General features: G+C 41.5%; 1 protein-coding gene and 1 long non-coding RNA gene across 2 annotated transcripts in view; both read left to right on the top strand.

Moving 5' to 3' along the window:
• The first annotated feature begins 39,630 nt into the window (after nt 1-39,630).
• On the top strand, nt 39,631-82,448 carry LOC139752223 (uncharacterized). The gene is made up of 3 exons (XM_071668242.1): nt 39,631-39,656; nt 41,749-42,046; nt 82,362-82,448. The coding sequence occupies exons 1-3, from the start codon at nt 39,631-39,633 to the stop codon at nt 82,446-82,448; spliced, it is 411 nt and encodes a 136-aa protein (XP_071524343.1).
• An 18,317-nt stretch (nt 82,449-100,765) lies between these two features.
• Nucleotides 100,766-144,179, top strand: part of LOC139752873 (uncharacterized) — a 411,605-nt gene continuing 368,191 nt past the window's right edge. The window contains exon 1 of the long non-coding RNA XR_011713604.1: nt 100,766-101,720. This is a non-coding gene — a long non-coding RNA (uncharacterized lncRNA). The remainder of the gene's footprint in view (nt 101,721-144,179) is intronic.

Here is a 144,179-nt window from a genome sequence, read left to right as displayed (position 1 = left end):
GTCTTGCAGCAAGGGACAAGTTTGCAGTACTTAGGGGTTGAGTAGCGTGGGCTGTTTGCAAATGACAATAATCTTGTGGCAATGGATATGTGAAGCGTCTGGGGTAAACCATAGAAAGTTTTGTAGGACCTGCATGTGGAAAGGGAGCTGTGGTTTCAGTGCATTATGCATGACAGCTAGAGACTGAGTGTGAACGAATGTGGCCTTTGTTGTCTTTTCCCAGCTTTACCTCGCGCGCGCGCGGGGGGATGGGGGTGTTTCTTTCATGTGTGGCGGGGTGGCGACAGAAATGGATGAAGGCAGCAAGTATGAATACTTACACGTGTGTATATATATATGTATATGTCTGTGCATGTATATATATGTATACGTTGAAATGTATAGGTATGTATATGTGAGTGTGTGGGCATTTATGTTTATGCATGTGTATGTGAATGGGTCGGGCCATTCTTTCATCTGTTTCCTTGCGCTACCTCGCTAACGCGGGAGACAGCGACTGAGTATGATGTGGTTTCAGAAGTGGTAGAGGATGTGTGGATCAGGTGTTTGCTTTGAAGAATGTATGTGAGAAATACTTAGAAAAGCAAATGGATTTGTATGTAGCATTTATGGATCTGGAGAAGGCATATGATAGAGTTGATAGAGATGCTCTGTGGAAGGTATTAAGAATATATGGTGTGGGAGGCAAGTTGTTAGAAGCAGTGAAAAGTTTTTATCGAGGATGTAAGGCATGTGTACGTGTAGGAAGAGAGGAAAGTGATTGGTTCTCAGTGAATGTAGGTTTGCGGCAGGGGTGTGTGATGTCTCCATGGTTGTTTAATTTGTTTATGGATGGGGTTGTTAGGGAGGTAAATGCAAGAGTTTTGGAAAGAGGGGCAAGTATGAAGTCTGTTGGGGATGAGAGAGCTTGGGAAGTGAGTCAGTTGTTGTTCGCTGATGATACAGCGCTGGTGGCGGATTCATGTGAGAAACTGCAGAAGCTGGTGACGGAGTTTGGTAAAGTGTGTGGAAGAAGAAAGTTAAGAGTAAATGTGAATAAGAGCAAGGTTATTAGGTACAGTAGGGTTGAGGGTCAAGTCAATTGGGAGGTGAGTTTGAATGGTGAAAAACTGGAGGAAGTGAAGTGTTTTAGATATCTGGGAGTGGATCTGTCAGCGGATGGAACCATGGAAGCGGAAGTGGATCATAGGGTGGGGGAGGGGGCGAAAATTTTGGGAGCCTTGAAAAATGTGTGGAAGTCGAGAACATTATCCCGGAAAGCAAAAATGGGTATGTTTGAAGGAATAGTAGTTCCAACAATGTTGTATGGTTGCGAGGCGTGGGCTATGGATAGAGTTGTGCGCAGGAGGATGGATGTGCTGGAAATGAGATGTTTGAGGACAATGTGTGGTGTGAGGTGGTTTGATCGAGTAAGTAACGTAAGGGTAAGAGAGATGTGTGGAAATAAAAAGAGCGTGGTTGAGAGAGCAGAAGAGGGTGTTTTGAAATGGTTTGGGCACATGGAGAGAATGAGTGAGGAAAGATTGACCAAGAGGATATATGTGTCGGAGGTGGAGGGAACGAGGAGAAGAGGGAGACCAAATTGGAGGTGGAAAGATGGAGTGAAAAGGATTTTGTGTGATCGGGGCCTGAACATGCAGGAGGGTGAAAGGAGGGCAAGGAATAGAGTGAAGTGGAGCGATGTGGTATACAGGGGTTGACGTGCTGTCAGTGGATTGAATCAAGGCATGTGAAACGTCCGGGGTAAACCATGGAAAGCTGTGTAGGTGTGTATATTTGCGTGTGTGGACGTGTGTATGTACATGTGTATGGGGGGGGGTTGGGCCATTTCTTTCGTCTGTTTCCTTGCGCTACCTCGCAAACGCGGGAGACAGCGACAAAGTATAAAAAAAAAAAAAAAAAAAAATAGATATAGATATATATGTATGTATATATTCCCCATTTTCCACGTTAGCAAGGTAGCGTTAAGAATAGAGGACCGAGCCTTAGAGGGAATATCCTTACTTGGCCCCCTTCTCTGTTCCTTTTTTTGGAAAAGTAAAAAACGGGGGGAGGAATTCTAGCCCCTCGCACCCTACCTTTTTAGTCGCCTTTTACGACACGCAGGGAATACGTGGGAAGTATTCTTTTTCCTTTGTCCCCAGGGATAATATATATATATATATATATATATATATATATATATATATATATATATATATATATATATATATATTATGTTATGCCTGTTGGCTGTGGGCAGAATAAGAAAATTCGTCCAATCCAACTTCTCTGTAAACAGAGAGAATTTAAGATCCACATCCAATTTAAGTTTTGCTTCCGAAACAGTTGGAGCAGAAAGCTTCGTGCCGACCTAAACAACAGAGTGGCATCGGTATGTTGGTTGACTGAGGTCTGGCCCAAGTCAACAAAATGCTTTTAACTGAAGCGAATGAAACGGAGACGAGAGGAGGAGCGTTTCAAGTCATAGCGAAGAACAAGATGGCTGTAGAAGCTCTGGGCGAAGTTGACCGGATATGTTGCTGCTGAGGTTCAGACGAGTGGCGAGCGAAGATCGGGCGCCAAGTCATCAAGAATTTTTCCACTTGCATTCCTGGTAATCGTGGAAGGCCAACAGGAGGGACTAGTCTACGTCAAAACTTGCCTAGATCAACAGAGACATAATACCACTTGAGGTCAAGACGGTCGGGGAGAACCTGGCCTTAATCTATAAGATGGACCATCTGCAGATGGGACGGCATTAACCTGTCCTGCTCCAGTCGAACCTGCTGTACAGGGGAACAAAAGTTACCAACAGATTCTATCAGAAAGGAGATAAGAGCAAGATGCTTTGAGAAACCGAAGAAGGTGGTTGTGAGGAGGAATGAGTGGATTGCGCCAATGTCTATAGCAAAGGGGCTTTTTCCCTGGTATCTGCTTGGTGAAGTGATGAAGACTTCCTTGTGGCTGTCAGAACATAATTCTTCTTTAACCAGCAGAAGCTCTCCCGCCTCAGCGTATATTTCGCAAGGGCTAGTCTGAGATTCCTATTTTGTTGTTATTGATATTGTTGTTGTTCTCTTTGCTTCATTCAGTAGCCAACTTACCATAGCTGTTATACAGGTAGATGAGGTAGGAGTTGCTTTGGAACAAATCATGAATGTGCTGTTATACAGGTGGATGAGGTAGCAGTTGCAGTGGAACAAATTGTAATGAGTCGTTATTGGAGAAAACCATGAGAACCATCAGTGGAACGTCTCGCAGCAAAACGCAGGAGGGAGAAAACCTCACCATTTAGTAACTTGAGTTACGTAAAGTATGTGTTGAACGTCGGCAAGGATGAGTTACTGTATTCATTGGCCGTCTTCATTATTTTCTCTTCCCTGTATGATTCGCGAAGTCTCATAGGCGGATTATATTCCAATTCATTTTATACTATCGGTGGAAACATTCTATAAACGCTTGAGGGAAAAGAAAAAAATGAAAGACTTTCTTCACTTTTTCTAACGTGAGCAATTCAAACCAAAAGGTCAAAAACCTATGCGTTACATTCCCAGGTGATTCGATATTAGAACGAGTGTTTTGAATGATGAAAGAAACATCATGAGAACGACATCCATTCACTCATGGAGAAAGACTCAGGATGAGTGAGTACTCAGGCCTGACTCACAGCGCAGCAGGCGAGGTGCCACTGCGAGTGCCTGCACATAAGAGTCGGGAGTAACCTCCTCATAAGTCAAACACGTTGACGCGAGTGAAGATGAAACGACCATTTTTATGGGTGAGAACCTCGTTTCACTTCCATGTCGGCGCAAAACTAAACCGGACGTAAGACGTTTATGGGAGTTGTATATTTCCTCGTCCTGGCGTCCCGTAAACGAGGCGCCGTCGCCTGCACTGTAAATCGAAAGGAGAATTAAAAGGCCACAGAGTAAGTTGCAGGGCCTTTGATAATGGCTGATGAAGAGGATTTTATTTGGAAAGTACAGTCACGGAACCTCTCGTGGGAGGGTTGTCTTGCGTTCACGAACTCGAATCAGATCAGAGAAAGATACACAGAAATGTTCTGGTTTCACCGTGTGAGGAGGATATTACATAAATGTTGAGGGTTTCCGATGGATTTGTTATAGCTACCCCTGTACCGTTTTCTATGAACGAGTCCCAGTGCTATCCAGGTCCGTTCTAAGGGTTTTCCACAGCCCGAGGCTGCGCCACTTTCAGTAGCAGAGAAACGTGGACTATTTCTGGAGTGAGAAGTTCTTTGAGCAGACAGTGATCCTGGTGATACAATCTCGCCAGAGGTGACTTTTATCTCGCGGTGTAACCTGTTGCAGCTGGAACCCAGTAACACCTATATAGATAGATAGATAAATAGGTAGATAGAGACTATACAATCCTTTCAATAGATTCATGATAAAGCTTCACTATTTGTAATACATATATTCGGGAAATGACTCACAACGATGTAAGAGGAGACAGCACAGAGCCATGACTCCTTCCATGCAGTCGTGTGTAGAGAGGGACTTTACACCACTCACTGTGGCTGAGCATCTCCGTAGGTGAGGTAGTGAGGATGCACGGGAGAGACTGCGAGTTCTATATCTGCCGGAGGAGGAGGGGGAGGAGGTGTTGTGCCGTGCATAAGGTATACATCTTTTTCTTATGGCGTTCGGGTCGCTCACCTCGTAGGTAAGGTTCGACTCGGGCTTCTGTTTGTGTGGGTGACTCTGTGTGTGTATTCCCCAGGATTCCCTGTGGTTGTGGTTCCCTGGTACATTTTGCCTTGGGATCTTGGTGAGGCAGAGAGCTCTCATGAGGCTTGAAATATCTCTTAGACCGACGTAGTGTTAAATCATTTTATTGGTGAGCACACAATGCATTTGTCTTATGGTTCGCTTCAGTTAATTGAAATGAAATATCTTTATAATGGCTCGTAAACTAGCGGCTGTGTTATGTCTTACAACATAACTTTCACCATAACTTCCACCTTGTCAGTTATGTTATCGGCTACAACACAGCTCTCGCCTGCACTCGCACCTTGCCCGCTCTGTTATGTAATAGAACACAGCTCTCACCATAACATGCGCCGTGCCAGCTGTGTTATCTACCACATCATAGCTCTCACCTTGACTTCCCCTTGCCAGCTGTGTTATCTTCCACACCACAAACGTCGCAATAACTACCCTCCTCCCAGCTGTGTTACCTGATTCCCCCACACCTCTAACGTTGGCCTTTATCCCCTGCGTTGCTTTAGGGATAGGAAATGCACATATCACATCCCATGGACAGACGGCCGACGTGCGCTGGGATTTATTGGCAAAACTGGGAATTTACGAGAACTGGGACGCGTCTACAAGCAACACCCTCTACATCCACCAGTGAGAGTCTTATATAAAGCTGGTATGAGTCTTGGCTTGGGATGAAGACTGAGGGAAGTGTGTGTGATGATCGTGTGCTGGAGTTTGTAAGTGTTTGTTGCTGTTAACAGGAGCAAGACCGGATAGGCTTACTAAACTGCCGTGTTATATGCTAGTACAAGTGCTATGCCTGTTGCATGCCTATTATATATATATATATATATATATATATATATATATATATATATATATATATATATATATATATATGTATATATTCCTATGAGTCCACGGGGAAAATGAAACACGAAAAGTTCCCAAGTGCACTTTCGTGTAATAATCACATCATCAGGGGAGACACAAGAGAGAAAAATAACAGTCAGTTGATATACATCGAAGAGACGAAGCTAGGACGCCATTTGGTAAACATGTGACATCTGTTCTCAATGATAAATTAGCCCCGTCGTCTCTTGTAATTAGATTGTATCATATATTTGTTGACTTTATCATTAGACTTCATTCCTCAAGTTACACTCATCTCTTCACTCATTATTTCACTTTTCACTTATATACTTATACCGTTTATATCACTTTCACTTGTATCTCACCTCTGGAACCGTTTGAAAGACTCCTGGTCTTCAGCAATTAAATTCATCAAACCTGTCCGTGTTTGCAGTCAGCATATATCTTGATCGTAGCTGCTGCCACGAACTTGCCATATGTCATGCAGTCTTCATGGATATCTCTTACCATTTCTCATGCAGTCTTTGTGACTAATACTTGCCATTTCTCATGCAGTCTTTGTGGATAATACTTGCCATTTCTCATGCAATCTTTGTGACTAATACTTGCCATTTGTCATGCAGTCTTTGTGGATAATACTTGCCATTTCTCATGCAGTCTTTGTGGATAATACTTGCCATTTGTCATGCAGTCTTTGTGGATAATACTTGCCATTTGTCATGCAGTCTTTGTGGATATCTCTTACCATTTCTCATGTAGTCTTTGTGGATACAACCTGCCGTTTCTCATGCAGTCTTTGTTGATATCTCTTACCATTTCTCTTGCAGTCTTTGTGGATATTACAAGCCATTTGTCATGCAGTCTTTGTGGATGTTACTTGCCATTTCTCATGCGGTCTTTGTGGATATCTCTTACCATTTCTCAGTGGATATAACCTGCCATTTCTCTTGCAGTCTTTGTGGATATCTCATACCATTTCTCATGCAGTCTTTGTGGATATAACCTGCCATTTCTCATGCAGTCTTTGCGGATATGAACCCCTGGGCCAAATATCATCCATATGACTTTCGTATGATAACATTATCATATTTATTTCCTCTTTAACGCCTTACTCTCTTACCCCACACTGATAATATGGCCACCAATTTCGGGAGAACATGTCATTATTAACAATGTTTTCCCCCTCAAGCACACCAGGCTGGTGTGGTGAGCCAGCCACCTTTGGGGGGTGGGTCGTGAGGGTTAATGAGTGTGAGCGGAGGACACATCCCTGGCAGCCTTAACACCCGGAAAATTTATATTAGGTCAACCTTCATCACTGTACGAGGGAGGGGGAGAGAAAGAGAGAGAGAGAGAGAGAGAGAGAGAGAAAGAGAGAGAGAGAGAGAGAGGGGGGGAGAAATTTTCGAAAAGAAAAAAGAAAAACATTTCCACAGCAGGATTAGGTATTTTTTTTCTTCTCTTTCCCCATCGTTTTCATAGGAAGTGATTTTATTTTTTCTTAATACTGCCTGACATCGTATTTTTTTTTTTTTTCTGGACGAATCACGGCTGAATGTTTCGGGTGTCGAGTTAGTGTTGTGGAAACCTACGTCTGTACATGAGCAGACCAAGTGTTGTTCATAACATGTGTGGCAGAATTTGCTCATTTAAACGTGTGTTAGAATAAACTCATATAAACGTATATGTAAGAATAAATTCATATTTATTATGTTTATGTTAGAATAAACTCGTATAAACGTATATATAAGAATAAACTCATATAAAAGTTTATGTTAGAATAAACTCGTATAAACATATATGTAAGAATAAACTCATATAAAAGTTTGTTAGAATAAACTCATATAAACGTATATGTAAGAATAAACTCATATTTATTATGTTTATGTTAGAATAAACTCATATAAACGTATATGTAAGAATAAACTCATATTTATTATGTTTATGTTAGAATAAACTCGTATAAACGTATATGTAAGAATAAACTCATATTTATTATGTTTATGTTAGAATAAACTCGTATAAACGTATATGTAAGGATAAACTCATATTTATTATGTTTATGTTAGAATAAACTCGTATAAACGTATATGTAAGGATAAACTCATATAAAAGTTTATGTTAGAATAAACTCGTATAAACACTTATGTAAGAATAAACTCATATAAAAGTTTGTTACGATAAACTCATATAAACGTATATGTTAGAATAAACTCATATAAACGTATATGTTAGAATAAACTCATTTAAACGTATATGTGTTAGAATAAACTCATATAAACGTATATGTTAGAATAAACTCATTTAAACGTATATGTGTTAGAATAAACTCATATAAACGTATATGTTAGAATAAACTCATATAAACGTATATGTTAGAATAAACTCATGTAAACGTATATGTTAGAATAAACTCATATAAACGTATATGTTAGAATAAACTCATATAAACGTATATGTTAGAATAAACTCATATAAACGTATATGTTAGAATAAACTCATAAAAACGTATATGTTAGAATAAACTCATTTAAACGTATATGTTAGAATAAACTCATATAAACGTATATGTTAGAATAAACTCATATAAACGTATATGTTAGAATAAACTCATATAAACGTATATTTTAGAATAAACTCATATAAACGTATATGTTAGAATAAACTCATATAAACGTATATGTTTTAGAATAAACTCATATAAACGTATATGTTTTAGAATAAACTCATATAAACGTATATGTTAGAATAAACTCATTTAAACGTATATGTTAGAATAAACTCATATAAACGTATATGTTAGAATAAACTCATATAAACGTATATGTTAGAATAAACTCATATAAACGTATATGTTAGAATAAACTCATTTAAACGTATATGTGTTAGAATAAACTCATATAAACGTATATGTTAGAAGAAATTCATATAAACATATGTATGTTAGACTAAACTCATCCCAACGACAAGAGTCGTTACGTCACATGATGACGTGGAAGAGGTGAGCTAAATGCTGACCATCACGATCAATGTAACGAGCCATAATGGAGACCATGGTAGAGAACATTGAAACCAGCCTTCGAGAACGCTGCTTTTCCTCATCTCCCCTTAAGGTAAACTCACTCGTGACACCAGTCAAGGTAAACCAGGCGTATATCCAAGGTCGCCGTTGCTCGTTTTACAGATGAGCGTTGTATACTTCGTAGAATATAGATCCACGGCAGTAGACATGAGTCAGGTCAGTGATGTATACTTCATGGCAGTATACATGAGTCAGGTCAGTGATGTATACTTCATGGCAGTATACATGAGTCAGGTCAGTGATGTATACTTCATGGCAGTATACATGAGTCAGGTCAGTGATGTATACTTCATATCAGTATACATGAGTCAGGTCAGTGATGTATACTTCATAGCAGTATACAAGAGTCAGGTCAGTGATGTATACTTCATATCAGTATACATGAGTCAGGTCAGTGATGTATACTTCATAGCAGTATACAAGAGTCAGGTCAGTGATGTATACTTCATAGCAGTATACATGAGTCAGGTCAGTGATGTATACTTCATGGCAGTATATATGAGTCAGGTCAGTGATGTATACTTCATGGCATTATACATGAGTCAGGTCAGTGATGTATACAAGCTGTTACACCAGCCCGAGGCAGGCAGCGCTCACTTCCACCACGACACACACACACACACACACACACACACACACACACACACACACACACAAGTTTTCGAAATAACTTGCAGAAGTGTGAGGAGCGAACAAGTTGATTACCTCCACTGGTCAAGACGACGAAGACGGATGGGGTGGAGGAGAGAGAGAGAGAGAGAGAGAGAGAGAGAGAGAGAGAGAGAGAGAGAGAGAGAGAGAGAGAGAGTGTCCCAGATAAGACGGAACTACCCACTCCACACACACACACACAAGGGGGGATATGTCGTGTATTAGAATATACCGCAGTGAAAATAGCGTGACGCGTCACGTCAGGTATATAGATTACTCGTTTACCAGACAGGTATATCGATTGCTCGTTTATTACACATGTATATAGATTAATCGTTTACTGGACAGGTATACAGATTACTCGTTTAATAGACAGGTATATAGATTACTCGTCTATTAGACATGGATATAGATTATTTGTTTGATAGACAGGTATATAGATTACTCGTCTATTAGACATGGATATAGATTATTTGTTTGATAGACAGGTATATAGATTACTCGTCTATTAGACATGGATACAGATTATTTGTTTGATAGACAGGTATATAGATTACTCGTCTATTAGACATGGATATAGATTATTTGTTTGATAGACAGGTATATAGATTACTCGTCTATTAGACATGGATATAGATTATTTGTTTATTAGACAGGTATATAGATTACTCGTCTATTAGACATGGATATAGATTATTTGTTTGATAGACAGGTATATAGATTACTCGTCTATTAGACATGGATATAGATTATTTGTTTGATAGACAGGTATATAGATTACTCGTTTATTAGACAAGTATACAGATAACTCGTTTAATAGACCGGTGTATGATATAGGAGCTGGGGTTATTGCTGCAGGTGGCGCAATTATCATTATTTCCTCTTCTGGTGTTTTATATCTGACGGGGTTAAATTTCTTCGTTGCTTTTACTGCTTCATATGTTTTGTTTGTCATTCATCGTCACTCGAGCGATCGTCCTTGATCAGTCACGAACGCGTTACCCAACGGTAAACAAAGGACATAACGCTCACCAGTGAGAAATGGACCTAATAGAATACGGACATAACACTCAGCAGTAAACCTACGGACATAACACTCAGCAGTAAACCTACGGACATAACACCCAGCAGTAAACTACGGACATAACACCCAGCAGTAAACTACGACATAACACCCAGCAGTAAGCCTAAGGACATAACACCCAGCAGTAAAATACGGACATAACACGCAGTAGTAAACCTACGGACATAACACCCAGCAGTAAACTACGGACATAACACCCAGCAGTAAACTACGGACATAACACCCAGTAGTAAACTACGGACATAACATCAAGCAGTAAAACTACGGACATAACACCCAGCAGTAAACCAACGGACATAACACCCAGCAGTAAACCTACGGACATAACACCGAGCAGTAAACCTACGGACATAACACCCAGCAGTAAACCAACGGACATAACAACCAGCAGTACACTACGGACATAACACCCAGCAGTAAACCTGCGGACATAACACCCAGCAGTAAACCTATGGACATAACACCCAGCAGTACACCTGTGGACATAACACCCAGCAGTAAACCTGCGGACATAACGCCCAGCAGTAAACCTGCGGACATAACACTCAGCAGTAAACCTACGGACATAACACCCAGCAGTAAACCTACGGACATAATACCCAGCAGTAAACCTACGGACATAATTCCCAGCAGTAAACCTACGGACATAACGTCCAGCAATAAACCTACGGACATAACACCCAGCAGTAAACCTACGGACATAACACACAGCAGTAAACTACGGATATAATACCCAGCAGTAAACCTACGGACATAACACCCAGCAATAAACCTGCGGACATAACACCCAGTAGTAAACCTACGGACATAACACCCAGCAGTAAACCTACGGACATAATACCCAGCAGTAAACCTACGGACATAATTCCCAGCAGTAAACCTACGGACATAACGTCCAGCAATAAACCTACGGACATAACACCCAGCAGTAAACCTACGGACATAACACCCAGCAGTAAACTACGGACATAACACCCAGCAGTAAACTACGACATAACACCCAGCAGTAAGCCTAAGGACATAACACCCAGCAGTAAACTACGGACATAACACGCAGTAGTAAACCTACGGATATAACACCCAGCAGTAAACTACGGACATAACACCCAGCAGTAAACTACGGACATAACACCCAGTAGTAAACTACGGACAAAACACCAAGCAGTAAAACTACGGACATAACACCCAGCAGTAAACCTACGGACATAACACCCAGCAGGAGACCTACGGACATAACACCCAGCAGTAAACCTACGGACACAACACCCAGCAGTAAACTACGGACATAACACCCAGCAGAAAACCTACGGACATAACACCCAGCAGTAAACATATGGACATAACACCCAGCAGTAAACCTACGGACATAACACCCAGCAGAAAACCTACGGACATAACACCCAGCAGAAAACCTACGGACATAACACCCAGCAGGAAACCTACGGACATAACACCCAGCAGTAAACCTACGGACATAACACCCAGCAGAAAACCTACGGACATAACACCCAGCAGTAAACATATGGACATAACACCCAGCAGTAAACCTACGGACATAACACCCAGCAGGAGACCTACGGACATAACACCCAGCAGTAAACCTACGGACATAACACCCAGCAGTAAACTACGGACATAACACCCAGCAGAAAACCTACGGACATAACACCCAGCAGTAAACATATGGACATAACACCCAGCAGTAAACCTACGGACATAACACCCAGCAGAAAACCTACGGACATAACACCCAGCAGAAAACCTACGGACATAACACCCAGCAGGAAACCTACGGACATAACACCCAGCAGTAAACCTACGGACATAACACCCAGCAGAAAACCTACGGACATAACACCCAGCAGTAAACATATGGACATAACACCCAGCAGTAAACCTACGGACATAACACCCAGCAGGAGACCTACGGACATAACACCCAGCAGTAAACCTACGGACATAACACCCAGCAGTAAACTACGGACATAACACCCAGCAGAAAACCTACGGACATAACACCCAGCAGTAAACATATGGACATAACACCCAGCAGTAAACCTACGGACATAACACCCAGCAGTAAACCTACGGACATAATACCCAGGAGTAAACCTACGGACATAACATCCAGTAGTAAACTACGGACATAACACCCAGCAGTAAACCTACGGACATAACACCCAGCAGTAAACCTACGGACATAACACCCAGTAGTAAACTACGGACATAACACCCAGGAGTAAACCTACGGACATAACACCCAGTAGTAAACTACGGACATAACACCCAGCAGTAAACCTACGGACATAACACCCAGCAGTAAACCTACGGACATAACACCCAGTAGTAAACTACGGACATAACACCCAGGAGTAAACCTACGGACATAACACCCAGTAGTAAACCTACGGACATAACACCCAGTAGTAAACTACGGACATAACACCCAGCAGTAAACCTACGGACATAACACCCAGCAGTAAACCTACGGACATAACACCCAGTAGTAAACTACGGACATAACACCCAGGAGTAAACCTACGGACATAACACCCAGTAGTAAACCTACGGACATAACACCCAGTAGTAAACTACGGACATAACACCCAGCAGTAAACCTACGGACATAACACCCAGCAGTAAACCTACGGACATAACACCCAGTAGTAAACTACGGACATAACACCCAGGAGTAAACCTACGGACATAACACCCAGTAGTAAACCTACGGACATAACACCCAGTAATAAACTACGGACATAACACCACTCAACAACAAAATACGGACTTGCTGCAAAGCAAAAGAGAACCATGACAATAACTCCCCCAGCATAAAGCTGGGACCCGTATAAACCCCAGCATAAAGCTGGGATTTATATAAACCCCAGCATAATGCTGGGACTCATATAAACCCCAGCATAAAGCTGGGACTTATATAAACCCCAGCATAAAGCTGGGACTTATATAAACCCCAGCATAAAGCTGGGGCTTATATAAACCCCAACATAAAGCTGGGACCCGTATAAACCCCAGCATGAAGCTGGGACTCATATAAACCCCAGCATAAAGCTGGGATTTATATAAACCCCAGCATAAAGCTGGGATTTATATAAACCCCAGCATAAAGCTGGGACTCATATAAACCCCAGCATAAAGCTGGGACTTATATAAACCCCAGCATAAAACTGGGACTTATATAAACCCCAGCATAAAGCTGGGACCCGTATAAACCCCATCATAAAGCTGGGACTCATATAAACCCCAGCATAAAGCTGGGGCTTATATAAACCCCAGCATAAAATTGGGACTTATATAAACCCCAGCATAAAACTGGGATTTATATAAACCCCAGCATAAAGCTGGGACTTACATACCCCCTCCCCCCCTCCCAGATATAAACTATTACTCCGCTGGGCGACTCTTTAAAGTTTACTAATGTTTACACTCTAATTATAGAGCGAGGTACCTGCTGGCCGAGTATAATGGCGTCATGTACTGCCACTGTTATTACAGGATTAATAAATTCCTAGGCTTTTGTAAGGCGGAATACTTCAGAATTCTGTATCCTGGATTAATGTAATTCTAACAAGGGTTTTGATTCATTTCCTGCGAGGTGGGGGGGGGGGGGGGGGGGGAAGGGCCGGTATTTCTCACAAATTCTCTCTCTCAGACTTGTAGGATTAATTCGGTCAGTCTTATTTCCGGGTTATACGTCAGAGTTCAGCATAACGCACGGTATATTAGGAATCAGGGGGTCGAGTCCCATTTCCATTGATAACAGTAACGTCACTATAGGCAAGTGGAATCCAGTAACGCTATCTATCTATCTATCTATCTATATATATATATATATATATATATATATATATATATATATATATATATATATATATATATATATGTGTGTGTGTGTGTGTGTGTGTTATTATTATCATTATTATTATTATCAGTTTTCATTATACTTAATCGCTGTTTCCCGCGTCAGCGAAGTAGCGCGAGGAAACAGACAAAGAATGGCCCAACCCATCGCATACACTTACCACAATTTCTGCACGGTGCCTTATAGAGTACCATGTAGAAATTGTGACAAGTTTTAAGTTGGGCAAACTGGTAGGGATCTTTCTGTTAGACTTAAGCATCATAATTATAGTACAAGAACACGACAAGAATCAAATGTCTTGATAAATCATGTTAAAAATTATGATCATTGTATTGATTGGAGTAATGTCATCTCAGTAATTTACTCTAACTCCATTACCACGAGGAATATCATTGAATCTTCCATTATTAAATGCACAAAGAATTGTAGTATTAATAGTAGAGAAGGTCTGTACAAATTGGATAGCTTTATTGTTAACAAAATTTGTAAGCAGTTCGTCTTCTTGTCCGCATAATAAGTTTATGATGCGCTTGTTGCCAGACTCGAAAGCACCCAACCTTCATTCGGGTTGTCAATTGTTGACCAAATGGCGTCCTAGCTACGTCTCGTCGTTGTATATCAACTGACTTATATTTCTCTCTTCTATCTCCCCTGATGATGTGATTATTACACGAAAGTGCACTTGGGAACTTACCGCGTTTCATTTCCCCCGTGGACTCAAAGGAATATACTTGATCACGCTCTAAGTTGTGATTTTTTCCAATATATATATATATATATATATATATATATATATATATATATATATATATATATATATATATGTATTTATTTATTATACTTAGTCGCTGTCTCCTGCGTTGGCGAGGTAGCGCAAGGAAACAGAAGGAAGAATGGCCCAACGCACCTACATACACATGTATATACATAAACGCCCATACACGCACATATACATACCTATACATTTCAACGCATTCATACTTACTGCCTTCATCCATTCCCGCCACCACCCTGCCATACATGAAATGCCCCCCTCCCTCCCTCCCCCATCCCCTCCTCCTCCTCCCCCCTCCCCCAGCGCGCGAGGTAGCGCTAGGAAAAGACAACAAAGGCCACATTCATTCACACTCAGTCTCTAGCTGTCATGTGTAATGCACCAAAACCACAGCTGTCTCTCCTCATAAAGGCCCCAGAAAACTTTCCATGGTTTACCCCATACGCTTCACATGCCCTGGTTCAATCCATTAACAGCACGTCGACCCCGGTATACCACATCGTTCCAATTCACTCCATTCCCCGCACTCTCCTCATCCTCCAGCATGTTCAGGCCCCGTTTGCTCAAAATCATCTTCACTCCATCCTTCCACCTCCAGTTTGGTCTCGCACTTCTCGTTCCCTCCACCTCTGACACATATATCTTCCTTGTCAATCTTTCCTCACTCATTCTTTCCATGTGCCCAAACCATTTCAAAACACCCTCTTCTGCTGTCTCAACCACACACTTTTTATTACCACACATCTCTCTTACCCTTTCATTACTTACTCGATCAAACCACCCCACACCACATATTGTCCTCAAACATTTCATTTCCAACACATCCATCCTCCTCCGCACAAACCTATCTATATTCCATGCCTCACAACCATATAACATTGTTGGAACCACTATTCATTCAAACATATCCATTTTGCTCTCAGAGATAACGTTCTCGCCTTCCACACATTCTTCAACGTCCCAGAACCTTCGCCCCCTCCCCCACCCTGTGACTCACTTCCGCTTCCATGGTTCCATCCGCTGTCAAATCCACTCCCAGATATCTAAAACACTTCACTTCCTCCAGTTTTTGTCCATTCAAACTTACCTCCCAAGTGAATTGTCCCTCAACCCTACTAAACCTAATAACCTTGCTCTTATTCACATTTACTCTCAGCTTTCTTCTTTCCCACACTTTACCAAATTTATTCACCAATTTCTGCAGTTTCTCACGCGAATCAGCCACCAGCGCTGCATCAACAGCGAACAACTGACTCCCTTCCCAAGCCCTCTCATCCACAACAGATCGCATACTTGCCCCTCTCCCCAAAACTCTTGCATTCACCTCCCTAACAACCCCGTCCACAAACGAATCAAACAACCATGGAGACATCACGCACCCCTTCCGAAAACCGACATTCCCTGAGAACCAATCACTTTCCTCTCTTCTTACATCCTTGATAAAAACTTTTCACTGCTTCTAGCAACTTACCTCCCACACTATATACTCTTAATACCTTCCACAGAGCATCTCTATCAACTCTATCATATGCCTTTTCCAGATCCATAAATGCTACATACAAATCCATCTGTTTTTCAAAGTATTTCTACATCCATTCCTCAAAGCAAACACCTGATCCACACATCCCCTACCACCTCTGAAACCACACTGCTCTTCCCCAGTCTGATGCTCTGTACATGTCTTTACCCTCTCAATCAATACCCTCGAATATAATTTCCCAGGAATACTCAACAAACTTATACCCCTGTAATTTGAACAACCACTTTTATCCCCTTTGCCTTTGTAGAATGGCACTATGCACGCATTCCGCCAATCCTCAGGCACCTCACCATGAGTCATACATACATTAAATAACCTTACCAACCAGTCAGCAACGCAGTCACCCCCTTTTTAGATAAATTCCACTGCAATACCATCCAAACCCGCCGTCTTGCCTGCTTTCATCTTCCGCAAAGCTTTCACTACCTCTTCTCTGTTTACTAAACCATTTTCCCTGACCCTCTCACTTCGCACACCACCTCGACCAAAACACCCTATATCTGCGACTCTGTCATCACACACATTTAACAAACCTTCAAAATACTCACTCTATCTCATTTCACCACTACTTGTTATTACCTCCCCATTAGCTCCCTTCACCGATGTTCCCATTTGTTCTCTTGTCTTATGCACTTTATTTACCTCCTTCCAAAACATCTTTTTTTTCTCCCTAAAATTTAATGATACTCTCTCACCCCAACTCTCATTTGCCCTCTTTTTCACCTCTTGCACCTTTCTCTTGACCACCTGCCTCTTTCTTTGATTCATCCCCCAGTCATTCGCACTACTTCCCTGCAAAAATCGTCCAAACGCCTCTCTCTTCTCTTTCACTAACAATCTTACTTCTTTATCCCCCCACTAACTACCCTTTCTAATCTGCCCACCTCCCACGCTTCTCATGACACAAGCATCTTTTGTCCAAGCCACCACTTCTTCCCTAAATACATCCCATTCCTCCCTCACTCCCCTTACATCATTTGCTCTTACCTTTTACTATTCTGCGCTCAGTCTCTCCTGGTACTTCCTCACACAAGTATCCTTTCCAAGCTCACTTACTCTTACCACTCTCTTCACCCCTAACACTCTCTCTTCTTTTCTGAAAACCTCTACAAATCTTCACCTTCGCCTACACAAGATAATGATCAGACATCCATTCAGTTGCCCATCTCAGCACATTAATATCCAAAAGCCCCTCTTCCACGCGCCTATCAATTGACACGTAATCCAATAACGCTCTCTGGCCATCTCTCCTCCTTACATACGTATACTTATGTATGTATATATATATATATATATATATATATATATATATATATATATATATATATAGATAGATAGATAGATAGATAGATAGATAGATAGATAGATAGATAGACAGATAGATAGATTCGTGTACTTATATATATATATATATATATATATATATATATATATATATATATATATATATATATATATATATATATATGCCTCTGTGTGTGTGTGTGTGTGTGTGTGTGTGTGTGTGTGTGTGTTTGAGTAAAAGTAAACATAACCAACAACACATAACTGTTGTAAAGTCCACACACACACACACACACACACACACACACACACACACACACACACACACACACACACGTTCGAGCAGCCTCCCACCAACAAACATAAATTCCTCTTAATCTTTATAAAGATACGTCCGTGAGTCATGGTATTACTCCCTCCCTCTTGCCTTTTTATTGGTTTTGTGTAATCTTCCTCGTGGGAGGAAATTAGCATTTCAAAGAACTTCAGATATGAACTGGTAAGTTCTCTCTCTCTCTCTCTCTCTCTCTCTCTCTCTCTCTCTCTCTCTCTCTCTCTCTCTCTCTCTTATGAACAACCCCGAGTTTCTTTGTCAACTCGCAATTACTGCGTCCCCCCCCCTACGCTGTTTCTTGCGAGCATAATTACAACACGTACATAAGGGTCACTCCCCACTGAGAGAATGGATGGACAAAGATAAAACCCCCGACAGATGAGTGACCTGAAAGATGTGTGGGTGATGGAGTGGAAGATAATGTAACGTGGGGGGAGTGACAGCGTGCCAGCAGTGAAATTATGATTATGAGGTTGTACGTGTGTTGCGTGCTTGTGTGTGTGTGTGTGTGTGTGTGTGATGGTTGGTTGGTTGTTTAAGGTTTAAGCCAGTGAACTGCTAGGGGCGTTAAGGCTGCCAACGTCAAACTTCTTTATCCACCAATCGAAAAATCGTTAACACCTTCTTCAGGCAGGTCGTCAGGTTTGTTATAAGACCACATACACCCTCACTATATGTATGGCCTTTGGTGTGTGGAAGTGAGTTTGCGTTTGTCCTCCAAGTGTATGTCTTCGCATGAATTAGTGTTTGACTACCTTTCTGTACTGTACTTAACCTTACTTAATCTCCCGCCTGGGGACCCACTTTTCGTGAGGCTCCCACAGAGCCCAGAAACCCAGCCACGTCCACTGGAAGGGGCCGTAGACCAAGCAGTGTGGTAGTGTTGCTGGTATATCTGTGTGGAGTGAGTGTAGAACAGGTGAGGGAGTATAGTGTTCAGAGTCTTCACCATGTAAGCTGACTCTACGGGTTAGGAATGTCATGTCATACGTTGTGGGTTGTGTGGTGACTTGGAACCAGACGTTGGATATGTAACTCGCCTGTGTCTGGGGGATGTAGTTTTGAAGTGGGTGTTGTATATGGCTTGGTGGAGTGGAGATTTAGAATGGGTCGGGAGAAGCGGTTCTTTAATGTTTGTCGAGTCATTACGGTGTGTTGATGTTTTGTTAATGTAGTGTTTGTGGAGTGAGAGAGAGAGGGGTGTGGGGGGAACTTGTATGTATAGGTTTTTGAAGAGTGACACAGGGGGTAAGCTTTTTGTGTCTCCCTGGGTGATGGTGGTTGGTTAATGAGTTGTTTGGATGTGAGGGAGTTAGCGCAGTCGCATTGGACTAAGTGCCACATATACTAGAGCGAGGTGGTCATGGAGGTGTGTTTATATGACATTCATGAAGATTTCGGTAATGCATCTGATCTCTTCCTTCAAGTATTTGCATACGAGTATTCTAATCCTCCTTCTCAAAAGGAAGCCGAAGATTGCTTAAGACTTTATTATATCGTTATTGGCCGGAAGGTGACGAATGAAACAATTCTCGATGGTGAGTTTACGGTACACTGATGGGTTTACAGCCTGGTCGAGCCTTCATGGGTTTACGGTACACTGAGAACATTATACCCAGGTCAGACTTCAATATCAACGTACCAAAATACCGTCGCCCACTTTTGATCACCAGACCATCTTAAAGTAACGAAATAGTGACGTTGAATATATTCTTTGAAATGAAATTTTCTGTTTCACCTTTAGCTCCTTTTGTACACACACACACACACACACACACACACACACACACACATACACACACACACACACACTCCTATACTAGATCCATTCCTGCGTGGAATATTGTGCTATGAAACCGATACGAAAAAGTCAGGGGAATGTGGAATGTATCGTAGGCAATGAAATATTCACAATGGAACGGATTCTCTTTTTGTTTTCTTCGAGATATCATTGCTCACGTTTTCTATATTTCCGATGCTTCCCTTCTCCGATGCGTGTCCACAACATGGTAATGATTTTTGCATAAGGTGGCAAATCTGAATTATGATAATGGGTAGGAGGTATTTATTAGTGTGGAAAGGTAGGGGATGGGGTGTGTGTGAAGAGTTCCATAGCTTCGCAGTGGTAGGAAAGAAACCAAATAACACAACAGTTGTGACCACAGGACGTGCTGACTTCTCACTCCCTTCTCACAACACCTTCCCTACGTCCTCAGCAGATCGCGCATCCCACGACACATCCCCAGAATTTCACCACAACCTACTGGATGATTCCCTCCTACCACCACATCAACGACCCCCTGAAACCTCCCCCTCCCCCCCCCCCCCCCACTTTACTCCTCAAGCCAGAACCCCTCAAACGACCCCATAACCTTCCACATCATCCCTACCACAACAACCACTCAAACTCCCCCTCAACCTAACACATCACCCCTCAAATTTCCTACCACTCAAACTCCCCCTCAACCTAACACATCACCCCTCAAATTTCCTACCACTCAAACTCCCCCTCAACCTAGCACATCACCCCTCAGATTTCCTTCTCCCTCAACCCACCACATCATCCCCAAGTCAGCGACCTTACACTATTTTTCTTAGCCTACCACATCACCACCATGTCAATAGCACGCCCCATGTCGCTTAATCCAGTGTCCACATTATGTCATATTCTTCCTCGTCTCTCCGAAGTTTTCCCTTCCACATTCACATCCCATCGTATGTCCCCTGTTTATCTGTATTTGTTCTCCACCTCTTTTTCTTCATCCTTATTGGAGCAATATGGAAATAAAGCATCGAGGCAGTAAAATCTCAATCGTCGTACAGCGTATAATATAATGTGTCGTGTTAAGACACCTGGAGAGACACTGGTCACTCATGCTATGCCCGAGACAGCTTTCATACTGCTTCTGCAACAGCTCCCTCTCTCTCTATCTCTTACTACCCCGAAAACAGTTCTCTCTTACTACCCGTAAAACAACTCTCTCTCTCTCTCTCTCTCTCTCTCTCTCTCTCTCTCTCTCTCTCTCTCTCTCTCTCTCTCTCTCTCTCTCTCTCTCTCACTGCTCACTAAATCTACGCACACCTACTTCCTCCTCTCTCTCTCTCTCTCTCTCTCTCTCTCTCTCTCTCTCTCTCTCTCTCTCTCTCTCTCTCTCTCTCTCTCTCTCTCGCTCTCTCTCTCTCTCTCTCTCTCTCTCTCTCTCTCTCTCTCTCTCTCTCTCTCTCTCTCTCTCTCTCTCTCTTCCCGGTAGAGCGCGCTTTACTGTCCACGAAACTGCACCGCCACGCCCATTACCCCACTGTGTGGGCCTCGAACCCTGACCGCACTTTTGTGAGCCTCTCGCCCAACAGCGGATACTCTACACCAGCGGCAGTTGTAGAACTCACGTTCATGTTTAGGCCGGCCATGAGTGAGTTGTGGGTTGTTGACGGTGAAACTCAGTGTTGTAGGGAAGCGAAGTCGTGAGAAGAGCCACTACAATTTTTTTTTCTTTATTTTTTTTTGGGTAATGAGGCCAGCTTGTTGTTGTTGTTGTTGTTGTTGTTGTTGTGGGATCGGTTAGTGGTGTTGTGGTAAACCATATCGTGTTGTAGCGATACAGTAATGTTGTTGTGATGGACCAGCTGGTGTTGCTGTGATGAACCACCTGGGGTTGTCGTGATGAATGTGCTGGTATTGTTGCGATGGACCAGCTGGTGTTGCTGTGATGAACCAGCTGGGGTTGTCGTGATGAACCAGCTGGTATTGTTGCGATGAACCAGCTGGTATTGTTGTGATGAACCAGCTGGTGTTGTTTTGATGAACCAGCTGGTATTGTTGTGATGAACCAGCTAGGGTTGTCGTGATGAACCAGCTGGTATTGCTGTGATGAACCACCTGGAGTTGTCGTGATGAATGTGCTGGTATTGTTGCGATGAACCAGCTGGTGTTGTTGTGATGAACCAGCTGGTATTGTTGTGATGAACCAGCTGGTATAGTTGTGATGAACCAGCTGGTATTGTTGTGATGAACCAGCTGGTGTTGTTTTGATGAAACAGCTGGTATTTGTTGTGATGAACCAGCTGGGTTTTAATGTGTGTTGTATGTGTGATGATAACCAGCTGGTAATTGTTGTGATGAACCAGCTGGTATTGTTGTGATGAACCAGCTGGTGTTATTGTGATGAACCAGCTGGTGTAATGAACCAGCTGGTGTTGTTGTAATGAACCAGCTGGTGATTGTTGTAATGAACCAGCTGGTGTTGTTGTAATGAACTAGCTCGTGTTGTTGTAGTGAGACTTATGAATGTGATAATCTCTTTTTTTTTAATGAGAGTTGTTACAGCTGTTGTTGTGAACCATCTGGTTTTGTATTATGTTGTGGTAAAGTAGCTGGTCTCGTTGTAGAGTTGTTGTGGCATACCAGCTGGTGTTTATTTTAGCAAGACTTGTTAATTCTGTTGTGGTAAACTAGCAGTTACTGTTGTGTTGTAGAGGAGGTGTGAAAGAAGTAGCGTTTTAAGCAAAAAAAAAGAAATAGCCTCATAAGTTATGTTTATCATAACATTTCATTATCTAACATATAAAGATAAGAATCGTCCCTTCTCGTGGAGTCTATCCAACAGGACCTGGTGGTGTTGGGCGGTATCTGTGTGGTTTCCATTTAACGGTGTATGACCCGGAGATATCACAATCCTGGTTTACCATCCGGCACTGAATGGTGTATGTGGTTTTCCAACTTTGCGTATTTAGTTTCGGGTTTCCTATTTGGTTGTCTGGTGTCTTCTCGATGTATATACAGTGTGTGTGTGTGTGTGTGTGTGTGTGTGTGTGTGTGTGCGGTTTTCCTCACGCAGCGTTCGGTGTTTGCTGATTGTGCCTTGCATATTGGTTTCGATCCACTTATGGCTAAGGATTCGGTTCCGTCCCCTTGTGGTTTTGGTGTTACGTTTACCACACGGTTGTGTCTGGTGCCTGGTTACTAGTCAAACCAACACAGACAGACCTCACTTGTTGCTTTGGGACGAATTTTTAATCAACTTTTTTTGTATCTTTTACGTAAATGTCGATATTTTTTCAACTTATTCCTTTTTTTGATAGCATTATTCACCTCCGCGTCTCTCGAGAGACCACACTCCTCCACTGCCTTGTGGTATGGGAGGCGGGGTTGTGTGCCTCGCTGGTGTGTGCATTCCCCAACCCGCAGCCTCTCGTTTCGTGCCCTGTACGGGGCCGACGTCGACCCAGACACCAGCGTTAGAACCGTGGGTGGAAATGGTGCTCTCAGACCATCGAAACTCAGAGAGAGAGAGAGAGAGAGAGAGAGAGAGAGAGAGAGAGAGAGAGAGACCTAACGATGGTACTGTTTGGTGACACAAAGCTGTTCACAGTAAACAGCCTGTTCGCATCACTGTAGCAGAGACAGGTAGTTACCACAACAGGCCAATTCAGGATCGTTCTTGTCTTCAGAAGACCCTAACTGCCAAACAACCTTTCATTCTGTGATGACTTTACTCTCTCTCTCTCTCTCTCTCTCTCTCTCTCTCTCTCTCTCTCTCTCTCTCTCTCTCTCTCTCTCTCTCTCTCTTACACACACACACACACACACACACGTGGCCCCCTGGTGTAATTAGTTTGAGTGGATCTGTCAGTATCTTGTGTCGTGCCAGCCATCAGGGTCTGTGTCACGCCATGACAGAAATAATTCTAATATAACAACTGTATCATCTCTCATGTGTTACTACATCGCCGTCTTTAAGGCCTCTTCAAAGGTGTTATATCATTGCTTTCAACATTAGCTTAAAAATTCTCCCTTAGAAATGCCTTTAATGTCACATTAACTTAGAATTCTCCCGTAGAAATGCCTTTAAATGTCAAATCGTTTTCTTTCACTTGGTTATGATCTAAGCCTCCGTGTGTTTCTTGATGTTTTCCTGACCACACTGCGTTGCAAGATTCACCCCCAGCGTTCAGCTACCTAGCCTTAATCACGTAAGCGTTATTTGTTCATTATCATGTAGACAGTCTACAGTTATATGTGCTGTACATATAATGCTGTGAGGTGATTACTGCATATCTACAGGAATCACTTAAGGCTAAGTCTAATTCTTTACGGCATGAATATTTTACTTTATTGAACTTATTTGCTTTTCGATGTAAAATATCATAACGGAGTTGATTGGAATGGTTTGTGAATCTAAAGTCAATGTCATGTTGATCATCGAGGGAATGATGCTGTGAGGGATTTGAATTCTCTTCAGAACAGCACTGGAGGTAAATGCTCCCCCTGACACACTCAGAAAATTCCGTAACTGCTCAGAACTTATCAATGTGCAACGCATTTACAGACCCGCGTCACATCTGTTTACAAAGTGCCCAGTGTGGTGCTACAGCGTCACATTTGTTTACAAAGTACCCAGTGTGGTGCTACAGCGTCACATTTGTTTACAAAGTACCCAGTGTAGTGGTACAGCGTCACATCTGTTTACAAAGTACCCAGTGTGGTGCTACAGCGTCACATCTGTTTACAAAGTACCCAGTGTGGTGGCTTTCCTACGCGTCACACAAACCAAAATATCGTACGGCTGGTGACAATCATCAGATGACTCACAGACTTACTGAAGGTCCTTCTTACAAAACCACTTTCACCACACGACTGATCAATATTACCTTAACACGCACCCAAAATACACTCTGCTGAATTCCTGCCTGAAAATAGCACAGAACTCCCCCCCTGTTGAACACCCACTTTACACTCTCGTAAATACTCACTTGAACAACCACTTGGCAAAACACCAAGTATTATCCACTTAGTTTACGAATGGTATTCAAAGAGTCGAATGTTGAAGCACATTACACACTGTTGAACACCCACCTGACATGCACAATACACCGTCTCTTGAACGCTTACTTCACACAGGACAAGATACTTGCTGTTAAGTGCCCACATGACGTACTTGGGCACAACACCCGCACATGCTCTTACAATAACATTTCATATCATATTAGTGTTGTTGTAGATGCGCCCCTCCCTTATACCTGGCACGGTGTGGCCTCGGTCATGGCCCAGTGTGACCCGGATCATGTATGATGACAACATTAACATAATTCAGTAGAGTTCCAAGTCATGGTACTGTACAGGCTCTTCCATGGTCGACATACTGTGGGTAGCAGCAAATGTTATACCTTACTGATATACCAAGGTAGAGCATATGTGATGTACAAAGTATACTTCATGGACGTTTTGACAGACCCTTAGATGAGACAGAGACATGTACAGAAGTGTATGTAGAGTGAAGGAAGGGTTACAAGACCTGTCCTTTACGTGGTATACAACGTAAGACCTCCTTACCTACATGCATCATAATAATCCTCGTTGCCTACGTCTCCCTCGACCAGCTAATGCGGGTTTTCCTCCCACCAAAATGCTCTAATGGTCGACTGGACTTTTATGGTTCGTTTTACGATCAATGATGACGGAGGAGGAGGTGACTCCAGGCTAGCAGTGTTCCCCAACATCATCGCTCCTCACCACCGCAGCATTATGGATCAAGACGAGCTGTGTGTACACCACAGTACCTTGATGGAGGAGATGATGAAGCGGTGAGGGAGGGATGATGGTGAGGCAGTGAGGGAGGGATGATGGTGAGGCAGTGAAGGAGGGATGAAGGTGAGGTAGTGAGGGAGGGATGATGGTGATGTAGTGAGGGAGGGATGATGGAGAAGCAGTGAGGGAGAGAGGTGGTAGAGATACACGTCAGCCAAACTCCCACAGTCTTGGCCACATCACCTGGCGTCGTGCAGATCACACAGCTCCCTCACCTGGGACGGCCGGGGCGTCCCCCCTCACTGCTCTGCACCGCTCAGGACGCCCGCCTTGGCCACAGGTGGGCAGAGCTGATGGTACCACGTCGACTGTCACGTCTACTTCACAACTTGGATGAACCTCTCTCTCTCTCTCTCTCTCTCTCTCTCTCTCTCTCTCTCTCTCTCTCTCTCTCTCTCTCTCTCTCTCTCTCTCTGATAGCAGAGATAACCAGTGAATTGCTTATTGAACTGCTTATTGAAGCAGTGGGTTCTCAAGTACGTGTCGAATGGGTGGGTTTTTCAGCAGTGTGTACCACTAGTGTGTGTGTGTGTGTGTGTGTGTGTGTGTGTGTGTGTGTGTGTGTGTAAGGTGTGTTAGGGAGCCGAGCACTTGAGGTGGAGGAGGTGAGGGGAAAGTTGTAAGATATTCTCACGGGAGCAGCCCCAGACACGAGAGAGAGAGAGAGAGAGAGAGAGAGAGAGAGAGAGAGAGAGAGAGAGAGAGAGAGAGACAGAGAGAGAGAGAGAGAGAGAGAGAGAGAGAGAGAGAGAGGATGAGAGAAAAGGTCCACGTTTCTTGTGCAGTTGGGAAAGAGAGAGTTCGTATTTTACGTGGAGTTGAGAGTAGGAATGGGGAAACAGACAACTTTGATGGACTCTAAAGTGTCAGTAGAGAGTAAGAGAGGAAGTGAAGAGAAGCAACATTGAAGATCTGATTTCCCATTTCTACTTGAAGTAAAGATTCTGTACAATATGGATGTTCAGCTATCAAAGAGAATGGTCCTTGAGTAGACAGTACGTAGTACTGACTCGATAGATAGATTCTGAACGTAGTACTGAACGGGCAGATAGATTCTAAACGCAGTATTGAACGGATACATTAACTCTGAATGTAGTATTAAACGGGTAGATAGATTCTGAACGTAGTATTGCACGGATAGATAGATTCTGAACGTAGTATTGAGCGGATATATCGACTCAACGTAGTATTGAACTGGTAAATAGACTCTGAACGTAGTAGTGAACGGACTGACTCTCGGGAATTATTTCTCCACGTCCAGGTCACTAAGTCTCCGTGATACGACGGAAGCATCACGACTAAGAGCTATGGTTGTGTGGGAGGTGCTTGTGTCTTGAAAACCAGCTGTGTGTGTGTGTGTGTGTGTGTGTGTGTGTGTGTGTGTGTGTGTGTGTGTGTGTGAGGTGTGTTAGGGAGCCGAGCGCTTGAGGTGGAGGAGGTGAGGGGAAAGTTGTAAGATATTCTCACGGGAGCAGCCCCAGACACGAGAGAGAGAGAGAGAGAGAGAGAGAGAGAGAGAGAGAGAGAGAGAGAGAGAGAGAGAGAGAGAGACAGAGAGAGAGAGAGAGAGAGAGAGAGAGAGGATGAGAGAAAAGGTCCACGTTTCTTGTGCAGTTGGGAAAGAGAGAGTTCGTATTTTACGTGGAGTTGAGAGTAGGAATGGGGAAACAGACAACTTTGATGGACTCTAAAGTGTCAGTAGAGAGTAAGAGAGGAAGTGAAGAGAAGCAACATTGAAGATCTGATTTCCCATTTCTACTTGAAGTAAAGATTCTGTACAATATGGATGTTCAGCTATCAAAGAGAATGGTCCTTGAGTAGACAGTACGTAGTACTGAATCGATAGATAGATTCTGAACGTAGTACTGAACGGGCAGATAGATTCTAAACGCAGTATTGAACGGATACATTAACTCTGAACGTAGTATTAAACAGATAGATAGATTCTGAACGTAGTATTGCACGGATAGATAGATTCTGAACGTAGTATTGAGCGGATATATCGACTCAACGTAGTATTGAACTGGTAGATAGACTCTGAACGTAGTAGTGAACGGACTGACTCTCGGGAATTATTTCTCCACGTCCAGGTCACTAAGACTCCGTGATACGACGGAAGCATCACGACTAAGATCTATGGTTGTGTGGGAGGTGCTTGTGTCTTGAAAACCAGCTCTGTGTGTGTGTGTGTGTGTGTGTGTGTGTGTGGAAAGGAAGCACCTGGGGTATGAAGGGAGAGGGGATTCACAGTGACCGTATATATGGCTAAGCATTCTGTCATAAGGCCGGTATATACACAAGAGGCGTTGATATCAGTAGCATCAGTTGCGTTCATGTTAATGATTACGAAGTCCTGACTAGGAACATTGAAATAGGGTATAGTATGAGATGTTGGTATCGAAAATATAGTTCGTTCATCTCCAATGTCTTCACAAGGCTTGGTGTAGCACGCGTGTACAACATGGGATGAGGTGGATGGCGTAGAAGAGCTTTGTTGAACTGAATGATATAACGACGAAAGACGAAACTAAAGACATGTTTTAATGGACGGATGTCGGACCATGATGTGCTAAACAGTGCTTGGGAAATGCCTTAGGTTAATGTTATTCATTCGATATATATATATATATATATATATATATATATATATATATATATATATATATATATATATATATATTCTTCATACTATTCTCCCTTTCCTGCGTTAGCGAGGTAGCGTTAAGAACAGAGGACTGGGCCTTTGAGGGAATATTCTCACCTGGCCCCCTTCTCTGTTCCTTCTTTTGGAAAATTAAAAGAAAAAAACGAGAGGGGAGGATTTCCAGCTCCCCGCTCCCTTATATACATGTATATATATGTTTTTTTTTTTTTTTAAGAGGAATAAGAAGAGGAAGAAGAGGAGGAGGAAGAAGAAGAGGAATAAGAAGAGGAAGAAGAAGAGGAATAAGAAGAGGAAGAAGAGGAGGAGGAAGAAGAAGAGGAAGAAGAGGAGGAGGAAGAAGAAGAGGAATAAGAAGAGGAAGAAGAGGAGGAGGAAGAAGAAGAGGAATAAGAAGAGGAAGAAGAGGAGGAGGAAGAAGAAGAGGAATAAGAAGAGGAAGAAGAGGAGGAGGAAGAAGAAGAGGAAGAAGAAGAGGAATAAGAAGAGGAAGAAGAGGAGGAGGAAGAAGAAGAGGAATAAGAAGAGGAAGAAGAGGAGGAGGAAGAAGAAGAGGAATAAGAAGAGGAAGAAGAAGAGGAAGAAGAAGAGGAATAAGAAGAGGAAGAAGAAGAGGAATAAGAAGAGGAAGAAGAGGAGGAGGAAGAAGAAGAGGAATAAGAAGAGGAAGAAGAGGAGGAGGAAGAAGAAGAGGAATAAGAAGAGGAAGAAGAGGAGGAGGAAGAAGAAGAGGAATAAGAAGAGGAAGAAGAAGAGGAATAAGAAGAGGAAGAAGAAGAGGAAGAAGAGGAGGAGGAAGAAGAAGAGGAATAAGAAGAGGAAGAAGAGGAGGAGGAAGAAGAAGAGGAAGAAGAGGAGGAGGAAGAAGAAGAGGAATAAGAAGAGGAAGAAGAAGAGGAATAAGAAGAGGAAGAAGAGGAGGAGGAAGAAGAAGAGGAATAAGAAGAGGAAGAAGAGGAGGAGGAAGAAGAAGAGGAATAAGAAGAGGAAGAAGAAGAGGAATAAGAAGAGGAAGAAGAGGAGGAGGAAGAAGAAGAGGAATAAGAAGAGGAAGAAGAAGAGGAATAAGAAGAGGAAGAAGAAGAGGAAGAAGAAGAGGAATAAGAAGAGGAAGAAGAAGAGGAATAAGAAGAGGAAGAAGAAGAGGAATAAGAAGAGGAAGAAGAAGAGGAATAAGAAGAGGAAGAAGAAGAGGAATAAGAAGAGGAAGAAGAGGAGGAGGAAGAAGAAGAGGAATAAGAAGAGGAAGAAGAAGAGGAATAAGAAGAGGAAGAAGAAGAGGAATAAGAAGAGGAAGAAGAGGAGGAGGAAGAAGAAGAGGAAGAAGAGGAGGAGGAAGAAGAAGAGGAATAAGAAGAGGAAGAAGAAGAGGAATAAGAAGAGGAAGAAGAAGAGGAATAAGAAGAGGAAGAAGAAGAGGAATAAGAAGAGGAAGAAGAAGAGGAATAAGAAGAGGAAGAAGAAGAGGAATAAGAAGAGGAAGAAGAGGAGGAGGAAGAAGAAGAGGAATAAGAAGAGGAAGAAGAAGAGGAATAAGAAGAGGAAGAAGAGGAGGAGGAAGAAGAAGAGGAATAAGAAGAGGAAGAAGAAGAGGAATAAGAAGAGGAAGAAGAAGAGGAATAAGAAGAGGAAGAAGAAGAGGAATAAGAAGAGGAAGAAGAGGAGGAGGAAGAAGAAGAGGAATAAGAAGAGGAAGAAGAGGAGGAGGAAGAAGAAGAGGAATAAGAAGAGGAAGAAGAGGAGGAGGAAGAAGAAGAGGAATAAGAAGAGGAAGAAGAAGAGGAATAAGAAGAGGAAGAAGAAGAGGAATAAGAAGAGGAAGAAGAAGAGGAATAAGAAGAGGAAGAAGAAGAGGAATAAGAAGAGGAAGAAGAAGAGGAATAAGAAGAGGAAGAAGAAGAGGAATAAGAAGAGGAAGAAGAAGAGGAATAAGAAGAGGAAGAAGAAGAGGAATAAGAAGAGGAAGAAGAAGAAGAGGAATAAGAAGAGGAAGAAGAAGAGGAATAAGAAGAGGAAGAAGAAGAGGAATAAGAAGAGGAAGAAGAAGAGGAATAAGAAGAGGAAGAAGAAGAGGAATAAGAAGAGGAAGAAGAAGAAGAGGAATAAGAAGAGGAAGAAGAAGAGGAATAAGAAGAGGAAGAAGAAGAGGAATAAGAAGAGGAAGAAGAAGAGGAATAAGAAGAGGAAGAAGAAGAGGAATAAGAAGAGGAAGAAGAAGAGGAAGAAGAAGAGGAATAAGAAGAGGAAGAAGAGGAGGAGGAAGAAGAAGAGGAATAAGAAGAGGAAGAAGAGGAGGAGGAAGAAGAAGAGGAAGAAGAGGAGGAGGAAGAAGAAGAGGAAGAAGAGGAGGAGGAAGAAGAAGAGGAAGAAGAGGAGGAGGAAGAAGAAGAGGAATAAGAAGAGGAAGAAGAAGAGGAATAAGAAGAGGAAGAAGAGGAGGAGGAAGAAGAAGAAGAGGAATAAGAAGAGGAAGAAGAGGAGGAGGAAGAAGAAGAGGAAGAAGAAGAGGAATAAGAAGAGGAAGAAGAAGAGGAATAAGAAGAGGAAGAAGAAGAGGAATAAGAAGAGGAAGAAGAAGAAGAGGAATAAGAAGAGGAAGAAGAAGAAGAGGAATAAGAAGAGGAAGAAGAGGAGGAGGAAGAAGAAGAGGAAGAAGAAGAGGAATAAGAAGAGGAAGAAGAAGAGGAAGAAGAAGAGGAAGAAGAAGAGGAATAAGAAGAGGAAGAAGAGGAGGAGGAAGAAGAAGAGGAATAAGAAGAGGAAGAAGAGGAGGAGGAAGAAGAAGAGGAATAAGAAGAGGAAGAAGAAGAGGAATAAGAAGAGGAAGAAGAGGAGGAGGAAGAAGAAGAGGAATAAGAAGAGGAAGAAGAGGAGGAGGAAGAAGAAGAGGAATAAGAAGAGGAAGAAGAGGAGGAGGAAGAAGAAGAGGAATAAGAAGAGGAAGAAGAGGAGGAGGAAGAAGAAGAGGAATAAGAAGAGGAAGAAGAAGAGGAATAAGAAGAGGAAGAAGAAGAGGAATAAGAAGAGGAAGAAGAAGAAGAGGAATAAGAAGAGGAAGAAGAAGAGGAAGAAGAAGAAGAGGAAGAAGAGGAGGAGGAAGAAGAAGAGGAATAAGAAGAGGAAGAAGAAGAGGAATAAGAAGAGGAAGAAGAGGAGGAGGAAGAAGAAGAGGAAGAAGAGGAGGAGGAAGAAGAAGAGGAAGAAGAGGAGGAGGAAGAAGAAGAGGAATAAGAAGAGGAAGAAGAGGAGGAGGAAGAAGAAGAGGAATAAGAAGAGGAAGAAGAAGAGGAATAAGAAGAGGAAGAAGAAGAGGAAGAAGAGGAGGAGGAAGAAGAAGAGGAATAAGAAGAGGAAGAAGAGGAGGAGGAAGAAGAAGAGGAATAAGAAGAGGAAGAAGAGGAGGAGGAAGAAGAAGAGGAATAAGAAGAGGAAGAAGAAGAGGAATAAGAAGAGGAAGAAGAGGAGGAGGAAGAAGAAGAGGAATAAGAAGAGGAAGAAGAAGAAGAGGAATAAGAAGAGGAAGAAGAAGAGGAATAAGAAGAGGAAGAAGAAGAGGAATAAGAAGAGGAAGAAGAGGAGGAGGAAGAAGAAGAGGAATAAGAAGAGGAAGAAGAGGAGGAGGAAGAAGAAGAGGAATAAGAAGAGGAAGAAGAGGAGGAGGAAGAAGAAGAGGAATAAGAAGAGGAAGAAGAAGAGGAATAAGAAGAGGAAGAAGAAGAGGAATAAGAAGAGGAAGAAGAAGAGGAATAAGAAGAGGAAGAAGAGGAGGAGGAAGAAGAAGAGGAATAAGAAGAGGAAGAAGAGGAGGAGGAAGAAGAAGAGGAATAAGAAGAGGAAGAAGAAGAGGAATAAGAAGAGGAAGAAGAGGAGGAGGAAGAAGAAGAAGAAGAAGAAGAGGAAGAAGAAGAAGAGGAAGAAGAGGAGGAAGAAGAAGAAGAGGAATAAGAGGAGGAAGAAGAAGAGGAATAAGAAGAGGAAGAAGAGGAGGAGGAAGAAGAAGAGACTTTCTTGGAAAGATAATACCTGTCAGCTTCTGCTTGCTGGTCACCTCACTAATATACTGCCCACCTGCTGGTCACCTCACCAGTATACTGCCCACCTGCTGGTCACCTCACCAGTATACTGCCCACCTGCTGGTCACCTCGCTAATATACTGCCCACCTGCTGGTCACCTCACCAGTATACTGCCCACCTGCTGGTCACCTCACCAGTATACTGCCCACCTGCTGGTCACCTCACCAGTATACTGCCCACCTGCTGGTCACCTCACTAGTATACTGCCCACCTGCTGGTCACCTCACCAGTAAACTGCCCACCTGCTGGTCACCTCACCAGTATACTGCCCACCTGCAGGTCACCTCACCAGTATACTACCCACCTGCTGGTCACCTCACCAGTATACTGCCCACCTGCTGGTCACCTCACCAGTATACTGCCCACCTGCTGGTCACCTCACCAGTATACTATCCACCTGCTGGTCACCTCACCAATATACTGCCCACCTGCTGGTCACCTCACCAGTATACTGCCCACCTGCTGGTCACCTCACCAGTATACTGCCCACCTGCTGGTCACCTCACCAGTATACTGCCCACCTGCTGGCCACCTCACTTCCCTCACAGTGACGTATTGTACGTGCAATATTGTTTCTCCTACCACTGACCATTGACCCAACAGTTACGTTGCTCAGCTCCTGTTTGGAATTCAAGTGGTTCCCTGACCTCGTTATGTTCCATCTTTCATTGGAAACTTTTGTCTTCGTTTTCTTTTTTTTTTTCATTGTTATTTCTGCTTTTGTTTTTCTTTGCCTGTTTGTTTGTATTTCTTCCCTGACGTAGCTTTTGATTTATATTTTCCCGTGATGATCATCGGCCTTCCGGTGTTCTGACGCGATGTCTGTCTCTTGGTGTCCTGGTTGCTTAATGTGAGGTTGTCCAGGCTGCCTCCTCCCCAGGCTGGCCAATGTTAGGTTGTCCAGGCTGCCTTCTCCCCAGGCTAGCCAGTGTGAGGTTGTCCAGGCTGCCTCCTCCCCAGGCTGGCCAATGTGAGGTTGTCCAGGCTGCCTCCTCCCCAGGCTGGCCAATGTGAGGTTGTCCAGTCTGCCTCCTCCCCAAGCTGGCCAATGTGAGGTTGTCCAGGCTGCCTCCTCCCCAGGCTGGCCAATGTGAGGTTGTCCAGGCTGCCTCCTCCCCAGGCTGGCCAATGTTAGGTTGTCCAGGCTGCCTCCTCCCCAGGCTGGCCAATGTGAGGTTGTCCAGGCTGCCTCCTCCCCACTTGATCGATCACCTCGACCGACCACAATGACCCTGGTCGCCACCCTCCACCTACGCTGGTAAAACCAGAGACGTTTTGATCTTCTTCATCTACATCTTCAGCTGTTCGTGTATGGGAGAGTCTCGAACGATCACCAGTATATATCTAGGCAAAGGTTAACGTTCCTGACCGTGACGCATCCACGGGCGGCCCAGGGTCGAACGCATGGTTGTGGCAGTCGGTCAACCCAGCTGTTCATCCATCCCTAGGGGTTGGTTGGTCGAAATGAATACCTGGCTCAGCCCAGGGAGTGGCCCAGCCCACTCCCATACACGTGTGTATGCATGGACGTCCACACGCGCACTTATGAATGCTTATACATTTCAACGTTTTTCCCAGTGCTATATCACGCACGCGCGTGGGGAGGAGGTGCCATTTCATATGTGGTGGAGTGGACACGGGAATGGATGAAGGCAGCAAGTATGGATATGTATATTTGTATATATGTATATGTCTGTGTATATATGATAATGGGATGGCCATGATTAGTGCATCAGTTGCCCGTGCCGTCTCAGGTAACATAAACATAAATACACATGTAATTAAAGATACATTCACTGGCCAGTGGAACATACGATTGATTAGATCAGTTGAGAATTTTCCCCACATGTGAGTGTGGCAACACAGCATCAACATGTACGTGATGGGGGCAGGATTTTTCGTTTTTCGTGCCTCTCGTTGAACAGTCTTTCTGACGGCCGTTCACTCGGTCTTCTGCCACTGGGGAAAGCATCACTGGAGGAATTTCTATACAGACACAAATGGATGGCAGCAACTTCCGCCATGACCAGAACGTAGTCGAGAATAGTTTCCCTTCGTCAGGCGTAGCGCACCATCCGATAATATGATTTTGGACTGTGTATTGTCAAAAATGTAACTTCACCGCCTGGCATTGTTCAATACATGTTTCTCTTTCTGCCACATATACGGGAGACCAAATTGGAGGTGGAGGGATGGAGTGAAAATAATTTTTAGCGATTGGGGCCTGAACATACAGCAGGGTGAGCGGCGTGCAAGGAATAGAGTGAGTTGGAGCGATTTGGTATACCGGGGTCGACGTGCTGTCAGTGGATTGAACCAGGGCATGTGAAGTGTCTGGGGTAAACCATGGAAAGTTTTGTAGGGCCTAGATGTGGAAAGGGAGCTTTGGTTTCGGTGCATTACACATGACAGCTAGAGACTGAGTGTGAACGAATTTAGTCTTTTTTGTGTTTTCATGGCGCTGCCTCGCGATACTGTTGCCTGTGTGGCGGGGTAGCACCAGAAATGGATGAAGGTAAGCAAGTATGAATATTTACTTGTGTATACATGTATATGTCTGTGTATGTGTATGTATATGTTTATAGTTTGATAGTTTGAGAGATATGCTCTGTGAAAGGTGTTAAGAGTGTGGAAGGCAAGTTGCTAGAAGCAGTGAAAAGTTTTTATCGAGGATGCAAGGCATGTCTACGTGTAGAAAGAGAGGAAAGTGATTGGTTCCCATTGAATGTTTGTTTGCGACAGGGGTGCGTGATGTTTAAATTGTTTATGGATGGGATGGTTAGGGAGGTGAATCCAAGAGTTTTGGAGACAGGGGCAAGTATGCAGTCTGTTGTGGGTGAGAGAGCTTGGGAAGTGAGTCAGTTGTTGTTCGCTAATGATACAGCACTGGTGGCTGACTCGAATGAGAAACTGCAGAAGCTGATGACTTGAGTTTGGTAAAGTGAGTGAAAGAAGAAAGCTGAGAGTAAACATGAATAAGAGCAAGGTTATTAGGTACAGTATTGTTGAGGGACAAGTCAATTGGGAGGTAAGTTTGAATAGAGAAAAACTGGAGGAAGTGAAGTGTTTTAGATATCTGGGAGTGGATTTAACAGCGGATGGAACCATGAAAACGGAAGTGAGTGGGGGAGGGGGCGAAGGTTCTGGGAGCGTTGAAGAATGTGTGGAAGGCGAGAACGTTATCTTGGAGAGCAAAAATGGATATGTTTGAAGGAGTGTTATATGGTTGAGGCGTGGGCTATAGACAGGGTTGTGCGAAGGAGCGTGGATGTGTTGGAAATTAGATGTTTCAGGACAATATATGGTGTGAGGTGGTATGATCGAGTAAGTATTGAAAGGGTAAGAGATATGTGTGGTAATAAAAAGAGTGTGGTTGAGAGAGAAGAAGAGGGTGTTTTGAAATGTTTTGGTCACATGGAGAGAATGAGTGAGGAGTGATTGACAAAGAGGATATATGTGTCAGAGTTGGAGTTGGAAGGATGGAGTGAAAAAGGTTTTGAGCGATCGGAGCCTGAACATGCAGAAGGGTGAAAGGCGTGCAAGGAACAGAGTGAATTGGAACTATGTGGTATACCGGGTTCGACGTGCTGTCGATGGATTGAACCAGGGCGTGTGAAGTGTCTGGGATAAACAATGGAAAGTTCTGTGGGGCCTAGATGTGGAAAGGGAACTGTGGTTTCGGTGCATTACACATGACAGCTAGAGACTGAGTGTGAACGAATGTGGCCTTTGTTGTCTTTTCTTAGCGCTTCCTCGCGCGCGTGCTTGGGGAAGGGGATGCTTTTTCATGTGTGGCGGGGTGGCGACGGTAATGGCTGAAGGCAGCAGGTATGAATATGTACATCTGTATAAATGTATTTTGTCTATGCATTTTTATGCATGTATGTATAAATTGAAATGTATTTGTACGTATATGCGCGTGTGTGGGCGTGTATGTATATACATGTGTATGTGGGTTGGTTGGGCCATTCTTTCGTCTGTTTCCTTGCGCTACCTCGCTAACGCGGGAGACAGCGACAAAGTATTATATATATATATATATATATATATATATATATATATATATATATATATATATATATATATATATATATATATGTATATATATATATATATATATATATATATATATATATATATATATATATATATATATATATATATATATACATTGATATATAAACACTTTTCCGTTCAACAGTTTTCGAAAATTAAAAATATTAGCTTAGGAAGATTTGATTCTATGGTGAGGAAAGACTAATGACAGGCTTGTCAGTTCTCCAAATTGACCTGTCATCCGTGTATATCAGATATGGTGAAAAATGTATGTGTAAAAGTGAAAGCAGTAGCGAGGGCTTGCAACATCTGACGGAAAGTTCTCCTGAAGGACACTACGCAGGGCCGCGAGCCGACCAGGGCTTCGCGGTGCGCTCCCTCGGTATCTCCCTTTACTTGATTTAAGACTTGAAATTATACTAGATCCTTATGTGTTGACCGCATGACTCAGGTTCCCCTCTAGTGCTCCTGCAGTCATGAACCCTTCCTTCTTCAGGAGCAAGAACAATGCATCCACGATTGCTGCGTGTCTGTATATGGGCTGAAGATGCAGCCTCGTCTCCCACCCGCGTATTGAAACATTAACCGACCAAATACCTCGTCAGATTGTGTTGAAGTGGCTCTAAGAACCTATGGTAACGTATCTATAATTAGCCTTGGATACGCAGGACATGTTCAAGCTGTGAGGGAAGGGCAAGTATCCAAAATTCGATTACCAGTAGCTGAAAAACAATATCTGTGAGGATGATATGGCGAGGGAAAAGCTACGATCGCAAGAAAGTGATCGATTAAGGAAGAAATCATCTTTGTCCTCGTCTCCATCAGTCCGGTGTTGAGTATTAGGTTCTAACGTAGGTTGTAGCCTGCACACCAAGATGTTCCGTGGTATGTTGATACTTTTGTGTCACCTTGGATGATGCTTGTGCGAAAGAACAAGAGGGTGACTGCTAGAGTCTAGTCTCTGTCTTTCATGTGTCCCATCAGTGTGAAGGCGTTCCCCCACCCCCCCATCACAGACACACGCACACACACACACACACACACACACACACACACATATATATATTAGCATCACATAACTTCACGTCCTTCCCTGGCTGTGGTATAACTCACCCTCCTCACCCCTCCCTCTCTCCCTATAACTTGACCAGGAGTCTCGTGGCAGGGTCTCTCTCTCCCTCCCACACACATCCTTGATACTTCTTCCTGCCGATATCTCATCAGTATATATACTTTCTCTTACGGGAGTCTTCATGTGTAACTGGCTGTAGCCTTGTATGTTACAGTCTTGGGCGTCAACAGCTTCGCAGTTTGATCATAAACCGAACTTAAATCAAGTGTGAAGATAAGGACTGAACGCTCCACACGGAACACCCGCTCTACACACTACACTTGAGTGTATCAGATGGGACCCACGTACGTACCCATCAGATGGGATCAACGTGCCCATCATATGGGGCCTAGGTACGTACCCGTCAGATGGGTCTCACGTATCCATCAGATGGGACCCACGTACGTGCCCATTAGATTGGACCCATGTAGGTACCCATCAAATGAGATCCACGTACGTACCCATCAGATGTGACTCACGTACGTACCCTTCAGATGGGACCGACGTACGTACTGAACCAAACCTCCCATTTTCACACATAAGTCTCCGTTCCACACGATTAACGTCCATCATATAGGTATCTTTAAGTCCCTCCTACTCCAGCTGTCAACACTTCACTTATCTCATATGTTCTTCACATCATGTTACTCTACCTTCTACCTTCTTCACCATCAACTCTTCTGTTGTAGATGCACTTCATCATCCTCTCGTCTGCTACACATTAAATATAATTGTGCACGATTAAGGGGAATGGGGGGTAATCATCTATGTATCGTTCTAATGACTTCATTAACTCATATATCATCCCCACGTATTTATTCTTTATTCTTACCGTTTTCATTATCTTCAGTACACTACGCGTGCCATCTGTTGTTCTCTTATACAATCCAATCCTACGTCAGGAAGCTAAACTCCCACACCTATGCTTAACAGCTAGATCAAATACCCTCTCATGAACGTGCCATGCATAGTGTACCTCCGCATGGTAATCATGCTGATGAGTCTTCACTACTGAAAGTAATGTTGCGTATTTAAAGACCTGTAAAGGTTAATTACAGTTTTAAATTTCGCTGTACATTTATGTCAAAGTTATTGAAGTATTTTGTGTATGCTTAGGAATGTTTTTATAGAAAGATAGGTGCAAACTGTTATGCATATATATATATATATATATATATATATATATATATATATAGAGAGAGAGAGAGAGAGAGAGAGAGAGAGAGAGAGAGAGAGAGAGAGAAAATATTCCCAGGATGTCATATGGTTGAGAATATAAAAAGCTTACGTAAGAGGAAACGACCTTACCAATAATGTTACTTTATACGTAAAATACATCAATTTTTTTTCCTTCTTTTTTGCTACAGCAGCTGTTGAGGATAAGTTATTACTGGAATATTAAGCTCTGCTCGAGGATGATATTAGGCAGAAAGAACGCCCAGTAGTTTAGATTCTTTACAGCCAATGACGAAAGAGGAGAGTTGGAGGAGGTGAGGGGCGGGCGGAAGATGTATATATATGTATATATATTTATGTATATTGACCAGAGAAAGAAAACGGTGTATTTGGGAATCGAAAAAGGGAGAGAATATTGCGTAGATATATCGGTAAGATTTCAGAACAATGCGTATCTTAATGGTGAAAAGCTGGCTAGGGTGGGGATAGGGCTCGTCCGCTCCTAGAACATACACAGCTGTCATGGTGTTTCCTGGCATATATATATATATATATATATATATATATATATGAGAGCTGGTTCAGGGGCAGCCAGAACTGCTTGTTAGTCTGAGGAGGCAGTTTGATCTGGAGTCCAGAGCCACAGTGCTTATTTGATCACAAAGGTGGATCTTACACGGGTGGAGTTTGTACGTTGTGTGTATGTTGGGCTGGCGAACTCACTCCTGGAAGCCAGCGACGGTTTGCGTCGGCGATCATGCTGTCCTCAGGTTCCACAGTGAGGTAAATGTAAGGTCGTACAGTCTATAGGCCTCGCCTGGACCCGCTTGTCTTCTCTTTCACTCAGTGTTCCTGACTCCTCAACATTATTCCCTCTAGTTCTTTCCTTTATCTTCTCTGTTGTTTGCATTATTCTGCACCAGGCCATGTCTGGTTCTTTATCTTCGCTGTTCTTTGCCTTGGCGATCTTTTGCACCATGTCTGTTTCTTTGCGTATGAGGACTTCTCTGTAGTTTTTTCCCCCTTATGGTTTTAAATGTACGTGTTTCGATACTCATTGCTCCATCTGCTTTCATAGTTCAAAAAAAAACTAAGACAAGGCTTCGGCTGGATCTCTCTCTCTCTCTCTCTCTCTCTCTCTCTCTCTCTCTCTCTCTCTCTCTCTCTCTCTCTCTCTCATGATATTGTCCACAGTCGTCCAGAGACATATTCCAAGTTTGCTAGATCTCTCTATGACGTTGACCTTCCTAACATTCACGTTCATGATTGACAGCAGGCGTCCAGGGTGGTACTACCGTTCTGACTGAGGAGCGCGAAGGTGGTGTCCAGGAACCATCTTACACTCTACATGTCAGGATTGCTGGTCTTACTTTCTGTCTCATTAAAACGGGACTACCGGGCCAGTCAAGCCATCTTCTCCTTACCAGCTCCATACACCTACTCAAATCTCGTGTTTTTCGCGTAAATACTCTTGTCAACATTTTTAAGCATAATCATGATAGTCCAACAAATCTATGGCCCCTCGTCCCCGGGATCTTGGAGTGGTAAGAATCTCCGGGTTTCTTCCTGACTCTACTGCTAATGAGAGAGAGGGCTCTGGCTCTGGCCCCTTCCACGACCTTTCCCTTTCTGTCAAACCTTCCTCTTTTTCTGCTCACTATAGCAACATTCATGGTCTCTCTAGTAACCTCTCCTCTGTTGAAGACCGTCTAATTATAATTTTCGCTCGCGAGTCTGATTCGTAGGTGGTGTTTGTGCTTATTTCATCATCAACACACCTGTTGCCCGCGCCTCAAGACCTTGAGTGTCCAAACGTTGATGTTATGTGCCTCAGGGTCTGTTTCTCTACTACCACACTTTTCTTCTGTTTCGCCTACTGCTCTCCCGGTTCAAAAATTCTTATATCTTTCTTTGACTTTCTGAACTCCTGCCATGAAACTGTAACATCCTCTTACCGGAAGTGAGATCCTCTACTTCGGGGATTTCAGCGTTCACCATAGGGAAGGGTTGAATTTCTCCCATGCGGACGGTGGAGGGATGAAAGTCCTCACGTTCTTCACTCTCACTTGTGTAGAACAAATTATATCCCAACGTACCCATAATCGTGACCGTTGTGACCAATCTCCTCTTATTCTGTATCTGTTTTTCACATCTACTTCATCTCGCTGTAACTAAACAATCTCGCCCTCTTTGGTTCATCTCATAACACTCGCGTAAATGTATCTATTTCAGCGACATCCCTCCCCCCAGCAGCAGCCCCTTCTAAGCGTGAATACTGGCACCTGAACAAAGCTGACTGGAGAACTTACGTAACTTCTTTTCTGACTTTCCTTGGATGAATTACTGTCTCTTATGTGGCGATGCTTCTGTCTCGACCAAACTCACAGCAGAGGTTATTCTAGCGTGGATGGGATCATTTATTCCCTCTTCCTCTTAGACGACCTCTTCTTTCAATTCAGGGTTCAGCCGTTCCTGTTCTGAGGCCATTCAGGCAAGGGATCAGGTATATCGAGCTTAGCAAAATCTCTTCTTCCTCTGACTCCCATTCAGCTTTTATCACTGCCCAAAGCGTTCCTTTATTCAAAGGAAGTGCGATAACCTCTCTTCGTTATCCACTGATAGGTCTTTCTGGTCTTTACCTGAGGGCATCGCTAACAGCTTCTGTCGGTCTACCTTCCCTTTACTTTTTCTTTCTGATGTTTTTCTTCCTAATCCTAAGCCCCTTCCGTAATTTCTCTTCGGATTATCTGAAAAACGCTTCTCTCTCTGGATGCAAGCAAGGTTCATGGTCCTGATGGCATCCATCACCGTGTACTGAAAGAGTTCGCCTCTGAACTTGCAAGTGTGCTGTTCGTCTCTTCCGTTTTTCTTTTAGAATGAACACTTTTCCTTGTCCTTGGAAACTTGCGTTGATACATCCCATCCCTAAGAAGGGTGACCTGTTTGACTCCTCCAACTATCGTCCTATGTCCTATTGCTTTGACATCGACCATATCCAGTCCTGTAATCCCTCCTCAACTCCCACATCCATAGACTCCTCAAAACGCAGTCATTTCTCTGAACACCAGTATGGCTTCCGCAAAGCAAGATCCATTGGTGATAGTCTTTCTTATCTGAAATATTTTGGAGAGTCATGTGTAGCTGCTTTTGAGATGTCCAAAGGTTTTGACAGGGTATAGCATCGGGGTCTTATCACTAAACTCATCCCCCTTTTGACTTCCCTCCCTCACTTTACTCCTTCATATCTCTAGCTTCCTCTCTAGCCGATCTGTCTCTGTGTTAGTTGATGGATCTGCATCCTTACCTGATCGCGTTGAGTCGGAAGCGGTCTGACGTATAAACTCGTCAAACTTAACCCTCTTGCCTAAAGCTGCAATGTTGGCTCACTTTCCTGCTTCCATAGATATTACATTGGTTTTTGCTTTCGAGAGCTGGCTGCTTGTGTGTCCCCACCACTAGCTAGACCACGCAATACTCGGCAAGTTGCTGCGTCACATGATTACTGTGTGGCCGTTGGCAACTCGAGGGTAGGCCACTTTGATAACTTTCTTTCCCTGCACTTCGAAGCTTTGGAACTCTCTATCTTCTCATGTGTTTCCCAATAAGTATGACATGGCATGTTTTAAAAGAAAAGTTTGTCACTTCCTGCAAAATCAAGGCCCGGCCTTGATGTGGGCCTTTGTCCGTGACTGGAGCCTCCAACGTGAGAGAAGAAGAGTTGAAGCCACAGGAACCCCATAAATGGAATCTGGGTTTATATATAACTACAAAGATCAGTTATATATAAACCTTCGCTTGTAGAAAGGAGTAGAAAGAGTACTACTCACACATCTCCTACGTGTCGTTAAAGACGACTTAAGATGGATGGTGTAAGGAGGATGGAAATCCTCCTTTCTCGTATCATCACATTCTGCCCAGGAGGAAGCGAAGAAGGAGCCAAGAGAGGATTTTTCCTTATAGACCCTGTCGTCTGCTCCAGCTGTTGTCTTCCCAAGACAGGAAAGGCAAGAAGATATATCACACACACACACACACACACACACATATATATATATATATATATATATATATATATATATATGGAGAAAAACTGGAGGAAGTGAAGTGTTTTAGATATCTGGGAGTGGATCTGGCAGCGGATGGAACCATGGAAGCGGAAGTGGATCATAGGGTGGGGGAGGGGGCGAAAATTCTGGAGGCCTTGAAGAATGTGTGGAAGTCGAGAACATTATCTCGGAAAGCAAAAATGGGTATGTTTGAAGGAATAGTGGTTCCAACAATGTTGTATGGTTGCGAGGCGTGGACTATGGATAGAGTTGTGCGCAGGAGGATGGATGTGCTGGAAATGAGATGTTTGAGGACAATGTGTGGTGTGAGGTGGTTTGATCGAGTAAGTAACGTAAGGGTAAGAGAGATGTGTGGAAATAAAAAGAGCGTGGTTGAGAGAGCAGAAGAGGGTGTTTTGAAATGGTTTGGTCACATGGAGAGAATGAGTGAGGAAAGATTGACCAAGAGGATATATGTGTCGGAGGTGGAGGGAACGAGGAGAAGAGGGAGACCAAATTGGAGGTGGAAAGATGGAGTGAAAAAGATTTTGTGTGATCGGGGCCTGAACATGCAGGAGGGTGAAAGGAGGGCAAAGAATAGAGTGAATTGGAGCGATGTGGTATACCGGGTTTGACGTGCTGTCAGTGGATTGAATCAAGGCATGTGTATGGGGGTGGGTTGGGCCATTTCTTTCGTCTGTTTCCTTGCGCTACCTCGCAAACGCGGGAGACAGCGACAAAGCAAAAAAAAAAAAAAAAATATATATATATATATATATATATATATATATATATATATATATATATATATTGGAAAGGATCACAATTTTGCGCGAGATCAAATATATTCCTATGCGTCCACGGGGAAAATGAAACGCGATAAGTTCCCAAGTGCACTTTCGTGTAATAATCCACATCATCAGGGGAGACACAAGAGAGAAATATAACAGCCAGTTGATATACAACGAAGGGACGTAACTAGGACGCCATTTGGTGAACACGTTTACCAAATGGCGTACTAGCTGTAGATAGATAGATAGATATAGATATATATACAACCCTGAGGCTGAGAGACCTCATTCCAGAGTTATTCAGATCCTGTAATTAACCAGCCAGAAGAGACGCGACCACTCAAGGCTCGCAGTGGCAATGACTGTCACTAACAGGCCTCAGCAGATGCTCCATTAATTAAAGTGAGGCTTAACGAGGCAGACCTAAGATCACAAAGGCACAAAAGGTCCTCGTTATACACACGGGGAGAGGATGAGGCTCGTTAAACAGAGAAGGGCATGTGGCTTTTACTATTCTCTCTCTCTCTCTCTCTCTCTCTCTCTCTCTCTCTCTCTCTCTCTCTCTCTCTCTCTCTCTCTCTTGACATGGAGACCAGATCCTTCTGTACTGAACAAGAGCCGGTCACACTGGAGGTCGGCCGTCAAGACTATACGCTACAGTGGACACAACTCCTCACATGTCAGCCGGGCAACACTGTCCACGTCAGACGGGCAACACTGTCCACGTCAGACAGGCAACACTCTCCATGTCAGACGGGCAACACTGTCCACGTCAGATGGGCAACACTGTCCACGTCAGATGGGCAACACTGTCCACGTCAGATGGGCAACACTGTCCACGTCAGACGGGCAACACTGTCCACGTCAGATGGGCAACACTGTCTACGCCAGCGGGGCAACACTGGCCAGATCAGTGGACAACACTGTGCAGGTCAGAGGGAGTAGAATAATGAAATGAAACCATTTATTCCTACGTCTCTCTCTCTCTCTCTCTCTCTCTCTCTCTCTCTCTCTCTCTCTCTCTCTCTCTCTCTCTCTCTCTCTCTCTTTACAGATACCTAGTTACACGACATTTACGATAATCAATTCAGTCCCATTCACCTCGAAGACGAAGAAAAACTAGACCAAAACACACACACACACACACACACACACACACACAGTGTGCACAGAGTGGCAGACGAACACATCAAGAGAGGACCAGCATTATTCTGGCAGTTGGTGCCGCACACGGTTGTAGGAGGCCATAAAACCCGTCTGTATGATCACCTCAGGTCGGGCTGAAAAGTTCACCAGCTTAATGACTCCTCTGTAGTTATCGTATCAAGTTCCTCCTGGTGATGTTGTCGGGCGACAGGATCCATTTATTCTCTCTTTACAGCCCTAATAAATCGAAGAGATCTTGTTGGAGGCGGCAGTGAAATGCTCCGTCAGAAGAAGGTCCTGTTATTGTGCCTGGTAACGTCGGTGCCCGTCTGTTGTCTTGGTGATGGGTGGTGAGAGGTCTATGAGACTCATTCGAGACAGGCAGGGATGTGAGATGGGCAGGGATGTGTGACAGGCAGAGATGTGTGACAGGTAGGGATGTGAGACGGGCAGGGATGTGTGACGGGCAGGGATGTATGACGGGCAGGGATGTGAGACGGGCAGGGATGTGAGACGGGCAGGGATGTGAGACGGGCAGGGATGTGAGACGGGCAGGGATGTGTGACGGGCAGGGATGTGAGACGGGCAGAGATGTGTGACGGGCAGGGATGTGTGACGGGCAGGGATGTGAGACGGGCAGGGATGTGAGACGGGCAGGGATGTGTGACGAGCAAGGATGTGTGACGGGCAGGGATGTGTGACGGATAGGGATGTGAGACGGGCGGGCATGTGTGAAGCAGGGATGTGTGATGGGCAAGGGATGTGTGACGGGCAGGGATGTGAGACGGGCAGGGATGTGAGACGGGCAGGGATGTGAGACGGGCAGGGATGTGAGACGGGCAGGGATGTGAGACGGGCAGGGATGTGTGACGGGCAGGGATGTGAGACGGGCTGGGATGTGTGACGGTCAGGGATGAGATGGGCAGGGATGTGAGACGGGCAGGGATGTGAGACGGGCAGGGATGTGAGACGGGCAGGGATGTGTGACGGGCAGGGATGTGTGACGGGCAGGGGTGGCCAGGCTGCCTGTCTGAGTTCGTCATTGTTTCAAGGAAATGTTATCGAGAGAAATGTTCGACTCAATGTTGCCATGTATTTTCAATGAGTACGTATGATCCCCGTTATTATTTTAGGCTGTTATCCACCAGAGACCTGGAAGTTATCTCGTTGCGGTGCTCGAACCGGGAACTGTAAGATTTATATACCCGTGTTGAAACCACTAAGCCACCACGGCTTCACAGGCGTAAAGAATCTGGATCTTGCATTCGAACAGGTGACCATAGGGTTCGAGAGAGAGAGAGAGAGAGAGAGAGAGAGAGAGAGAGAGAGAGAGAGAGAGAGAGAGAGGGAGAGAGAGAGAGCCACGCCCCCTGAGCTTCCAACCCCCAAAAATATTAAGCGATTTCGGCCCAGGATTCCTAATAGCTCTTGTACGTTCTGACAGCACCTTGAAGATCAAGTCAGGGATGTTGATACGTACGAAAGTTGCCCGAGTCTTTTGAATATTCTAGCGAGTGTCGTCAGTGAATCTCTCTCTCTCTCTCTCTCTCTCTCTCTCTCTCTCTCTCTCTCTCTCTCTCTCTCTCTCTCTCTCTCTCTCTCTATCACCTGCCCGTAACTCAAAAAAAAAAAAAAAACGTAGTACCGTGAGCGGAGATGAAACTAGCTTATGTTTTTCCACGAGGATAAGAGATGTTGCTAACCCCAGACCTGGGGGAGATCACACGTGTAATGTCGTATAGCAAGAAGTTGTGGATTATGACGAACGATGAAGAAACTGAAGAGGAAGGCTGGAAATGAAAATGTTTGAGCGCCTTAAGGAAGCACGTGTTGGGGATATAGACTTCAACTGAAATAACTTTTTGAAAAGATGAACTTTCACTCTTTTGATAATCCTCAGAATATTTATTAGTGTCATGGGCTGACCCCCAGCCATCAACAACTGACGGAGGAGCTGCTCATCTTAAATGACTTTTCCTCCTCCACAGTAACTATGCACCTGGAACAGGAAATCTCTACTTCATCAAGAATAGCGACGTGATGAATCAGACTCCTTTATGAGATCTTTGATTACATACACCCCATGTGTGCTTCATTTTCCACATTCCGAGCCCTTATCATAGTCTCTTATGTTCTTATTTTCTCTACATGGATGCACCCGTGGCGGATAGAGGCCATTGAGCACTAGGCCAACTTCAGTATACTATACCGATCACCGAGTCAACAGTTTCGGGGACCAGTATGATACTACTACACACGCAGGCCCGCCCCCTGGATACCTTCGTCTGCCACTACGTGGGGCATGTTGGGTAATGGAGGACTTTCAGCCAGTGTCGCTGATGCAGAGCACACACTCGCGATGAGGATTTTAAGCATGATAAGGTTTCACTTGGTGCACTGTAGTGCTACGATGACTAACAGTGTTAAGGTCATTGTAGACTGATTTTAGTTGGTTAATTTCCTTACGAAGAAAAGAAAATAAAGATATTTATTCTTTGATATGCCATTTGTTAATTCTGCCTGGGCATTTAACTGTGTTGTTCTATTATCTTGAAGAAGTTAAGGCCTTGATAAACTGGTGTGGATTGTATGGTATTAGTATATCTCCAATTATATCATAGTATTTAGTTTTTTGTAGAAATGAAACAGCTTTTCAGTGTATTTGAGACTCTTTTTGGAACGTTTAAGACTTACCCTACGTATAACACCCCTAGGTTCCAATAGACTTACAAGAATTTGTATAATTCTGAAGTCTGTTACAAGCACAATACATTCATTCCAGTACAACCATCATAGCATTTTGCCCCACGATTGTATAAGAGAACGATGAAAAGCATACATGCATAGCGATTCCAAACATAAATGCATATTTGAACGGCTGGAGCTGAGAGAATATATATATATATATATATATATATATATATATATATATATATATATATATATATATATATATATATATTATATATATGATTCTCCTGAACCACCTTGTATTGTTGCTGAGTTTAACATCCTTTCATCACTTCTTACTAACACGATAACACTCTCCTTAGATTCAAACACAACATATTGAGGGCGAGTAAGCAATTTGCATCGATGATTTTATCTCTGTTTTCTGGCAGCAAACATAAGCAGACAGGCTTTTCCATTAGCTGTTGAGAAGCATTTGACCGCTGCACTTTACTGTCAGGCTATAAAGCTTACCAGTTAAGTAGATCAAAATAGTTGTTAAGCTGAAGCTAATTCAGGAGAGAGTAATAACGAGTCTTTGATGTACGTTAGAGTGGGCAAGATTACGGAGTGCCACACCCGCGTAGAAATGGTCATGCTATATACAGATCTGGGATGACTTTGAATACCAGAAGTTTGTTTTCGAAGAGCTCAGCGTGAGCCAGAGCTATCTGACAGCCAACAGACAAAGCTTATTAAATGCATGTTGATCAGGTTGGAGTGATGGCGCCTTCTGAGTGGGTTATAGCTGGTGCTCTATGTGTCAGTTGGGGTGGCGGGGTGAACCACAAGCCTCACACCGCCAGCTGGGGTGGCGGAGTGAACCACACGCCTCACACCGCCAGTTGGGGTGGCGGAGTGAACCACACGCCTCACACCGCCAGCTGAGGTGGCGGAGTGAACCACACGCCTCACACCGCCTCACCATCCTCAGATGAGGAGTTTCAAGACAATTTTGAACGATTATATAAACCTCCCGACGTTCGTGAACTCGATGTTGTCTCATTAAACAACGATGTTTCCACGCCCGGTGTTGGATGATCCAGTAACCTCCACTCTCAGGTGTCTGAGCTGATCATAAAACTGAGGTGCAATAAGGCCAGCGGGGCCGATGGTGTATCGCCTGGTTCATTGAAGTTGTTACCAGCTCCCTGGATGGTGTCTGACAACAGTGTTGTTGAACTGTACGTTTATGTCCGCCGCTTGCCAGTGAGGTTTATTTTACGGTGTTCCAGCGAGGCACACGTGCCTTAGTGTCTAATCACACAGCATCAATAAGCTCAGTGATAGAGTGATTTGCGTCAGGTTAAACCGATGGTTTTACCCCTTGGGTGAACAGGCTGGCAGCCAAGCGAGGAGAGGCTGTACTGAACATCTAGTAAGTGACATTGCGTTAGCTGTGTGACGGAGCGAGATGATAAATTGTACGTTACCTTTACTGACATCCCGCAAGCTTACGACAAAGTACCTCGCGATGTTATGTTGTATGTCGTAAAGTGTCTAGGGTGAGGTGGGAATATGTTGTTGGATATAGCTGCTATAAGACCACCACTAACTGTATTGTGAGCACTGCAATGGTTATAATCACTGCTTCTCTAAGCATACACTAAGGTTTCCCCCACATCAGACCTGTTTTTTATGATCTTTGTAAATGACTTAATTGAATCACTCAAGCAAAATTGTGGTATGGATGGCTTCTTGGCATGGTGGCACCTGTCCTTATGGACGACACTGTGCTCTTATCGATGAGCATGGAAACCATGGTAGATAAGATACAACTTTTGAACCAGTTTCATGAGTCACGTGGGATGAAGACTTATACAGGCAAAACTAGATATATTTTCTTTTGTTTTGTAAACGTCATCGATGCAGACAGTGAAGCCATGAACGTCATACATAGTTAAGCAAATCCTTTCACTACAGATGGGTCGTCGTCATCCACTGATATTAAACTATGCACTTAGAGTAACATGTGTCAGGCTCTCAAGTTTTTGTGTATATCATTTGCAAACAAACAAAAAAATAACGATATACAGTGAAAGTTGAAAGACGTGGAATTTGGTGTAAACACAAGGACGCAGGGTTCTCAACGATGGGTGCGTTCTGCCCTGCGTGTCACACGGGCGGTTGGTAGCACTGACAGGGAGGGGTTGCCATCTGCTCCAGGGGACGCGTCTGTGGAGATATTCGATTAATAAGCTAAACCAACCAGTCCATTATATCTTCCGTACGCTGCTACATTTATCTGATATTACGACACGTTTTTCTCCATCTCTGTTGTCTCATATACTCCCACGTCTGCAAAGTTACTTTTCATATATATAAAGGTTTGGAAGTCACTTCTCCATTTGGTTTATTGTTTACTCCTTAAGTTAGCTTACCATTCTTGCATACGTTAAATATCAAGAACTGTGCCTGATTGTTGTGTCTGTTATGTGTCGGTGATTTCTAAGTAAATTTACAACCTGTGCTATATACAGAGATGCAGTTATTATGGTGGTCGGCTTATTTTTTTCGAATGGCGATCAGAACCCCACAGCACGCCCTGTATGATCATCAACTTATCAAATCATCTCTAAGATACTGGGATTTATCATTCTTTTTTCATTTAAAGTTTGCCCTTTATTTGCCTGTAACCTATCATAAAGCCTGTAATTAAGGCAGATGTTTGGTTTATAGTGGCGCCAGGCTTTTTTTTTTTATTTGCAGGGCCATACTTGTCATTTGTTTTCCATAACACAAAGCCACATGCAGAGGTACGGTTAATAAACAACACTGGAGGAATTTTAGGTCACATGAGAACTGCGAATGATTGGCCAGCCTCAGCGGAGCCATGAACTGCTGGTTACGGACATCTGGCTAGTTTTGTCGAAGCCTCGAACCTCCGACCAAAAGATGTCCGGCCAGACTTGTAGAAGCCTTGGACCTGTAAGCAAGGATTTCCAAACCCCGCCATCAAAACCAGTCATGCTACCACCTATCCTAAATGGGAGAAATGATACAAAAAGATAAACCATTCCTTTGCTGAAATATGATGCACGTATAAACACCACCACACACTTTACTCCCACACAACACACTACCACACATCGACCCCCCACACTAACACCACATACCGCCATCAAACACACCATGATAAAACTACGCTAACAGTGTAGCCTCCGTTCGCTCCAATAATCACATCTCGAAGCCTTCCTCACATCGACTCGACCACATGTAGAGTAACGTCCGGTTGTGGTCGAAGCCTCTACCCATAACTCCATTACGTAGCCGAACAATTCTCTCTCCGATTCCGGCCGTCGCATCCTAGCTACTGCTCACATGGGCTCTGAGGTTCTCGATCAGATTGAGGTCCGGTGATCTTGCAGGCCAGTCAAGGAGTGTTACCCTCAAGATGTGCCACAGGCCAATCCCTTACAATCCGTCAACTGTGGACAGGGCTGTTATTTTGAGGCAAATGACTCTGAAATCTTTCTCCCTCCGCGATCAAAGCTCTCGTAGATTTTGACATATTTCTCAGCAGCTGTGAGACGACCCTCTCTCTCTCTCTCTCTCTCTCTCTCTCTCTCTCTCTCTCTCTCTCTCTCTCTCTCTCTCTCTCTCTCTCGGCCACCTGCCCTACGCCAGTCCCCGTCATCCAGCCCTAAACTCCGCCCGGTGATGCAGCCGCTCCACCTTGAAGCCACAGCATTTTCCTCGTCACGTCTGCCTGAAAATAGGTGACGTTGGGGTGAATATAAAAGAGCGCTGGAGAGGACTATGCTTTCGTCGTGGTTGTGGTGATAAAAAACCTGACGAAAGATTGCCTGCCCACTAGGACAACATACTTAAATCTTCCACTGATTATGTCAGGTAAATCATCCACTGAACGAAACAGGAACACCAAGATCGACAACACTAAACCGTCACTTGCTATGATCATGCACTAGCTTACCGCATGGTAACTCTGCGCCGTACACAGCGTGGTCGTGCACTCTCTGAGGCAAACACGTCCTCCGTCACGAAACATGACGCTCTGCCAAGTGGCATCCCGGCACACCGTCTTGCAAATGCTTATCAATCCTGCTTCTGTGTCTCCGCCAAGGCAGGTTTCACAGCTTTGTGGAGGTTCGAGCAGACGACCGAACTCTTCGCAATACTGCTTGTGTGCTGCACTCTAGTCTAACGCGTCCCTCACGTCGTACGTAAGCGCTGCTCGTTGGGTCACCTTCCATTGTTGTGGCTAGCTACTTCCTGGTCTTGTGATAGTGGTGTAATACGACGGCGACCTGAACGATGATGGTCCTTCCGGTGTGGACTCCTCCCGAAGTCGCTGACTCCATCTTTCCACCGCTCATCTGCCCACATGGAATGTGTGCGCTGCTATGTGTTCAGGATCCTCTCCCTCTAAGTGAAGGGAGATCATACCACATCTCATCTCCCTGGTAGTTGGATGCATATGGTACTTGCTCTCCCCATACTAGGGTATATCGTGGATCTACCTGATGTTCTGTGCGCAGGTGCAAGTCCAAACGACCCAGGTGAACGTCGCCTGACCGAAAGTGGTTTTTATTCCTCCTCTGACCAAACCCGGCGGGTTCATCTGAACCCTTGGCTGATCAGCAGCAGTTATGAAGCTTGAGGAATGCAAGCTTGCCAACCACGAGTATGTGACTGTGGCAGGAATTTAATAATGTATCACGAGTCAGGTTTAATCTTTAGACAAACCCGCGACACTACTTTTCTCTTCCGTTATATATTTTCATTTAAAACGTGTTTGATGCTGCCTTGGTATCAGCTATTTCCTACGGATGTGCGTCTTGGCTAAATGGTGATACGAAACCCATGAATGATTTAAACATGTGGTGCGGTATGCAACTCCCAGGTGTGAGAAACACGACTAATAATGACCTATTTCTGATACAGCTTTGATTGCCTCCACTTTACGTTCTCTTATTGTGGCCAAACAGCACAAATGTCTCTCCATCATGTGGGAGTGATGGAGGTCAAATGGTGGATGATCCCTTCACCATTGTCATACTTATCACTTTATATTATAATCGTCTCGCTTAACGGTGTATAAGCAACTTGCTATCAAGCAATGACGATGATGTTTGGATTGCTCTGGATGACGTATAAAATTGTGATTAACATCTCCAGTTTCTAGCAGAGTCCAGGTGTTTAAGGCTATAAATCCATGATGGATATAGTGCTATAATTAAGGTTAACGAGCAGGAGTAACTTTTCATGGACACGATTGCGATGAAGCGGTCATTCGCTGGCTGTGGAAGAGGGACGGTGGAACAGCAGGAGGAGGAGGAGGAGGTGTCTCGTCTACTCACTGGAGAACAGTTGTGTTCATGTAGCTATTCGTCAAACTGAAAAGGCATATAGTAATAGTAGATCGTATCAGAAGATCACACATACGCTCACCATATAACGTCTCAACCATGGAGGGTTTGTTTTCGGAGAGATCTGCCTATATACTGCAGTTTGCGGCGCTGCTTATCGAGTGGTGACCGAGTTTGCTTCGTGCATCCAGGGACTCTGAGGAGTAGTTCATAATCTGGTATTGACCGAGTTTGCTTCATGGGACACTGAGGAGTATTTCATAATCTGGTATTTGACAAGGTATTTATTCTATGTCCTGTGTTGTGATCTTGACTTGGACTTGCTTAATGAGTTATATGATTGAATATATATTTTGATATTAAGGCTCGAAGTATTTTAATTTGAACTACTGTACGCTTGCTTGTAAACAGTGTATTATGTAATTTGCTGTCAATAGACTACCTATCTGTCTATCTACACACATATGGAGGAGGGACAGTAGAGAGAGAGAGAGAGAGAGAGAGAGAGAGAGAGAGAGAGAGAGAGAGAGAGAGAGAGAGAGACTTGTATACACAGACCCCGTGATCCAAGCGAGACACAGACAGACAGAGTCCATCTTCATGGCTTTATAACCTCTCCCCTCTGCCTTTGCTCAGCTGATTCGGTCCTCACGGCTTTGGTACCATAACTCTCCTCGTCTCTCGTCAGCCATTCGCCGGTCTACCCTCCTCCTCCTCTTTCCACCACTGCCATTTCGACTTCCCATCCCAGACTTTCTCATCATCATCATTCGCCCCATAGCGTGATACCCAAGCCTCTCCACTTTGCGAGTACGCCTCACATATTGTTTCTCTTCTGAACTCCTCCAGGGCCCCACCTCTGCCCCAGCGATCACTTACTTTCTCAAATCCTCCTCGTAGACAGGTCTGCAGATTGATATATGACGGCTCTATCTACCGTACACACATACCCGTCCTACGTCCTCTTCAGTCTCTCATCGTCTCGTCGGCTGCCATTACTCCCTGTCGGTCACCAAGAAGGCCGCCCGCCAGATGCCTTCCCTCTCCTCCACCTCTTCCAGTATCAGGCTTTTGTCAGGAGGTTAAAAGACGCTTCTCCTGCTCCGAACTTGTATTGATTGGCTCCCTAAGTGATGTGTGTGTGTGTGTGTGTGTGTGTGTGTGTGTGTGTGTGTGTGTGTTTAAACACACACACACACACACACACATCACAACACTTTATGACCTGTGGCCCGACTGGTGGAAGTGGACAGCTGTCTGAGTAGCCTCTTTATATATATATATATATATATATATATATATATATATATATATATATATATATATATATATATATATATAGTATGCTGTTAGTCGTATGGCTTTACTGACTGCATTTATCGACGTTGCTGGAGCAGTTAACATCAATGATGATACTCCGCGGCTGCTACTACTGTACCCTGTGGCTGCTGCTGCAGTCTCCTGTGGCGGCTGCTGCTGTCCAGTGTCGTGCTCTGGTGTTCCCGCTGGTCTCAGCGGCGCCAGTATGCATGACATTATAACTTTACACCAACACCAAGTTGTAATTACGAGGCATACCTCCCACCTCCTCCTCCTCGAGCCGTAACCAGCCTCACCATCTGCTTCCAGCCAGGGTAATGGCAGTGGTTAACATTGAGATCTGTGTCGGATCATTTGGCCAGACACGACCGGGGACGATTATGTAAAGTGGTGTGACAATAGCAATGTTCTTCTGTTTCACGTATGTGTGATGCTCTGTACACGTTGGTTTACATGTGATGATATGCCGGCCAGGGAAACTAATAAGGGAATATGTGTGTTGCTGTCGCCGGAACCTTTGTTTATTGTCTGTAATATTCAGTGTTACCGGACTCCGAAGCTCGAGTTGACACGGAGAGTGAGAAGTCACCTTTGGCGAGGCTGTATCCTCAGGCGACTTTCTCACCTGAAACGAGTCAAAATTTCCCTGCCGCTGGAGTTAGCGTATATAGTCTTGGGCTGGAGGACCTTTTAGAAAGGTACCTGGGTAGCACCAGGACTCTCACAGGACCTGGTCCTGTGGTAATGATGGATAGATACATAGACTAATGCCCTGGCTCTCTTTGTGCTTCCCCGAGTGAGTATAGCAGACGTGAGCCACCGTCTCGATGGCTGGTGTGTTGCATCTAGTGGTAACGAACCATTGAGGCGAGTGCATAGAAATACTGTCGTTACCATTAATCTTCATAGAGCGATGTATTACCTCCTGGTAATATTCTGAAGGAATACCTTCAGAATATTGTCTACAGTTCCTGCATGCAATTCTCCCTTGTACAGAGTTAACACAATCCGCAAGAGCAGTAAATGATAAATTTCCAAGATCAGGTCGGGATTTTTGGCGTACGCTATACCATATACCCTAACCAGTTCAAAGGTCGACTGGACTGCCTCTATATTCATCTTGATTCAGATTTACGCTGCTCTGTTTACAGAATACTCATAATTCATAAAGCTCCATTGTCGAATGAAGGCGCCCCCAACTGTTCTATTCCAAAGAAAGAAATATACTCTTTTCCACCCTAGAGCTTCCTTGAGAACACGATTGCTTGTGTTGCACCAAACCTGCAGGCCTGAAATGTAGTAGGATTGTAAACATCACGAACATTCCGTCCGTGTTTGATATTCTGCCTGCAGCCGGTCAGGCCCCCCTCACAGTGAAAATTTCAAGAAAATCTATTTTTCCTCAGATTTTAATGAAAATTTGAGTATAGATGTTATTTTATATAGTATTTCAGTAATTGGAGTCAAAAGACTGTAATTCATAATACTAACCTGTTAATTAGCACCTGGACTAATTATATAATTCAAATACTAATTACTCGAGTAATTATTCGAATTTTTAGATTTTGACCACGGATTCGTATTCATCATACATAAAAGTATCTATGCTGAAAATTTCAAGAAAATCTATTTTTTCAACTTCCTCAGATTTTAATGAAAATTTCTGTATAAATATTATTTTATATTGTATTTAAGTATTTGGAGTCAAAAGACTTTAATTCATATTAACCGTTTAATTACCACCTGGACTAATTATGAAAATTAAATGCTAATTACTTGACTAATTATACGAATGTTTAGATTTTGACCACAGATTCGTATTCAGCATACATAAAAGTATCTATGATGAAAATTTCAAGAAAATATATTTTTTCAAAAAATCAAGAAAAATCCAAGGCTATAATAGCCTAGGATTTTTTTGCTCAGATTTTCAACTTCCTCCGATTTTATTGAAAATCTGTGTATTGATGTTATTTTAATTGGTATTTCAGTGTATAGAGTCAAAAGACTGTAATTCATATTAATCGTTTAAATGCCACCTGGACTAATTATGATAAAAATTAAATGCTAATTACTTGACTATTTATGCGAATGTTTAGATTTTTACCACAGATTCGTATTCAGCATACATAAAGTATCTATGATGAAAATTTCAAGAAAATCTATTTTTTCAAAAAAAATCAAGAAAAATCCAAGGCTATAGCCTAGGATTTTTTTTTTCTCAGATTTTCAACTTCCTCCGATTTTAATGAAAATCTGTGTATTGATGTTATTTTAATTGGTATTTCAGTATTTAGAGTCAAAAGACTGTAATTCATAATATTAACCGGTTAATTAGCACCTGGACTAATTATGATATAATTCAAATACTAATTACTCGAGTAATTATACGAATTTTTAGATTTTGACCACAGATTCGTATTCAGCATACATAAAAGTATCTATGCTGAAAAATTTAAGAAAATCTATTTTTTCAAAAAATCAAGAAAAGGATTTTTTTTTTGCTCAGATTTTCAACTTCCTCCGATTTTAATGAAAATATGTGTATTGATGTTATTTTAATTGATATTTCAGTATTTGGAGTCAAAAGACTGTAATGCATATCAACCGTTCAATTACCACCTGGACTAATTATGATGAAAATTAAATGCTAATTACTTTAATTATGCGAATGTTTGGATTTTTACCACAGATTCATATTCAGCATACATAAAAGTATCTATGATGAAAATTTCAAGAAAATCTATTTTTTCAAAAAAATCAAGAAAAATCCATGGCCTAGGATTTTTTTTGCTCAGATTTTCAACTTCCTCCGATTTTAATGAGAATCTGTGTATTGATGTTATTTTAATTGGTATTTCAGTATTTGGAGGCAAAAGACTGTAATTCATAATATTAACCGTTTAATTAGCACCTGGAATAATTATGATATAATTCAAATACTAATTACTCGAGTAATTATACGAATGTTTAGATTTTCACCACAGATTCGTATTCAGCACACATAAAAGTATCTATGATGAAAATTTCAAGATAATCTGTTTCATCAAAAAAAAAATCAAGAAAAATACAAGGATTTTTTTTTTGGCTCACATTTTCAATTTCCTCCGATTTTAATGAAAATCTATGTATTGATGTTATTTTAATTGGTATTTCAGTATTTACAGTCAAAAGACTGTAATTCATAATATCAACCGGTTAATTAGCACCTGGACTAATTATATATTTCAAATACTAATTCCTCGAGTAATTATACGAATGTTTAGATTTTGACCACAGATTCGTATTCAGCATACATAAAAGTATCTATGATGAAAATTTCAAGAAAATCTATTTTCTCAAAAAAATCAAGAAAAATCCTAGGCTATAGCCTAGGGTTCTTCTTTGCTGAGATTTTCATCTTCCTCCAATTTTAATGAAAATATGTTTATTGATGTTATTTTAATAGGTATTTCAGTATTTGGAGTCAAAAGACTGTAATTCATATTAACCGTTTAATTACCACCTGGACTAATTATGATGAAAATTAAATGCTAATTACTTGACTAATTATGCGAATGTTTAGATTTTTACCACAGACTTCGTATTCAGCATACATAAAAGTATCTATGATGAAAATTTCAAGAAAATCTATTTTTTCAAAAAAATCAAGAAAAATCCAAGGCTATAGCCTAGGATTTTTTTTGCTCAGATTTTCAACTTCCTCCGATTTTAATGAAAATCTGTGTATTGATGTTATTTTAATTGGTATTTCAGTATTTAGAGTCAAAAGACTGTAATTCATATATTAACAGGTTAATTAGCACCTGTACTAATTATGATATAATTCAAATACTAATTACTCGAGTAATTATACGAATGTTTAGATTTTGACCACAGATTCGTATTCAGCATACATAAAAGTATCTATGATGAAAATTTCAAGAAAATCTATTTTTTCAAAAAAATCAAGAAAAATCCTAGGATTTTTTTTTGCTCGGATTTTCAACTTCCTCCGATTTTAATGAAAATCTGTGTATTGATGTTATTTTAATTGGTATTTCAGTATTTAGAGTCAAAAGACTGTAATTCATAATATTAACCGGTTAATTAGCACCTGTACTAATTATGATATAATTCAAATACTAATTACTCGAGTAATTATACGAATGTTTAGATTTTGACCACAGATTCGTATTCAGCATACATAAAAGTATCTATGATGAAAATTTCAAGATAATCTATTTTATCAAAAAAAATCAAGAAAAATCCAAGGCTATAGCCTAGGATTTTTTTGGCTAAGATTTTCAACTTCCTCCGATTTTAATGAAAATCTGTGTATTGATGTTATTTTAATTGGTATTTCAGTATTTGGAGTCAAAAGACTGTAATTCATATTAACCGTTTAATTACCACTGGACTAATTATGATGAAAATTAAATGCTAATTACTTGACTAATTATGCGAATGTTTAGATTTTGACCACAGATTCGTATTCAGCATACATAAAAGTATCTATGATGAAAATTTCAAGAAAATCTATTTTTTCAAAAATTCAAGGAAAATCCAAGCCTAGGATTCTTTTTTGCTCAGATTTTCAACTTCCTCCGATTTTAATGAAAATCTGTGTATTGATGTAATTTTAATTGGTTTTTCAGTATTTACAGTCAAAAGATTGTAATTCATAATATTAACCGGTTAATTAGCACCTGTACTAATTATGATATAATTCAAATTCTAATTACTCGAGTAATTATACGAATTTTTAGATTTTGAACACAGATTCGTATTCAGCATACATAACCGTATCTATGATGAAAATTTCAGGGAAATCTATTTTCTCAAAAAAATCAAGAAAAATCCACGGCTATACCTAGGATTTTTTTTTGCTGATTTTCATCTTCCTCCAATTTTAATGAAAATCTGTGTATTGATGTTATTTTAATTGGTATACAGTATTTGGAGTCAAAAGACTGTAATTCATATTAACCGTTTAATTAACACCTGGACTAATTATGATGAGAATTAAATGCTAATTACATGACTAATTATGCGAATGTTTAGATTTTTACCACAGATTCGTATTCAGCATACATAAAAGTATCTATGCTGAAAATTTCAAGAAAATCTATTTTTTCAAAAAAATCAAGAAAAATCCAAGGCTATAGCCTAGGATTTTTTTTGCTCAGATTTTCAACTTCCTCCGATTTTAATGAAAATCTGTGTATTGATGTTATTTTAATTGTTATTTAGTATTTGGAGTCAAAAGACTGTAATTCATATTAACCGTTTAATTAACACCTGGACTAATTATGATGAAAATTAAATGCTAAATACTTGACTAATTATGCTAATGTTTAGATTTTTACAACACAGATTCTTATTCAGCATACATAAAAGTATCTATGATGAAAATTTCAAGAAAATCTATTTCATCAAAAAAAAAAAACAAGAAAAATCCAAGGCTATAGCCTAGGATTTTTTTTGCCCAGATTTTCAACTTCCTCCGATTTTAATGCAAATCTGTGTATTGATGTTATTTTAATTGGTATTTCAGTATTTGGAGTCAAAAAACTGTAATTCATATTAACCGTTTAATTACCACCTGGACTAATGATGAAAATTAAATGCTAATTACTTGACTAAATATGCAAATACTTAGATTTTTACCACAGACTCCTATTCATCATACATAAAAGTATCTGTGATGAAAATTTCAAGATAATCTAATTTTTCAAAGAAAATAAATAAAAATCCGAGGCTATTTCCTAGGGGTTTTTTTGCTCGGATTTTCAACTTCCTCCGATTTTAATAAAAATCTGTGTATTGATGTTATTTTAATTGGTATTTCATTATTCAGAGTCAAAAGACTGTATTTCATAATATCAACCGGTTAATTAGAACCTGGACTAATTATGATATAATTGAAATTCTAATTCCTCGAGTAATTATACGAATTTTTAGATTTTTACCACAGACTCGTATTCAGCATACATGAAAGTATCTATGATGAAAAATTCAAGAAAATCTATTTTTTCAAAAAAATCAAGAAAAATCCAAGGCAGATTTTTTTTGCTCGGATTTTCAACTTCTTCCGATTGTAATGACAATCTGTGTATTGATGTTCTTTTAATTGGTATTTCATTATTTAGAGTCAAAAGACTGTAATTCATAATATTAACCGGTTAATTAGCACCTGGACTAACTATGATATAATTCAAATACTAATTACTCGAGTAATTATACGAATTTTTAGATTTTTACCACAGATTCGTATTCAGCATATATAAAGTATCTATGATGAAAATTTGAAGAAAATCGATTTTTTCAAAAAAAATCAAGAAAACTCCAAGGATTTTTTTTGCTTTGATTTTCAACTTCTTCCGATTGTAATGACAATCTGTGTATTGATGTTCTTTTAATTGTTATTTCATTATTTAGAGTCAAAAGACTGTAATTCATATTAACCGATTTAATTAGCACCTGGACTAATTATGATGTAATTCAATACTAATTACTCGAGCTAATTATACGAATGTTTAGATTTTTGACCACAGATTCGTATTCAGCATACATAAAGTATCTATGATGAAAAATTCAAGAAAATCTATTTTTTCAAAAAAATCAAGAAAATCCAGGCCTAGGATATTTTTTGCTCAGATTTTCAACTTCCTCCGATTTTAATGAAAATCTGTGTATTGATGTTATTTTAATTGGTATTTCAGTATTTGAAGTCAAAAGACTGTAATTCATATTAACAGTTTAAATACCACCTGGACTAATTATGATGAAAATAAATGCTAATTACTTGACTAATTATGCGAATGTTTAGATTTTTACCACAGATTCGTATTCAGCATACATAAAAGTATCTATGATTAAAATTTCAAGAAAATCTATTTTTTCAAAAAAATCAAGAAACAAGAAAAATCCAAGGCTATAGCCTAGGATTTTTTTTGCTCAGATTTTCAACTTCCTCCGATTTTAATGAAAATCTTTGTACTGATGTTATATATCTGGTATATCAGTATTTAGAGTCAAAAGACTGTAATTCATAATATTAACCGGATAATTAGCACCTTGACTAATTATGATATAATTCAAATACTAATTACTCGAGTAATTGTACGAATTTTTAAGTTTTGACCACAGATTCGTATTCAGCATACATAAAAGTATCTATACTGAAAAAATCAAGAAAATCTGTTTTTTTCAAAAAAATCTAGAAAAATCCAAGGATATTTTTTGCTCAGATTTTCAACTTCCTCCGATTTTAATAAAAGTCTGTGTATTGATGTTATTTTAATTGGCATTTCAGTATTTGGAGTCAAAAGACTGTAATTCATATTAACCGTTTAAATACCACCTGGACTAATTATGACGAAAATCAAATGCTAATTACTTGACTAATTATGCCAATGTTTAGATTTTTATAACAGATTCGTATTCAGCATACATAATAGTATCTATGATGAAAATTTCAAGAAAATCTATTTTTTGAAAATCTCAAGAAAAATCCCAGGCTAAAGCCTAGGATTTCTTTTGCTCAGATTTTCAACTTCCTCCGATTTTAATGAAAATCTGTGTATTGATGTTATTTTAATTGGTATTTCAGTATTTGGAGTCAAAAGACTGTAAATCATTATATTAACCGTTTAATTAGCACCTGGACTAATTATAAAATTTAAATACTAATTACTCGAGTAATTATACGAATTTTTAGATTTTGATTACAGATTCGTATTCAGCATACATAAAAGTATGTATGCTGAACATTTCAAGAAAATCTATTTCATCAAAAAAAAAAAAAAAAATACCAGGCTATATAGCGTGGCTTTTTTTTGCTCAGATTTTCAACTTAATCAGATTTTAATAAAAATCTCTGTACAGATGTTATTTTATATTGTATTTAAGTATTTGGAGTCAAAAGACTGTAATTCATATTAACCGTTTAATTACCACCTGGACTAATTATGATGAAAATTAAATGCTAATTACTTGACTAATTATGAGAATGTTTAGATTTTTACCACAGATTCGTATTCAGCATACATAAAACTACCTATGATGAAAATTTCAAGAAAATCTATTTTTTTAAAAAATATCAAGAAAAATACAAGGATTTTTTTTTGTCTCAGATTTTCAACTTCCTCCGATTTGAATGAAAATCTGTGTATTCATGTTATTTTATTTGGTATTTCAGTATTTAGAGTCAAAAGACTGTAATTCATAATATTAACTGGTTAATTAGCACTTGTACTAATTATGATATAATTCAAATACTAATTACTCGACTAATTCTACGAATGTTTAGATTTTGACCACAGATTCGTATTCAGCATACATAAAAGTGTCTATGATGAAAATTTCAAGAATATCTATTTCATCAAAAAAAATCAAGAAAAATCCAAGGATTTTTTTTTTTTTTTGCTCGGATTTTCAACTTCATCCGATTTTAATGAAAATCTGTGTATTGATGCTATTTTAATTGGTATTTCAGTATTTGGAGTCAAAAGACTGTAATTCATATTAACCGTTTAATTACCACCTGGACTATGATGAAAGCTAAATGCTAATTACTTGACTAATTATGCGAATGTTTAGATTTTTACCACAGATTCGTATTCAGCATACATAAAAGTATCTATGATGAAAATTTCAAGAAAATCTATTTTTTCAAAAAAATCAAGAAAAATCCAAGGCTATAGCCTAGGATTTTTTTGCTCAGATTTTCAACTTCTCCGATTTTAATGAAAATCTGTGTATTGATGTTATTTTAATTGGTATTTCAGTATTTAGAGTCAAAAGACTGTAATTCATAATATTAACCGGTTAATTAGCACCTGGACTAATTATGATATAATTCAAATACTAATTACTCGAGTAATTATACGAATTTTTAGATTTTGACCACAGATTCGTATTCAGCATACATAAAAGTATCTATGATGAAAATTTCAAGAAAATCTATTTTTTCAAAAAAAATCAAGAAAAATCCAAGGCTATAGCCTAGGATTTTTTTTGCTCAGATTTTCAACTTCCTCCGATTTTAATGAAAATCTGTGTATTGATGTTATTTTAATTGGTATTTCAGTATTTGGAGTCAAAAGACTGTAATTCATATTAACCGTTTAATTACCACCTGGACTAATTATGATGAAAATTAAATGCTAATTACTTGACTAATTATGCGAATGTTTAGATTTTTACCACAGATTCGTATTCAGCATACATAAAAGTATCTATGATGAAAATTTCAAGAAAATCTATTTTTTCAAAAAAATCAAGAAAAATCCAAGGCTATAGCCTAGGATTTTTTTTGCTCAGATTTTCAACTTCCTCCGATTTTAATGAAAATCTGTGTATTGATGTTATTTTAATTGGTATTTCAGTATTTAGAGTCAAAAGACTGTAATTCATAATATTAACCGGTTAATTAGCACCTGGACTAATTATGATATAATTCAAATACTAATTACTCGAGTAATTATACGAATTTTTAGATTTTGACCACAGATTCGTATTCAGCATACATAAAAGTATCTATGATGAAAATTTCAAGAAAATCTATTTTTCAAAAAAATCAAGAAAAATCCAAGGCTATAGCCTAGGATTTTTTTTGCTCAGATTTTCAACTTCCTCCGATTTTAATGAAAATCTGTGTATTGATGTTATTTTAATTGGTATTTCAGTATTTGGAGTCAAAAGACTGTAATTCATATTAACCGTTTAATTACCACCTGGACTAATTATGATGAAAATTAAATGCTAATTACTTGACTAATTATGCGAATGTTTAGATTTTTACCACAGATTCGTATTCAGCATACATAAAAGTATCTATGATGAAAATTTCAAGAAAATCTATTTTTCAAAAAAATCAAGAAAAATCCAAGGCTATAGCCTAGGATTTTTTTTTGCTCAGATTTTCAACTTCCTCCGATTTTAATGAAAATCTGTGTATTGATGTTATTTTAATTGGTATTTCAGTATTTGGAGTCAAAAGACTGTAATTCATATTAACCGTTTAATTACCACCTGGACTAATTATGATGAAAATTATATGCTAATTACTTGACTAATTATGCGGATGTTTAGATTTTTAAAACAGATTCGTATTCAGAATGCATAAAAGTATCTATGATCAAAATTTCAAGAAAATCTATTTTTTCAAAAAAAATCAAGAAAAATCCAAGGCTATATATAACCTAGGATTTTTTTTGCTCAGATTTTCAACTTCCTCCGATTTTAATGAAAATCTATTTATTGATGTTATTTTAATTGGTATTTCAGTATTTACAGTCAAAAGACTGTAATTCATAATATTAACCGATTAATTAGCACCTGGACTATTATGATATAATTCAAATACTAATTACTCGAGTAATTATACGAATTTTTAAATTTTGACCACAGATTCGTATTCAGCATACATAAAAGTATCTATGCTGAAAATTCAAGAAAATCTATTTTTTCAAAAAAATCAAGAAAAATCCAAGGCTATAGCCTAGGATATTTTTTGCTCAGATTTTCAACTTCCTCCGATTTTAATGAAAATCTGTGTATTGATGTTATTTTAATTGGTATTTCAGTATTTGGAGTCAAAACACTGTAATTCATATTAACCGTTTAATTACCACCTGGACTAATTATGGTGAAAATTAAATGCTAATTACTTGACTAATTATGCGAATGTTTTGATTTTTACCACAGACTCGTATTCAGCATACATAAAAGTATCTATGATGAAAATTTCAAGAAAATCTATTTTTTCAAAAAAAATCAAAAAAAATCCAAGGCTATAGCCTAGGATTTTTTTTGCTCGGATTTTCAACTTCTTCCGATTGTAATGAAAATCTGTGTATTGATGTTATTTTAATTGGTATTTCATTATTTAGAGTCAAAAGACTGTAATTCATAATATTAACCGGTTAATTAGCACCTGGATTAATTATGATATAATTCAAATACTAATTACTCGAGTAATTATACGAATTTTTAGATTTTGACCACAGATTCGTATTCAGCATATATAAAAGTATCTATGATGAAAATTTGAAGGAAATCTATTTTTTCAAAAAAAATCAAGAAAAATCCTAGGATTTTTTTTGCTCGGATTTTCAACTTCCTCCAATTTTAATGAAAATCTGTGTATTAATGTTATTTTAATTGGTATTTCAGTATTTGGAGTCAAAAGACTGTAATTCATATTAACCGTTTAATTACCACCTCGACTAATTATGATGAAAATTATATGCTAATTAATTAACTAATTTTGCGAATGTTTAGATTTTTAAAACACAGATTCGTATTCAGAATGCATAAAAGTATCTATGATCAGAATTTCAAGAAAATCTATTTTTTCAAAAAAATCAAGAAAAATCCAAGGCTATAGCCTAGGATTTTTTTTTGCTCAGATTTTCAACTTCCTCCGATTTTAATGAAAATCTGTTTAATGATGTTATTTTTATTGTTATTTCAGTATTTACAGTCAAAAGACTGTAATTCATAATATTAATCGATTAATTAGCACCTGGATTAATTATGATATAATTCAAATACTAATTACTCGAGTAATTATACGAATTTTTACAATTTGACCACAGATTCATATTCAGCATACATAAAAGTATCAATGCTGAAAAATTCAAGAAAATCTATTTTTTCAAAAAAATCAAGAAAAATCCCAGGCCTAGGATATTTTTTGCTCAGATTTTCAACTTCCTCCGATTTTAATTAAAATCTGTGTATTGACGTTATTTTAATTGGTATTTCAGTATTTGGAGTCAAAAGACTGTAATTCATATTAACCGCTTAATTACCACCTGGACTAACTATGATGAAAATTAAATGCTAATTACTTGACTAATTATGCGAATGTTTAGATTTTTACCACAGACTCGTATTCAGCATACATGAAAGTATCTATGATGAAAATTCAAGAAAATCTATTTTTTCAAAAAAAATCAAGAAAAATCCAAGGATTTTTTTTGCTCGGATTTTCAACTTCTTCCGATTGTAATGACAATCTGTGTATTGATGTTATTTTAATTGGTATTTCATTATTTAGAGTCAAAAGACTGTAATTCATAATATTAACCGGTTAATTAGCACCTGGACTAACTATGATATAATTCAAATACTAATTACTCGAGTAATTATACGAATGTTTAGATTTTGACCACAGATTCGTATTCAGCATATATAAAAGTATCTATGATGAAAATTTGAAGAAAATCTATTTTTCAAAAAAATCAAGAAAAATCCAAGGGCTAGGATTTTTTTGCTCGGATTTTCAACTTCCTCCAATTTTAATGAAAATCTGTGTATTGATGTTATTTTAATTGGTATTTCAGTATTTGAAGTCAAAAGACTGTAATTCATATTAACAGTTTAAATACCACCTGGACTAATTATGATGAAAATTAAATGCTAATTACTTGACTAATTATGCGAATATTTAGATTTTTACCACAGATTCGTATTCAGCATACTTAAAAGTATCTATGATCTGAAATTTCAAGATAATCTTATTTTTTCAAAAAATCAAGGAAAAACCAAGCCTAGGATTCTTTTTTGCTAGATTTTTCAAACTTCCTCCGATTTTAATTGAAAATCTGTGTATTGATGTTATTTTAATTGGTATTATCAGTATTTGGAGTCAAAAGACTGTAATTCATATTAACCGTTTAAATACACCTGGACTAATTATGATATATTAAATACTAATTACTCGAGTAATTATACGAATTTTTAGATTTTGACCACAGATTCGTATTCAGCATACATAAAAGTATCTATGATGAAAAATTCAAAAAATCTATTTTCAAAAAATCAAGAAAAATCAAGCATAACCTAGGATATTTTTGCTCAATTTTCAACTTCCTCCGATTTAATGAAATCTGTGTATTGATGTTTATTAATTGTATTCAGTATTTCAGTCAAAGACTTAATTCATATTAACCGTTTAATTACACCTGAATAATTATGAATAATTCAAATACTAATTACTGATCATTATCGAATTTTAGATTTTACACATTCGTATTCAAAATACATAAAGATCTATGAAAAAATTCAAGAAATCTATTTTTATCAAAAAATCCCTAGATTTTTTTCCTAGTTTTAACTTCCTCCGATTTTAATGAAAATCTTGTGTATTGATGTTATTTTAATTGTATTTCAGTATTTGGGTCAAAAGACTGTACATCATATTAACCGTTTAATACCACCTGGACTAATTATGAAAATTAAATGCTAATTACATGACTAATTATGGAATGTTTAGATTTTTCACACAGATCGTATTCAGCATACATAAAAGTATCTATGATGAAAATTCAAGAAAATCTATTTTTTCAAAAAAAATCAAGAAAAATCCAAGGCTATAATAGCCTAGGATTTTTTTTGCTCAGATTTTCAACTTCCTCCGATTTTAATGAAAATCTGTGTATTGATGTTATTTTAATTGTTATTTCAGTATTTGGAGTCAAAAGACTGTAATTCATATTAACCGTTAATTACCACCTGGACTAATTATGATGAAAATTATATGCTAATTACTTGACTAATTATGCGAATGTTTAGATTTTTAAAGCACAGATTCGTATTCAGAATGCATAAAAGTATCTATGATGAAAATTTCAAGAAAATCTATTTTTTCAAAAAAATCAAGAAAAATCCAAGGCTACTAGCCTAGGATTTTTTTTGCTCAGATTTTCAACTTCCTCCGATTTTAATGAAAATCTGTGTATTGATGTTATTTTAATTGGTATTTCAGTATTTGGAGTCAAAAGACTGTAATTCATATTAACCGTTTAATTACCACCTGGACTAATTATGATGAAAATTAAATGCTAATTACTTGACTAATTATGCGAATCTTTAGATTTTTAAAACACAGATTCTATTCAGCATACATAAAAGTATCATGATGAAAATTCAAGAAATCTATTTTTAAAATAAAAAAATCCATGGATTTTTTTGCTCAGATTTTCACTCCATTTTAATGAAAATCTGTGTATTGATTATTTTATTGGTATGAAATTCATTATTACTAATATCATTTTAGATTTAAAGATTCGTATCAGTAAAAGTATCTATGTAAAATCAGAAATCTATTTTTCAAAAAAAATCAAGAAAAATCAGGCTATCTAGGATTTTTTCCATTTCAACTTCCGATTTTATGAAAATCTGATTGATGTATTTTATTGTATTCAGTATTTGAGTCAAAAACTGTAATTCATTTACGTTATCCTGATAATTATGTAAATTATCTAATTACTTGTAATTACGAATTTATTTACACAGATCGTATTCAGCTACATAAAAGTATCATGTGAAATTCAAAATTTTTCAAAAATCAAAAAAATCCAGGCCTAATTTTTTTCTCGATTCAATTCCCGATTTAATGAATCTGTGTATGAGTTATTTATTGTATTTCTTTAGTCAAAGACTGAATTCATATAACGTAATTACCCTGATAATTATGAATTAAAACATACTGATAATATCGATTTTATTTTACCACAATTCGTTTCAGAATAAAAGTATCTATAGAAATTAAGAAAATCTATTTTTTCAAAAAATCAAGAAAAATCCAAGTATGCAGATTTTTTTTGCTCGGATTTTCAACTTCTCCATTTTGGAGTCAAAAGACTGTAATTCATATTAACTGTTTAATTACACCACCACGAACTATGATGAAAATTAATACTAATTACTTGACAATTATGCGAATGTTTAGATTTTTACCACAGATCATATTCAGCATACATGAAGTATCTATGATGAAATTCAAGAAAATCATATTTTTCAAAAAAATCAAGAAAAACCAAGGATTTTTTTGCTCGGTTTTCAACTTCTTCGATTGTAATGACATCTGTGTATTGATGTTATTTTAATTGGTATTTCATTATTTAGAGTCAAAAGACTGTAATTCATAATATTAACCGGTTAATTAGCACCTGGACTAATTATGATATAATTCAAATGCTAATTACTCGAGTAATTATACGAACGTTTAGATTTTGACCACAGATTCGTATTCAGCATATATAAAAGTATCTATGATGAAAATTTGAAGAAAATCTATTTTTTTCAATAAATCAAGAAAAATTCAAGGCTATATATAGCCCAGGATTTTTTTTGCTCGGATTTTCAACTTCCTTCAATTTTAATGAAAATCTGTGTATTGATGTTATTTTAATTGGTATTTCAGTATTTGGAGTCAAAAGACTGTAATTCATATTAACCGTTTAAATACCATCTGGACTAATTATGATGAAAATTAAATGCTAATTAATTGACTAATTATGCGAATGTTTAGATTTTTACCACAGATTCGTATTCAGCATACATAAAAGTATCTGTGATGAAAATTTCAAGAAAATCTATTTTTTCAAAAAATCAAGAAAAATCCAAGGCTATAGCCTAGGATTTTTTTTGCTCAGATTTTCAACTTCCTCCGATTTTAATGAAAATCTGTGTATTGATGTTATTTTAATTGGTATTTCAGTATTTACAGTCAAAAGACTGTAATTCATAATATTAACCGATTAATTAGCACCTGGACTAATTATGAAATAATTCAAATACTAATTACTCAAGTAATTATACGAATTTTTAAATTTTGACCACAGATTCGTATTCAACATACATAAAAGTATCTATGATGAATATTTCAAGAAATCTATTTTTTCAAAAAATCAAGAAAAATCCAAGGCAATAGCCTAGGATTTTTTTTTGCTCAGATTTTCAACTTCCTCCGATTTTAATGAAAATCTGTGTATTGATGTTATTTTAATTGGTATTTCAGTATTTGGAGTCAAAAGACTGTAATTCATATTAACCGTTTAATTACCACCTGGACTAATTATGATGAAAATTATATGCTAATTACTTGACTAATTATGCGGATGTTTAGATTTTTAAGCACAGATTCGTATTCAGAATGCATAAAAGTATCTATGAGGAAAATTTCAAGAAAATCTATTTTTTCAAAAAAATCAAGAAAAATCCAAGGCTATAGGCTAGGATTTTTTTTGCTCAGCTTTTCAACTTCCTCCGATTTTAATGAAAATCTGTTTATTGGTGTTATTTTAATTGGTATATCAGTATATACAGTCAAAACACTGTAATTCATAATATTAATCGATTAATTAGCACCAGGACTATTTATGATATAATTCAAATACTAATTACTCGATTAATTATACGAATTTTAAAATTTTGACCACAGATTTGTATTTAGCATACATAAAAGTATCTATGCTGAAAATTCAAGAAAATCTATTTTTTAAAAAAAAAATCAGTATGTATTGATGTTATTTTAATTGGTATTTCAGTATTTGGAGTCAAAAGACTGTAATTCATATTAACTGTTTAAATACCACCAGGACTGATTATGATGAAAATTAAATGCTAATTAATTCACTAATTATGCGAATGTTTAGATTTTTAAAACACAGACTCGTATTCAGAATGCATAAAAGTATCTATGATCAGAATTTCAAGAAAATCTATTTTTTCAAAAAAATCAGGAAAAATCCAAGGATTTTTTTTGCTCAGATTTTCAACTTCCTCCGATTTTAATGAAAATCTGTTTATTGATGTTATTTTTATTGTTATTTCAGTATTTACAGTCAAAAGACTGTAATTCATAATATTAACGAATTAATTAGCAACTGGACTAATTATGATATAATTCAAATACTAATTACTCGAGTAATTATACGAATTTTTTAATTTTGACCACAGATTCGTATTCAGCATACATAAAAGTATCGATGCTGAAAAATTCAAGAAAATCTATTTTTTCAAAAAAATGAAGAAAAATCCAAGGCCCAGGATTTTTTTTGCTCAGATTTTCAACTTTTAATGAAAATCTGTGTATTGATGTTATTTTAATTGGTATTTCAGTATTTAGAGTCAAAAGACTATAATGCATAATATTAACTGGTTAATTAGCACCTGTACTAATTATATGATTCAAATACTAATTACTCGAGTAATTATGCGAATCTTTAGATTTTGACCACAGATTCTTATTCAGCATACATAAAAGTATCTATGATGAAAATTTCAAGAAAATCTATTTTCTCAAAAAAATCAAGACAAATCCAAGGCCTAGGATTTTTTTTGCTCAGATATTCAACTTCCTCCGATTTTAATGAAAATCTGTGTTTTGATATTATTTTAATTGGTATTTCAGTATTTAGAGTCAAAAGACTGTAATTCATATTAACCGTTTAGATACCACCTGGACTAATTATGATGAAAATTAAATGCTATTTACTTGATTAATTATGCGAATGTTTAGATTTTTACCACAGACTCGTATTAAGCATACATAAAAGTATCTATGATGAAAATTTCAAGAAAATCTATTTTTTCAAAAAATCAACAAAAATTCCAGGCTATAGCCTAGGTTTTTTTGGCTCAGATTTTCAACTTCCTCCGATTTTAATGAAAATCTGATTATTGATGTTATTTTAATTGGTATTTCAGTATTTACAGTCAAAAGACAGTAATTCATAATATTAACCGATTAATTAGCACCTGAACTAATTATGATATAATTCAAATTCTAATTACTCGAGTAATTATACGAATTTTTAAATTTTGACCACAGATTCGTATTCAGCATACATAAAAGTATCTATGCTGAAAAATTCAAGAAAATCTATTTTTTCAAAAAAATCAAGAAAAATCCTGTCTATAGCCTAGGATATTTTTTGCTCAGATATTCAACTTCCTCCCATTTTAATGAAAATCTGTGTCTTCATGTTATTTTAATTGGTATTTCAGTATTTGGAGTCAAAAGATTGTATTTCATATTAACCTTTTAAATACCACCTGGACTCATTATGATGAAAATTAAATGCTAAATACTTGACTAATTATTCGAATGTTTAGATTTTTAAAACACAGATTCGTGTTCAGCATACATAAAAGTATGTATGATAAAAATTTCAAGAAAATCTACATCAAAAAAATCACGAAAAATCTAAGGTTTAGGATTTTTTTTGCTCAGATTTTAAACTTAGTCCGATTTTAATGAAAATCTTTTTAATGATGTTTTTTTAATTGGTATTTCAGTATTTACAGTCAAAAGACTGTAATTCATAATATTAACCGATTAATTAGCACCTGGAATAATTGATATAATTCAAATACTAATTACTCGAGTAATTATACGAATTTTTAAATTTTGACCACAGATTCGTATTCAGCATACATAAAAGTATCTATGATGAAAAATTCAAGAAAATCTATTTTTTTCAAAAAATCAAGAAAAATCCCAGGCTATATATAGCCTAGGATTTTTTTTGCTCTAATTTTCAACTTCTTCCGATTGTAATGAAAATCTGTGTATTGATGTTATTTTAATTGGTATTTCATTATTTATAGTCAAAATACTGTAATTCATAATATTAACTGCTTAATTAGCACCTGGACTAATTATGATATAATTCAAATACTAATATCTCGAGTAATTATGCGAATGTTTAGATTATGACCACAGATTCGTATTCAGCATATAGAAAAGTATCTATGATGAAAATTTGAAGAAAATCTATTCTTTCAAAAAAAATCAAGAAAAATCCAGATTTTCATCTTCCTCCGATTTTAATGAAAATCTGTATATTGATGTTATTTTAATGGGTATTTCAGTATTTGGAGTCAAAAGGCTGTAATACATATAAACCGTTTAAATACTACCTGGACTAATTATGATGAAAATTAAATGCTAAGTATTTGACTAATTATGCGAATGTTTAGATTTTTACCACAGATTCGTATTCCGCATACATGAAATTATCTATGATGAAAATTTCAAGAAAATCTATTTTTTTAAAAAAATCAAGAAAAATCCAAGGCTAGAATAGCCTAGGATTTTTTTTGCTCAGATTTTCAACTTCCTCCGATTTTAATGAAAATCTGTGTATTGATGTTATTTTAATTGGTATTTCAGTATTTGGAGTCAAAAGACTGTAATTCATATTAACCGATTAATTACCACCTGGACTAATTATGATGAAAATTATATGCTAATTACTTGAATAATTATGCGGATGTTTAGATTTTTAAAACACAGATTCGTATTCAGAATGCATAAAAGTATCTATGATGAAAATTTCAAGAAAATCTATTTTTCAAAAAAATCAAGAAAAATCCTACGCTATCGCCTAGGATTTATTTTTCTCATATTTACAACTTCCTTCGATTTTAATGAAAATCTGTTTATTGATGTTATTTTAATTGGTATTTCAGTATTTACAGTCAAAAGACTGTAATTCATAATATTAACCTATTAATTAGCACCTGGACTAATTATGATGAAAATTAAATGCTAATTACTTGACCAATTATGCGAATGTTTAGATTTTTACCAAAGACTCGTATTCAGCATACATAAATCTATTTCATCCAAAAAATCAAGAAAAATCCCTGGCTATAGCCTAGGATTTTTTTTGCTCGGATTTTCAACTTCTTCTGATTGTAATGAAAATCTGTGTATTGATGTTATTTTAATTGGTATTTTATTATTTAGAGTCAAAAGACTGTAATTCATAATATTAACCGGTTAATTAGCACCTGGACTAATTATGATATAATTCAAATTCTAATTACTCTAGTAAATATACGAATTGTTAGATTTTGACCACAGATTCATATTCAGCATACATAAAAGTATCTATGATGAAAATTTCAAGAAAACTTATATCCTCAAAAAAATCAAGAAAAATACAAGGCTAGGATTTTTTTGCTCAAATTTTCAACTTCCTCCGATTTTATTGAAAATCTGTTTATTGATATTATTTTAATTGGTATTTAAGTATTTACAGTGAAAAGACTGTAATTCATAATATTAACCGATTAATTACCACCTGTCTAATTGATATAATTCAAATACTAATTACTCGAGTAATTATACGAATTTCTAAATTTCGTATTCAGCATACATAAAAGTATCTATGCTGAAAAATTCAAGAAAATCTATTTAAAAAAAAATCAAGAAAAATCCAAGGCTATAGCCTAGGATATTTTTTCCTCAGATTTTCAACTTCCTCCAATTTTGATGAAAATCTGTGTATTGATGTTATTTTGATTGGTATTTCAGTATTTGGAGTCAAAAGACTGTAATTCATATTAACCGTTTAAGTACCACCTGGACTAATTATGGTGAAAATTAAATGCTAATTACTTGACTAATTATGCGAATGTTTTGATTTTTACCACAGACTCGTATTCCGCATACATAAAATTATCTATGATGAAAATTTCAAGAAAATCTATTTTTTCAAAAAAATCAAGAAAAATCCATGGCTATAGCCTAGGATTTTTTTTTGCTCGGATTTTCAACTTATTCCAATTGTAATGAAAATCTGTGTATTGATGTTATTTTAATTGGTATTTTATTATTTATAGTAAAAAGACTGTAATTGATAATATTAACCGGTTAGTTAGCACCTGGACTAATTATGATATAATTCAAATACTAATTACTCGAGTAAATGTACGAATTTTTAGATTTTGACCACAGATTCGTATTCAGCATACAGAAATCAAGAAAAATCCAAGGCTAGACTGCATTTTTTTTTTTAATCAGATTTTCAACTTCCTTAGATTTTCATGAAAATCTGTGTATAGATACTATTTTACATGGTATTTAATTATTTGGAGTTAAAAGACTGTAATTCATAATATTAACCGTTTAATTAGCACCTGCACTAACTATGAAATTTAAATACTAATTACTCGAGTAATTATACGAATTTTTAGATTTTCACCACAGATTCGTATTCAGCATACATAAAAGTATCTATGCTGAACATTTCAAGAAAATCTATTTTCTCAAAAAAATCAAGAAAAATCCAAGGCATTTTTATTGCTCAGATTTTCAACTTCCTCAGATTTTAATGAAAATATTTGCATTGATGTTATTTTCATTGGTATTTAAGTATTTGGAGTCAAAAGGCTGTAATTCATAATATTAACCGTTTAATTAGCACCTGCACTAATTATAAAATTCAAATACTAATTACTCGAGTAATTATACGAATTTTCAGATTTTCACCACAGATTCGTATTCAGCATACATAAACGTATCTATGCTGAACATTTGAAGAAAATCTATTTTATGAAAAAAATCAAGAAAAATCCAAGGCATTTTTTTTGCTCAGATTTTCAACTTCCTCAGATTTTAATGAAAATCTGGGTATAGATATCATTTTATGTTATATTTAAGTATTTGTAGTGAAAAGACTGTAATTCATAATATTAACCGTTTAATTAGCACCTGGACTAATTATAAATTCTAAATACCAATTACTCGAGTAATTATACGAATTTTAAGATTTTGACCACAGATTCGTATTCAGCATACATAAAAGTATCTATGATGAAAATTTCAAGAAAATCTATTTTTTCAAAAAAATCAAGAAAAATCCAAGGATTTTTTTTTTTTTTTTTGCTTAGATTTTCAACTTCCTCCGATTTTAATGAAAATCTGTGTATTGATGTTATTTTAATTGGTATTTCAGTATTTAGAGTCAAAAGACTGTAATTCATAATATTAACCGGTTAGATAGCACCTGGACTAATTATGATATAATTCAAATACTAATTACTCGAGTAATTATACGAATTTTTAGATTTTGACCACAGATTCGTATTCAGCATACATAAAAGTATCTATGCTGAAAATTTCAAGAAAATCTATTTTTTCAAAAAAAAATCAAGAAAAATCCTAGTCATTTTTTTTTCTCAGATTTTCAACTTCCTCAGATTTTAATGACAATCTGTGTATAGATACTATTTTATATGGTATTTAATTATTTGGAGTCAAAAGACTGTAATTCCTTATGTTAACTGGTTAATTAGCACCAGGACTAATTAAGATAAAATGTAAATGGTAATTACTCGACTAATTATGCGAACTTTTAAATTTTGACCACAGATTCGTATTTAGCATGTAGAAAGTTACGTATGCTGAAAATTTCCAGAAAATCTATTTTATCAAAAAAATCAAGAAAAATCCAAGGCCAAAGATTTTTTATGCTCAGATTTTCAACTTCCTCCGATTCTAATGAAAATCTGTGTATTTATGTTATTTTGATTGGTATTTCAGTATTTGGAGTCAAAAGACTGTAATTCATAATATTAACCGTTTAATTAGCACCTGCACTAATTATAAAATTTGAATACTAATTACTCGAGTAATTATACGAATTTTTATATTTTCGCCACAGACTCGTATTCAGCATACATAAAATTATCTATGCTGAACATTTCAAAAAAATCTATTTTATCAAAAAAATTAAAGAAAAATTAAAGGATATAGCCAAGGATTTTTTTTGCTTAGATTTTCAACTTCCTCTGATTTTCATGAAAATATGTGTATTGATGTTATTTTAATTCGTATTTCAGTATTTGGAGTCAAAAGACTGTAATTCATAATATTAACCGTTTAATTAGCACCTGGACGAATTATAAAATTTAGATACTAATTACTCGAGTAATTATACGAATTTTTAGATTTTCACCACAGATGCTTATTCAGCATACATAAAATTATATATGCTGAACAATTCAAGAAAATCTATTTCAACCAAAAAATCAAGAAAAATCCAAGGCTATAGCCTTGCATTTTTTTTCTTTTTTTTTTTTGCTATATTTTCAACTTCCTCAGATTTTAATGAAAATCTGTGTATTCATGTTATTCTATTTGGTATTTAAGTATTTGGAGTCAAACGACTGTAATTCATAATATTAACCTGTTAATTAGCACTTGGACTAATTTTGATAAAATTTAAATACTAATTACTCGAGTCATTATACGAATTTTTAGATTTTGACCACAGATTCGTATTCAGCATACATAAAAGTATCTATGCTGAAAAATTCAAGAAAATCTATTTTCAAAAAATCAAGAAAAATCCAAGGCTATAGCCTTGCATTTTTTTTTTTTTTTTTTGCTCAGATTTTCAACTTAGTCATATTTTAATGAAAATCTCTGTATAGATGTTATTTTATATTGTATTTACGTATTTGGAGTCAAAACTCTGTAATACATATTAACCGTTTGATTACCACCTGGACTAATTATGATTAAAATTAAATGCTAATTACTAGACTAATTATGCGAATGTTTAGATTTTTACATCAGATTCGTATTCAGCATACATAAAAGTATCTATAATGAAAATAAAAGAAAATCTATTTTTTTCAAAAAATCAAGAAAAATCCAAGCCTAGGATTTTTTTTGCTCAGATTTTCAACTTCCTCCGATTTTAATGAAATCTGTGTATTGATGTTATTTTAATTGGTATTTAGTTATTTGGAGTCAAAAGATTGTATTTCTTGATGTTAACCGGTTAATTAGCAACTGGACTAATTAAGATATTTTAAATTTTGACCACAGATTCGTATTTAGCATATAGAAAATTATGTATGCTGAAAATTTTAAGAAAATCTATTTTATCAAAAAAAAAAAATCAAGAAAAATTCAAGGCTATAGCCAAGGATTTTTTTTGCTCAGATTTTCAGCTTCCTCCGATTTTAATGAAAATATGTGTATTGATGTTATCTTAATTGGTATTTTAGTATTTGGAGTCAGAAGACTCTAATTCATAATATTAAGCGTTTAATTAGCACCTGGACTAATTATAAAATTTAAATACTAATTGCTCAAGTAATTATACGAATTTTTAGATTTTCACCACAGATTCGTATTCAGCATACATAAAAGTATTCATGCTGAACATTTCAAGAAAATCTATTTTATCACAAAAAATCAAGAAAAATCCAAGGCTATAGCCTAGTTTTTTTTTGCTCAGATTTTCAACTTCCTCAGATTTTATTGGAAATCTGTGTATACATGTTATTTTATGCGGTATCTAAGTATTTGGAGTAAAAGACTGTAATTCATAATATTAATCTGTTAATTAGCACCTGACTAATTTTGATAAAATTTAAATACTAATTACTTGAGTAATTATACGAATTTTTAGATTTTGACCACAGATTCGTATTCAGTATACATAAAAGTGTCTATGCTGAAAATTTCAAGAAAATCTATTGCTTCAAAAAAAATCAGGAAAAATAGCCTTCCATTTTTTGTGCTCAGATTTTCAACTTCCTCAGATTTTATTCAAAATCTCTGTATAGATGTTATTTTATATTGTATTTTAGTATTTGGTGTCAAAAGACTGTAATTCATAATATTAACCGTTTGATTACCACCTGGAGTAATTATGTTGAAAATTAAATGCTAATTACTTGACTAATTATGCGAATGTTTAGATTTTTACCACAGATTCGTATTTAACATACATAAAAGTATCTATGATGAAAAGTTCAAGAAGATATATTTTTTTCAAAAAAATCAAGAATTTTTTTGGCTCAGATTTTCAACTTCCTCCGATTTTAATGACAATCTGTGTATTGATGTTATTTTAATTGGTATTTCAGTATTTGGAGTCAAAAGACTAACCTAACCTAACACCTAACCTAACCTGTTAATTAGCAGCTGGACTAATTATGAAATTTTAATACTAATTACTCGAGTAATTATACGAATTTTTAGATTTTGACCACAGATTCGTATTCAGCATACATAACAGTATCTATGCTGAAAATTTCAAGAAAATCTATTTTAAAAAAAATCAATAAAAAAAATCCAAGGCCATAGCCTTGGATTTTTTTTGCTCAGATTTTCAACTTCCTCCGATTTTAATGAAAGTAAGTGTATTGATGTTATTTTATGTAGTATTTCATTATTTGCGGTCAAAAGACTGTAATTCATAATATTAACCGTTTAATTACCACCTGGACTAATTATGATGAAAATTAAATGCTAATTACTTGACTAATTATGCGAATGTTTAGATTTTGACGACAGATTCGTATTCAGCATACATAAAAGTATCAATGATGAAAAGTTCAAGAAAATCTATTTTTTCAAAAAAATCAAGAAAAATCCAAGGCTTGGATTTTTTTTGCACAGATTTCCAACTTCCTCCGATTTTAATGAAAATATGTGTATTGATGTTATTTTTTGTGGTATTTCAGTATTTGGAGTCAAAAGACTGTAATTCATAATATTAACCTGTTAATTAGCACCTGGACTAATTATAAAATTTAAATACTAATTACTCGTGTAGTTATACGAATTTTTAGATTTTGACCACAGATTCGTATTCAGCATATATAAAAGTATCTATGCTGAACATTTTAAGAAAATCTATTTTTTCAAAATCAATAAAAATCCAAGGCTATAGCCTGGCATTTTTTTCCTCAGATTTTTAACTTCCTCAGATTTTAATGAAAATCTGTGTATAGATGTTATTTTATGTTGTATTTAAGTATTTCGTGTCAAAAGACTGTAATTCATAATATTAACCGTTTAATTACCACCTGGACTAATTATGATGAAATAATCGAAGTTTCTATTCTCGAGTTTGCCGTGTGGTGAACTCCTCCCTGTTTTCAAATTACCTCTTTTTCCTCCTCTCCTACTACTCCTCCCTATCTCCCCATACGTTATATTTCATCTCCCTTCCTCTTCTTCCCCCACTCTCTCTCTCTCTCTCTCTCTCTCTCTCTCTCTCTCTCTCTCTCTCTCTCTCTCTCTCTCTCCTTCGTCCCTTCCTCCTCTTTGTCAAAGGCCAAGACATATGTAGTGGACAGTCAGGTGGAGAAACACTCTCTCTCTCTCACTCCCCTTGACTCGCCGACCTCCTTGAAATTAGTCTGAAGGATAGAGCAATGTTCCCATGATATTGTCTACAGTTCCTCCGTGCGGTTATCCCTGTACGGCCTTTCTGGCGTCAAGAACTTGTTCAGTTATCCGGACACACATCAGGTTGAAGCTTTGCCAGCTTCCGAACAATGAAGACCCGCTGGGAGATCTAATGTAGCTGATTAGATCAGGTCCAGCCGCGACAGCCGTTTGGGTAAATTACAAAATCATTTCAGCTGTTTTTTTGAAGTTCTAAGATTTCTGTAATGGACTCACTGTTTAACCCCTTTACATAACTCGCTTTACCAGGTCAGTGAGCCAGTCTTGATTACACGGCTATTGCTAATGATTACATTGAGTCACATTGAAGAATATTACTCATTACTGATTGTATATTGTTCATCTGGAAGTACGAGTGTTTTTCAAACATTTTGATCGTTGTAATTCGTCCTTAGAAGCATGCATTTATTTTCGAAGCAGAGATCTTGATCGGAGAGCAGACATTTGTGGCAATTCTAGGCAGCTGTGGCCACCAAACTCCAAGCAGCTGTTGGCCTTAACTGCAGCTGAACTTTGCGTGATGCTCCAACAATATTAACTTTAGTGAAGAAAACGGAGTTCGTGCCCTGGCTTTCCAAATATACAAAGCATGTCGAACCCTCCTCCCGTCACACACGTATACACCCAGGGACGTGTGTGTGTGTGTGTGTGTGTGTGTGTGATCACCATTTGAGTGTGACGGAGAGATGGGAGATGTACACTCGTGTTGCCCCGTTTCTTAACATTGGATATATGTATCATGACATTACTCATGTGTACACACACACACACACACACACGACATTAATCGACCATGCGCGAGGAGAGGATGAACACATGGTCATGGTTTAGGCCGACCGTCATGCCCAGGATTCGAACCCATGTGGGTCCGACCCATGGCTGGTCCGTGCTGACCCATCATGGTCAGTGACGCTAACCACTGCACCACGTAGGCCCGTGTGTGTGTGTGTGTGTGTGTGTGTGTGTGTTAAGTTGACTAAGAACAAACGAGGCATGGTTGAAGACAGCCGCTGACAGGAAGAAATCTTCCTGAAATTCATTTGGACGGAGGGAGTGTGAGCGGAATAACCAAACAGAAAACGGTTCAGATTGGGGGGAAGCGTTTTCGTCGATTCTTCTTTGCGTTGAGAGCGGGCAATGGGTCCTTCCTTCCCTACATAGTCTTATCGTTTTCGTTCATTTTTAGGTATTTCTCATCTAAGTAAGATCCGTACATAATGTGGTTAATGATTTCTTTTGATCTGTGTCAGCGAGTTCTTGATTCGTGTGAGGTGGGGGAAGTATAGATGCTGATGTTATGAACTGATGTGATCTAGACATAAGACGGTCGAGGATCATCTTCAGTTCCTCATCCCAGGAGGGTCAGATACCAAAGTCTTCAACCGTGTGTGTGTGTGTGAGTTGGGATCTCGTTATGGATACAGGCTTCACATATATATTTCTCATCCATTCTATTTTTTTCCGCTCCTCTCTCTCTCTCTCTCTCTCTCTCTCTCTCTCTCTCTCTCTCTCTCTCTCTCTCTCTCTCTGACACACCCTTCTCCCACTGCTACTTGAATTTGACAATAAAACAACTTTTTCTGAGCCACGATGGGCGGGAAGGAGCGGGGGGGGGGGGGGGGGGGTGACTCTTTGCGAACTCCACTTCAACAAAAAAATCTTTTTACTTTTTTGGCTTAACACGCCACCCCAAAGTAGAAGTGAAACCAATGGGAAATAGTCCCAAGCATAGCTTTGCATACGAATAGACAAATTCCTGCAATTCCTCCCCGAAAAAAGAGTTCTGTAAAGAATTAGAATATCCAGTGTAGTTGAAATGACTTTTGGATGGAGACGGCGTCTTAAACCGACTACTTTTTTTCCACCCGTTCACGTTAGAATACCTGGGTAGTGTTGTGATCAGTGGTGAGGGGATGACTCCATTCGTGGTGATGGGTTATTCATGATGTGAGAGATGGTTAGGGAGGGTTACAGTGACAACGGTGCAGTGAGTCACTGCTACAGTGACTTGTTAAGTTCCCCTTTTATGTCCCGTGTTACTTTATTTTTGTTCTGTCTGCCTCACATGCAAGTGGGATGCTGACATTCCGTCCACAAGCACACACTCCCACACCATCTTGTATATATTATATCATCAGGCAATTTGCCCGTCACGCGATTCCCTGCGCTGAGCGTTACGTGTTGGTCTGTGCTGGGAGGAGAGGGCGTTGGGGGATGGTCTTTGCTTCATTATGTAGGTGTTGGGTCCATATTGTTGCTGAATGATTAAGGAAAATTGATGATATGATCGTGATGAATCATATAAGTCCATGACCCCCTTTTACGGCGCTTCCCGACAGCCTCACGTCAACGCTAGAATTAGTGTATATGATGAACATGCCAGTGAAAAGTTCCCTGACGAGATTGTACGCCTCTTCGTCCACTGACGGTGTCTTTTCACTCACGGATTAACCACATTCGGGCAGAGTCCGGTAACGCTGTATACTTACACACACACACACACACACACACACACACATATGTATACAGTGCATGAGGGAATCTGTAGTGTTACTGATATGTTGCTAGTCTGCAGTTCTTGTCTTGCTGGAGCCGTGTTGTTCCGACCCCACTCTCGCAGCTGGAACTGTGTTGTCCTGGCCCACTGTCGCTGCTTGAACTGTGTTGTCCTGGCCCGCTGTCGCTACTGGACGTATGTTGTCCTGGGCCGCTGTCGCTACTGGAACTGTGTTGTCCTGGGCCACTGTCGCTTCTAGAACTGTGTTGTCCTGGGCCACTGTCGCTGCTGGAACTGTGTTGTCCTGGCCCACTATCGCTGCTGGAACTGTGTTGTCCGTGGCCCACTGTCGCTGCTGGAACTGTGTTGTCGTGGCCCACTGTCGCTGCTGGAACTGTGTTGTCCTGGGCCCACTGTCGCTGCTGGAACTGTGTTGTCCTGGGCCCACTGTCGCTGCTGGAACTCATGGCGTTTGTCGTATGGTGACGTCCCTGACTGAGTTCAGAACGTGTGGCTCTGTCGTGCTTGATATCCCGCTATCACACCTGGTGGTGCTGCAGACGGCATCCGAGGCTCACCAGACGTAGTAACTCCTCCTGCAACTAATAGTTTACGATGATATGATCCTGAAATACGGGGAAAAGAAAGATAAACTGCCAGAGGCTGTATCATACTATCACAATTTCCAACTGGATTTGACGCAATATGAAGCCGGATTATTAGTGATCAGATGGCTCTGGTGATGTTTTCGGAATATAGATTATCTTTAACGAGAACAGAAAGAGGTTCATCAGTGATTGCTGACAAGATTAACGCTGTGACCGAGTGGTGTTTATTACGAACTGGCAGCCGAATTCGGTTTAGTGTGAGGTCGGAAGCTCTGGCATAGGTGTGTCTGTATGTCTGTAGCATTGGGTACGTTTTGAGTGAGTTTGAGTTTGTTTGGGACTTTTCGTCTCTTCTGAGTTTACATAGCTTTATGGTCTCAACGTTTCTTATGCGTATTTTTTTCTTTTCCCTGTAGATGACGGGGCTGCAAAAGAGGCTTAGAAACACTTCTCAAAAATAGATATTCTTGACGCAGAGAACCCTTCTAGACTGTCTCACGTTATCATCAACATAACCATCTGATAATAGTGACGCGAGATTCCCAAAATTTTCTGATTTGACGGTATGTCTTGTAAGACAATAACACCAGTGCACGGTCGGGGTGAAACGGTAGCATGATCGGTAGAATGTGTATAAACATATTCTCTTGGGAGGTACTGAGAACCACCAGTTAACACACTGAACCAGGACACGTGAAGCGTCCGGGGTAAGCCATGAAAAGGTCTGTGGATGTGTAGGATAGGGGAGCTGTGGTTTCGGTGCATTACACATGACAGCTAAAAAAGTGGATGTGAGCGGATGTGGCCCTTTTCTTCGTCTGTTCCTGACGCTACCTCACGACCAACAAACATTGAAAGAAAAGCTCTATAATGATTTGTTAGGAGTACATCATGGATCTGCATGTCATCTCCAGCGTAGAGTTCCCACTCCACCCCCCTGTATGACGGCATGTGAGAATTTTATCTGAACTTGGAACAAACGCTTTGAATACCATTGTTCTGTTTTGAGGGAGAGCTTGATTGCTCTCTTTCATTAGTTCCAACGGTAAAAGTTTCTGAAGAGCTTGTGTCATCTGTGTGTTGTTCGCCACGACATAAACATACAGGTAATCATGAGGTGGTCTTGAGTGAAGCGCTGTCATGTTCATTTAGTGGCAGCAAAACATCCGTCGTAATGTCACCGGCAGAAGTAAAGCGAGATCTGATTGACATCAGCCGATCACGTCAGACTGGAGTGCTCCTCCTCCCACCACTGTGGATGTCACATGGCCCCTCAATTTACCAGTGGTGAGGCCATACTGTATTCACATGCAGGTATTCACGTACCATTAATCACGTACCTGTATGTAACTGTCACCTTATGATGGTGAGGAACAATAGTCATGTACGTGCTCTCACGTTCTAACTCACGTGTTTATGATAACACGTCCTGCCACGTACAGCCGTCTCCACTTCGAGTGTTGTCAATCTTCTCTCTGTGAGGTGTGAACCGAAGGAGTATCGACTCGCTGCTTCGAATCATACATTCCCTGGAGTTTTGCTTATCATTTCGAGGTTGCTACAGGTTTCCACAACGTCTATATGTGGCCCTTAACATCGATTTGGAAGAACTAACTATAGGTTATGGAGCCGTCACTCCTTCCTCTCTGTGGCGCGTGAATTTGAGATGATCAACTCGTGAGTTCGAAGCCAAACATGGGTAAACAGAGGCGTTCTCTGAGCTCAGACCGTGAGACCACGTCACTCATTCACTGATGCATCGCCTGTGATATCGGTGTTTCCTTGACCCAAGTTGGGGAAATACAAGATATATATAAACAGAAGTAGCTTATATCAAAGACTAGTGATGAATGATATTTTTCATTACTTGATCATGATTTAACTGCCAGAGGTGTCGTCACCATGGGCCGGGTAGGTGGAGGGGTGAGGGTGGTGGTGGGAAGGAAGACGTTGTGTGAGGGTAGAGGACAGTGAAGCATAATGTGTGGGGCCGCCCGCCTCTGATGATCCTGGCTCGAAGCAGCGGAATGAAGGCGTTTGCAAAATAAATGAATAAATGAATAAACAAGAAAATGATGATAAGAAATAAGAGTATTAAGATAACATTAATGATGAGGTTATGTAGTTATCTTCGTGCAGGATGTCATTATTTAATACCACTTCAGTAGCTTCTTCCCTGCTCGCTACCCTGCACACACAACCCCAGTTTTCTGATCTGTGGTTTAAGTGTTCAGATGCAGTAGATGGAATGCTATATTCAACTACTTTCTCTCTACAGGCTGGTGCTATCGAAGACTCGCTGTAACATGTAATCATCGCATATATAAAAGGGTTATTTGATATAGAATTCATATAGCACCATAGAATAATCATTTCCTAAAGTTTTCATGTTGAAAATCTTACATTATGTATAACTGAGCCCTGTATGGATGAGTGTTCATGCATGGTTTTGCGTTTCTCATGGATGGTATATTTAGTACGTAAACTTCACTGGTCAGGAGAAAGGCGTCAGGGAAAATGAGCATCCATGGGAGGCTTTCTCATGGAGTGTGGTAGAAGTGAGGTGCTGTGGTGGTGGTGGTGGTGGTAATGGGTGGTGGTCAGTGAGGGATAGGTCACATATTAGCTGGGAGTCATCATGATTGATTCACACAGATATCGAGTTTGGCCTAAGTCTATGAGATTACAAGAAACTCTTTGTGTTGCTCCACTTTGGAGATGAACTTTGAGATAACTTTGCAAGTATATCTAACACCATCCTACTCAACCTGATGATAATATGAATGATAAATGGGAAAATGACACAATGTCCATTATCTGGCCAGCATGCCCATTTTACCGGTACGTTGAACTTAACTTTGACAATACTAATTCATAATCTCTTATCAAATCCTTCACGTCATTAAGATAATCAGATGAGCTCGTTTATACCACGTTTCATAACATGCATCGGCAAGCAGTTTCATGCTCTAGGTATTGCTGAGAGCTAACAAGGTCAACAGGTTATATTTCTCCATGACACAACGAACAAGATGTAATAACTTATTATATTATCCAGAACATACCATCACAACACCATCACCACTCCACCACCACAACATATTTACATTCCCTTCATAAAGATCGCTTCCTCTCTACAACATAAGGATACACTTGTGCTGTCAGGACCCCATACCATCTTCTGACATCAGACAGCAGTTCACTATATACATCGCCATCCTAGAGCCAACACCATACTTTCGTTACGGGCTTTAAACCTTGGAACATTACATGGAACAGTTAATGGTGGAAAGAGCAACTTGTTGAACACTACGGAGTCATTAGCAGTTACATAAATCAGTCGGATTAAAATAGCATTACCCAAGATAAAGCACAGTCCTATATTATGAAAATGATTGATGCAATGCACAAAAACTACAAATTAGGTTGAAAAGGTTTCCCTTATTGATAAAACGTTTAGCGGTGATAGAATTTAGAAAGATTTAAGCTGCAGGAAAACAAGAGTGTTGATAAAGGTTACACCAAATTACCTTTGTAAACTCTTTTATAGAGATGACAAAATACAACAGTAATATCAAGTCATCTGTCAGCTCGTATTCATTCATTACGGGATCAGGGGAAGGAGAAAATAATGAAAAACTAAAAGGAAAAATATAATCACAAATAGCTACGCATACATTAATATTAGAGTGGAAAATGGCTCTTGGGTAATCAAGCCATTGTATGAACTACGATGTCAATATTCGGGTCTCAGATGCTCCCTGTGTTCGCTTCCTTCTCACCATTGGCTCTGAAATCACTATTGGACATGTGAATTTTCTCCCAAGTCTGGAGATGACTGTTAGAATATTATCTCATATCTTCTTTATGCACGAAAGAAGACTTAATAGTGATGACTTTTCAGCCGAAGTCGTGGCCATTATAAGAATGGTACCGGTATGAAGCTCTGTGTTGGGTTGTGGGTTTAAGACTCTGTCATCCAGTCTAGTAGAGACGATGTATCTCATTTGGGGCACTGAATGAACACTGACACTCTTCTGAGGCAGTGTAGCGCCACAGCCACTCACCCTAGGCAGTGTAAGGTCACAGCCACTCACCCTAGATAGTGTAGGGTCACAGCCACTCACCCTAGATAGTGTAGGGTCACAGCCACTCACCCATGCAGTGTAGGGTCACAGTCACTAGTCCTAGGCAGTGTAGGGTCACAGCCATTCACCATGGCCATTATAGGGGTATTAAGACCCACCTGGGACGCTGTGGGAACCCTCGACATCCACGGAAGCACTGCGGGGACGCTCCTCCACACCTGGGGCACTGTAGGTGCACCTTGCCCACCCGTTCATGATCCTGAACAACGCTATAACCCGAGGGTGGTGGGCACAGGATCAGACAGGACGTGCAGGGTCGACGTTGTAACATCCTGTGTAATATTAGAACCCACTGGGATGTGACAGAAACCCTTTGTGGTCTCTGTGATCCTTTTGCGCCACCGCCGATAGGATGAGCATGGGGTGCACGGTACATTCGCCAGGGTTGCCGGCACAAATCGACCCCAGCCACTTCAGTGTCTGGTCGGAAATGAAAGTTTCTTGTGACCTTCGGTAGACTTTCTGATATTATCAAGACTTCACGTAGCAACAGCGAGGTACTCCTGTTCTGTGATTAGGTTTTTGCGAGTAGTGAAGTGACAGGGAGAGGAACTCGCCACTCAAAACATCACTGGAGAAAGAATATTTTTCAGTGGAGGTGTGGTGGGTTTGAGGCAAAGTGCCCTCGCCAAAGGGATGTGTGTGTGAGGAAGATTTGACGAACGAGTGAGAGTCGCATGGTGAGGTGGGAGGAAAGTTCACTCACTCTTTGAGGTCGTGAAGAGGAATATTTTTTTGTGTTGTGGAGGGTGTGTGTGTGTGTGTGTGTGTATGCAGAACAACCTTGTTCTAATACCCGCGGTCTCTCTCTCTCTCTCTCTCTCTCTCTCTCTCACACACACACACACACACACACACACACACACACACACACACACACACACACACGAGCTTTTCGCTAGGTAACATTCTTTATTCGCCGAATAAATTTTGTTACCTTTTCGTTTATGTCCTTTTTCTTTGTCATCTACTATTCTTTTATTCAAAATCTTACTTTTTTATAGGAAATCTGAGGTTAGAGTACATCTTCCTTCAGTGCTAACCATAATTTCAGCTCAATGTACATTACGAAAAAAAAGATGGGTTCATGGTAGTCTGCCTTGAGAAAAAGGACTCTGGCGACGAGAGGAAGGTGTGTGACGGAAGAGCACAATAGGAAGGCGGTCTGGTATTGTCAGGAAACCGCGCTTGGGCCAGAGAACCTTCCATCTCCTGAGTTCTCTATGTTCCGGTGGCTCCCTTGCATTCCAGAAGGCCAGGGCAAGTTTCCCCAAGGCATGACACGAGTGAAATGCTATTTATGTGGAGGATGTTACGAATACCAGACGTCCCCATATATATTCTTAGATACGGATCTTCGAATGTGTGAAGATTCTTACGAACGCTTCGAAACCTCTAGGGAAGAAGATGACTTTAGTTCTCTCTCAAGGTTTAGCGGAACTGCCAGGTGAGCAGAAGCCATCAACATAAGGTGAAATACAGTTACAGTAGCCAGGTGAAGTGGGCGTCATTGCCTGAAGATGAACAGAGCAAATAGGTGAACACCAGACCAATGTTAGGGCCAAGACCGGTTGGGTGTTTTGTTGAACAAGAGAGATCGAGAGATGATTTACTTGAGTACTCTCTTGTGCTGGGAATATCGCTGCGTCTCTGATCTTGGTATAAGTCTAAATTCTCCTGTTATGCACGCTTCTTATCTTGCATTAACAGTGTCGTCTGGCCTCACCAGCCACCTTGCGCTGAGAAAAAGGGTCTATAGGATGTAACTTAAGAGATTGGTTCCTATTTCTATTTCACTGTTTTCGTGCAGTGCTTCTTATCAGAGGAACAGCAGTGATATCGCTGACCCCATCCTTAATCGTGTGCCTGGTTATCTGTAACTGTTTACGATAATTGTTTTATCTCATTATGGAAATCTTGAGGTCTTGATCAGTGAATCAGTGAATCATCTGAACTAATCACACAGTGTTCTTACGGGGGTTCAGTCGTTGTCTCAATTCATTAGTCAAATACGTTTCACGTCTCTGTGTCTGGAAGCGACTTCTAAAAGAAAAATGGACAGAGATCCTTAATAGAGTTTCTTGATGCGTATGTCTAAAGATCGTCACACCTCTGGTGAGTCTCTGGCCATCAGAGACACATCTCGAATAGTGCTTCATTCTGTAATAAGTTTTCGTAACCATCAACGAAAGGGAAGTACAGCTAACTGTCTTTGTTTGTGTTGTGTCTTTCTCGTGAACTTTAATTTCGTTGGCATTACCATGTGGCAGGTACTTGATTCCTGTGGCCACGTCTACCGCGCCACACCGCACACTATCATTTGTGTAGCCACACGTCTACCTTGCGACACCACACACCATCATTTGTGTGGCCACGTCTACCTTACCACACCTCGCTATCATTTGTGTGGCCACGTCTACCTTACCACAACACACGCTATCATTTGTGTGGCCACGTCTACCTTACCACACCACACGCTATCATTTGTGTGGCCACGTCTACCTTACCACACCACACACTATCATTTGTGTGGCCACGTCTACCCTACCACACCACACGCTATCATTTATGTCGCCACGTCTACCTTACCACACCACACACTATCATTTGTGTGGCCACGTCTACCCTACCACACCACACGCTATCATTTATGTCGCCACGTCTACCTTATCACACCACACACTATCATTTGTGTGGCCACATCTACCTTACCACACCACACACTATCATTTGTGTAGCCACGTCTACCTTACCACACTACACACTATCATTTGTGTGGCCACGTCTACATTACCACACCACACACTATCATTTGTGTAGCCACCTCTACCTTACCACACCACACACTATCATTTCTGTAGCCACCTCTACCTTACCACACCACACACTATCATTTGTGTGGCCACGTCTACATTACCACACCACACACTATCATTTGTGTAGCCACCTCTACCTTACCACACCACACACTATCATTTGTGTGGCCACGTCTAACTTAACACATCACGCGCTATCATTTGTGTGGCCACGTCTACCTTACCACACCAGACACTATCATTTATGTGGCCACGTCTACCTTACCACACCACACACTATCATTTGTGTGGCCACGTCTACCTTACCACACCACACACTATCATTTGTGTGGCCACGTCTACCCAACCACACACTATCATTTATGTGGCCACGTCTCGCTTGCCACCACAGCCAACCTTCTTAGTGACCTGCCAACGTCTTGACCACTCACGAGCAACCTGCCAATGGTCCTGGCAAACGTTTCAGCCACTAATGAGCTGCATTTGGCAACGTCTGAAGCAGCCGTGTTCAAACCCGCCTCCTCGCGTGGCAGCAGATCGCTCATGTACGCCTAGTTTCCCTGCCTTGGCAATATCCAGGTTACTGATGATGAACGTTTCGCTGTAATACCCGGCAGGGAGAAATATGGGAGGAATTACTGATGGTGAGGAGCAGGCAATTATCTCGTTAGCATAGATTATCTCATATCGCTGCCCGCTCGTCAGTGCTGGGCTGTGGCAGGAGAGAGAGAGAGAGAGAGAGAGAGAGAGAGAGAGAGAGAGAGAGAGAGAGAGAGAGAGAGAGAGAGAGAGAATGCATAAAATCTCTAACTGAGTCGACCTTCTTTTTAGCCACATAGAAAATGAATATAGACCAAGTGACTTTCGAATCCTGTGTTACTACCGTTTGTGTCACTGATGTTGATGGTGTCTCGCCTACTGGATGCTGGAGACCTTATCTCAGATGTAGTTAGAAATATGTGGGAAAAACGTTATATTTTTATTAATCTGATTAAAACGTTAGATGAATGCATTCTTGGGGATTAGGAGTACGGTGATGTGACTAGAAATGTTGAATGGGTATATTTGAAGGAATAGTGGTTCCAACAATGTTTTATGGTTGCGAGGTGTGGGCTATAGATAGAGTTGTGCGGAGGAGGGTGTATGTGTTGGAAAGGAAATGTTTTAGGACAGTATGTGGTGTGAGGTGGTTTGATCGAGTAAGTAATAACAGGGTAAAAGAGATGTGTGGTAATAAAAAGAGTGTGGTTGAGAGAGCAGAAGAGGGTGTTTTGAAATGGTTTGCTCACATGGAGAGAATGAGTGAGGAAAGATTAACAAAAAGGATATATGTGTCAGAGGTGGAGGGAAGGAGGAGAAGTGGGAGACCAAATTGAAGGTGGAAGGATAGAGTGAAAAAGATTTTGAGCGATTGGGGCCTGAATATACAGGAGGGTGAAAGGCGTGCAAGGAATAGAGTGAACTGGAACGATGTGGTATACCGGGGTCGATGTGCTGCAATGGATTGAACCAGGGCATGTGAAGCGTCTGGGGTAAACCATGGAAAGTTCTGTGGGGCCTGGATGTGGAAAGGGAGCTGTGGTTTCGGTGCATTACTCACGTCAGCTAGAGACTGGGTGTGAACCAACGTGGCCTTTGTTATATATATATATATATATATATATATATATATATATATATATATATATATATATATATATATATATCCACCCTTTACGAATGTGGGCGTTCCTTTAATTGATCCCTTTGGGGTATTTTAACTCATATTTAGTACACTTGGATGGCAACAGCTCCAAGCTCTTTACATTTCAGAGCCTTAGTTATCGGTGTATCTCTGCCATGCATATTCTATTTCCTCATCATATCTTTACCTGATGATGTTCAAGCTAGTACTGAATGAGTTGATACAATATAATGAAAGCATATTTACCGTTGTTGACGTATTACCTATAGATCTCCTACTATGATTCAATGGTGTTAGAAGTAAAATGTTCTGATTCACAATTGTCTTCTCAGGTACTGCAAGATATATCTGTTGTTTATGTATCAGTAGATAACTCTGGGTTAAGTTTGTGTCTACCTAAATGCCTATCAGATTGCTCTAAGGTCCCTTGTGTTGATTATGGATTGTTCTGACACCAGTTAATGATTGGATCTCCTCAGGTACCATTAGGTATTTCGCTGGTTCCACAATCTTTGCCTCAGGTACCAGTAGATGGCTCTGGGATGAACAGTTGTCCACGTAGGAGTAACTCAAAGTGTCCCTTACGTTGAGGTGGGTAGTGGCAAAACCCAAGGGTGACATATTAGAAGGTAATTACCACTAGATGCCTTTGAAGTTGCTTCTATTTACTTACAGATGCTTTAGGGGAAAACTACTTGCTCTCCGTACACGCCCGCGGGACGGAAATGTAGTAACTTGATCAGACGGAACCACAGAAAATTGTGTGATTCTTTGAGAAAGAGAGAGAAAAAAAAGATCGTCTAATTGAAAGAGAAATGAGGACTTGAAGCAGAAGCCTGACGAGGCGCTAGAGCCACTGTTCTGCTCCAGTGCCGATTAACTGAGGAGGTCGAGGATTACGACGGCGGAAAAGGAGCTGTGGGGTGTGGCGGACAGGGAAGGGGCGTAAAGAAAATGGGATTGGGGGAAGGGGGAGGAGTGGAGTGAAAGTGGATGAGGAGTGGAGGAGGAGGTGAAGGAGAGAGGGGCGAGGGTAAGAGAGAGATGAAGGTCCGAGAGTGGGCTCAGAGAGGAACGATAGGCGAGAGAGAAGAGGGAGAGGAAGGATCATGTTGTAAAGGAGAAAACGTGAGAGGCAGATATTTAAATGCATGGGGCTGAAGGGATGCGATGAAGCCTGAAGTGCCTGAGCGAGGAGGGTGAGGGACACAGGGAAGCAAGAAAGTGTAAATTGATTGGGATGAGGTGATGAGGGGAGCGAGGAGAGAGAGAGAGAGAGAGAGAGAGAGAGAGAGAGAGAGAGAGAGAGAGAGAGAGAGAGAGAGAGAGCGTGTGAGTTATAGGGTAGAGGAAAGGGGGCGCTGGAGTAGAAGCAAGGACGAAGGGAGTCAGGGTTAATGTGACGTAGAGTGATGGCGGAGCAATAGCAGTGGGGTGAGGTTGCACCCATTGCCCTTGTCATCTCCTCTCCTTCCATCTGTTCCAAACGTAGAACGGAATACGTACAGTCGTTGTCCACTCGTAGGGGCGGAGACTATCTCATTAAGGTCCCCTGCGTGTTTGTACAATACGAGCATGACGTCCGAATTCAACATGTTGGATTAATGAAGTGGCATTGATTGTGTGGTCGTCTCTCGTAATCTCTGGTGATGGCCTGCAGTTTTGGAAGGATGATGAGTGACAACGACAAATGAATTCTTCAGAACGATGCTGTTCCCACAGAATTCACAGTGAACATCACAACGACGCACTCGTTGAATGTTACCCTTGAGAGACCCTCCTCTGAACTCACTGTTGAGAGAGGTTGATTCGTTACCGTTTGTCACCCAAGTGTGTGTGTGTGTGTGTGTGTGTGTGTGTGTGTGTGTGTGTGTGTGTGTGTGTGTTTCATGGATGGTCTTAAAATGACAGTTGCTTCTGCACTGATTCCATAGCAACCTGAAACATTGGAAATGATTACAAACATAAAGGTGAATTCTTGGCTACTCGTACTGGCAATGTCGACCTTTCAAACAAATACATTTCTCTCATTGTTTTCATCCTTTTGAATTATTGCAGGTAACCTGTGTGGGTCAGGGTGTCTGCCATTGGTCATAGACGGCTATGGGGTTCAATTAGTGCCACATGACATATGAACAGCGAACATCATTGGCAGTTACATGTAGTTTAATACTATGTACAGTACTGTGTTCCACATGTGGTGTACAGTTATCTAAAGTACATTGTTCTGGTATGGATATGATACGTAACAACCCAGACCATATTGTTGTGTTTTCACATTTCGTTCAACAATTATTTCAGTGTTTTATTGTCTTTCACAGACCTGGTGGAGAAGGGAGACAGTGGGATGATAAATATGACATTTTCATATGTGAATAAGTTGGTAATCACATGGCACACACACGTCTTTTCGTAAATGACAGATGCCATGATTACCAGGGTCACATAGACACACTTGACCTATAATGTCAGCAAGGAAAATAATCATTGGTATCCTGAGCCGTAGGATGATGAGGCCTTCATGTCCTTTGGTCAGGATGCGTGAGACTTTCTAAGGGTAGAATTCTTTGCACTGCTTGACTCTTTCCAAATCGTCAAACCTCATCCACGAGTATGAGCTGGTGCCTAAAAGGTCTGTGCGCCGCGTCTCCTCAAACGATTGCAGGATCTGTAACGCTGTGGAATGATGAATGTACACTCAAGGGTTCAGTTATGGAAGCAGGATATAGAAGCACTCTCTAGAATCATGAGTCACGTGAATGGTGGTGCAGCTGGATGTTCAAAGCTAAGCATGCTTCCTGAAGCCACTCCACATCGTAGGGTCTGAGACTTCAGCTTCATGAAAATTTCAGGTGTGTCTGTTCCTCTACATTGGAATTTTAAATCAGTGGGAGATGTAGTCGTTTCTATAAAGGCTATAGTAACGACAGCTGTGATGTCGAAACCTTTATCGGTTTTATCCAAAAGAAGGTTTTTCTTTCCCCCACACTCATGTCTCTGAATTCCCTCTCAATGATCGTAAGAGTCACTGTTCACAGGTGGTAGGCAGCTGGCGACTAAGGAGATATATGGCCGTTACCCGCCAGGGTATTGTAGGGAAGGGGTGTGGTAGTGGCGATGGTGTAGTGAGCCAACACTTCAAAGGCTGTCAAATGTCACTCCTTTGGCCCAAGTGGTTGCATCGTCTTTTTGCCTCACCCACACGTGGGCTGCTGGCATTCACTTCATAGACTTACATTCACCATACACTCTCTACATCTCACACATTGCACGTAATAACACGAAACTCGCACGACTAGTTCATCGTTACTGGATATTTTTCTGCAGTCAGCACTACGCGCTAGCCCTGCCCTGTCGTACATACTGGACAGTAAGTACTTATCTCTGGTCCTGGTTGCAGCTTTGTTTTCCTCCACTTTGCTCAAGCTTTCTCTCCCTGTCTTTTATTTTACTACAACTTATATTGTCTCCTTTATTGCCCCCTTTTCACCTGGTCTTTACTGTGTCTCTCTGCTGTGGTCTTTACCTCACTCCCTAAACTTTACTGCAACAGTATCATTGATCTTTACTGAACTACTTTTCCCCACTGCTTAAACCTGCTCTCTCCCTGACATCTGGTGAAGCTCTGGGCCTCTCCCCTGCTGTAGCTCTCTTCCTTGTGTTCACTACAGCTCTTTCGTATATTTTCTTGCTCTTTATTCTGCCTTCTATCTACCCCATAAGGCAGCTGTCTCCATGGACTTGAATGCAGATGCCATTCACCTCTTTATCATACCATTTCCTTTGGGCTTAATAACAATTCACTCTATGGACCATACTGTTTCTTTCTTCCCCACAGTGACGACCATGCCATAGCCCCTACTGTAGCTGCTCTTCCTGCCCTCTGCCTCAGCTCTCTGTCATGGCCCTCCTCCTACTGCAGCTCCCTCCCTGCCCATGATTATTGGGAGTTGCTCCCTGGTCATTTCCCCAGGTATCTCCCCGCTTGCTCCTCTACTCCTCGACTTGCCATTCACCACCTCCGCCTTCCCCTGACGCGCTAATACCTCTCGCTCAGCTATAGTATTTCCCCTCGTCTTGCCTCCCCAGTCTGGCTTTCGTGATGGTAGACAGCGCTACCTCGGTATGAACCAATGACTCACATATTCTCACTGACAGCCTTCAATAGTCTCATGGCAACTACGGGGCGTTAGTGATATCGTAAAGAACAGCTTTGAGACGCCATGGAGAGTTAAAGAACAGCTTTGAGACACCATGGAGAGTTAAAGAACAGCTTTGAGACACCATGGAGAGTTAAAGAACAGCTTTGAGACACCATGGAGAGTTAAAGAACAGCTTTCAGACACCATGGAGAGTTAAAGAACAGCTTTCAGACACCATGGAGAGTACATCTCATCATACTGAAGATCAACACCTTGCTTAAAGTAGAACTTGCAGAACAATGAACATTAGGAGGACAGTGAACTCTGTAGCAATTCCAGAACAGCGGCTTAAGAGTAACTCACTGTTCGATACGTTGCTTGACAGTGATCGTTCACTGCTGAACTAGAAGCTGCAGTTGTTACGGTTCACTGGCGGTGCTGCTGACACTAAGTTTGCTGACGCCAGTGTAGCTGACACCAGTGTTGTTAGTGTCAGTGTAGCTGACACTAGTGTTGTTAGTGTCAGTGTAGCTTACAACAGTGTTGTTAGTATCAGTGTAGCTGACACCTGTGTTGTTAGTATCAGTGAAGCTGACACCAGTGTTGTTAGTATCAGTGAAGCTGATACCAGTGTTGTTAGTGTCAGTGTAGCTGACACCAGTGTTGTTAGTGTCAGTGTAGCTGACACCAGTGTTGTTAGTGTCAGTGTAGCTGACACCAGTGTTGTTAGTGTCAGTGTTGCTGACGCTCATGTTGCTGACGCCAGTGTAGCTGACACAATTGTTGTTTGTGCCAATGTAGCTGGCACCAGATTTGTTCTTGTTAGTGTATCTGACACAAGTGTTGTTAATGCCAGTGTAGCTGACACTGCTGTTGTTAATGTTAGTGTAGCTGATACAGTTGTTAATTCCAGTGTAGCTGACACCAGTGTTGTTAGTATCAGTGTAGCTGACACCAGTGTTGTTGATGCCAGTGTAGCTGACACCAGTGTTTTAATGTCTCTGTAGCTGACAGTTGTTAATTCCAGTGTAGCTGACACCAGTGTTGTTAGTGTCAGAGTAGCTGACACCAGTTATATCATTTCCAGTGTAGCTTACACCACCGTTGATATCAGTGTAGCTGACACTATTGTTAGTGTAGCTGACACCAGTGTTGTTAGTATCAGTGTAGCTGACACCAGTGTTGTTAATGCCAGTGTTGCTGACACCAATTTTGTTAATGCCAATGTACCTGACAGTTGTTGATAATTTCAGTGTAGCTGACACCAGTGTTAGTGTAGCTGACACCAGTTTTGTTAGTGTCTGTGTAGCTGACACCAGTTTTGCTCGTTATCCACATGAAATTCTGGAATGTTTCCGTATTGTAAGACTGAAGGAAACAGAGAAAAACATAAAAAGTAAACCTGTTCTCAAATACTTGAACATTATCCTCTCTTTAGACTCTTTACGTCCACGAAATTCTCTTCTTTCCTTTTAATAGATAGGATAAACCCTTTTATAAAAACAGAAATAGTCACTGATACTCTATCATACGTGAGACGGTTAAGGGAGTTTTTGTAGAGCCACTCAATGGATATGAGATCCATGTATCGATCAGGATATACTACATTTCAGCAAGTTTCCTGAGCGACAGGAGTATCAACCGCACAAACCATCACTGTTACGAGCAAACATTTCCTGCTGGAGATAACCCAAGACTCAGACCAGCCTCAATGTTCAGTGTCGACCAGTGGAGGTGGAGACGGCCGGCCAGACCCGTGCAGCGGAGGCAAGACAGATTAGGCAGATGACACACTGCTCTGGGTGTTGCTTGGTTCCTTACCCTCTGGTGATGGACAGACACACTCGTCTGTGTCGTAGATCTGTACAGATATGCCGCAAGGGTCGTAATATGATTGAGACAAAATGGTATCATATCTCGAGCAGGAGTGTGGACCACGACTGAAGCAGGATGATTTAGATTTTGAGCTGAACAAACTCCTCCCTGCAGCGTACTAAATATGATTAGTTTACGAGTGATTGAGTGAGAGGGATAAAGAAAACAATGGTTTACCAGTCATCATAAAGGTTTGGTTAGGAAGGCAGGACCGAAATTATGTAAATTTTGCTTCCAGAAGCAAATGATGTTAGCCACATTTCGACATATCAGGATGAAAATAATAAGACCCGTAGAAACCCTTTCGTCAAAGCTGGTCAGCTGAAACCGAAGTCGTTGCGATGTGTGAACTGAGCCAGGAACCTTGGCTGGTCTTACACACGACATCATAACAATATATGCACCACGGACCTTGGTGGCCAGGCTTAACACACGATATCACGGTAGGATCTGCGCCAGGTGGACACAACATGGTCTCGAGCAGGTCCATGAGGACTGGCGATGAAGTTCCTGCCTCAAAGACACTCGTCTGTTCACAAGAGCACTCGCGAGTCGAACTTGAAGTATGATCTACAGAGCAGAGAATAGGCTCATCCTCACAGTGTGAAGAAACTTGCTTCAAGATACGCTACGTAGGACTACCTGAGCTTAACGTGTGCAACCCATATGATGGCCATACCAGACCAGGCCTCCTGCAGCTCACCCAGATGTTTTTGACTCCACCTAAACCCCGAGGTCTTGGGTTAATCAAGATGGTGGAAGACCTGATGCGATTGATTCTTCACAGAAAATGGGAATTACCGCTGACGGTTACTGATTACATTATAATTACATCCAGGAATGATTACATGAATTTGGTAAGAAGGTTCTTACAAAAAATTATTATTATCATTAAAGTACAAGGGAATAAATAATGATTGCGCTTGTTTTCTGTGTTAATTTTCCAAGCTACCATATGTGTTAAATACATAACTATACATCTTTATGTACCTAATTCCGGGCATTATGTATTCACTTTATTGGGGGCATTTGTTGCAATTCAAAAGAAATGATGTTCATTACTTAATTCCTGTGATTACGAATGTAAATTTAGAATGATATATCTTCCAGTAATTATCTACATAGGCGACCAATAGCATTATTCTAATGATCTGTGTATTAGATATACCGATTCGTAATCTCTTTTTATGTCGAAAATCTACGACCGATATAGAAATTCCACACTGGTATGTTTCCCCTGATGATGATTGTATTAATTTGATTCGATATTAAATTGGATTAGTCATTTCGTGTTTGCAGACACATGGCAGTGATCATCCTCTTTTCATATTTTTAAGGTTAACTGAGACGGCATGGGTCGATGATATATATATATATATATATATATATATATATATATATATATATATATATATATATATATATATATATATATATATATGAACAAAGTGCATGTATTCATTCTAACCTTGTGCAGGTACCCTTTTCATCGATTAACCCAAAGGGGAGGATGATCAGCTAGGTTAAGCGTGGACAGGCTGCCACGACCTGGATTCGAACCGATGCGGATTCAACCATGTACGAGTCGTGAATACGTCGCTATCATATCGCTAACCGCAACACCACAGAGGCCTATAAGTGTTGCAAGTTTAGTTTGTTTTGTGGCCTTGTAACAGAGGACAGACTCGGATTGCTAGCATTTCTAGACTGCTATTGCTAGCTGGTCTATATAATCGCCATCATGTTTGGAGCATAGAGCGTCGCTAGGCTTGGCATCGGTAGTATGGAAATCATTTTTTGCTTTCCATTCCACTCGCAAAATTTTCATGACGTCACAACGTTAATGAGCGATAGCGAACCTCGTTTTGATTGGCGAGAACGTGAGATGAACGTACCGTCCTAAGGCGACTCGTAGAGAACGGGCGTGCCATTTTCTTTCTGAACATTTATAAATCTGCGTTTTAGGCATCTCCTCCAAATCAGAAATTCATATCGTTGGAGGATCCTGAGATGGTATTATGGATGTGTACCCGGCTCATGTCATAGGTAAACTAGTTTTAGTTTGTGTATGTTTCTTTTTCGTGTGTGTGTGTGTGTTGTGTGTGTGTGTGTGTGTGTGTAACAACATATGAAATGGCACCTGAAAGAGGTGACCATGACGGGCTGCGCCTCTATGCCATGTCATGTCATATGTCATTTTAGGACGGACGACCTCGGCATGACATGACAAGTGACGCTGGTGACCGAGGCACGCCACACTGGCATGCTGGGCGAAGTAGCGCCCAATATGGCATGAATCGTTGTCCAACCTCCTCCTTCTCCTTTGTTTACATCTGGGCACAGTATGTTGATCAAAATCCATGAGCCAGATGAGGCAGTCTTAGAAACACACTTATCATCATTTACTGATAACTCTCACAAAGTTATCCTAGTCATTACAGTCGAAAATAGTTTTCTTCTTACCCCGTTGAAAGTAACGATTCGATTGTCTAATTTTTTGCTATGTCCGGTTTGTCAGTTGGCCCCGTCCAAACCCCATGATAAGCTGAATACTGTCAGTCTTGCCCAAGCCTTGCTCGAGTTAAAACGGCGGACAGGTACTGAAATGCGTCACTTAATATATGCAACATCACACCTGCACTTTTTGTGTGAATATACTGACTTGTCACCGATTTTTTCATGAATTGTCGTCAATTTCGCGGCCCATCGTTCAAACTCGGAAGTTTCGTAAATTTTTTGTAGTCAAATTGAGATTTATACTCGTGAGTTCAGATGTTTTGTTGAAATAAAATAAATATTACCCTATAATAATTAAAGTATATTTCATAAATGATTTGATTGATTAATTTCTAAAACAGCAAATATTTATATTTATTTTAGTGACTTTGATCATTGTAAACACACCTCATTTGTTTTGCTTACATTCATTGTGACATCGCATGGCCCGTGCGGATCACTTGCTCGGCGGTCACGACTCGTCCTTCACCTCGTAGCACTCACTCCACTATAATCCACTGTAAGAACGCTTACTGAGGACATAGTGCTGTTTATGGGACATTAGAGATTCTGTGTAAGCAAGAAAGTCAATGAAGAGGAAAGTGTACAGTACAGTAACAGAGAAGACTTTTCTGGACTCTCCCTTGTTACGTTTATGATATATACTTTCAGCTTATCTTAGCACCAACCATGAACACAACCAGATACGTTTCCAAGCATGCCTGGACCTTCTAGATTGTCTGAGAGACAATAAAATCAAGGTAACCACAGCTTCTTTGACAGTCAACCCAACCTTGTTTTTATTTCTATATATATTAACGTTTGTGAAGTGCCTGGCGCGTAGAGTTTTCTCAATACACAGATCATGCGAAAAGAAATGACTAATCTGTTGATTGACCCAAAAAGTCCTAGCGTGATGCCGCAAGTGCTGATACATTGCAATGTGTTGCTATATCGCGGAAAGATTATTTGTGTAAGTGGTTTATTTAGAACTAAACTATTGAATTGAGTGAAATGGAAGCATTCAGGTATTCTTCCAATGAGACAATATTTTTCTGGCACGTAAATCAAGTGATTAGATCATGGATGTAAACTTATTTGACTGGACTGGGCAAAGAATTCTGTGTAACAACCACGCTCGTATGGTTCAGTGATTAGTGAACGCTTAAACTGGCAACGATTAATGATTATAGTGATCAGGGAAATTGTGGTGAAATACTACGGTATATACTCAAGACTTCAGTACAATGCATCCTTCAGAAATCAGTTACCAGACCGGAATAAAGTGTATTTACACAAAGGAACTCAAGCAGCAACATATCACTAGGTCCCTCTGAGGAGTGATGTATTTTCAACAAAGAATTAAAATAGTAATATCAGAAAAATTCAGTCATCCAAGGAGAAAACAACATATTTCTGGCACGCAAATCAAGTAAGTAATATTGTTATCATCATCAGCTTGTTAGGTCGTGATGTTTATCCTGATTATAGGTGATATGTTCAAAGTTGTTTGGCCACGGTGTTGCCACTGATTATAGATGGCATGTCTAGTTTTGTTTAGCCGTGATATTTCACTCGATTATTGATGATATGTGGAGATTAGTTTGACCATGATGATTCAACTGTTTGTTGATGATATGTCGAAAGTTGTTTGGTTATGATGTTTTAGCTGATTATAGGTCATATATCAAGTGCTGTTTGGCCATGATTTCACTTGACTATACGACATATCGAGTGATGTCTGGCCATGATGTTTCATTACATCATAGATATGTCCAGGGTTACTTGGCCATGATGTTTCCAGTGATTACAGATATGTCCAATGTTGTTTGGCCATGATGTTTCAACTTTATTGACGTCGATATTTGTTTGATCATGATGTTTCAAATGTTTATTGATAATATGTCGAGAGTTGTTTAGGTATGATGTTTTAACTGATTATAGGCCATATATCGAGTGATATTTGGGTTTGATTCTTTAACTGATTTTTGATGTAAGTCAAATGCTTTTTACCTGAATGTTTCAAACGATTATATATCATATATCGAATGATGTTTCATCGATATGTTTTATGTGATGTTAGGGGATATGTCAAGTATTGTTTGGCCATGATTTTTCAACTGCCTATACGACAAATCGAGTGATGTCTGGCCATGATGTTTCATTACATCATAGGTATGACCAGTGTTGTTTGGTCATGATGTTTCAGCTGAATGCGTCATATATCGAATGATGTTTGGCCATGATGTTTCATGAAATCATAGTGGATGTGTCCATTGTTGTTTGGCTGTGACATTTCATAACATCCTAGGTGACATGTCCACTGTTGTTTGGCCAAATTTTTTTGTGATTGTATGTAATATGTCCAGTGTATAACCATAATGTTTCTACTAATCATATGTGATATGTATAGTGTTTGGATTTGATGTTTCATCAAATCATAGGTGATATGTCCACTGTTCTTTGGCTATGATAATTTAATTACAGGCGATATATCGAGTAAACTTTGGTCATATTACAACATAATCATAGGTGATGCGTTGGTCGTTTTTTTTTTCCAGTAATGTTTCAACTAATTGTAGATATATCTAGTGTTTTTTGTCCGTTATGTTTCACCTACTTCTAACTTACATGAACGACTTTTCATTGGTTACGTGTTACATGTAGGTCATATAAGAACAGAAGACTGAAGGAAACTACATAAGGTTTGTGGGCTTATATGAAGCAGAACTTCTGTACACTCGACGGTTATTTATTGACGCAATGCAGCCGGCACCCGGCGGCGTCTCCTCACCACACGACCGTTAGTCCGGCTGGGTACTGTTTATTTACTTACTCAAATGGTCGAGTGACTTTTTCTAATAACACTCCTGACGTGATATAGATTTTTATTATAATCATGTAAAGAATAAACATTTAATCGATAGTCCATTATTAATAGTAGGTAGCTTGGTCTGAAGCCTAAGCTAAAGTTTAGTGAAATTTCGAAAAGGTATGATCGGTATTGTACCTATCGGGAGATTCGAACTCACGAATTTAACATCTTTGGGACAAAGGCTCTGTGACTGAGCTGAGTTTAAATTAAGAACGTTTAAGTTGCCTTAAATGTATAAGTTGCTTTATACGTACAGATATAGTGATGAGTGATGGTTGACAAAAAGAAAGGAAAGACAGGTGGGCAAAGATAGATTAAATTTGTAAGCATCAGAATAATTGGTCCCTCTCTGTGGCATCCAGGTAACCTAACAGATGGACCGGGGTTCGATTCTCATGGTTTAGTGGTAAAAAAGTTTGCATCAGATATCATGTGTACATGTTTGAGATTATTACTAGTGTTAATACCATATACCTAAAATAGATACAATGTAGTCAACTCTCAGAATAAACTAGGAGTTGCCACAATGTATGGTCTACCTGCCAATTAAAAGCACAGTAGTTTCCAACTCATATGTAAGAGTGATGGGTCTCTCCTGGTTTGTATAATAGGTGGTTTTAAGCAAACGCATGTTACCGTCTAGCAGAGTACGACGGTTGAGTAAGCAAGTGGCCGGTTCGTGGCATGTGAACGAACCCTCTGTTTACAGATACGATCCTGGGGTTGCATTGTCATCTTTTTAATATACTGAGACACATCTCTCTCACGAATATTTATATACATCTGACGACTGTAGGCAGTCAGCGATTATATCCTTAAATGTAAGCCATTTTTGTAATATATTATTCATCTTGAATATAATCGTACATGAAATAATGGTTAGCGCCTTTATACTGACACACAAGTGGCGAGGATACGAATGCTTATTGTGGAAGCGTTGTATTTATTCGAAGACGCAATTTCACATACGTATACATCTGTGCTCGACGAGGGTGACCGGTAAAAAGTTGGTACTGGTCGCTGTGTTCGTAACGAGAAACGGCCGTGGGTCCCGTTGCTTGTGTATGTAGAAAGACAAAGAACATTCGATTACTTGTGATCGAATAGCCGTCTCTCTGTTATGGTATTGGGAGATGATTTGTTTGTGCTCGAGTTGTACACACGTGGTGGTGGGTTCTAATTTTTTTCTTAAAGACGTTGTACGTGTTCTATTCAAGCAATACTTTATACATACATATATATCAATGTTGGAAAGGATCACAATTTTGAGCGTGATCAAGATATTCCTACGAGTCCACGGGGAAAATGAAACACGATAAGTTTCCAAGTGCACTTTCGTGTAATAATCACATCATCAGGGGAGACACAAGAGAGAAATATAAGTCAGTTGATATACATCGAAGAGACGATGCTAGGACGCCATTTGGTAAACATTTTTACCATATATATATATATATATATATATATATATATATATATATATATATATATATATATATTTATATTTTATTATTATTATTATTATTATTATACTTTGTCGCTGTCTCCCGCGTTTGCGAGGTAGCGCAAGGAAACAGACGAAAGAAATGGCCCAACCCCCCCCATACACATGTATATACATACGTCCACACACGCAAATATACATACCTACACAACTTTCCAGGATTTACCCCAGACGCTTCACATGCCTGATTCAATCCACTGACAGCACGTCAACCCCGGTATACCACATCGCTCCAATTCACTCTATTCCTTGCCCTCCTTTCACCCTCCTGCATGTTCAGGCCCCGATCACACAAAATCTTTTTCACTCCATCTTTCCACCTCCAATTTGGTCTCCCTCTTCTCCTCGTTCCCTCCACCTCCGACACATATATCCTCTTGGTCAATCTTTCCTCACTCATTCTCTCCATGTGCCCAAACCACTTCAAAACACCCTCTTCTGCTCTCTCAACCACGCTCTTTTTATTTCCACACATCTCTCTTACCCTTACGTTACTCACTCGATTAAACCACCTCACACCACACATTGTCCTCAAACATCTCATTTCCAGCACATCCATCCTCCTGCGCACAACTCTATCCATAGCCCACGCCTCGCAACCATACAACATTGTTGGAACCACTATTCCTTCAAACATACCCATTTTTGCTTTCCGAAATAATGTTCTCGACTTCCACACATTCTTCAAGGCCCCCAGAATTTTCGCCCCCTCCCCCACCCTATGATCCACTTCCGCTTCCATGGTTCCATCCGCTGCCAGATCCACTCCCAGATATCTAAAACACTTCACTTCCTCCAGTTTTTCTCCATTCAAACTCACCTCCCAATTGACTTGACCCTCAACCCTACTGTACCTAATAACCTTGCTCTTATTCACATTTACTCTTAACTTTCTTCTTCCACACACTTTACCAAACTCAGTCACCAGCTTCTGCAGTTTCTCACATGAATCAGCCACCAGCGCTGTATCATCAGCGAACAACAACTGACTCACTTCCCAAGCTCTCTCATCCCCAACAGACTTCATACTTGCCCCTCTTTCCAAAACTCTTGCATTTACCTCCCTAACAACCCCATCCATAAACAAATTAAACAACCATGGAGACATCACACACCCCTGCCGCAAACCTACATTCACTGAGAACCAATCACTTTCCTCTCTTCCTACACGTACACATGCCTTACATCCTCGATAAAAACTTTTCACTGCTTCTAACAACTTTCCTCCCACACCATATATTCTTAATACCTTCCACAGAGCATCTCTATCAACTCTATCATATGCCTTCTCCAGATCCATAAATGCTACATACAAATCCATTTGCTTTTCTAAGTATTTCTCACATACATTCTTCAAAGCAAACACCTGATCCACACATCCTCTACCACTTCTGAAACCACACTGCTCTTCCCCAATCTGATGCTCTGTACATGCCTTCACCCTCTCAGTCAATACCCTCCCATATAATTTACCAGGAATACTCAACAAACTTATACCTCTGTAATTTGAGCACTCACTCTTATCCCCTTTGCCTTTGTACAATGGCACTATGCACGCATTCCGCCAATCCTCAGGCACCTCACCATGAGTCATACATACATTAAATAACCTTACCAACCAGTCAACAATACAGTCACCCCCTTTTTTAATAAATTCCACTGCAATACCATCCAAACCTGCTGCCTTGCCGGCTTTCATCTTCCGCAAAGCTTTCACTACCTCTTCTCTGTTTACCAAATCATTTTCCCTAACCCTCTCACTTTGCACACCACCTCGACCAAAACACCCTATATCTGCCACTCTATCATCAAACACATTCAACAAACCTTCAAAATACTCACTCCATCTCCTTCTCACATCACCACTACTTGTTATCACCTCCCCATTTGCGCCCTTCACTGAAGCTCCTATTTGCTCCCTTGTCTTACGCACTTTATTTACCTCCTTCCAGAACATCTTTTTATTCTCCCTAAAATTTAATGATACTTTCTCACCCCAACTCTCATTTGCCCTTTTTTTCACCTCTTGCACCTTTCTCTTGACCTCCTGTCTCTTTCTTTTATACATCTCCCACTCAATTGCATTTTTTCCCTGCAAAAATCGTCCAAATGCCTCTCTCTTCTCTTTCACTAATACTCTTACTTCTTCATCCCACCACTCACTACCCTTTCTAATCAACCCACCTCCCACTCTTCTCATGCCACAAGCATCTTTTGCGCAATCCATCACTGATTCCCTAAATATATCCCATTCCTCCCCCACTCCCCTTACTTCCATTGTTCTCACCTTTTTCCATTCTGTACTCAGTCTCTCCTAGTACTTCCTCACACAGGTCTCCTTCCCAAGCTCACTTACTCTCACCACCCTCTTCACCCCAACATTCACTCTTCTTTTCTGAAAACCCATACAAATCTTCACCTTAGCCTCCACAAGATAATGATCAGACATCCCTCCAGTTGCACCTCTCAGCACATTAACATCCAAAAGTCTCTCTTTCGCGCGCCTGTCAATTAACACGTAATCCAATAACGCTCTCTGGCCATCTCTCCTACTTACATAAGTATACTTATGTATATCTCGCTTTTTAAACCAGGTATTCCCAATCATCAGTCCTTTTTCAGCACATAAATCTACAAGCTCTTCACCATTTCCATTTACAACACTGAACACCCCATGTATACCAATTATTCCCTCAACTGCCACATTATTCACCTTTGCATTCAAATCACCCATCACTATAACCCGGTCTCGTGCATCAAAACCACTAACACACTCATTCAGCTGCTCCCAAAACACTTGCCTCTCATGATCTTTCTTCTCATGCCCGGGTGCATATATATATATATATTTTTTTTTTTTTTTTTTTTTTTTATACTTTGTCGCTGTCTCCCGCGTTATATATATATATATATATATATATATATATATATATATATATATATATATATATATATATATATATGATCATGTAAATGTGTGTGAAATTGGTAAAGACCACATTCTGATGTTGCACTTAAAAATGTGTCTGGAGAGGGAAGATACGAGATAAATAATGAAATAACTTTGTTAAGGTACAGTTTCAGTGTATATGTGTTTGTATACATGGTTACTGGGTTGCTTAATTGTGAAGTGTGCATTCTGGGATTACGGAAACTGCAGTAGTTGACTTTGATTTATTCTAATGCTGTCATTCGAGACACAAAGGGGTGGTCGATTAGTGAGGTGTCTGTGGTTCTGTTAGTCAGTACATTTTCGTTCGTTCCAGCGTACGAAACCAGCAGGGCTGATGGGTGGCGAAACTTTTGTGAATGACGTGAGAAACGCCTGAAGATATTTCCGTTCGCTCGAAAGAATTTGTTGACTCGTCATAGCTCCGCGGGAACAACTCGATGTTGAGAATGATGTTTGTTGGGGTCACGGGCCGGTAGTCCTCTGAATGGTACAGGATGACATGGGGGCCATAGACCAATGGTCCCTGAATGGTTCATAGTGATGTTGGGAAATACCATAATCACTTTCGGGTCATGGACCAGTGGTCCCTGAACGGTTCATAGTGATGTTGGGACATACCATCTGACTCGGGTCATGGACCGACTGGTCCCTGAACGCTACAGGGCAATGTGGGAGACACGGGGTCATGAACCATTGTCCCCTGTACATTACAGGGTAATGCGTCTACCAATGATGAAGACTGACGGACAAGAAGATATAGCGAGAACAAGAAACATCCTTGATAAAGTTAGGCCAAGTGAAACACAAAGATACCCATGATATGAGAATGTTTATAGAGGTGACAGAACCAGAGAACGCTGGTGGCGCGGGAGATAACAGATATCTTCGTCGTCTCTGAAGGTAATCATTGGTACAAAGCCCGGGCGGCCACAACTCCGCCACCTCTGGCACAAAAGTCATCAAAGAATGAAATGTTGCCGACAGTTAAGATCTTACGAGGTGGAGGGCGCTCTTGGCTGGGACTCTTGTGATTACTTGTCTCTGCAACGTTGGCGCCAATGGCTTGCCTTGGCTCGCCTCTCTCTCTCTCTCTCTCTCTCTCTCTCTCTCTCTCTCTCTCTCTCTCTCTCTCTCTCTCTCTCTCTCTATCAAGGCTGATGGCTGGTAATGAAGTGGGCTAAATGGGAGGAGGTTCCCTCTTTTGCATATAATTGGGCGCCGAGCATATTGAAGTGAGACAGTATTGGGCGCATTTCATTCTTCCGCTGTGTGTGTGTGTGTGTGTGTGTGTGTGTGTGCAGGTGATGCAATATTTTTGGGTGCTGAGCTGCCGGTGGTTTGGTCTGTTCACGTTTTCTTTGTGGCTTGTATTTTTTTTGGCTCTTGGTTGACCAAGCGGGTTAGGAATAGCTTGGAAGGGTAGAGATGTCATATTTGTAGATGATATCTAAGTTTTTTTTTTTTCTCTTTTCATAATGACCGACGTAGCAAAGGCAGAGCATGCCTCATTTAAAGACCGTCTTGGGTAAAAGAAGGAAATAAAAAAGGAGACACTAATCGTGGCTCCACAAGTGTTTGTAGAGGAGACTGCTCAAAGAGGAAAGGAAGTATGAACTGGGACAGACCAGACGAGAGCGTGACAGCTTAGCTGTTCAAAGGATTCCAGGGAAAAAGGGGGTATATCATAACGACTGATCTTCGAGTGGCTGGTCTTCACACACAAACTATGGGAAGCTGCAGCCGAGCACATACCATAGATCTAAACCACTCGGGTAGAGACACTTGCAGACAGTTAGTGCTGAAAATCTCGCTTATAGAGCAGAAAGCAGCAACATCACGCCGTACGGAGAGGGAAAACTGAGGAGATGATGCCAGGAACATCAGTGACACGGAGGGTTTTCGATTCCATTCTAGTTAATAGAGAGATGGAGGATGAGCCCTCAGATGTGTGATCAGTATTCCGTACCTGGGCTGAATATAACCCTTATAGAGAGCTCCTCACGAGAAGAACAGCTACTTCACCTCGCAACACTCTTAGCTTTGGCCACTGAATATTCTAAAGTCGTTTGGTTGATTTATAAAGAAGTTGTGATGAACAGGAATTGTAATTACTCCTCCCTGCAGGGCTGTCTGTCTTATCTGCAGTCGTGTATTTGTAGAGGGATGGCTGGTGGATGAGGGGTGCACTAATTATGCTATTTTCCCTTAATAGTCGTAGTAAGAAAAAAGATATTTGAATCAGTGCGAGACGTTGAAATGGGTTTAGTGAGACAGACCTTAGAATGACGCGAAGTATACTAAGATAGAAGACAGTATTAGCTTGGTAGAAAGACGTTTAGAGATAAGTAAGTGCGAGGGAGGGGAAAATGCAAGAGTTGATAGGTGTGCAGATTACAAGAGGGAGGATATTCTGAATATTCCAGAGACTAGAAGGATTGTCGTCAGTATAAACAGGCCACAATTTGCCCATCAGGACTAGTCAGTGACACCTTATCCTTACCCTAGAGAATGTCAGCTGTGGTGATGAAGTATAGCATCTTCCGCTAGACTACCTTGAACATGTAGAAAACGGCGGTGAAATATGTTGTAAACCCTAATTGTGTCATTACAGTCTTCTAATCACTTGTAGTGACAGTGATATCTCGGCAGAACTCATCGCAAGTTATATGGTTTTTGTCAATGGCGCAGTGGCAATTGTAAGTTTGTAAGATACAAGTTGCATTTTTATTTTTTATTATAGAAAAGTCCTAGTTGGATTTAAATTCGAGATCGTAGATCCAGAGTATAGAAACATTTGATACTTTGTCTCTCAAGATTACAGGTGTTAGGGTAGACATCCGTGTCAGTGTTGTAGACATACACCTGACTCACACACCAGCGCTGCTGTCTTCCCACAGTCACCCACCAGGTGGAGCCTCCGTCGTGGACATGATCCACAACCACACTTCCGTGTGAAACCACATAAGACCAGTAACAACCACACTTCCCTGTGACACCACATAAGACCAGTAACAACCACACTTCCCTGTGACACCACATAAGACCAGTAACAACCACACCTCCCTGTGACACCACAAGACAGCAGTGATAACCACACTCTCCTGTGACATAGAGAGAGAGAGAGAGAGAGAGAGAGAGAGAGAGAGAGAGAGAGAGAGAGAGAACTTGTACATGAATCTTATAAGACAAACATAGATTATTACATTTAGGAATAACCTGTGTCAATCTTAGCCTCCGGTACATTAAAACTTATCTACCATATTATCACGTTACATGAGTCAGGGACATAGATCAAGATACCTTATGAATTACGAGTGAAGTGTGTTAAGTCGTTCTTTGATATACGGTATGCTGGAGGTCTTGAGTGTGGCACCACAGCGGAAGGGTTGGAGAAGGTCTGAACTCCGTGTGCTTCGTGTACTGATCCCTGGCCCTCGTGGTAGCCTGTAGGTCGTGGCTTTGTTGTGTCGCTAGGATCCCCAGGCCCAGCTCCTCACGTCTCTGAGCCAGTATGTCAACTCAGGACCCTGCTCCTCACGTCTCTGGGTTAGGGTGTCAACTCAAGACTCAGCTTCTCTCGTCTCTGGGTCAGGATGTCAACTTTAGGCCCAGCTTCTCGCGTCTCTGGTCCAGTGTGTCAACTTAAGACCCAGCTCCCCTCGTCTCTGGGTTAGGGTGTCAACTTAAGACCCAGCTCGTCACGTCTCTGCGCCAGGGTGTCAACTTAAGACCCAGCTCGTCACGTCTCTGCGTCAGGGTGTCAACTTAAGAAACAGCTCGTCACGTCTCTGCGTCAGGGTGTCAAGACCAAGCTCGTCACGTCTCTGCGTCAGGGTGTCAACTTAAGACCCAGCTCGTCACGTCTCTGCGTCAGGGTGTCAACTTAAGACTCAGCTCGTCACGTCTCTGCGTCAGGGTGTCAACTTAAGACCCAGCTCGTCACGTCTCTGGGTCAGAGTGTCTACTTAAGACCAAGCTTCTCGCATCTCTGGGTCAGGGTGTCAACTTAAGACCCAGTTCCTCATGTCTCTGGGAGAGGGTGTCAAGACCCAGCTCCTCACGTCTCTGGGCCAGGGTGTCAAGACCCAGCTCCTCACGTCTCTGGGCCAGGGTGTCAAGACCCAGCTCCTCACGTCTCTGGGCCAGGGTGTCAAGACCCAGCTCCTCACGTCTCTGGGCCAGGGTTTCAAGACCCAGCTCACGTCTCTGGGCCGGGATGTCAACTCAAGACCGAGCTCCTCACGTCTCTGGGTCAGGGTGTCAGCTTAAGACCGAGCTCCTCACGTCTCTGGGTCAGGATGTCAGCTTAAGACCCAGCTCCTCACGTCTCTGGGCCAGGGTGTCAAGCTCATCCATGCTGGGGGCGTCCTCTGCTAACTTCATCACTCGACGTTGGGTTTTCCCCTCTATGTTTGGCCTGGTGTAGAGCGAGGCCGGGGTGGAAGAGTGGGTAGCAGTATTGCAGGACGTGTCGAACGTATGTAAGCTTTTGACCAGGTGGTGTGGCGGCGGAACGTTAAATGCCCATAGGGTGTAGAGAATACGAAGGAGCTCGGTTGCCCCTTGACTATGGTGTTGTTGACGTGGTTCTGCCAGGAGAGGTGTAGTGAATACGAAGAAGCTTGGTCGCTCTTGACATGGTGTTGTTGATATGGTCCTGCCATGGGAAGTATAGAGAATACGAAGAAGCTTGGTCGCTCTGGAGGTTACATTGTTGACGTGGTCCTGCCACGAGATGTCTTCAGTGATGGTGATGCCCAGCAGCTGACGGCTCTTCACCACAGGGATGCTGGCGTCGCCAGTTATCAGATCCAGGTAAACTAAGGGGTCTCTGGCTGGTGTGGACGTGCTTACTAGGGCACTTCATGTTGAGGACCATGTTGCACTCTGAAGCCCAAGTATGTAGATTTTGAGGGACTTGTTGCAAGGTTTCGTTGGTGCTTGCTTCCTCGAGAAGGGGCGCCTCATAGATGATGGGGTCGTCGATGTATTTGAGGCGTGTGTGTTAGAGTCCCAGGCGGCCTCGATGATCATTGCCAGGAAGGCGATGGGTTCACGTATAGTCCCGTGAGGGGCACCGTATGTTGTCCTGCTCCGTTGCCTGAGCTCCCAGAGGGGCCACGACCTCTCTCTCTCTCTCTCTCTCTCTCTCTCTCTCTCTCTCTCTCTCTCTCTCTCTGCACCCGGCCATCAAGGAAACTGCAGAGCCAGTGTGTGGATCACAGTCCTAACTCATAAGGTCTCTGGATGACTGCTGAGCCGCTGCTTTGTGAGATGGAAGCCTCGCGAGAGATGATCATACGTGGCCACAGAAACACTCACAGCGACGCCTGTAAACTCACCAGGATAAGGAGTCCACACTCCTCGTATTCTGTTCGTATGATGAACGTTCTTCATGTTACCCGTGTTGGTCTGGTTTTCAGGATGGTCGTTATTATGTCGTGACAACCGAAAACCCATATCATCATAAACCCGATGGAGAGTGTGATTATGTTCCACACATGATAATCATGAAATAGAAATTATTTCATTACGTTTTTTTTCCCCCAACAGCAGCGAACGAAATTGTATTGAAAAATCATGTCGGAAATACTGTTCACCGTGTCTGCACATGTTATCAAGAATGTGTGTTGAATATCATCTGCAATTAGATGCAAATGAATTCCAGGATAGAAAATGTCTCCGCCATTTCCAGTATATATTTCATATAATGTAGGAACCAAAAAATTTTTAGAACTTTTAAGAACTGTGTAATTAGTCTCTCGGTCTCATTAGAATACGAGGTGGTAAGGCTCTCTGATTACTATCTCCTCATTAAGATAAGTCATTATAATACGTGAAAGTAAGATTCTCTGATTATTATCTCCTCGTTCATGTGTATATAATCATTAAGTATTTTAATATCGAATTGATTTCGATAGGAATGTACACACACACACACGTTTACTTACATATATATTTCTTTTCTTTTAAACTATTCGCCATTTTCCGCGTTAGCGAGGTAGCGTTAAGAACAGAGGACTGGGCCTTTTTTGGAATATCCTCACCTGGCCCCCTCTCCCCCTTCTTTTGGAAAATTAAAAAAAAAAAAAAAAAACGAGAGGGGAGGATTTCCAGCCCCCCGCTCCCTCCCCCTTTAGTCGCCTTCTACGACACGCAGGGAATACGTGGGAAGTATTCTTAATCCCCTATCCACTATATATATATATATATATATATATATATATATATATATATATATATATAGTGGAGAAAGAATACTTCCTACGTATTCCCTGCGTGGTTGTAGAAGGCTACTAAAGGGGGGGGGGGGGGGGTCAGAAATCCTCTCATGTTTTACTTTTCCGAAAGAAGGAACAGAAAGGGGAGCCAAGTGAGGATTTTTTCCCCCTCTTAATGCTCAGTCATCTGTTCTTGACGCTAACGCGGGAAATGGCGAATATGAATGAAAAAAGAAGTATGTAATGTGGAATTTATTTCTCTTTTGAAAATGTAAACTTAAAGACCATTTGGCTGAAAGAAATACCACTCCTTCTACATACGTAAATATTGCTGTGTTATCAGAGAGATAAATCCTATGATAATGAATGCCTCTTTGGATGCCTCTGAAAGTGTTAATTACTTTTGAATCACCAGGAGAATTACCTTTTTTGGATGCCTCTAAAAGTGTTAATTACTTTTGAATCACCAGGAGAATTACCTTTTTTGGATGCCTCTAAAAGTGTTAATTACTTTTGAATCACCAGGAGAATTACCTTTTTTTGGATGCTTCTGAAAGTATTAAATACTTTTGAATCACCAGGAGAATTACCTTTTTTTTTTTTGAATGCCTCTGAAAGTGTTAATTGCTTTTGAATCACCAGGAGAATTACCTTTTTTTGGATGCCTCTGAAAGTGTTACTTTTGAATCACCAGGAGAATTACCTTTTTTTTGGATGCCTCTGAAAGTGTTAATTAATTTTGAATCACCAGGAGAATTACCTTTTTTTGGATGCCTCTAAAAGTGTTAATTACTTTTGAATCACCAGGAGAATTACCTTTTTTTGGATGCCTCTGAAAGTGTTAATTACTTTTGAATCACTAGTGGAGTTACATTTTTTTTTCGAGGCTCAAGACTTGAGGATAGAGTGTCTTCGGAGCCTTACGGTGCTCACCTCAGAAGTGATGTGGGTAAACTGCTGAGCCTGATGGACGAAAAGGAGAGAGAGAGAGAGAGAGAGAGAGAGAGAGAGAGAGAGGAGGGGGGCTAGTTTTCGTCTGTCCTTCTCCTTGCTTTCTTCTTGTAACATCAGAGAGAGAGAGAGAGAGAGAGAGAGAGAGAGAGAGAGAGAGAGAGAGGCTAGTTCTCGTCTGTCCTTCTTCTCTTTGCTTCCTTATTGGAACTTTTATCTCCAGATTATCTCTCCCGTGTTTGCATCGCCTGGATATGCCATTACCTTTACATATTCACACATCCAAGATGACTGTGTAGTACACTTTGGAAACTAGACATCCCTCGCGGGCCGTTGTTTACTTTTTTTCCTTTCCATATCTTTTACATATTGGCACATATTGCACATATTTACTACACCTACGCCCCACCTCCCCAGTATGTTCCGCCCCTCCGTCCCCCCTGAATATATTCCTGGGGGCTTTGGGCACAAGTAATGACTGTCGTAAATAAGACAGGACCAAAGAGACCAGTTTACTGGTGTTACTGGGAGACCAGAAGGCTCTCCGTACCGGGGATGTGGGGTTGCGTGGGGTGCGGGATGGATGGCATAATAGTGTCAGGGGTTATATGTGAGGTTCCCTTCCAGCGGAGGAGTGTGGGGGGTCTGTGCACCTGCGGGTTTAGGGGGTGTGGGTGAGTTTAAGATTCACGAACCTCACGGTGAGTGCAGAACAGATCCTTAGTATCGTTAAGAGAGAGAGAGAGAGAGAGAGAGAGAGAGAGAGAGAGAGAGAGAGAGAGAGAGAGAGAGAGTATATATCTCTTATCATATTCATAAATTCTTTCCTCCGTCTGTTACCCCGACCATCTCCTGGCAGGCAGGCAACAGGTCTCCTCCTCCTCCTCAGCACGGTGACCCCCGGGCAGCAGCCCTGACTGAGGTGGGACACCAACCATCTGAAGGTGTGTGGTAGTGAGGCTGTGTGTGTGTGTGTGGGGTGAGGATGTTGCCTCTGTCCTCGCTGGCATTCCATCCTAATTGGTTTTGTCTTAACGATGTGCTGGGCGAGCACTGGGGTGGAGGGGAGTGTCTCGCAATAACTAAGGTTAAGAAATTTTTTTTTTTTTCAGACTATTTTTGTCGAGGTGTCTGTCTGTCTCTTTGCATTAGTTAGTCATTGTCTTTCTTCATTATAAAGGTCTCCCTCATTCTTAATGGTATCCATTTTCATCCATTATTTTCGTCTATATATTTTTTTTTTACATGTAATTTAGTCTTTTGAGTTGTTGGTGGCAGGGTAATGACTCGTTTGGACCTAACTGGCAGGTGACGTTGATCCTCACTGAGCCACACTCCCTGGAAAAAAAAAGTCTCTAAACTTTTTAAGGCAGCTACTTCCACTCACAGTGCTGTGGTGGGAAAGAATGACTGTGAAAAGTTATATTTTTTATGTCATATTTAGAACCTCTGTCTTTACACCACTGACGTATGATACTTGCGTCGCATTGTGCAAGTAATTGTGCAACGGGATTAACCCACGTCACCTTCTTTGAGAGAGAGAGCAATTAAGAATTACTGTCTCGTTCTTCACCGCCTGGAATGGTACAGGCATGTTAAGTCGAGAGGCTGGAGCTCAAGTTTATCCTTAGTATTGTCTTTATAACAAATAGTGAAGGGATGCATGTCGCTGGTGTTGCGATGCATGACATATTTTCTACCTTATGACTTTACTCCTTCAGGCTTATTGATCCTGCAAGGTATTTTTTTTTTCTTCCTGTTTCCCCTCCTGCGTGTTGCCGGAGGGAGTGTGGAGGGTCGGCAGAGAGCCTTTGCTTTGTTATCCTTACCTTTTACTGCTTACAACGGAGCTGCTTTATTTTTATCTTTTTTTTTTCAACGTTAAGGCCAGACCACCTCGCTTGGGTCTGTGTGGTCTGTGTATCATTGTAACTCTCTCTCTCTCTCTCTCTCTCTCTCTCTCTCTCTCTCTCTCTCTCTCTCTCTCTCTCTCTCTCTTCTCTCTCAGTGAAAGGAAAGTGCCAGAAGGTAATAACAGCAACACACACACGCTGAGATTGCTTCAAATGGAAGATATAGATAATTATATAAGCTCCTTTGTCAGGCGCGTCACGAAACTAACTTTTCTTACCTTCATTGCGTCAGAAGAAGTAATTAATATTCTGACGTTGTGCATGAACTCCCCGTGTTTCATAGCCCACATTTCCTCCTCATATTGCATCACTGTGAGCCACATTAGCTGAGTCGTGTGCCCTCCACTGCAGACAAGACTTTCGCACAAAATCAAACACGTCGCCTGTACTTATCATCCACATTACTAATTCCTCCAGAGTCTCTCATTCACCAGCTCATGAAATCATAATTGCATTTGCATGAAGAGTGTACAGTTGCTCTAGATTTTGTGCCATGAGATATAATGAAGGTAATATTAGAGAGACTGGTGAGGTGTTGACTCCACAAAGGCCGACTGCTGCACGCTCGTGTTGATGCAGTCCGTCCACACTCGGGTGTGGCAGGAGTAACCTTTGGTCCGCCCGGTCTGGAAACTCTCATCCTCTACACTTGCTTCCCTCCCACACACCGTAACCACCTGCCCATGCTCCCTCTCCTCCCTCTTCATCACCACCCTCCCACCACCTTCTCCCTACCTCCCTTCATCTAACCATCCTCCCAAACTCCCAAACTTTGGCCTGGATACTAATAATGAAAATCTAGAATGTAGCTTGGGAGGGAACGTCCCATAAGGAAGTCGATTCAGTTATCATTAATCTAACTTATCAGTTACACACACACACACACACACACACACACACACATACTCCAGATAGACATTAAGCTCACATGAACATGAGTAAGAAATCTATACCTCTGTGATCGTACAATGATCATACTTATACACAAAAAAATCAAATCAGTACCATGATGAGGGTTTATATATATCTTGAGATCTTCCATGCATAGTATACACTTGCTATAGACAGACCAGGACACTAAGGACGTCCGTATAGACAGACCAGGACACTGAGGACGTCCATATAGACAGATAGACCCCAGACTCTTGAAAAATGTTTTTACAATCAATCGATTTTTTTTCTCTCCAAACTTTACCATTTCAGTGTTCACTATTTTGTCAGTTGGTTCGTACAGTCATGAGTCACCACCCGGCTATTGAAGCAACACTTTCCTGTATCCTTTTTAACGTAGCCTTTTTTTTTTTTTTTTTACCTTCCTAAGGTAGATCTGTCACTGCAATTTAAAAAATGAAGGGGTGGGGGGGGAGGGGAATGATCTTTGTTGAAGTGGGGAAAAATTGTTTTAGAAACTTGAGAGCTTTGAACAGGAGACGATATCTTCTCTGGGCCATGGTAGCTCAAAATCGAAGGTCTGCAGGCATTCTTTGTTGCCTAGCTTCCTGAACTCTCTTGGACCCTCTCAGTTTGAAGTTTAGTGTTCCTGTAAGTACAGTGGTGACCAGACGTGAGAAGTGTATTCTAGGTTTGCTGTAATCTACATTATGAATAGAGGCGCATCTTTCTTACGTGTGTATCTAAAAGCTATTCTGTTGTATGGTATGTGATGTCACGCCTGAATAGTTCTGTTGACGTGGACCTCTGGCGACCGGTGTGGTAGAATGTCGAGGGAGAGACCAGCCGCACACACGGTGTTGTAACTTTATCCTGCGTAACGGTCATCGTCCCTCACCCTCGTGTGTTGTATGCCGTTTCCGTAACTGCGTATTTAGACTGGATGAATTTCGAAGCTCTTTTACCAGACCAACTGGAGTTTGTGTAGGTCCCCTTGTAAGCGGTTGCAATCCTCGTCTGTTTTTTGCTTCTGTATCAACTCCTCCGGCATCATCCACATACATGTTCAGGTATGAGTCCAGTCATTCTAACGCGTCATTTACATAGATCAAGAAGACCAATCGTCCCAAGAGCGAGCCCTGCGGCACGCCATTCGTGACCACCAAAAGACCATCATAGACCCACGGATTCCGGCATCTATACTGTCTCTCTCCCACTGGACTGTTATTTCCAATCGTTGCGATACCTTCTCCTCCTTGTCTGTTGTGTTACTAAAGTTCTGCTTCTTCATCACTTCGCATGTCACCTGGGCAGTCGTCTGCTATGTTCTCTGTCGCCTTCCGTCAACTGCCACACACACACACACCTTCCTGATTGTAGTGTCTTTGGCTGAGTGACCTGCCTTCCCTCCAGCATCGTTTAGTATCTCGTTGTCGCTGCCTGAGCCACAGTCACTGGACATGTGTGTGTGTGTGTGTGTGTGTGTGTGTGTGTGTGTGTGTGTCCATATCCTCGTACCGTCTGACTGACCAATGATATTCCCCGGGTGAGAGAATTATCCTCTGAGCTCATACAACAGTTCACTTGTCAGGTTCTTCAGTAATATATATTTACAAATGTCCAGATGACATCTCGTCCAAGTGGTCGTCATGCACGTGACGTTCATCATGCACGTGACGTTCATCATGCACGAGACGTTCGTCATGTGCGTGACGTCCGTCATGCATGTGACGTTCGTCATGCACGTGACGTTCATCGTGCACGTGACGTTCATCATGCACGCGACTTTCATCATGCACGCGACGCTCATCATGCACGTGACGTTCGTCATGCACGTGACGTTCATCATGCACGTGACGTTCATCATGCACATGACGTTCATCATGCACGCGACGTTCATCATGCACGCGACGTTCATCATGCACGCGACGTTCATCATGCACGTGACGTTCGTCATGCACGTGACGTTCATCATGCACATGACGTTCATCATGCACGCGACGTTCATCATGCAAATGACGTTCATCATGCACGCGACGTTCATCATGCACGTGACGTTCATCATGCACGCGACGTTCATCATGCACGCGACGCTCATCATGCACGTGACGTTCGTCATGCACGTGACGTTCATCATGCACGTGACGTTCATATGCACATGACGTTCATCATGCACGCGACGTTCATCATGCACGCGACGTTCATCATGCACGTGACGTTCGTCATGCACGTGACGTTCATCATGCACATGACGTTCATCATGCACGCGACGTTCATCATGCACGCGACGTTCATCATGCACGTGACGTTCATCATGCACGTGACGTTCGTCATACACGTGATGTTCGTCATACACGTGATGTTCATCATGCACGTGACGTTCATCATGCACGTGACGTTCGTCATACACGTGATGTTCGTCATTAACGTGATGTTCATCATGCACGTGACGTTCATCATGCACGTGACGTTCATCATGCACGTGACGTTCATCATGCACGCGACGTTCGTCATGCACGCGACGTTCGTCATGCACGTGACGTTCATCATGCACATGACGTTCATCATGCACGCGACGTTCATCATGCACATGACGTTCATCATGCACGCGACGTTCATCATGCAGGTGACGTTCATCATGCACGCGACGTTCATCATGCACGCGACGTTCATCATGCACGTGACGCTCGTCATGCACGTGACGTTCATCATGCACGTGACGTTCATCATGCAGGTGACGTTCATCATGCACGCGACGTTCATCATACACGCGACGTTCATCATGCAGGTGACGTTCATCATGCACGCGACGATCATCAGGCACGTTACGTTCATGATCTGTTTGTGAACATTGTACAGACACAAGCATGTGTTCCATCCCAGGCGAACCATTTTCTAAACGACAGAAGAAAAAAGGAAGAAATACATTACGACATTGGAGGGCCAGCTGGGGGCGGTGGCCTGGGAGAGAGAGGGTGGCTTCAAGTGGCACTTGTCTTGAGGCCAACACACACCTGTGGTGACAACAGGTGAGGCAGACACGAGGGGGAACACCAGCAAACTGATGAAGTTGAGGCACATTATGGACCGTATACACATGTTTACCAGAGACTGTGTTAGGTTGTTATAACGTGTGACACGTGTTTTATAACGTGACACGTGTTATTGTAACGTGTGACACGTGTTATTACAGCGTGTGACACGTGAGGTTATATTGTCCTTGTTATGTTGGGGTCAACATATCAGTATATAATCTTGCTCTGTACTGGAGCCTCTCAGGTGAATACTTGACTCCATATCTTACAATTTTTGTGGTATATGATCTGTTGAAGATGAAGTGGTTCACTTCCCACTGTCTTCATATATCACTCATGTTTTGGTATATGATCTGTTGAAGGTGAAGTGGTTCACTTCCCACTGTCTTCATATATCACTCATGTTTTGGTATATGATCTGTTGAAGGTGAAGTGGTTCACTTCCCACTGTCTTCATATATCACTCATGTTTTGGTATATGATCTGTTGAAGATGAAGTGGTTCACTTCCCACTGTCTTCATATATCACTCATGTTTTGGTATATGATCTGTTGAAGGTGAAGTGGTTCACTTCCCACTGTCTTCATATATCACTCATGTTTTGGTATATGATCTGTTGAAGGTGAAGTGGTTCACTTCCCACTGTCTTCATATATCACTCATGTTTTGGTATATGATCTGTTGAAGGTGAAGTGGTTCACTTCCCACTGTCTTCATATATCACTCATGTTTTGGTATATGATCTGTTGAAGGTGAAGTGGTTCACTTCCCACTGTCTTCATATATCACTCATGTTTTGGTATATGATCTGTTGAAGGTGAAGTGGTTCACTTCCCACTGTCTTCATATATCACTCATGTTTTGGTATATGATCTGTTGAAGGTGAAGTGGTGCACACTGCTGGTGGTCACCCACACCTCACTGCTGCACACTGCTGGTGGTCACCCACACCTCACTGCTGCGCACTGCTGGTGGTCACCCACACCTCACTGCTGCACACTGCTGGTGGTCACCCACACCTCCCTGCTGCACACTGCTGGTGGTCACCCACACCTCACTGCTGCACACTGCTGGTGGTCACCCACACCTCACTGCTGCACACTGCTGGTGGTCACCCACACCTCACTGCTGCGCACTGCTGGTGGTCACCCACACCTCACTGCTGCGCACTGCTGGTGGTCACCCACACCTCACTGCTGCGCACTGCTGGTGGTCACCCACACCTCTGCTGCGCACTGCTGGTGGTCACCCACACCTCACTGCTGCACACTGCTGGTGGTCACCCACACCTCTGCTTCACACAGCTGGTGGTCACCCACACCTCACTGCTGCACACTGCTGGTGGTCACCCACACCTCACTGCTGCACACTGCTGGTGGTCACCCACACCTCACTGCTGCACACTGCTGGTGGTCACCCACACCTCACTGCTGCACACTGCTGGTGGTCACCCACACCTCACTGCAGCACACTGCTGGTGGTCACCCACACCTCACTGCTGCACACTGCTGGTGGTCACCCACACCTCACTGCAGCACACTGCTGGTGGTCACCCACACCTCACTGCTGCACACTGCTGGTGGTCACCCACACCTCACTGCTGCACACTGTTGGTGGTCACCCACACATTGTAGCTGTCGTCCATTCATACAGCTGGAGGAACTTTATAACCCATTCACGTCTGACTGTTGCACATCCACGTCTGGCTGTTACACATCCACGTCTGGCTGTTACACATCCACGTCTGGCTGTTACACATCCACGTCTGGCTGTTACACATCCACTTCTGGCTGTTACACATCCACTTCTGGCTGTTACACATCCACTTCTGGCTGTTACACATCCACTTCTGGCTGTTGCATATCCACGTCTGGCTGTTGCATATTCACGTCTGGCTGTTGCACAGCCAAGTCTGACTGTTGTATATCCACGTCTGGCTGTTGCATATCCATGTCTGGCTGTTGCATATCCATGTCTGGCTGTTGCACATCCACGTCTGGCTGTTACATATCCCCGTCTGGCTGTTGCACAGCCAAGTCTGAGTGTTGCACATCCACGTCTGGCTGTTGCACATATATTCTGCTGAACATTCCTGTTATTTACGCTCGCCTTGTTCGAGTCTATCACTGTATCTCACTAAGAAGACAACTGCATGATTACTGCAGTGCACAGCGTGTCTCCACTACCCAGGATAGCCAGGTAGTCCAGGTTAGTATGGCTAGTCTCCACTACCCAGGATAGCCAGGTAGTCCAGGCTAGTATGGCAAGTCTCAACTACCCAGGATAGCCAGGTAGTCCAGGCTAGTATGGCTAGTCTCCACTACCCAGGATAGCCAGGTAGTCCAGGCTAGTATGGCTAGTCTCCACTACCCAGGGTGGCCAGGTAGTCCAGGCTAGTATGGCTAGTCTCCATTACCCATGGTAGCCAGGTAGTCCAGGCTAGTATGGCTAGTCTCCACTACCCAGGATAGCCAGGTAGTCCAGGCTAGTATGGCTAGTCTCCACTATCCAGGATAGCCAGGTAGTCCAGGCTAGTATGGCTAGTCTCCACTACCCAGGATAGCCAGGTAGTCCAGGCTAGTATGGCTAGTCTTCACTACCCAGGATAGCCAGGTAGTCCAGGCTAGTATGGCTAGTCTCCACTATCCAGGATAGCCAGGTAGTCCAGGCTGTATGGCTAGTCTTCACTACCCAGGATAGCCAGGTAGTCCAGGCTAGTATGGCTAGTCTTCGCTGTCCAGTGTGATCAAGCCAGTATGATCCGTCTCCACCACACTTTTATCTATGTCCCTATTGCACACAATTTGCGTCTGTATATCTCTATTGCACACAATTTGCGTCTGTATATCCTTATTGCACACAATTTGCCTCTGTATATCCCTATTGCACACAATTTGCGTCTGTATATCTCTATTGCACACAATTTGCGTCTGTATATCCCTATTGCACACAATTTGCGTCTGTATATCTCTATTGCACACAATTTGCGTTTGTATATCCCTATTGCACACAATTTGCGTCTGTATATCCCTATTGCACACAATTTGCGTCTGTATATCTCTATTGCACACAATTTGCCTCTGTATATCCCTATTGCACACAATTTGCGTCTGTATATCCCAAATGCACACAATTTGCGTCTGTATATCCCTATTGCACACAATTTGCGTCTGTATATCTCTATTGCACACAATTTGCGTCTGTATATCTCTATTGCACACCATTTGCGTCTGTATATCCCTATTGCACACAGTTTGCGTCTGTATATCCCTATTGCACACAGTTTGCGTCTGTATATCTCTATTGCACACAATTTGCGTCTGTATATCCCTATTGCACACAATTTGCGTCTGTATATGCCAATATGATGGCTCTGAGCTAAGCTGTATTCACCAAGATCCTCGCTGTTAAGATTACGTTGCCTTAGTCGGATTCTGTAATTAACTGTGAGACGCTGTCCTTTGTGGGCCGGGCACAACATACTGGCTGACTAATGTGTTAATGTGCGGCTCTGCTGGCCAAGCTGGAGAACAAAAGGAGGCATTACGTGTGACACACACACACACACACACACACACACACTGGATCACTCCCAGACTTACAGGAGTACTGACAACAGAGAATGGAAAAAGTCTTTGGGGAAGTCGTCCTCTGCTGTGGTTTGTTGGTGGCCGTATCTCGTGCTCGGCTGCTGCAGCAATTACAGTACCAAGACGTCTGGGCTCAAGGGTAATAAGAAGGACGCGGAAAGAGGCAGTTAAACGAAGAGGAATGAAATCGTCTGAAAGCCACATCAACTAAGAGGAAATGATGCCTCCGGATTGAATTTCCCACTAATTTTTTTTTAGTGGTTTGATTGGCTTTACTGGAAACTCCATCTCTTATGTCTTTTTTCCTGTGTACATTTATGGTCTGCGTCTTCTCGTATGGTGTCTGGTATACTACCACTTGATTCTGTCTTACACAACCTCTCTCTCAGTTCAGCAATGTCGCGCACTCTTTGGTTATTTCAGTTTGTATCTTTATTCTTAAATAAATGAACGTGATTTTTTTTTTTGTTCTTGATTTGATATGAAATGAGCGAGAAAAGTAGCAAGCCGTGGGTGACGTCGCGCTACCTCGCTCACACATGAATTGATCATCATGATCGTCATTGGCAGCGCTGGAGAAAAATACCTTATTGTGAATGCAGCTCCCGCCAGGTGACTTTTTTTTCACTCCTCACTTGTTGACTTACGTAAAGTTTATTTAATCTAGGAAAAGAGAGAAATCGTCGACTTATAGCAAAGGCTAGTTCTCTGAAGTGGCCCTTGAAATTTATCCCAGTGAAGTAGCCTTTGAATTCTATCCCACTGAAGTGGCTCTTGAAATTCATCCCACTGAAGTGGCCCTTGATATTTATCCCACTGAAGTGGCCCTTGATATTTATCCCACTGAAGTGGCCCTTGAAATTCATCCCACTAAAGTGGCCCTTGAAATTCATCCCACTGAAGTTGCCCTTGAAATTCATCCCATTGAAGTGGCCCTTGAAATTTTTCCTACTGAAGTGGCCCTTGAAATTTAAACTTTACATTTTCATCCGTGTGGTCAGGATGACTCGTGTCTTGGACACTTGTTTTTCGTGAGATATAACCATGGAATTATTTCACATGTAACAACATGAAGGTTATGATGACAACATGAGGATGACACTAGTGCCAGATGTAGCCATCACTGTTGCCCTTGAACATGACATCGAAGTGAAGGTGTTATCTTGTTGACACTCGGTTCATGAGTGAATTTCAGAAATGAGTTCTCCTCCACTGCTGTCTGGAGTTGGTTCATCACAGGAATCCAAAATGGTTTATGAATTTATATGCCAGCACGGAGACTGCGAGCTCCATTCTCACCTAACCTACGTGGGAAGCGCAACCAGTACTCTGTGGAGCAGACTCGCCCTACATCTACAAGAAGGCTCCACCAAACTACATGTCACCAAGTAGCACAACACACAGCCCTCAGGCGAGAGACGATTGCTAAATGTACGAGGATACTACGCCGTGTGGACAAGCCACAAGACAGCTACACATCGCTGAGGCACCGCTAACCAAAGAACGACAACCAGAACTCACCAGCCAGAGCACAGGTTAAAAAAGACACCTCCAGGTACGCGCCCCAGCATTGTGTTACAACCAATGAGAACGGAGTTCTACATGCATTGTCCGCCTGCTGGTATTGCCTAGCCTCACCCACCGACCCGCTGTCATTCCCACCTGCTCCACCGACCACTCCACTCGCTCCTGAAGATGTTCTGATGGAGATGATGGACACCTTGAAAAGTTCCGAAAGAATCCGATTAAAAAAAAAAAGTTATATGGTAGTTTTAGCTGAAGATGTGGACGAGAAGTGCAACACACACACACACACACACACACACACACACACACACACACACACACACACACACTGATAATCATATTTATGTTCTTTTCAGCTATCTTTATGGTGAACTCATTACCCTTAAGGGAGAACGAATATCACGTTCTCAACTAGTGGGTTTTAGTGGTCATGTCTATTCAAATCAAATGCAGTTTGTTAGGGCACATTTTACACCTCGGAAGCCTCGCTTAAAGAGACACTAGGGGAAAGAGAAAACACATTAACAGACATATAAGCGTATTTCTATGCATTACTGGCAGTTTCTACGCCTACAACTAACAAGAGGAGCAGGCAGGTTGTTAAAACTTACCATCATGACGAGCTATGGATGTATGTTAACACCTGCACGATAGCAAGTGTCACTGAGTTGTAGAACTGGCCATCACCACAGCTGCAGATCACATGCCACTAGTGTTGTAGAGTTAGACATCATCACAGATGCAGGACATCACACGTCACTTGTGTTGTAGAGTTAGACATCATCACAGATGCAGGACATCACACGTCACTTGTGTTGTAGAGTTAGACATCATCACAGATGCAGGACATCACACGTCACTTGTGTTGTAGAGTTAGACATCATCACAGATGCAGGACATCACACGTCACTTGTGTTGTAGAGTTAGACATCATCACAGATGCAGGACATCACACGTCACTTGTGTTGTAGAGTTAGACATCATCACAGATGCAGGACATCGCACGTCACTTGTGTTGTAGAGTTAGACATCATCACAGATGCAGGACATCACACGTCACATTGTTCTAGAGTTAACCACCTGGACATAACACAACACAGGTGACGCAAACATTTCTCCCTCATTGTTCTTCACCTTCCATTCCTCTCACGTATGTCCCGGCTTGAACAACAGGATCTCTGCTTATTTACCGTCCACTAACAGTCATCAGAGTAGTTAAGAGAGCGTCAGAAACGATTTTGTTAAAACAGAGGTTAATGACATTTTCATAAAACGTAGATTAATGATTACTGATGACTGGGAGGGAGACGATGCAGACCACAACATATGGACGGAGGTCAAAAAGGCAAGAAATTATTCCCTCTGATGTTGAGAAAGCTTTTCCTTCTGAGGGAATTTAAATTGCCTTCTTTGCACACCAAGGGGAGCTTTATATAGCTAACCTAAATTTTACAGTATGAGAGGAGAGGAAACAAAACGCTACTGGAAATCTGAGAGAGAAAATGGGTTTTAAAGGCATATAAAGAGGAGAAAAAGGAAATGAAAAGCTACTTCATAAAGACGTATAGGGTATAGAAAAAAATATTGCAGAACGCTCACGAGGTAAAAGATATGTAATAGATCCACCCAGCACAGGAGTCTCTCTCTCTCTCTCTCTCTCTCTCTCTCTCTCTCTCTCTCTCTCTCTCTCTCTCTCTCTCTCTCTCTCTCTCTCTCTCGGTGACATGAGTAGCCTCTACATTGTGACCTGGCTCGACCCTCCTTCCCTTATGACCTCGATCCCTTCGCCTGTGTTGACCCTGTTTCTCTAGTTTGACCTGGTTTGCTCCTTCACCATAACTGCCACTTCTCCTCCATCATCGCCATAACTTGGGATCCAGGCGAATGTTACCATACGTATAGGATCATGTAGGCGTCTGGCTATCATGGAACGTTTTCTCGTTCACCAAGTACCTTCACCAGGTTCGATACTCACGCCCATGCCTCCGTGGTGATGATGGTTGTGATCACAACCAAGTCTCTGGGAATATTGACCACACAATCCCCAGGCAGAGAATTTAGCGAATGCCATTTGGCGATGGGCCATCCAATCTGGTTTCAAATGAGGTTCATTCATAAAGTGAATAATGACCCTGAGAACATGATTACTTCTCTGAGAGAGAGAGAGAGAGAGAGAGAGAGAGAGAGAGAGAGAGAGAGAGAGAGAGAGAGAGAGAGAGAGAGAGAGCGCAATATGAGAAAATGAATGCAAAATTAGGTGTGTCTGTGATACAGACTCGGACGGAGTTATGGACCAACAGAACACACACAAACACACACACACACACACACACACACACACGCAAGCTCAGAGGGCCACATGTGGGCCATAATGAAACTCTGTTGACCATAATGCAGAGGGGCCGCTATGTTCTCACTAACCATAGAGACTCTGATACGTGTATTGGAGGCAGGAATTTCGCTTTATGAACGTCAGTATCAGCACTGATTGGTTACATAGGAACACTTTCCTCCCCCAGATCTGCTCTTGTACATTAGAATGTGCCAAATGTGAATCACCTTTGTTTTGTGTATGTGTAATGGAAGTGCTGGTATGTGGCTGGCTGTATAGGTCCTGTCCTGCATCACAGAGCTCCCTGCAGGCTGTGGCGCTCGTCTGAGTGGTGCAGAGAGAGCCACAGTCATCATCATCATCACACACGTCACTACAAGCTGAAGTGATCGTGTTCAGTAGCGACACACATGACCACAACATTGCTCGTCTCACTGTCCATAACCACCTCTCTCCTCCTGCACGTCACTACAAGCTGAAGTGATCGTGTTCAGCAGCGACACAGTCATCTTCACACACACGTCATTACAAGCTGAAGTGATCGTGTTCAGTAGCGACACACATGATCACAACATTGCTCGTCTCACCGTCCATAACCGCCTCTCTCCTCCTGCACGTCACTACAAGCTGAAGTGATCGTGTTCAGCAGCGACACACATGATCACAACATTGCTCGTCTCACCGTCCATAACCACCTCTCTCTTCCTGCAGTGGGTGACAATCCTCTCCATTCTCTTCATTACAGTTTTCCTCTTTTTTTTCTCTTTAGTTCTGTCTTTCTGCTCTTTGCGGCAGCTCTCTCTTTCTCCAGTCTTGTGCAACAGTGTCACCCTGTACAGCCGCATCTCTCGGCCTGCTTTTATAGTTTTTGTAACACCCTGTCCATTACTGGAATTGTCCACCAGCTCTTAACGTGCGTCTGCCACTGCAGGTTTCTTCCTGCCCCTGACACACCCGCTATCAATCTCCCTGTCATTCCACATTGCTCTCTCCCTCTCTGTACTACAGTTTTCTCCCCGCTCTCTAACGCAGTGGTCTCCTCCCCACACCACACCTCTCTCTCTCCCCGCTCTCTACTGCAGGTCCTCTTCTCCCCTGCACTGCAGTTTTCTTCGTGTCATTTGTTATATTTCTTTTGACTTGGCTACGTAGATCTGTTCCCTCTCCCTCGTCCGTCTCCCCGTCCATTACTGCACCTTTCTTACTTCCTCGTCCTCGCCCCTCTCACCCAGCTCTCCTCGGCCCTCCCCTCTCACTCATCTTCCCTCTGCTCTCCCCTCTCACCCAGCTCTCCTCAGCCCTCCCCTCTCACTCAGCTTCCCTCTGCTCTCCCCTCTCACTCTGCTCTCCTCTGCCCTCCCCCTAACCTTGCTCTCCTCTGCCCGCACCTCTCACTAGGCTCTCCTCTGCTCTCCCCTCTCTAGGCTCTCCTCTGCTCTCCCCTCTCACCCTGCTCTCCTCTGCCCTCCCCTCTCACCCAGCTCTCCTCTGTTCTCCCCTCTCACTCAGCTTCCCTTTGCTTTCCCCTCTCATCTTGCTCTCCTTTGCCCTCCCCTCTCACCCAGCTCCCCTTTGCCCTCACCCTCACCTTGCTCTCCTCAGCCATCCCCTCTCACTCAGCTTCCCTCTGCTCTCTCCTCTCACCCTGCTCTTCTCTGCCCTCACCCTCATCTTGCTCTCCTCTGCCATCAGCTCTCACTAGGCTCTCCTCTGCCCTCCCCTCTCACCCTGCTCCCTTCTGCCCTCCCCTCTCTTCCAGCTCTCCTCTACTCTTCCCTCTCATCCAGCTCTCCTCTGCTCTTCCCTCTCATCCAGCTCTCCTCTGCTCTTCCCTCTCATCCAGCTCTCCTCTGCTCTTCCCTCTCATCCAGCTCTCCTCTGCTTTCCCCTCTCACCTTGCTCTCCTCTGCCCTCCCCTCTCACCCAGTTCCCCTCTGCTCTCCCCTCACCCCAGCATCGCTTGCCTCCCGCCATCGTCTTCTTCCTCCCTCTTACCGCGTCTACTCTAGCATGGCCATGATCAACGGAGCCTCCACATGGGCCACAGTAAATACAGGTCATAATGGCGCACTGTGCCAGTAGACAGAGGTAATCAACTGAAGTATGAGGGTTATCTGTTTGGGGTCGACTGGTGCCTTATAAACGGCTCTGGTTGTGTCATTCCTCGCTAATATGTTGGGACATTCATGAGGCATCGTGTGGCGTAGGCCAGCAGCCTACAGTCATTAGGTGTCATGTAACATGGCGAAAGACAACAGCTAAAGGTCATGTGATGTCATGCGTCATGAATTATAAAGTGGTAGTTGACAGTCATGAGTTGCAATGCATCGTGCCGTATGGGACGACATCCCATCGTCAAATGGTATGGATAAATCATACAGTGAAAACCACGAGTTGACCTATGGTAATACGATGGCAGGGTCCGCCTCATGCATGGTGACTAGTGATGCCTGGATTGTCACGTCACGTGAAGGTGAATGTGAGGCAGCAGATGGTGTGAGGTGGGGGTACAGCAGATGGTGTGAGGTGGGGGTACAGCAGATGGTGTGAGGTGGGGATACAACAGACTGTGTGACATAGGGGTACAGCAGATGGTGTGAGGCAGGGGTACAGCTGATGGTGTGAGGTGGGGGTACAGCAGATGGTGTGAGGCAGGGGTACAGCAGATGGTTCTGGGATGTGATGACGAACGAGTGTGGTCCATGTGCGGTGATGTGGGTGTGGTGCCGTCCTGTGGTGGAAGGTGAGGGAGGACTTGATCCTGGCAGTGGTCAGACCGACCCTCAACACGAGAGTCTCCTGGCTGGCCACCTTACGTCCCATGTTGTAAGTTTCTCTTAACAGTTACTTATAAAGGCCCTGTTGAACCCTCCCGTTCCTGGTGGTAATGTCCAACAGTCTGGCTCATCACTTCATGCAGGATTTCATCTTCAACATAAAAAAAAAACAATTTTGAGAAGAAGACTGAGCGATCACAGTGGCCCGTTAGAAATACTAAGACCAGAAGAAGACTGAGCGATCACAGTGACCCGTTAGAAATACTAAGACCAGAAGAAGACTGAGCGATCACAGTGGCCCGTTAGAAACACTAAGACCAGAAGAAGATTGAGCGATCACAGTGGCCCGTTAGAAATACTAAGACCAGAAGAAGACTGAGCGATCACAGTGGCCCGTTAGAAACACTAAGACCAGAAGAGCATATGTTGGCCAACCTAAGAGTCATCTAACTGTTCAGGAAATGTTGACATGTAGTGGGCAGCTTCGTCCCTGCCCGCCACAATACTTGGCGTCCTTGTCCGTGTGTCATATATGTTGTGGAGATAACGGAATTGTGTCTTGGTGTCCGGGATGGCAAGCCAGCCAGGCCTTTGTCCCGCTGCTGTTACTGTCTTCCAAACTGTTGACCATCGCTGTAAGTTAGCCCGAGGAAAACTGCCGCTGGTCTGTCCTTATATATATATATATATATATATATATATATATATATATATATATATATATATATATATATATATATAGAGAGAGAGAGAGAGAGAGAGAGAGAGAGAGAGAGAGAGATACTCTGTGGAAGGTATTAAGAATATATGGTGTGGGAGGCAAGTTGTTAGAAGCAGTGAAAAGTTTTTATCGAGGATGTAAGGCATGTGTACGTGTAGGAAGAGAGGAAAGTGATTGGTTCTCAGTGAATGTAGGTTTGCGGCAGGGGTGTGTGATGTCTCCATGGTTGTTTAATTTGTTTATGGATGGGGTTGTTAGGGAGGTGAATGCAAGAGTTTTGGAAAGAGGGGCAAGTATGAAGTCTGTTGGGGATGAGAGAGCTTGGGAAGTGAGTCAGTTGTTGTTCGCTGATGATACAGCGCTGGTGGCTGATTCATGTGAGAAACTGCAGAAGCTGGTGACTGAGTTTGGTAAAGTGTGTGAAAGAAGAAAGTTAAGAGTAAATGTGAATAAGAGCAAGGTTATTAGGTACAGTAGGGTTGAGGGTCAAGTCAATTGGGAGGTGAGTTTGAATGGAGAAAAACTGGAGGAAGTGAAGTGTTTTAGATATCTGGGAGTGGATCTGGCAGCGGATGGAACCATGGAAGCGGAAGTGGATCATAGGGTGGGGGAGGGGGCGAAAATTCTGGGAGCCTTGAAGAATGTGTGGAAGTCGAGAACATTATCTCGGAAAGCAAAAATGGGTATGTTTGAAGGAATAGTGGTTCCAACAATGTTGTATGGTTGCGAGGCGTGGGCTATGGATAGAGTTGTGCGCAGGAGGATGGATGTGCTGGAAATGAGATGTTTGAGGACAATGTGTGGTGTGAGGTGGTTTGATCGAGTAAGTAACGTAAGGGTAAGAGAGATGTGTGGAAATAAAAAGAGCGTGGTTGAGAGAGCAGAAGAGGGTGTTTTGAAATGGTTCGGGCACATGGAGAGAATGAGTGAGGAAAGATTGACCAAGAGGATATATGTGTCGGAGGTGGAGGGAACGAGGAGAAGTGGGAGACCAAATTGGAGGTGGAAAGATGGAGTGAAAAAGATTTTGTGTGATCGGGGCCTGAACATGCAGGAGGGTGAAAGGAGGGCAAGGAATAGAGTGAATTGGATCGATGTGGTATACCGGGGTTGACGTGCTGTTAGTGGATTGAATCAGGGCATGTGAACCGTCTGGGGTAAACCATGGAAAGCTGTGTAGGTATGTATATTTTGCGTGTGTGGACGTATGTATATACATGTGTAAGGGGGTGGGTTGGGCCATTTCTTTCGTCTGTTTCTTTGCGCTACCTCGCAAACGCGGGAGACAGCGACAAAGCAAAAAAAAAAAAAAAATAAAATAAAAATATATATGTATATATATATATATATATATATATATATATATATATATATATATATATATATATATAATTTTTTTTTGGTGTTACTGGACTCCATCTGATCGAGATTACCTTAGCCGAAGCTGTATCATCGTCTGTTGACTCATCAGCCTACAGTCTCGTCCGAGAACTCATCGCTCCATAGGAGTCCATCGTGGCCCTGGTACTGATTGTAGCAACGCCGCCTTGGAGCTACGGGAGATTCTGGATGATGGGTCTTAGGGTTATATTAGGGTCACCTTGTCAAGAGGTCTTGGGGTATTATCGATAAATTGAGGCATATGTTTCTTCACCGCATCGCAACACATATGTTGTAATTTTTCAACTTCATTTTCTCTATGATATGATTGTCTGTGTAGTCTTAGAAACTGGAATGTATATCCAGGCTAAACATGTGATCAGCTCCTGGAATGTATGTCCAGGCTCCACATATGATCAGCTCCTGGAATGTATGTCCAGGCTTCACATATGATTAGCTCCTGGAATGTAAGTCCAGGCTACACATATGATCAGCTCCTGGAATGTATGTCCAGGCTCCACATATGATCAGCTCCTGGAATGTATGTCCAGGCTACACATATGATCAGCTCCTGGAATGTATGTCCAGGCTAAACATACCATCAGCTCCTGGAATGTATGTCCAGGCTAAACATACCATCAGCTCCTGGAATGTATGTCCAGGCTACACATATGATCAGCTCCTGGAATGTATGTCCAGGCTAAACATACCATCAGCTCCTGGAATGTATGTCCAGGCTACACATATGATCATAAACGCATTTGGTTGTGGTATAGAGGTGGCAGAGTGGACAAGAGCACGAGTGATGATGCTTTTTCTGGTAAGGATGAAAGGATTACTGAACTATTTAAAGCATCATCTGGTATTTTTTTTCTGGTATGCGGTGTATAAACAGTAGGATGCACATTTTATTTAACACAGGGAAGTCCACGAACACATTGAGACGTGGCAGAGAGATAACAGACTGAAGGAGAGTATGAATGATGTGTTTCTGTTAAGGATACAATGGCTGGTGTGTATGATGGTACGTCGGAGGTCAGATGAGGGGTTTACCAAGATCTTACTGTGGTGACGCGTAGCTTGTTACTTTAGATGGCCTAGACATGTCGTAGTGAAGGACAGACGACGAATTATGTAAGTAAAGAAGGTCGTATGTGAAAGTGGACAAGCTTCACCTCCACGAAAAAAAGTGAAAACCTTAGAAATGCTGCTGAATGAAGAAGACAAATTAAGGTTGATATGGTACGAAGGCTCTTGAAGGCATTAACTGGGTTGACAGAAGGGTGAAAGTCCTTGATATTTTCAGGCGATCTTCATCCCTACAGCAACCCAGGATCCGTCCTTTTTGCCCTCAGGCTTTCTAATGGTTAACCAAGAGCCTTGGTAATTAAGGAGACTTCGTGACCTTTACATGACTCTAGTATAGGGTACATAATCCCCTGCCATCCTTACGGTAGCCCAAGTCTCTTGTGGCAGGGTAAAAGAGCCCTTGTGTCCTCCATTCTCTTGTGTAGAGCTCTGTTTTCTTTTTTTTCTTATGCGTAGTGCCAGCGCAGCAGTAGTGGCCGAGCGAGGTGTGGTATGCATCAGCGGCCATCAGTCACCGTGGTTTACCGTGGCTCCTGCAGATTGCGTTGCCGAAGAATGCTAATGTTATTTTCATGGGTCTACTCCATCATTGTTGGCTCCGTCTGATGCCTCGGCTCCCCCCGGGGTAACAATTGCCAGTCCGAACAATCCCTCACCGGTGCTCTGGGTGAGCTATGTGCCCCCCAGGCATGACTAACGAGCAGCCATTAAGCATCGTACATTACAATTCCCACAATAGCGGAGCGCGTGTCATTATCATCAGCAGCGCTAGGCTGAGGAGCGACGGCCTTCATGTGTACGTACTTGTACGTACCCTCCCTCCTCTCTAGCCTCTGGTGTACATACCCTCCCTCCTCTCTGACCGCTGGTATACATACCCTCCCTCCTCTCTAGCCTCTGGTGTACATACCCTCCCTCCTCTCTGACCGCTGGTATACATACCCTCCCTCCTCTCTAGCCGCTGGTATACATACCCTCCCTCCTCTCTAGCCTCTGGTGTACATACCCTCCCTCCCCTCTGACCGCTGGTATACATACCCTCCCTCCTCTCTAGCCTCTGGTATACATACCCTCCCTCCTGGTATACATACGGTCAGGTAGACAGCCTCCGAGCCATTACTTATAGGCTTGGAAAATCTATTCATTCTAATAGAAAACCTCCAGTTTATGAGGTTGTACTTAGTGCCACCCTGTAAACTAATTCATAACCACGAAAACAGCACTGCGAGGATCGTGTGCACGTGTAAACCAAGCGTTTTATAGCTTCGTTCCGGTGCAAAATGTCAGAAAAAGATTGAGACACGTAAAGGGAAGGTTGACATATATATATATAACATGATATAACAGCTTTCTAATCAGATTCCTCATCTTGCTATAGCATATCATTAATATAGATTCTGAGAAATTATAGAATCTAAATCAACCTTAGAAGAAACAGGAATAATCAACGCGATTATACAAACCAGGAGGTAGGAGCTTTCCGCTTGTGCTTGAGCACGGACTTAGTCTAGAAAAAAAAAAAGAACGCGAAGAAATAGGAAATGTAAAGATTACTTGATAACCCTGTGGCAATCTGTGAGGCTGAGGACAGCCCTCACCACGGGCCGTATATATGTATGACGTCAGTACGGTTCTTACGTGAGGTTTCTCCATGATAGTTATTTCTCAGGACGTTTAAATTTTAAAGGGACATTCCGATCATAGGATACGCTGTAATCATTTTTTTTTTTTTTTAAGGGTTATTGTTGAACTGGAGACCTGGACTGTGTAATTGTCGTAATGAATCCACAAAATAGTCGCAGAAATCAGCTGTCATTATATTGGATTATATTAATCATGAAAGAATTATGTAAATTACACAAAATGCCAAAGTCACTGTACGTTATTTGATACCATGTCAGCAGCGAGAGTGGCATGATATTGGCTGACTATTTTTCTGGAATAAACACTTGACCCACATGACCACACTGGCTGCTGGTACCTAAATAGTGTTCAAGTCTATTTAGGTTTGAGAATAATGGAGTTTAGTTGTTTATAAGTCTTTCCCCTGACGAAGATGCTCATGGATGTACTATTGCCACTGCTGGCTTTCTTAACTCTTATGTTTAACCAAATTTACGTAAAGGGAAGCTTTGCCTTATCAAGATGAGACGTTCCTGGTTGGAGGTTGATGAAGCAAGTTTGGCTGTTTCACGTGTGATGGTCAGTGAAGCGGAGTGAGGTTGATATCTTGGCCAGTGTGGTAGCCAGGGACCGATGGTGATTTGGGTCGACAGAGCCAGTGTTGTGGGCAGGTGTTGGTGTAGACTCCAGGTGTGCACTTGCTGGTGGGTCAGTGGTGAGGACAGAGCCAGTGTTGTGGGTAGGTGTTGGAGTAGGTGTTGGTGTAGACTCCAGGTGTGCACTCGCTGGTGGGCCAATAGTGGGGACAAAGCCAATGTTGGTGGGCAGGTGTTTGAGTAAAGTCCAGGTGTGCACGCGCTGGTGGGTCAGTGGTGAGGACAGAGCCAGTGTTGGTGGGCAGGTGTTGGAGGAGAGTCCAGATGTGTCTGGTGGATCTGTATGTGTTGCATCAGTACACAAGTTGTGTCAACACTAGATATGGACATCTCACGTAACACACACACACACACACACACACACACACACACACACACACACACACACACACGCACACACACCTCCCTGGCGTCACATACACACACATATATCTCACACATGATATAAGTAATGATAATAAAAAAAAAAAGGTATTGCAACATGGAGATTCGCTGTCCCTACATTACAACGACAGCAGAAAACGGGAGTTGCTAAAATCACCAACATCCTTATGCTGTAGAAAATGGGTACCGCAGCGACCGAGGGTAAAATCATACCAGTGAATAATAGTTATTGACACTAAAATTAACTGAAATAGTCATTTAACATTTTCAAGCAGCGATTACGGTTGCGAATTCATATGTTGCTCATTCAAATACAATGTGGAAAATTCGTTAACAACCATGATATGTATATGGTAAGCACGCGAAGAATTCATTTATTTTACATAGTGAATGAAGTGGCGTAAATAAATTATATAGTGAATGAAGTGGCGTAAATCTATTATATAGTGAATGAAGTGGCGTAAATAATTCATATAGTGAATGAGGTGGCGTAAATGAATTATATAGAGAATGGAGTAGCGAAAATGTATAGAGAATAAAGTGGCGTACATATATAGTGAATGAAGTGGCGTACATATATTATATAGTGAATGAAGTGGCGTAAATATATTGACATATGATATTATCGCCACTTAGTAAACCAGAATGTATCCTCCCCAAACTCCCAAAGTCATCTGCGTCTGTGGAAAATTTAGAAATAGATTTATCTTTCCACCCAAATTTTTTTTTTCACCCATCATCGATTAGTGCGTGGCTTTGTTACGTACGTTTAGAAATTGAATTTGCCGTGCAATTACGAAGCTGGTTGTGTGCTCAGTAATGGTTCATTTACGTGGCTACTATTGTCGTTGTCTGCATTGTTATTGCCTGGATTACATGTCAGTCGTCAGTAGTGTGTGTATACTGTGGCCCCAGGAGCGCGTCGTAGGGATGACGCAAGGATGGTCATAGGTTCTGGTTCTGGCCACCAGATGGCTGACCTGGCCACCTTGTGGGTAGCTTACAGACGATACAGAGTTCTGTTACAGCGGGGACGTTGGTTCTAGCATGACCCAGGGACGTGGGGCCTGGTGTGGCCACCATCAGGGTGAGCCAGGGACGTGGGGTCTGGTGTGGCCACCATCAGAGTGAGCCAGGGACGTGGGGTCTGGTGTGGCCACCATCAGGGTGAGCCAGGGACGTGGGGTCTGGTGTGGCCACCATCAGGGTGAGCCAGGGACGTGGGGCCTGGTGTGGCCACCATCAGGGTGAGCCAGGGACGTGGGTTTTGGTGTGGCCACCATCAGGGTGAGCCAGGGACGTGGGTTTTGGTGTGGCCATCATCAGGGTGAGCCAGGGACGTGGGTTTTGGTGTGGCCACCAGGGTGAGCCAGGGACGTGGGTTCTGGTGTGGCCACCATCAGGGTGAGCCAGGGACGTGGGGCCTGGTGTGGCCACCATCAGGGTGAGCCAGGGACGTGGGGTCTGGTGTGGCCACCATCAGAGTGAGCCAGGGACGTGGGGTCTGGTGTGGCCACCATCAGGGTGAGCCAGGGACGTGGGTTCTGGTGTGGCCACCATCAGGGTGAGCCAGGGACGTGGGTTCTGGTGTGGCCACCATCATGTTGAGCCAGGGACGTGGGTTCTGGTGTGGCCACCATCATGTTGAGCCAGGGACGTGGGTTCTAGTATGGCCAGGGTGGGTCGTGTACGGCCCGTCTGCCCCTCACCTCACACAGGCCCTCGACCCCCTCCCCTTCACCCCACACGGGGCCTCGACTCCCCCCCCCCTCCCCACGGGGCCTTTACCTCCCTCACCCGACACGGGGCCTCGACTCCCCCCACCTCCCCACGGGGCCTCGACCTCCCTCAACCCACACGGGGCCTCGACCTCCCTCACCCCACACGGGGCCTCGACCTCCCTTACCCCACACGGGGCCTCGACTCCCCCCCCCCCTTCCCCACGGGGCCTCGACCTTCCACTTGAGATGCAAAGTGTTATTTCCGTCCTCGTCAGCTCCTTCACCCTCGGCTGCCTCTCCTCCAGGCACAACCAGGGCGGCCTACCCACACTTCCCCTTTAACTCCTCTTCTTCTTCCTCTAATATATTTATTTCTTCCTCCCTCTATGTCTCCGTCTTCTTCACTTTTCATGGGCCTTTCTTCTTTTTACCTTTCCTCTTCTTTTGGCATCTTCTCTCCCTTACATAGCCTCTTACATTCTCCCCATCTCTCTCCTTTCCTTCCTATATCCCATCTGTCCCATCCCCAACACCATCACCATCTAACTGGGACCCAGTAATGTAAGGACATGTGGCCTCCTATACCCAGGTCGTAAAGGTACTTTATATATCTGATCATCACCATTACTGTAATGTATATGATCAATGCCCATATGTAACCATCACAACTATGAGAAACGTGGATATATATTTCTGATTCACCTTTTGATATCTCGTATTATCTCGTCTTCATCTACAACTCTCCCTACTGTCTGCTGCTCACAAGGACATCAAAGACAATTATACTGTATGTACTGTTCTATATATACTGTATATACTGTACTATATATACCGTATATACTATACTACATATGCTGTATATACTGCACTATATATGCTGTATATACTGTACTATATATGTTGTATATGTTGTACTATATATGATGTATATACTGTACTATATATACTGTATATGCTGTACTATATATGCTGTATATACTGTACTATATATGCTGTATATATTGTACTATATATGATGTATATACTGTACTATATATACTGTATATGCTGTACTATGAATACTGCATATATACTGTACTGTATATACTATACTACATATACTGTATATATAGTGTACCTTGCTGCCGGTCAAGGACCATGGCTGCCCAGGTGGAGAGTAAGGTCAGGTATGGACGATGACAGAGCAACGTCACTGACCCAGGTCGTGTGGTTACCTACACTGCCCGTGATGACGTGTCTTGTGGCCACATTCTCACTCGCCTGAGATGTCTTCCTGTGTAGGTCACCTGACTCCTCAAAGTCGTCTCGTGGCTCCGAAGTCATTATATATGTCTAGGTTACCCCTCTTGGTCAAAGGTCATATCACATGTCACAGGTCATTCAGCAGGTAAGGTAAGAACACGAGTCACAGGTCACCCCGGCAGGTTAAGGTCATAACACGAGTCACAGGTCACCAAGCAGGTCAGGGTCATAACACGAGTCACAGGTCACCAAGCAGGTCAGGGTCATAACACGAGTCACAGGTCACCCGGCAGGTCAGGGTCATAACACGAGTCACAGGTCACCCAGCAGGTCAGGGTCATAACACGAGTCACAGGTCACCAGGCAGGCCAAGGTCATAACACGAGTCACAGGTCACCCGGCAGGTCAAGGTCATAATACGAGTCACAGGTCACCCGGCAGATTAAGGTCATAACACGAGTCACAGGTCACCAGGCAGGTCAAGGTCATAACACGAGTCACAGGTCACCCGGCAGGCTAAGGTCATAACACGAGTCACACAGGTCACCCGGCAGATTAAGGTCATAACACGAGTCACACAGGTCACCCGGCAGGTCAGGGTCATAACAAGAGTCACAAGTCACCCCGGCAGGTTAAGGTCATAACACGAGTCACAGGTCACCCGGCAGGTTAAGGTCATAACACGAGTCACAGGTCACCCGGCAGGTTGTCATAACACGAGTCACAGGTCACCCGGCAAGTTAAGGTCATAACACGAGTCACAGGTCACCCGGCAAGTTAAGGTCATAACACGAGTCACAGGTCACCCGGCAGGTTAAGGTCATAATACGAGTCACACAGGTCACCCCGGCAGGTCAAGGTCATAATACGAGTCACAGGTCACCCGGCAGGTTAAGGTCATAACACGAGTCACAGGTCACCAGGCAGGTCAAGGTCATAACACGAGTCACAGGTCACCCGGCAGGTTAAGGTCATAACACGAGTCACACAGGTCACCCGGCAGGTCAGGGTCATAACAAGAGTCACAAGTCACCCCGGCAGGTTAAGGTCATAACACGAGTCACAGGTCACCCGGCAGGTTGTCATAACACGAGTCACAGGTCACCCGGCAAGTTAAGGTCATAACACGAGTCACAGGTCACCCGGCAGGTTAAGGTCATAATACGAGTCACACAGGTCACCCCGGCAGGTCAAGGTCATAATACGAGTCACAGGTCACCCGGCAGGTTAAGGTCATAACACGAGTCACAGGTCACCAGGCAGGTCAAGGTCATAACACGAGTCACAGGTCACCCGGCAGGTTAAGGTCATAACACGAGTCACAGGTCACCCGGCAGGTCAAGGTCATAACGAGTCGCACAGGTCGCCCGGCAGGTCAAGGTCATAACGAGTCGCACAGGTCACCCGGCAGGTCAAGGTCATAACACGAGTCACACAGGTCACCCAGCAGGTCACACAGGTCGAGGGAGGTTCACGTCCAGCATCTTCAACCAGACGGTAACCAGCGTCCACCGTGGCATACGTCGTCCAAGAAGGTAACTGTGTCACCGACGCTCACCTGATCCCAGGCACCATCCAGCAGGCTTGACCACACGCCTCGCCTCGTACTCACATACCTGTTAGTCTATCGGGTACGATCGATGTCTACCTCTTGTGGCTTCATATCACGGTACGATCTTCTACATTATCTGGTGCTGCCACGCCTTTACTCTCTTCACTATGACCCTATGCTTGTGGCCTTGACCCCCGAATTCGTAAGGGAATTTTTTTGTTCGCAGTTATTCGTGAAGTTGCTGATTGGTTTTGATCGTATGCCGATCTCTTGTCTGTGTACGTGTCATGGTTTGCCATCAGCCATGTCTGCCTGGTTGTAAGGGAGTTGTGCACAGTTCTAGGTTCTTTGTAGGTAAGCGTATAACTGACCCCGACCCACGCACCATGCGTGGTGCATGACGCCCGCCTACCTGGCGCCATAAGTCGTTACGCAAAATTACGCAACAGAACGAGACAAGTATAACTGGAGTGTGCGTTACGTAACGGTTGTCACTCTGTTACACCGCTGGTGTCACCAAGATCGGCCATGGGCTTGTCAGTCATCATGATTAAAGGCACAGGACACTCGCTGGGCGTGGTAACTGGGCGGTACTGAGTGTCGTCCTTCTGTAATGTGTCACCCAGGTGGCGTGGTGGTGGTCTTGTGTACAACGGTGGCATACTGAAAGGTGTGTGTGTGTATGTGTGTGTGTGTGTGTGTGTTACCAGTTTGGTAATAACCTATTTGAACTATACAAGGCGGGAGTTCAAGACTTGTAAGCCCCCCCAACACACACACACACACACACACACACACACACACCAACACACATCTCACGAACCTTCTCTGCTGTCATGTCACTTTTTCATCTTGTGTGTACCGTGTGTACTCGGGGTCTCCTTATTCCCGTTATTCCATCTATTCATCACCCGGATGTTGTAAACAAAGTATGTTGTCATGCGTATCTAACAAGTTCCTGTCTTGTTGCTTCTGTTCTTGCGTCTTTCTTAGAACTGTTTGCTGTTGTCTTCTTCATCAGATTGGGTCTGAGGACTTAAAGGCTATGATCAGGTCACCCCTAAGTCTTTCTTTCTTCCTTGTAGTACAAAGTTTAGGCCTCCGTCCTCTCCCAGTAACTCGCATCTCTTAATTCCAGTACCGTCTCCACTGCATTCGTTTTTCACGTCTCTGTTAGCATTTTGCGCTTCTTTAAGTGCAGTGACAAACCTGAAAGTCATATATATATATATATATATATATATATATATATATATATATATATATATATATATATATATATATATATGCACACACACACACACAGCTCGCTGGTAATTGTCTTAGAAATACAATTGGATGCCATTCTGATATTTGCCATCAGACATTTCCTCTATCTCGTGTTGTGGGACTCCGGCGGCATCTGTGTAGGACAAAGTTTTTCAGCCGTGTAGGAGTAAACTGGGCCTTCACCACAGTATGGAGACAACGGGTCCCGGGAGATTTCCACCCGATGCACTGGACATGTAGGAGGAGTTCCCCGGCGCGCAGAAATCACTCCAGAACTCCCCATTAAGCAGTAATGAGGTCCATCCTCAGCCTGCTGCTGCCTCAGTCAGTGGCACCATCAGTCAGAGGACACGGCTGGGTTTTGAGGGAGGGGATGGAGGAAGGGGAGGTTCAATCCCTCTCCACTTGGGGAAATGGGAGATTAACTGTTCGTATTTCACCGTCGGTCCGGCACCCCCAAAACATACCTAGCACAGAGGTAAGGAAATGGAGTCACCATTTATCAGTCGATCTCTCGAGCTGCCACGGGTCCTCCGCCTTAAATCCCTCTCCCTTACAGCGGTTACCGTCAGACCAAGCAGACAGTGCTGGGTCTGTACAGATCGGTGTTGGACGGCGGGAATCAAGTGTGTGTGTGATGCTGGGATTTGAATAACTTTGTTAAGCAATGGCACCTGATGAGGTGGATTGCCTCCACGAAACATGTCGTGCCACACGCATAGAAAAATCACACGTTAAATGGATTTGTATGAACTCCTACTAAAGTGCGATTTCACCTTCATATATATATATATATATATATATATATATATATATATATATATATATATATATATATATATATATATATATACATATATATATCAGTAATTCACACACATACGAAGCAATGGTTTAAGCAAACTCGCTTGAAAACTAAACTCAAACGCTCTCAGCTTTCGACAGTATTTCAAGCCATTGTCAAGGATGCAGAGTCGGGGGCCAGCAAGAGAATATGTACAAAACTAAATGTCACTCCAACTGAGGAACATGGAATGTGCATTGCAGCAGCACTTCACCTGCGTGAAATTTTGAAAATATGATTCTTGTGCTGTGGTGCCAAGCGTTGCTCGTGTTTCTTAAGATAAATCAGCAACCTTAGACTCGCTTGTAAAACCCCGTATTAGAATATCAGGTGATACATACGTATTAGAATAACAGGTTATACATATAGAATAACAGGTTATACATATAGAATAACAGGTTACACATACTTATTAGAATAGCAGGTTATACATATAGAGTAACAGGTTATACATACGTATTAGAGTAACAGGTTATACATACGTATTAGAGTAACAGGTTATACATACGTATTAGAGTAACAGGTTATACATACGTATTAGAATAACAGGTTATACATACGTATTAGAATAACAGGTTATACATATAGAATAACAGGTTATACATACGTATTAGAACAACAGGTTATACAAACGTATTTTTTTATAAGCAAGTTTCTGGGATTCCAGGAGAGTTTGTACGATTGACGTTTTAGATAGATAACCACACATATTTGTACGATTGACGTTTTAGATAGATAACCACACAGTAAGTGAGTGATTCAAACTGAGAGAAACTCCTGCTGGCAGTTTAGTACTTTGGTGTAGCCTGACGACTTTGCAAAGATTATATGTGAGAGTCAG

The sequence above is a fragment of the Panulirus ornatus genome, chromosome 2 (genome assembly GCF_036320965.1).
Source record: "Panulirus ornatus isolate Po-2019 chromosome 2, ASM3632096v1, whole genome shotgun sequence".
NCBI classification, from domain to species: domain Eukaryota; kingdom Metazoa; phylum Arthropoda; class Malacostraca; order Decapoda; family Palinuridae; genus Panulirus; species Panulirus ornatus.
The sequence above is the reverse complement of the archived record's forward strand: the minus strand, read 5'-3'. Positions and strand labels throughout refer to the sequence as shown.

Excerpts from the sequence above, each read along its gene's own strand:
- LOC139752223 (XM_071668242.1), top strand. The coding sequence starts at position 39,631 with ATGCTGTCCTCAGGTTCCACAGTGAG. Across the intron at positions 39,657-41,748 it reads TCCTCAGGTTCCACAGTGAG|AATGAACACTTTTCCTTGTC; the intron begins GTAAATGTAAGG and ends TTTTTCTTTTAG. Across the intron at positions 42,047-82,361 it reads TGTCCAAAGGTTTTGACAGG|CCTCACGTCAACGCTAGAAT; the intron begins GTATAGCATCGG and ends GCTTCCCGACAG.